At 40.5% G+C, this 144,179-nt stretch overlaps 3 protein-coding genes, 2 long non-coding RNA genes and 1 other non-coding gene across 10 annotated transcripts; 2 read left to right on the top strand and 4 right to left on the bottom strand.

Annotated features, from left to right (window-relative positions):
• Nucleotides 1–34,308: 34,308 nt before the first annotated feature.
• Nucleotides 34,309–39,769, bottom strand: LOC108262483 (uncharacterized). The gene is made up of 13 exons (XR_006982280.2): nt 39,583–39,769; nt 39,412–39,469; nt 38,928–39,274; nt 38,728–38,848; nt 38,494–38,590; nt 38,298–38,400; nt 38,058–38,204; nt 37,742–37,970; nt 37,367–37,461; nt 37,106–37,150; nt 35,634–35,810; nt 35,438–35,550; nt 34,309–35,214 (listed from the first exon to the last, which is right to left on the bottom strand). It is a non-coding gene; the product is annotated as an uncharacterized LOC108262483 (transcript).
• Nucleotides 35,894–36,693, bottom strand: LOC128633285 (serine/threonine-protein kinase pim-3-like). Its single transcript, XM_053681963.1, has 2 exons — nt 36,488–36,693; nt 35,894–35,982 (listed from the first exon to the last, which is right to left on the bottom strand). The coding sequence occupies exons 1-2, from the start codon at nt 36,580–36,582 to the stop codon at nt 35,895–35,897; spliced, it is 183 nt and encodes a 60-aa protein (XP_053537938.1). The 5' UTR covers nt 36,583–36,693; the 3' UTR covers nt 35,894.
• Nucleotides 39,770–43,338: 3,569 nt separating the features above from the next.
• On the bottom strand, nt 43,339–50,948 carry LOC108259849 (uncharacterized). Of its 3 annotated transcripts, XR_008396399.1 has the most exons (6): nt 49,938–50,600; nt 48,009–48,375; nt 47,101–47,560; nt 46,909–46,965; nt 46,341–46,737; nt 43,339–46,145 (listed from the first exon to the last, which is right to left on the bottom strand). It is a non-coding gene; the product is annotated as an uncharacterized LOC108259849 (long non-coding RNA). The 3 variants fall into 3 exon arrangements; XR_006982278.2 differs by having other exon boundaries at nt 46,341–46,740; nt 47,101–48,375; nt 49,938–50,948; XR_001811022.3 differs by having other exon boundaries at nt 47,101–48,375; nt 49,938–50,947.
• Nucleotides 50,949–52,454: 1,506 nt separating this feature from the next.
• Nucleotides 52,455–57,253, top strand: si:ch211-79k12.2 (C2H2-type zinc finger protein). The gene is made up of 3 exons (XM_017477256.3): nt 52,455–52,615; nt 53,741–54,011; nt 54,271–57,253. Exons 1-3 carry the CDS (start codon nt 52,577–52,579, stop codon nt 55,602–55,604), a joined length of 1,644 nt encoding a protein of 547 aa, XP_017332745.1. The 5' UTR covers nt 52,455–52,576; the 3' UTR covers nt 55,605–57,253.
• A 22,901-nt stretch (nt 57,254–80,154) lies between these two features.
• Nucleotides 80,155–135,261, bottom strand: bcam (basal cell adhesion molecule (Lutheran blood group)). 3 transcript variants are annotated; one of them, XM_053680052.1, is made up of 17 exons: nt 135,064–135,261; nt 96,532–96,653; nt 95,245–95,458; nt 92,970–93,046; nt 92,751–92,847; nt 91,980–92,162; nt 91,761–91,882; nt 91,529–91,670; nt 90,220–90,335; nt 89,964–90,105; nt 86,992–87,116; nt 86,159–86,300; nt 86,034–86,066; nt 85,486–85,506; nt 84,835–84,976; nt 82,940–83,012; nt 80,155–82,807 (listed from the first exon to the last, which is right to left on the bottom strand). In XM_053680052.1, the coding sequence occupies exons 1-17, from the start codon at nt 135,125–135,127 to the stop codon at nt 82,805–82,807; spliced, it is 1,818 nt and encodes a 605-aa protein (XP_053536027.1). In that variant the 5' UTR covers nt 135,128–135,261; the 3' UTR covers nt 80,155–82,804. The 3 variants fall into 3 exon arrangements, with proteins under 3 accessions (XP_053536027.1, XP_017325154.1, XP_017325164.1); XM_017469665.3 differs by lacking the exon at nt 85,486–85,506 and having other exon boundaries at nt 135,064–135,260; XM_017469675.3 differs by lacking the exon at nt 85,486–85,506 and having other exon boundaries at nt 84,835–84,973; nt 135,064–135,260.
• Nucleotides 133,454–136,162, top strand: LOC128632828 (uncharacterized). The gene is made up of 2 exons (XR_008396386.1): nt 133,454–134,303; nt 135,820–136,162. It is a non-coding gene; the product is annotated as an uncharacterized LOC128632828 (long non-coding RNA).
• The last annotated feature ends 8,017 nt before the right edge of the window (nt 136,163–144,179 follow it).

Here is a 144,179-nt window from a genome sequence, read left to right as displayed (position 1 = left end):
CTGCCCATGATCTTAGCCAGTGTGCGAGGGGGAAGGTAGAGGAATGATCTCTGTACTTGCAGGCAACGGTGGAGGATCACCTGAAGTGTGCTCAAAATTATTTATTTTTTCCTTGACCAGGGATAGGTCTGGCATACCCTGATTTGTGTTTGAGGTAATTTGTGCTGATACTAAACGTATTTCGGTAGATGCTCTACCTCTTGCACTAATGACCTATCACATGCAGACTAACAGCAATATGTATCTAACACCGCATGAAATGCTTACGGGTCGACCCATGTCTGTGTCTGTTCCTTATGATGGACTGCCGCTGGAGTAATTGCAGATGAATGAAGAACATATATAAGACCACTAACTATTATGTATGGAGCTATATATTCACAGGAACACAGCTGAGTGCAGTGTTATGTGTGAGGCGTCACCGCCTCAACGGGGGGAGGTGTTCAGAGGTGTTCAGAGGTGTTCACCCGGAGGTGGGAGACCCGGAGCCGCGAGAGAATGCTGACTATGAGAATGCTGACTACAGGGCAGCAGCGGACTAGAACATGCAACCCCTGGAGGATGCTCAATCCTCCAATGACGAGATGGTGGGGAACACGTGAAGGTCCGGTACGAAGCGTCAACGGGGGGTCTGCTCAGTCAGTGGCAGACAGGATGAGAAGATGTGAAGATCCATACGCTGGGTGTACGTGCTAGCCTAACCTCTCCCCAAAGGGTGGCTCTCTACAGTATGTAAGGTGCTTGAGCTGAAGACAACCAGCATACAGAGAGATACTGCATACAACAGACTGTCAAGTATTGTTATAAAATGTTATAAAATGTTTGTGATATGACGCACTCAGGCATGAGAAAAGTATAATGGTGCTGCCGAGCACATAGTGCTGGCAGGGTGGGAATTTTTCCTCGTAGGAGGTTTTTTCGCCCACCCCTGACAGCGAAAGACTGGGGTTTGGTTTTTGAGGGGAAGCAAGAATCTGCAGGTCCCGACAAATACAAAACTGTGGGCTGACAGGCCTAGTTGAGAAAGATAGGGACATGTAGATCAAGTAGTTAGTTACTGTAGTGGCCACTCATACGTACGGCAGTAGTAGTAGTAATAAATGATTAGGGGAACTCAGTTAATCACACTTATAATCGATGTAGGCAAACAAAGTATAATCAATTTAGTTAGATTCAAAATGAGATATATATATACATAGTTAAAAGGAGAAGTAAGTTAAGGGTTAAGAGTTATGGCTAGGTACATCTACACATGTCTCCCACCAGGTCTAAAAAACCTCCTCAGCTCTATGCGGATCGGTGTTGCGTAGAAGTGGTTAATGTAGGGGACCCATTGGATTACGGGGACGATGGGCGGGATTATGGCTTCGTTAGAGTAATCCTCCGACAGCTAGCGGGGGACGGCCATGGGGTGCGGCAGAATCAGTTCCTCCACGCTTAATTAAGGTATTGTATGAGGCTTCATAGCCTCAGAGGGGGAAATGTTGTGGATAAAGAATGTCATAAAATAAACATAAGGGAGGTCCAGATCCAGATCCAGGTCCAGTAACGGAGAGAGAAGGGACTGACGACGGGCACCGGCACCTAGACATACAGAAGCGGTTTTAGTCAGAGGTGGATAAATTGGTAAAACACTTTAAAGATCTTTATGGGTTATTAGTCGAAATAGTCGAAAGAAGTGTACGAGCTGAGGAGTGCTAAAACACACACACACACACACACACACGCTCGTACAGTCAAGGGCGGGCAAGTAGACACAACATATACACACACACACTCTCTTTCTCATACACACACATGAATAACTTTAATAATATCTTATAGTAATAGAGAAACTCTATAAAAAACAGAATGGTAGGATATGCAGGACAGTAGAACTGTAATGATATTAAGAAGTTGGAAGTACAGTAAACCGCTTTTCAAGTAGTATAAATATATATAAAATAAGAAATATAGTGCAAATATGAAAATAAATTATAAACGAGAAATACAGGAAAAATATAACTTACTCATGATTCAGATGGTGAGGATTCTCGTCTCGCAAGGAAAGCCTTAATTTTTAGAGAACCATGAAGAGAGCCAGTTATAAGGGTGGGTCAAACTGCCCCCCCCTCGAGATAACGATAAGACCAAGGTCCCTCCCGGTTGTTTAGTCGTCTTGTCTACGTCATTTTTTTTACCTAGGGAATTGAGAATCCTGGTTTCTGACTACCTAGGTAAATGAGAGTCCTGGTTTTTGACACCCTAGGTAAATGAGAATCCTGGTTTTTGACAACCTAGGTAACTAGAAACTCTGGGTTTTTGTTTCCTGGGTTGTTGGAAATGCCTGGGTTCTGATTTTATGTGTAAATTAAAACCCCTGGTTTCAATTCTATGGGTAAGTGAAAAAGGCCTTTTCTGGAAACCTATGGGTTATCTAGTGTGTAAATACAGTATAAATACTGGAGCTTAAGCTCAGGGTATTGGGATCACTTTTGAGAATTCTCATTGGTGTGGATCTCGTGTGGAGGAATGGAACAATAAAGCTGGACCCTTGCTCCTTCTCACTCACGGCTGGTGTATTTCTTCTATCTCCAACTGGTCTCAGAGGTAGATGTGAGTATTGGCTTCTAAGTTGAATTTTAAATGTTTTTGGGTAATAGGCTAAATTCGAGCCAACATAACCCTAGCCAAACCTTAACACTTGGATTATAGTAACCCTAGCCAAACACTAACACTAGCATAATAGTAAACCTAGCCAAATCCTTACACTTACATTATAGTAACCCTAGCCAAACCCTAACACTCGCATTATAGTAACCCTTGCCAAACCCTAACACTAGCACTACACTAAGCCTAGCCCAACCTAACACTAGCATAATAGTAACTCTAGCCCAACCCTAAGTCTAGCATAATAGTAACCCGAGCCAAACCCTAACACTAGCATAATGGTAACCCTAGCCCAACCTTAAGTCCAGCATAATAGTAACCCTAGCCCAACCCTAATACTAACATTATAGTAACCCTAGCCAAACCCTAACATTTGCATTATAGTAGCCCTAGTCAAACCCTAACACTAGCATAATAGTAACTCTAGCCCAACCCTAAGTCTAGCATAATAGCAACCCTAGCCCAACCCTAACACTGGCATAATAGTAAACCTAGCCCAACCTTAAGTCTAGCATAATAGTTACCCTAGCCCAACCCTAACACTCGCATAATAGCAATCCTAGCCAAACCCTAACACTCGCATTATAGTAAACCTAGACCAAGCCTAACACTAGCATAATAGTAACCCTAGCCCAACCTTAAGTCTAGCATAATAGTCACCCTAGCCCAACCCTAACACTCGCATAATAGCAATCCTAGCCAAACCCTAACACTCGCATTATAGTAACCCTAGCCAAACCTTAACACTCGCATTATAGTAACCCTAGCCAAACCTTAACACTCGCAGTATAGTAACCCTAGCCAAACCCTAACACTAGCATTACACGAAGCCTAGCCCAACCTAACATTAGCATAATAGTAACTCTAGCCCAACCCTAAGTCTAGCATAATAGTAACCCGAGCCCATTCCTAACACTAGCATAATGGTAACCCTAGCATAATAGTAACCCGAGCCCAACCCTAACGCTCGCATTATAGTAACCCTAGCCAAACCCTAACATTTGCATTATAGTAGCCCTAGTCAAACCCTAACATTAGCATAATAGTAACTCTAGCCCAACCATAAGTCTAGCATAATAGCAACCCTAGCCCAACCCTAACACTGATATAATAGTAACCCTAGCCCATCCTTAAGTCTAGCACAATAGTAACCCTAGCCCAACCCTAACACTAACATAATAGCAACCCTAGCGAAACCCTAACAGTCACATTATAGTAGACCTAGCCAAACACTAACACTCGCATTATAGTAACCCTAGCCCAACCCTAACACTAGCATAATAGTAACCCTAGCCAAACCCTAACACTCGCATTATAGTAACCCTAGCTAAACCTTAACACTTGCATTATAGTAACCCTAGCCAAACCTTAACACTCGCATTATAGTAACCCTAGCCAAACCCTAACACTCGCATTATAGTAACCCTAGCCAAACCCTAACACTCGCATTATAGTAACCCTTGCCAAACCCTAACACTAGCATTACACTAAGCCTAGCCCAACCTAACACTAGCATAATAGTAACCCGAGCCCAACCCTAACACTAAAAATGGTAACCCTATCCCAACTTTAAGTCTAGCATAATAGTAACCCTAGCCCAACCCTAACACTCGCATTATATTAACCCTAGCCAAACCCTAACACTAGCATAATAGTAACTCTAGCCCAACCCTAAGTCTAGCATAATAGCGACCATAGCCCAACCCTAACACTGGTATAATAGTAACCCTAACCCAACCTTAAGTCTAGCATAATAGCAATCCTAGCCAAACCCTAACAGTCACATTATAGTAGCCCTAGCCAAACACTAACACTCACATTATAGTAACCCTAACCAAACCCTAACACTCGCATTATAGTAACCCTAGCCCAACCCTAACACTAGCATAATAGTAACCCAAGCCAAACCCTAACACTCACATTATAGGAACCCTAGCTAAACCTTAACACTTGCATTATAGTAACCCTAGCCAAACCTTAACACTCGCATTATAGTAACCCTAACCAAACCCTAACACTCGCATTATAGTAACCCTAGCCAAACCCTAACACTCACATTATAGTAACCCTAGCCAAACCCTAACACTCGCGTTATAGTAACCCTTGCCAGACCCTAACATTAGCACTACACTAAGCCTAGCCCAACCTAACACTAGCATAATAGTAACTCTAGCCCAACCCTAAGTCTAGCATAATAGTAACCCGAGCCCAACCCTAACACTAGCATAATGGTAACCCTAGCCCAACCTTAAATCTAGCATAATAGTAACCCTAGCCCAACCCTGATACTAACATTATAGTAACCCTAGCCAAACCCTAACATTTGCATTATAGTAGCCCTAGTCAAACCTTAACACTAGCATAATAGTAACTCTAGCCCAACCCTAAGTCTAGCATAATAGCAACCCTAGCCCAACACTAACACTGGCATAATCCTAAACCTAGCCCAACCTTAAGTCTAGCATAATAGTTACCCTAGCCCAACCCTAACACTCGCATAATAGCAATCCTAGCCAAACCCGAACACTCGCATTATAGTAACCCTAGCCCAACCCTAACACTCGCATAATAGCAATCCAAGCCAAACCCTAACAGTCACATTATAGTAGCCCTAGCCAAACACTAAAACTCACATTATAGTAACCCGAGCCAAACCCTAACACTCGCATTATAGTAACCCTAGCCAATCCTTAACACTCACATTATAGTAACCCTAGCCAAACCTTAACACTCGCATTATAGTAACCCTAGCCAAACCCTAACACTAGCATTACACTAAGCCTAGCCCAACCTAACATTAGCATAATAGTAACTCTAGCCCAACCCTAAGTCTAGCATAATAGTAACCCGAGCCCAACCCTAACACTAGCATAATGGTAACCCTAGCCCAACCTTAAGTCTAGCATAATAGTAACCCGAGCCCAACCCTAACACTCGCAATATAGTAACCCTAGCCAAACCCTAACATTTGCATTATAGTAGCCCTAGTCAAACCCTAACACTAGCATAATAGTAACTCTAGCCCAACCCTAAGTCTAGCATAATAGCAACCCTAGCCCAACCCTAACACTGGTATAATAGTAACCCTAGCCCAACCTTAAGTCTAACATAATAGTAACCCTAGACCAACCCTAACACTAGCATAATCGTAACCCTAGCCAAACCCTAACCATCAGATTATAGTAACCCTAGACAAACCCTAACACTCACATTATAGTAAACCTAGCCAAACCCTAACACTCGCGTTATAGTAACCCTTGCCAGACCCTAACATTAGCACTACACTAAGCCTAGCCCAACCTAACACTAGCATAATAGTAACTCTAGCCCAAACCTAAGTCTAGCATAATAGTAACCCGAGCCCAACCCTAACACTAGCATAATGGTAACCCAAGCCCAACCTTAAGTCTAGCATAATAGTAACCCTAGCCCAACCCTAATACTAACATTATAGTAACCCTAGCCAAACCCTAACATTTGCATTATAGTAGCCCTAGTCAAACCCTAACACTAGCATAATAGTAACTCTAGCCCAACCCTAAGTCTAGCATAATAGCAACCCTAGCCAAACCCTAACACTGGCATAATCCTAAACCTAGCCCAACCTTAAGTCTAGCATAATAGTTACCCTAGCCCAACCCTAACACTCGCATAATAGCAATCCTAGCCAAACCCGAACACTCGCATTATAGTAACCCTAGCCCAACCCTAACACTCGCATAATAGCAATCCAAGCCAAACCCTAACAGTCACATTATAGTAGCCCTAGCCAAACACTAACACTCACATTATAGTAACCCGAGCCAAACCCTAACACTCGCATTATAGTAACCCTAGCCAAACCTTAACACTCGCATTATAGTAACCCTAGCCAAACCCTAACACTAGCATTACACTAAGCCTAGCCCAACCTAACATTAGCATAATAGTAACTCTAGCCCAACCCTAAGTCTAGCATAATAGTAACCCGAGCCCAACCTAACACTAGCATAATGGTAACCCTAGCCCAACCTTAAGTCTAGCATAATAGTAACCCGAGCCCAACCCTAACACTCGCATTATAGTAACCCTAGCCAAACCCTAACATTTGCATTATAGTAGCCCTAGTCAAACCCTAACACTAGCATAATAGTAACTCTAGCCCAACCCTAAGTCTAGCATAATAGCAACCATAGCCCAACCCTAACACTGGTATAATAGTAACCCTAGCCCAACCTTAAGTCTAACATAATAGTAACCCTAGCCCAACCCTAACACTCGCATAATAGCAACCCTAGCGAAACCCTAACAGTCACATTATAGTAGCCTTAGCCAAACACTAACACTCGCATTATAGTAACCCTAGCCGAACCCTAACACTAGCATAATAGGAACCCAAGCCAAACCCTAACACTCGCATTATAGGAACCCTAGCTAAACCTTAACACTTGCATTATAGTAACCCTAGCCAAACCTTAACACTCGCATTATAGTAACCCTAGCCAAACCCTAACACTTGCATTATAGTAACCCTAGCCAAACCCTAACACTCGCATTATAGTAACCCTTGCCAAACCCTAACACTAGCATTACACTAAGCCTAGCCCAACCTAACACTAGCATAATAGTAAATCTAGCCCAACCCTAAGTCTAGCAAAATAGTAACCCGAGCCCAACCCTAAAACTAAAAATGGTAACCCTAGCCCAACCTTAAGTTTAGCATAATAGTAACCCTAGCCAAACCCTAACATGTGCATTATAGTAGCCCTAGTCAAACCCTAACACTAGCATAATAGTAACTCTAGCCCAACCCTAAGTCTAGCATAATAGCAACCATAGCCCAACCCTAACACTGGTATAATAGTAACCCTAGCCCAACCTTAAGTCTAGCATAATAGCAATCCTAGCAAAACGCTAACAGTCACATTATAGTAGCCCTAGCCAAACACTAACACTCACATTATAGTAACCCTAACCAAACCCTAACACTTGCATTATAGTAACCCTAGCCCAACCCTAACACTAGCATAATAGTAACCCAAGCCAAACCCTAACACTCGCATTATAGGAACCCTAGCTAAACCTTAACACTTGAATTATAGTAACCCTAGCCAAACCTTAACACTCGCATTATAGTAACCCTAGCCAAACCCTAACACTCGCATTATAGTAACCCTAGCCAAACCCTAACACTTGCATTATAGTAACCCTTGCCAAACCCTAACACTAGCACTACACTAAGCCTAGCCCAACCTAACACTAGCATAATAGTAACTCTAGCCCAACCCTAACACTAGCATAATGGAAACCCTAGCCCAACCTTAAGTCTAGCATAATAGTAACCCTAGCCCACCCCAATACTAACATTATATTAACCCTAGCCAAACCCTAACATTTGCATTATAGTAGCCCTAGTCAAACCCTAACACTAGCATAATAGTAACTCTAGCCCAACCCTAAGTCTAGCATAATAGCAACCCTAGCCCAACCCTAACACTGGCATAATAGTAAACCTAGCCCAACCTTAAGTCTAGCATAATAGTTACCCTAGCCCAACCCTAACACTCGCATAATAGCAATCCTAGCCAAACCCTAACACTCGCATTATAATAAACCTAGACCAACCGTAACACTAGCATAATAGTAACCCTAGCCCAACCTTAAGTCTAGCATAATAGTAACCCTAGCCCAACCCTAACACTCGCATAATAGGAATCCTAGCCAAACCCTAACAGTCACATTATAGTAGCCCTAGCCAAACACTAACACTCACATTATAGTAACCCTAGCCAAACACAAACACTCGCATTATAGTATCCCTAGCCAAACCTTAACACTCGCATTATAGTAACCCTAGCCAAACCCTAACATGTGCATTATAGTAGCCCTAGTCAAACCCTAACACTAGCATAATAGTAACTCTAGCCCAACCCTAAGTCTAGCATAATAGCAACCATAGCCCAACCCTAACACTGGTATAATAGTAACCCTAGCCCAACCTTAAGTCTAGCATAATAGTAACCCTAGCCCTACCCTAACACTCGCATAATAGCAATCCTAGCCAAATCCTAACAGTCACATTATAGTAGCCCTAGCCAAACACTAACACTCACATTATAGTAACCCTAGCCAAACCCTAACACTCGCATTATAGTAACCCTAGCCAAACCCTAACACTCGCATTATAGTAACCCTTGCCAAACCCTAACACTAGCACTACACTAAGCCTAGTCAAACCCTAACACTAGCATAATAGTAACTCTAGCCCAACCCTAAGTCTAGCATAATAGCAACCCTAGCCCAACCCTAACACTGGCATAATAATAAACCTAGCCCAACCTTAAGTCTAGCATAATAGTTACCCTAGCCCAACCCTAACACTCGCATAATAGCAATCCTAGCCAAACCCTAACACTCGCATTATAGTAAACCTAGACCAACCTTAACACTAGCATAATAGTAACCCTAGCCCAACCTTAAGTGTAGCATAATAGTAACCCTAGCCCAACCCTAACACTCGCATTATAGTAACCCAAGCCAAACCCTAACACTCGCATTATAGGAACCCTAGCTAAACCTTAACACTTGCATTATAGTAACCCTAGCCAAACCTTAACACTCGCATTATAGTAACCCTAGCCAAACCCTAACACTCGCATTATAGTAACCCTAGCCAAACCCTAACACTCGCATTATAGTAACCCTAGCCCAACCCTAACACTCGCATTATAGTAACCCTTGCCAAACCCTAACACTAGCACTACACTAAGCCTAGCCCAACCTAACACTAGCATAATAGTAACTCTAGCCCAACCCTAAGTCTAGCATAATAGTAACCCGAGCCCAACCCTAACACTAGCATAATGGTAACCCTAGCCCAATCTTAAGTCTAGCATAATAGTAACCCTAGCCCAACCCTAATACTAACATTATAGTAACCCTAGCCCAACCCTAATACTAACATTATAGTAACCCTAGCCAAACCCTAACATTTGCATTATAGTAGCCCTAGTCAAACCCTAACACTAGCATAATAGTAACTCTAGCCCAACCCTAACTCTAGCATAATAGCAACCCTAGCCCAACCCTAACACTGGCATAATAATAAACCTAGCCCAACCTTAAGTCTAGCATAATAGTTACCCTAGCCCAACCCTAACACTCGCATAATAGCAATCCTAGCCAAACCCTAACACTCGCATTATAGTAAACCTAGACCAACCCTAACACTAGCATAATAGTAACCCTAGCCCAACCTTAAGTGTAGCATAATAGTAACCCTAGCCCAACCCTAACACTCGCATTATAGTAACCCAAGCCAAACCCTAACACTCGCATTATAGGAACCCTAGCTAAAACTTAACACTTGCATTATAGTAACCCTAGCCAAACCTTAACACTCGCATTATAGTAACCCTAGCCAAACCCTAACACTCGCATTATAGTAACCCTAGCCAAACCCTAACACTCGCATTATAGTAACCCTAGCCCAACCCTAACACTCGCATTATAGTAACCCTTGCCAAACCCTAACACTAGCACTACACTAAGCCTAGCCCAACCTAACACTAGCATAATAGTAACTCTAGCCCAACCCTAAGTCTAGCATAATAGTAACCCGAGCCCAACCCTAACACTAGCATAATGGTAACCCTAGCCCAATCTTAAGTCTAGCATAATAGTAACCCTAGCCCAACCCTAATACTAACATTATAGTAACCCTAGCCAAACCCTAACATTTGCATTATAGTAGCCCTAGTCAAACCCTAACACTAGCATAATAGTAACTCTAGCCCAACGCTAAGTCTAGCATAATAGCAACCATAGCCCAACCCTAACACTGGTATAATAGTAACCCTAGCCCAACCTTAAGTCTAGCATAATAGTAACCCTAGCCCTACCCTAACACTCGCATAATAGCAATCCTAGCCAAATCCTAACAGTCACATTATAGTAGCCCTAGCCAAACACTAACACTCACATTATAGTAACCCTAGCCAAACCCTAACACTCGCATTATAGTAAACCTAACCAAACCCTAACACTCGCATTATAGTAACCCTTGCCAAACCCTAACACTAGCACTACACGAAGCCTAGCCCAACCTAACACTAGCATAATAGTAACTCTAGCCCAACCCTAAGTCTAGCATAATAGTAACCCTAGCCCAACCTTAAGTCTAGCATAATAGTAACCCAAGCCCAACCCTAATACTAACATTATAGTAACCCTAGCCCAACCCTAATACTAACATTATAGTAACCCTAGCCAAACCCTAACATTTGCATTATAGTAGCCCTAGTCAAACCCTAACACTAGCATAATAGTAACTCTAGCCCAACCCTAAGTCTAGCATAATAGCAACCCTAGCCCAACCCTAACACTGGCATAATAATAAACCTAGCCCAACCTTAAGTCTAGCATAATAGTTACCCTAGCCCAACCCTAACACTCGCATAATAGCAATCCTAGCCAAACCCTAACACTCGCATTATAGTAAACCTAGACCAACCCTAACACTAGCATAATAGTAACCCTAGCCCAACCTTAAGTCTAGCATAATAGTAACCCTAGCCCAACCCTAACACTCGCATTATAGTAACCCAAGCCAAACCCTAACACTCGCATTATAGGAACCCTAGCTAAACCTTAACACTCGCATTATAGTAACCCTAGCCAAACCCTAACACTCGCATTATAGTAACCCTAGCCAAACCCTAACACTCGCATTATAGTAACCCTAGCCCAACCCTAACACTCGCATTATAGTAACCCTTGCCAAACCCTAACACTAGCACTACACTAAGCCTAGCCCAACCTAACACTAGCATAATAGTAACTCTAGCCCAACCCTAAGTCTAGCATAATAGTAACCCGAGCCCAACCCTAACACTAGCATAATGGTAACCCTAGCCCAATCTTAAGTCTAGCATAATAGTAACCCTAGCCCAACCCTAATACTAACATTATAGTAACCCTAGCCAAACCCTAACATTTGCATTATAGTAGCCCTAGTCAAACCCTAACACTAGCATAATAGTAACTCTAGCCCAACCCTAAGTCTAGCATAATAGCAACCCTAGCCCAACCCTAACACTGGCATAATAGTAAACCTAGCCCAACCTTAAGTCTAGCATAATAGTTACCCTAGCCCAACCCTAACACTCGCATAATAGCAATCCTAGCCAAACCCTAACACTCGCATTATAGTAAACCTAGACCAACCCTAACACTAGCATAATAGTAACCATAGCCCAACCTTAAGTCTAGCATAATAGTAACCCTAGCCCAACCCTAACACTCGCATAATAGCAATCCTAGCCAAACCCTAACAGTCACATTATAGTCGCACTAGCCAAACACTAACACTCACATTATAGTAACCCTAGCCAAACCTTAACACTCGCATTATAGTAACCCTAGCCAAACCTTAACACTCGCATTATAGTAACCCTAGCCAAACCCTAACACTAGCATTACACTAAGCCTAGCCCAACCTAACATTAGCATAATAGTAACTCTAGCCCAACCCTAAGTCTAGCATAATAGTAACCCGAGCCCAACCCTAACACTTGCATAATGGTAACCCTAGCACAACCTTAAGTCTAGCATAATAGTAACCCTAGCCCAGCCCTAACACTCGCATTATAGTAACCCTAGCCAAACCCTAACATGTGCATTATAGTAGCCCTAGTCAAACCCTAACACTAGCATAATAGTAACTCTAGCCCAACCCTAAGTCTAGCATAGTAGCACCAATAGCCCAACCCTAACACTGGTATAATAGTAACCCTAGCCCAACCTTAAGTCTAGCATAATAGTAACCCTAGCCCAACCCTAACACTCGCATAATAGCAATCCTAGCCAAACCCTTACAGTCACATTATAGTAGCCCTAGCCAAACACTAACACTCACATTATAGTAACCCTAACCAAACCCTAACACTCTCATTATAGTAACCCTAGCCCAACCCTAACACTCGCATAATAGTAACCCAAGCCAAACCCTAACACTCGCATTATAGGAACCCTAGCTAAACCTTAACACTTGCATTATAGTAACCCTAGCCAAACCTTAACACTCGCATTATAGTAACCCTAGCCAAACCCTAACACTCGCATTATAGTAACCCTAGCCAAACCCTAACACTCGCATTATAGTAACCCTAGCCCAACCCTAACACTCGCATTATAGTAACCCTTGCCAAACCCTAACACTAGCACTACACTAAGCCTAGCCCAACCTAACACTAGCATAATAGTAACTCTAGCCCAACCCTAAGTCTAGCATAATAGTAACCCGAGCCCAACCCTAACACTAGCATAATGGTAACCCTAGCCCAATCTTAAGTCTAGCATAATAGTAACCCTAGCCCAACCCTAATACTAACATTATAGTAACCCTAGCCAAACCCTAACATTTGCATTATAGTAGCCTTAGTCAAACCCTAACACTAGCATAATAGTAACTCTAGCCCAGCCCTAAGTCTAGCATAATAGCAACCCTAACACTGGCATAATAGTAAACCTAGCCCAACCTTAAGTCTAGCATAATAGTTACCCTAGCCCAACCCTAACACTCGCATAATAGCAATCCTAGCCAAACCCTAACACTCGCATTATAGTAAACCTAGACCAACCCTAACACTAGCATAATAGTAACCATAGCCCAACCTTAAGTCTAGCATAATAGTAACCCTAGCCCAACCCTAACACTCGCATAATAGCAATCCTAGCCAAACCCTAACAGTCACATTATAGTAGCACTAGCCAAACACTAACACTCGCATTATAGTAACCCTAGCCAAACCTTAACACTCGCATTATAGAAACCCTAGCCAAACCTTAACACTCGCATTATAGTAACCCTAGCCCAACCTAACATTAGCATAATAGTAACTCTAGCCCAACCTTAAGTCTAGCATAATAGTAACCCTAGCCCAACCCTAATACTAACATTATAGTAACCCTAGCCCAACCCTAATACTAACATTATAGTAACCCTAGCCAAACCCTAACATTTGCATTATAGTAGCCCTAGTCAAACCCTAACACTAGCATAATAGTAACTCTAGCCCAACCCTAAGTCTAGCATAATAGCAACCCTAGCCCAACCCTAACACTGGCATAATAATAAACCTAGCCCAACCTTAAGTCTAGCATAATAGTTACCCTAGCCCAACCCTAACACTCGCATAATAGCAATCCTAGCCAAACCCTAACACTCGCATTATAGTAAACCTAGACCAACCCTAACACTAGCATAATAGTAACCCTAGCCCAACCTTAAGTCTAGCATAATAGTAACCGTAGCCCAACCCTAACACTCGCATTATAGTAACCCAAGCCAAACCCTAACACTCGCATTATAGGAACCCTAGCTAAACCTTAACACTTGCATTATAGTAACACTAGCCAAACCTTAACACTCGCATTATAGTAACCCTAGCCAAACCCTAACACTCGCATTATAGTAACCCTAGCCAAACCCTAACACTCGCATTATAGTAACCCTAGCCCAACCCTAACACTCGCATTATAGTAACCCTTGCCAAACCCTAACACTAGCACTACACTAAGCCTAGCCCAACCTAACACTAGCATAATAGTAACTCTAGCCCAACCCTAAGTCTAGCATAATAGTAACCCGAGCCCAACCCTAACACTAGCATAATGGTAACCCTAGCCCAATCTTAAGTCTAGCATAATAGTAACCCTAGCCCAACCCTAATACTAACATTATAGTAACCCTAGCCAAACCCTAACATTTGCATTATAGTAGCCCTAGTCAAACCATAACACTAGCATAATAGTAACTCTAGCCCAACCCTAAGTCTAGCATAATAGCAACCCTAGCCCAACCCTAACACTGGCATAATAGTAAACCTAGCCCAACCTTAAGTCTAGCATAATAGTTACCCTAGCCCAACCCTAACACTCGCATAATAGCAATCCTAGCCAAACGCTAACACTCGCATTATAGTAAACCTAGACCAACCCTAACACTAGCATAATAGTAACCATAGCCCAACCTTAAGTCTAGCATAATAGTAACCCTAGCCCAACCCTAACACTCACATAATAGCAATCCTAGCCAAACCCTAACAGTCACATTATAGTCGCACTAGCCAAACACTAACACTCGCATTATAGTAACCCTAGCCAAACCTTAACACTCGCATTATAGTAACCCTAGCCAAACCTTAACACTCGCATTATAGTAACCCTAGCCAAACCCTAACACTAGCATTACACTAAGCCTAGCCCAACCTAACATTAGCATAATAGTAACTCTAGCCCAACCCTAAGTCTAGCATAATAGTAACCCGAGCCCAACCCTAACACTTGCATAATGGTAACCCTAGCCCAACCTTAAGTCTAGCATAATAGTAACCCTAGCCCAGCCCTAACACTCGCATTATAGTAACCCTAGCCAAACCCTAACATGTGCATTATAGTAGCCCTAGTCAAACCCTAACACTAGCATAATAGTAACTCTAGCCCAACCCTAAGTCTAGCATAGTAGCACCAATAGCCCAACCCTAACACTGGTATAATAGTAACCCTAGCCCAACCTTAAGTCTAGCATAATAGTAACCCTAGCCCAACCCTAACACTCGCATAATAGCAATCCTAGCCAAACCCTTACAGTCACATTATAGTAGCCCTAGCCAAACACTAACACTTACATTAAAGTAACCCTATCAAAACCATAGCACTCGCATTACAGTAACCCTAGACCAACCCTAACACTCGCATAATAGTAACCCAAGCCAAACCCTAACACTCGCATTATAGGAACCCTAGCTAAACCTTAACACTTGCATTATAGTAACCCTAGCCAAACCTTAACACTCGCATTATAGTAACCCTAGCCAAACCCTAACACTAGCATTATAGTAACCCTAGCCAAACCCTAACACTCGTATTATAGTAACCCTAGCCCAACCCTAACACTCGCATTATAGTAACCCTTGCCAAACCCTAACACTAGCACTACACTAAGCCTAGCCCAACCTAACACTAGCATAATAGTAACTCTAGCCCAATCCTAAGTCTAGCATAATAGTAACCCGAGCCCAACACTAACACTAGCATAATGGTAACCCTAGCCCAATCTTAAGTCTAGCATAATAGTAACCCTAGCCCAACCCTAATACTAACATTATAGTAACCCTAGCCAAACCCTAACATTTGCATTATAGTAGCCCTAGTCAAACCCTAACAGTCACATTATAGTAGCCCTAGCCAAACACTAACACTCACATTATAGTAACCCTAACTAAACCCTAACACTCGCATTATAGTAACCCTAGCCAAACCCTAACACTAGCATTACACTAAGCCTAGCCAAACCTAACATTAGCATAATAGTAACTCTAGCCCAACCCTAAGTCTAGCATAATAGTAACCCAAGCCCAACCCTAACATGTGCATTATAGTAGCCCTAGCCAAACACTAACACTCACATTATAGTAACCCTAAACAAACCCTAACACTCGCATTATAGTAACCCTATCCAAACCCTAACACTAGCATAATAGTAACCCAAGCCAAACCCTAACACTCGCATTATAGGAACCCTAGATAAACCTTAACACTTGCATTATAGTAACCCTAGCCAATCCTTAACACTCGTATTATAGTAACCCTAGCCAAACCCTAACATTCGCATTATAGTAACCCTAGCCAAACCCTAACACTCGCATTATAGTAACCCTAGCCAAACCCTAACACTCGCATTATAGTAACCCTAGCCAAACCCTAACACTCGCATTATAGTAACCCTAGCCAAACCCTAACACTCGCATTATAGTAACCCTTGCCAAACCCTAACACTAGCACTACACGAAGCCTAGCCCAACCTAACACTAGCATAATAGTAACTCTAGCCCAACCCTAAGTCTAGCATAATAGTAACCCGAGCCCAACCCTAACACTCGCATTATAGTAACCCTAGCCAAACCCTAACATTTGCATTATAGTAGCCCTAGTCAAACCCTAACACTAGCATAATAGTAACTCTAGCCCAACCATAAGTCTAGCATAATAGCAACCCTAGCCCAACCCTAACACTGGTATAATAGTAACCCTAGCCCAACCTTAAGTCTAGCATAATAGTAACCCTAGCCCAACCCTAATACTAACATTATAGGAACCCTAGCTAAACCTTAACACTTGCATTATAGTAACCCTAGCCAAACCTTAACACTCGCATTATAGTAACCCTAGCAAACCCTAACACTCGCATTATAGTAACCCTAGCCAAACCCTAACACTCGCATTATAGTAACCCTTGCCAAACCCTAACACTAGCATTACACTAAGCCTAGCCCAACCTAACACTAGCATAATAGTAAATCTAGCCCAACCCTAAGTCTAGCAAAATAGTAACCCGAGCCCAACCCTAAGACTATAAATGGTAACCCTAGCCCAACCTTAAGTCTAGCATAATAGTAACCCTAGCCAAACCCTAACATGTGCATTATAGTAGCCCTAGTCAAACCCTAACACTAGCATAATAGTAACTCTAGCCCAACCCTAAGTCTAGCATAATAGCAACCATAGCCCAACCCTAACACTGGTATAATAGTAACCCTAGCCCAACCTTAAGTCTAGCATAATAGCAATCCTAGCCAAACCCTAACAGTCACATTATAGTAGCCCTAGCCAAACACTAACACTCACATTATAGTAACCCTAACCAAACCCTAACACTCGCATTATAGTAACCCTAGCCCAACCCTAACACTAGCATAATAGTAACCCAAGCCAAACCCTAACACTCGCATTATAGGAACCCTAGCTAAACCTTAACACTTGCATTATAGTAACCCTAGCCAAACCCTAACACTCGCATTATAGTAACCCTAGCCAAACCCTAACACTCGCATTATAGTAACCCTTGCCAAACCCTAACACTAGCACTACACTAAGCCTAGCCCAACCTAACACTACCATAATAGTAACTCTAGCCCAACCCTAAGTATAGCATAATAGTAACCCTAGCCCAACCCTAACACTAGCATGATGGAAACCCTAGCCCAACCGTAAGTCTAGCATAATAGTATCCCTAGCCCACCCCAATACTAACATTATAGTAACCCTAGCCAAACCCTAACATTTGCATTATAGTAGCCCTAGTCAAACCCTAACACTAGCATAATAGTAACTCTAGCCCAACCCTAAGTCTAGCATAATAGCAACCCTAGCCCAACCCTAACACTGGCATAATACTAAACCTAGCCCAACCTTAAGTCTAGCATAATAGTTACCCTAGCCCAACCCTAACACTCGCATAATAGCAATCCTAGACAAACCCTAACACTCGCATTATAGTAACCCTAGACCAACCCTAACACTAGCACAACAGTAACCCTAGGCCAACCTTAAATCTAGCATAATAGTAACCCTAGCCCAACCATAACACTCGCATTATAGTAACCCTAGCCAAACCCTAACACTCGCATTATAGTAACCCTAGCCAAACCCTAACACTAGCATTACACTAAGCTTAGCCCAACCCTAACACTGGCATAATAGCAACCCTAGCCAAACCCTAACACTCACATTATAGTAACCCTAACCAAACCCTAACACTCACATTATAGTAACCCTAGCCAAACCCTAACACTCGCATTATAGTAACCCTAGCCAAACCTTAACACTCGCATTATAGTAACCCTAGCCAAACCTTAACACTCGCATTATAGTAATCCTAGCCAAACCCTAAGTCTAGCATAATAGTAACCCGAGCCCAACCCTAACACTAGCATAATAGTAACCCTAGCTAAACCCTAACATTTGCATTATAGTAACCCTAACCAAACCCTAACACTCGCATTATAGTAACCCTAGCACAACCCAAACACTAGCATAATAGGAACCCAAGCCAAACCCTAACACTCGCATTATAGGAACCCTAGCTAAACCTTAACATTTGCATTATAGTAACCTTAGCCAAACCTTAACACTCGCATTATAGTAACCCTAGCCAAACCCTAACACTCGCATTATAGTAACCCTTGCCAAACCCTAACACTAGCATTACACTAAGCCTAGCCCAACCAAACACTAGCATAATAGTTAATCTAGCCCAACCCTAAGTCTAGCATAATAGTAACCCAAGCCCAACCCTAACACTAAAAATGGTAACCCTAGCCCAACCTTAAGTCTAGCATAATAGTAACCCTAGCCCAACCCTAACACTCGCATTATAGTAACCCTAGCCAAACCCTAACATGTGCATTATAGTAGCCCTAGTCAAACCCTAACACTAGCATAATAGTAACTCTAGCCCAACCCTAAGTCTAGCATAATAGCAACCATAGCCCAACCCTAACACTGGTATAATAGTAACCCTAGCCCAACCTTAAGTCTAGCATAATAGTAACCCTAGCCCAACCCTAACACTCGCATAATAGCAATCCTAGCCAAACCCTAACAGTCACATTATAGTAGCCCTAGCCAAACACTAACACTCACATTATAGTAACCCTAACTAAACCCTAACACTCGCATTATAGTAACCCTAGCCCAACCCGAACACTAGCATAATAGTAACCCAAGCCAAACCCTAACACTCGCATTATAGGAACCCTAGCTAAACCCTAACACTTGCATTATAGTAACCCTAGCCAAACCTTAACACTCGCATTATAGTAACCCTAGCCAAACCTTAACACTCGCATTATAGTAACCCTAGCCAAACCCTAACACTAGCATTACACTAAGCCTAGCCAAACCTAACATTAGCATAATAGTAACTCTAGCCCAACCCTAAGTCTAGCATAATAGTAACCCGAGCCCAACCCTAACATGTGCATTATAGTAGCCCTAGCCAAACACTAACACTCACATTATAGTAACCCTAAACAAACCCTAACACTCGCATTATAGTAACCCTATCCCAACCCTAACACTAGCATAATAGTAACCCAAGCCAAACCCTAACACTCGCATTATAGGAACCCTAGATAAACCTTAACACTTGCATTATAGTAACCCTAGCCAATCCTTAACACTCGTATTATAGTAACCCTAGCCAAACCCTAACACTCGCATTATAGTAACCCTAGCCAAACCCTAACACTCGCATTATAGTAACCCTAGCCAAACCCTAACACTCGCATTATAGTAACCCTTGCCAAACCCTAACACTAGCACTACACGAAGCCTAGCCCAACCTAACACTAGCATAATAGTAACTCTAGCCCAACCCTAAGTCTAGCATAATAGTAACCCGAGCCCAACCTTAACACTCGCATTATAGTAACCCTAGCCAAACCCTAACATTTGCATTATAGTAGCCCTAGTCAAACCCTAACACTAGCATAATAGTAACTCTAGCCCAACCCTAAGTCTAGCATAATAGCAACCCTAGCCCAACCCTAACACTGGTATAATAGTAACCCTAGCCCAACCTTAAGTCTAGCATAATAGTAACCCTAGCCCAACCCTAATACTAACATTATAGTATCCCTAGCCCAACCCTAATACTAACATTATAGGAACCCTAGCTAAACCTTAACACTTGCATTATAGTAACCCTAGCCAAACCTTAACACTCGCATTATAGTAACCCTAGCAAACCCTAACACTCGCATTATAGTAACCTTAGCCAAACCCTAACACTCGCATTATAGTAACCCTTGCCAAACCCTAACACTAGCATTACACTAAGCCTAGCCCAACCTAACACTAGCATAATAGTAAATCTAGCCCAACCCTAAGTCTAGCAAAATAGTAACCCGAGCCCAACCCTAAGACTAAAAATGGTAACCCTAGCCCAACCTTAAGTCTAGCATAATAGTAACCCTAGCCAAACCCTAACATGTGCATTATAGTAGCCCTAGTCAAACCCTAACACTAGCATAATAGTAACTCTAGCCCAACCCTAAGTCTAGCATAATAGCAACCATAGCCCAACCCTAACACTGGTATAATAGTAACCCTAGCCCAACCTTAAGTCTAGCATAATAGCAATCCTAGCCAAACCCTAACAGTCACATTATAGTAGCCCTAGCCAAACACTAACACTCACATTATAGTAACCCTAACCAAACCCTAACACTCGCATTATAGTAACCCTAGCCCAACCCTAACACTAGCATAATAGTAACCCAAGCCAAACCCTAACACTCGCATTATAGGAACCCTAGCTAAACCTTAACACTTGCATTATAGTAACCCTAGCCAAACCTTAACACTCGCATTATAGTAACCCTAGCCAAACCCTAACACTCGCATTATAGTAACCCTAGCCAAACCCTAACACTCGCATTATAGTAACCCTTGCCAAACCCTAACACTAGCACTACACTAAGCCTAGCCCAACCTAACACTACCATAATAGTAACTCTAGCACAACCCTAAGTATAGCATAATAGTAACCCGAGCCCAACCCTAACACTAGCATAATAGTATCCCTAGCCCACCCCAATACTAACATTATAGTAACCCTAGCCAAACCCTAACATTTGCATTATAGTAGCCCTAGTCAAACCCTAACACTAGCATAATAGTAACTCTAGCCCAACCCTAAGTCTAGCATAATAGCAACCCTAGCCCAACCCTAACACTGGCATAATACTAAACCTAGCCCAACCTTAAGTCTAGCATAATAGTTACCCTAGCCCAACCCTAACACTCGCATAATAGCAATCCTAGACAAACCCTAACACTCGCATTATAGTAACCCTAGACCAACCCTAACACTAGCACAACAGTAACCCTAGGCCAACCTTAAATCTAGCATAATAGTAACCCTAGCCCAACCATAACACTCGCATTATAGTAACCCTAGCCAAACCCTAACACTCGCATTATAGTAACCCTAGCCAAACCCTAACACTAGCATTACACTAAGCTTAGCCCAACCCTAACACTGGCATAATAGCAACCCTAGCCAAACCCTAACACTCACATTATAGTAACCCTAACCAAACCCTAACACTCACATTATAGTAACCCTAGCCAAACCCTAACACTCGCATTATAGTAACCCTAGCCAAACCTTAACACTCGCATTATAGTAACCCTAGCCAAACCTTAACACTCGCATTATAGTAATCCTAGCCAAACCCTAAGTCTAGCATAATAGTAACCCGAGCCCAACCCTAACACTAGCATAATAGTAACCCTAGCTAAACCCTAACATTTGCATTATAGTAACCCTAACCAAACCCTAACACTCGCATTATAGTAACCCTAGCACAACCCAAACACTAGCATAATAGGAACCCAAGCCAAACCCTAACACTCGCATTATAGGAACCCTAGCTAAACCTTAACATTTGCATTATAGTAACCTTAGCCAAACCTTAACACTCGCATTATAGTAACCCTAGCCAAACCCTAACACTCGCATTATAGTAACCCTTGCCAAACCCTAACACTAGCATTACACTAAGCCTAGCCCAACCAAACACTAGCATAATAGTTAATCTAGCCCAACCCTAAGTCTAGCATAATAGTAACCCAAGCCCAACCCTAACACTAAAAATGGTAACCCTAGCCCAACCTTAAGTCTAGCATAATAGTAACCCTAGCCCAACCCTAACACTCGCATTATAGTAACCCTAGCCAAACCCTAACATGTGCATTATAGTAGCCCTAGTCAAACCCTAACACTAGCATAATAGTAACTCTAGCCCAACCCTAAGTCTAGCATAATAGCAACCATAGCCCAACCCTAACACTGGTATAATAGTAACCCTAGCCCAACCTTAAGTCTAGCATAATAGTAACCCTAGCCCAACCCTAACACTCGCATAATAGCAATCCTAGCCAAACCCTAACAGTCACATTATAGTAGCCCTAGCCAAACACTAACACTCACATTATAGTAACCCTAACTAAACCCTAACACTCGCATTATAGTAACCCTAGCCCAACCCGAACACTAGCATAATAGTAACCCAAGCCAAACCCTAACACTCGCATTATAGGAACCCTAGCTAAACCCTAACACTTGCATTATAGTAACCCTAGCCAAACCTTAACACTCGCATTATAGTAACCCTAGCCAAACCTTAACACTCGCATTATAGTAACCCTAGCCAAACCCTAACACTAGCATTACACTAAGCCTAGCCAAACCTAACATTAGCATAATAGTAACTCTAGCCCAACCCTAAGTCTAGCATAATAGTAACCCGAGCCCAACCCTAACATGTGCATTATAGTAGCCCTAGCCAAACACTAACACTCACATTATAGTAACCCTAAACAAACCCTAACACTCGCATTATAGTAACCCTATCCCAACCCTAACACTAGCATAATAGTAACCCAAGCCAAACCCTAACACTCGCATTATAGGAACCCTAGATAAACCTTAACACTTGCATTATAGTAACCCTAGCCAATCCTTAACACTCGTATTATAGTAACCCTAGCCAAACCCTAACACTCGCATTATAGTAACCCTAGCCAAACCCTAACACTCGCATTATAGTAACCCTAGCCAAACCCTAACACTCGCATTATAGTAACCCTTGCCAAACCCTAACACTAGCACTACACGAAGCCTAGCCCAACCTAACACTAGCATAATAGTAACTCTAGCCCAACCCTAAGTCTAGCATAATAGTAACCCGAGCCCAACCTTAACACTCGCATTATAGTAACCCTAGCCAAACCCTAACATTTGCATTATAGTAGCCCTAGTCAAACCCTAACACTAGCATAATAGTAACTCTAGCCCAACCCTAAGTCTAGCATAATAGCAACCCTAGCCCAACCCTAACACTGGTATAATAGTAACCCTAGCCCAACCTTAAGTCTAGCATAATAGTAACCCTAGCCCAACCCTAATACTAACATTATAGTATCCCTAGCCCAACCCTAATACTAACATTATAGGAACCCTAGCTAAACCTTAACACTTGCATTATAGTAACCCTAGCCAAACCTTAACACTCGCATTATAGTAACCCTAGCAAACCCTAACACTCGCATTATAGTAACCTTAGCCAAACCCTAACACTCGCATTATAGTAACCCTTGCCAAACCCTAACACTAGCATTACACTAAGCCTAGCCCAACCTAACACTAGCATAATAGTAAATCTAGCCCAACCCTAAGTCTAGCAAAATAGTAACCCGAGCCCAACCCTAAGACTAAAAATGGTAACCCTAGCCCAACCTTAAGTCTAGCATAATAGTAACCCTAGCCAAACCCTAACATGTGCATTATAGTAGCCCTAGTCAAACCCTAACACTAGCATAATAGTAACTCTAGCCCAACCCTAAGTCTAGCATAATAGCAACCATAGCCCAACCCTAACACTGGTATAATAGTAACCCTAGCCCAACCTTAAGTCTAGCATAATAGCAATCCTAGCCAAACCCTAACAGTCACATTATAGTAGCCCTAGCCAAACACTAACACTCACATTATAGTAACCCTAACCAAACCCTAACACTCGCATTATAGTAACCCTAGCCCAACCCTAACACTAGCATAATAGTAACCCAAGCCAAACCCTAACACTCGCATTATAGGAACCCTAGCTAAACCTTAACACTTGCATTATAGTAACCCTAGCCAAACCTTAACACTCGCATTATAGTAACCCTAGCCAAACCCTAACACTCGCATTATAGTAACCCTAGCCAAACCCTAACACTCGCATTATAGTAACCCTTGCCAAACCCTAACACTAGCACTACACTAAGCCTAGCCCAACCTAACACTACCATAATAGTAACTCTAGCACAACCCTAAGTATAGCATAATAGTAACCCGAGCCCAACCCTAACACTAGCATAATAGTATCCCTAGCCCACCCCAATACTAACATTATAGTAACCCTAGCCAAACCCTAACATTTGCATTATAGTAGCCCTAGTCAAACCCTAACACTAGCATAATAGTAACTCTAGCCCAACCCTAAGTCTAGCATAATAGCAACCCTAGCCCAACCCTAACACTGGCATAATAGTAAACCTAGCCCAACCTTAAGTCTAGCATAATAGTTACCCTAGCCCAACCCTAACAGTCACATTATAGTAGCCCTAGCCAAACACTAACACTCACATTATAGTAACCCTAGCCAAACCCTAACACTCGCATTATAGTAACCCTAGCCAAACCTTAACACTCGCATTATAGTAACCCTAGCCAAACCCTAACATGTGCATTATAGTAGCCCTAGTCAACCCTAACACTAGCATAATAGTAACTCTAGCCCAACCCTAAGTCTAGCATAATAGCAACCATAGCCCAACCCTAACACTGGTATAATAGTAACCCTAGCCCAACCTTAAATCTAGCATAATAGTAACCCTAGCCCTACCCTAACACTCGCATAATAGCAATCCTAGCCAAATCCTAACAGTCACATTATAGTAGCCCTAGCCAAACACTAACACTCACATTATAGTAACCCTAGCCAAACCCTAACACTCGCATTATAGTAACCCTAGCCAAACCTTAACACTCGCATTATAGTAACCCTAGCCAAACCCTAACACTCGCATTATAGTAACCCTTGCCAAACCCTAACACTAGCACTACACTAAGCCTAGCCCAACCTAACACTACCATAATAGTAACTCTAGCCCAACCCTAAGTATAGCATAATAGTAACCCGAGCCCAACCCTAACACTAGCATAATGGAAACCCTAGCCCAACCGTAAGTCTAGCATAATAGTAACCCTAGCCCAACCCTAACACTCGCATTATAGTAACCCTAGCCAAACCCTAACATGTGCATTATAGTAGCCCTAGTCAAACCCTAAGACTAGCATAATAGTAACTCTAGCCCAACCCTAAGTCTAGCATAATAGCAACCATAGCCCAACCCTAACACTAGTATAATAGTAACCCTAGCCCAACCTTAAGTCTAGCATAATAGTAACCCTAGCCCAACCCTAACACTCGCATAATAGCAATCCTAGCCAAACCCTAACAGTCACATTATAGTAGCCCTAGCCAAACACTAACACTCACATTATAGTAACCCTAGCCAAACCCTAACACTCGCATTATAGTAACCCTAGCCAAACCTTAACACTCGCATTATAGTAACCCTAGCCAAATCTTAACACTCGCATTATAGTAACCCTAGCCAAACCCTAACACTAGCATTACACTAAGCCTAGCCCAACCTAACATTAGCATAATAGTAACTCTAGCCCAACCCTAAGTCTAGCATAATAGTAACCCGAGCCCAACCCTAACACTAGCATAATGGTAACCCTAGCCCAACCTTAAGTCTAGCATAATAGTAACCCTAGCCCAACCCTAACACTCGCATTATAGTAACCCTAGCCAAACCCTAACATGTGCATTATAGTAGCCCTAGTCAAACCCTAACACTAGCATAATAGTAACTCTAGCCCAACCCTAAGTCTAGCATAATAGCAACCATAGCCCAACCCTAACACTGGTATAATAGTAACCCTAGCCCAACCTTAAGTCTAGCATAATAGTAACCCTAGACCAACCCTAACACTCGCATAATAGCAATCCTAGCCAAACCCTAACAGTCACATTATAGTAGCCTTAGCCAAACACTAACACTCACATTATAGTAACCCTAACCAAACCCTAACACTCGCATTATAGTAACCCTATCCCAACCCTAACACTAGCATAATAGTAACCCTAGCCCAACCCTAACACTAGCACAATAGTAACCCGAGGCCAACCTTAAGTCTAGCATAATAGTAACCCTAGCCCAACCCTAACACTCGCATTATAGTAACCCTAGCCAAACCCTAACACTCGCATTATAGTAACCCTAGCCAAACCCTAACACTAGCATTACACTAAGCCTAGCCCAACCGTAACTCAGGCATAATAGCAACCCTAGCCAAACCCTAACACTCACATTATAGTAACCCTAACCAAACCCTAATACTCGCATTATAGTAACCCTAGCCAAACCCTAACACTCGCATTATAGTAACCCTAGCCCAACCCTAACAGTCGCATAATAGCAATCCTAGCCAAACCCTAACAGTCACATTATAGTAGCCCTAGCCAAACACTAACACTCACATTATAGTAACCCTAACCAAACCCTAACACTCGCATTATAGTAACCCTAGCCCAACCCTAACACTAGCATAATAGTAACCCAAGCCAAACCCTAACACTCGCATTATAGGAACCCTAGCCAAACCCTAACACTCGCATTATAGTAACCCTAGCCAAACCCTAACACTCGCATTATAGTAACCCTTGCCAAACCCTAACACTAGCACTACACTAAGCCTAGCCCAACCTAACACTAGCATAATAGTAACTCTAGCCCAACCCTAAGTCTAGCATAATAGTAACCCGAGCCCAACCCTAACACTAGCATAATGGTAACCCTAGCCCAACCTTAAGTCTAGCACAATAGTAACCCTAGCCCAACCCTAATACTAACATTATAGTAACCCTAGCCAAACCCTAACATTTGCATTATAGTAGCCCTAGTCAACCCATAACACTAGCATAATAGTAACTCTAGCCCACCCCTAAGTCTAGCATAATAGCAACCATAGCCCAACCCTAACACTGGCATAATAGTAAACCTAGCCCAACCTTAAGTCTAGCATAATAGTAACCCTAGCCCAACCCTAACACTCGCATAATAGCAATCCTAGCCAAACCCTAAAACTCGCATTATAGTAACCCTAGCCCAACCCTAACACTAGCACAATAGTAACCCTAGGCCAACCTTAAGTCTAGCATAATAGTAACCCTAGCCCAACCCTAACACTCGCATTATAGTAACCCTAGCCAAACCCTAACACTCGCATTATAGTAACCCTAGCCAAACCATAACACTAGCATTACACTAAGCCTAGCCCAACCCTAACACTGGCATAATAGCAACCCTAGCCAAACCCTAACACTCACATTATAGTAACCCTAACCAAACCCTAACACTCGCATTATAGTAACCCTAGCCAAACCCTAACACTCGCATTATAGTAACCCTAGCCAAACCTTAACACTCGCATTATAGTAACCCTAGCCAAACCCTAACACTCGCATTATAGTAACCCTAGCCAAACCTTAACACTCGCATTATAGTAACCCTAGCCAAACCTTAACACTCACATTATAGTAACCCTAGCCAAACCCTAGCACTAGCATTACACTAAGCCTAGCCCAAACTAACATTAGCATAATAGTAACTCTAGCCCAACCCTAAGTCTAGCATAATAGTAACCCGAGCCCAACCCTAACACTAGCATAATGGTAACCCTAGCCCAACATTAAGTCTAGCATAATAGTAACCCTAGCCAAACCCTAACATTTGCATTATAGTAGCCCTAGTCAATCTCTAACACTAGCATAATAGTAACCCTAGCCAAACACTAACACTCACATTATAGTAACCCTAACCAAACCCTAACACTCGCATTATAGTAACCCTAGCCCAACCCTAACACTAGCATAATAGTAACCCAAGCCAAACCCTAACACTCGCATTATAGGAAGCCTAGCTAAACCTTAACATTTGCATTATAGTAACCCTAGCCAAACCTTAACACTCGCATTATAGTAACCCTAGCCAAACCCTAACACTCGCATTATAGTAACCCTAGCCAAACCCTAACACTCGCATTATAGTAACCCTTGCCAAACCATAACACTAGCATTACACTAAGCCTAGCCCAACCTAACACTAGCATAAAAGTAAATCTAGCCCAACCCTAAGTCTAGCATAATAGTAACCCAAGCCCAACCCTAACACTAAAAATGGTAACCCTAGCCCAACCTTAAGTCTAGCATAATAGTAACCCTAGCCCAACCCTAACACTCGCATTATAGTAACCCTAGCCCAACCCTAACACTCGCATTATAGTAGCCCTAGTCAAACCCTAACACTAGCATAATAGTAACTCTAGCCCAACCCTAAGTCTAGCATAATAGCAACCATAGCCCAACCCTAACACTGGTATAATAGTAACCCTAGCCCAACCTTAAGTCTAGCATAATAGTAACCCTAGCCCAACCCTAACACTCGCATAATAGCAATCCTAGCCAAACCTTAACAGTCACATTATAGTAGCCCTAGCCAAACACTAACACTCACATTATAGTAACCCTAGCCAAACCCTAACACTCGCATTATAGTAACCCTAGCCCAACCCTAACACTCGCATAATAGCAATCCTAGCCAAACCCTAACACTCGCATTATAGGAACCCTAGCTAAACCTTAACACTCGCATTATAGTAACCCTAGCCAAACCCTAACACTCGCATTATAGTAACCCTAGCCAAACCCTAACAATCGCATTATAGTAACCCTAGCCAAACCCTAACACTCGCATTATAGTAACCCTTGCCAAACCCTAACACTAGGACTACACTAAGCCTAGCCCAACCTAACACTAGCATAATAGTAACTCTAGCCCAACCCTAAGTCTAGCATAATAGTAACCCGAGCCCAACCCTAACACTAGCATAATGGTAACCCTAGCCCAACCTTAAGTCTAGCATAATAGTAACCCTAGCCCAACCCAAATACTAACATTATAGTAACCCTAGCCAAACCCTAACATTTGCATTATAGTAGCCCTAGTCAAACCCTAAGACTAGCATAATAGTAACTCTAGCCCAACCCTAAGTCTAGCATAATAGCAACCATAGCCCAACCCTAACACTAGCATAATAGTAACCCTAGCCCAACCTTAAGTCTAGCATAATAGTAACCCTAGCCCAACCCTAACACTCGCATAATAGCAATCCTAGCCAAACCCTAACACTCGCACTATAGTAACCCTAGACCAACCCTAACACTAGCATAATAGTAACCCTAGCCCAACCTTAAGTCTCGCATAATAGTAACCCTACCCCAACCTTAACACTCGCATAATAGCAATCCTAGCCAAACCCTAACAGTCACATTATAGTAGCCCTAGCCAAACACTAACACTCACATTATAGTAACCCTAACCAAACCCTAACACTCGCATTATAGTAACCCTAGCCCAACCCTAACACTAGCATAATAGTAACCCAAGCCAAACCCTAACACTCGCATTATAGTAATCCTAGCCAAACCCTAACATGTGCATTATAGTAGCCCTAGTCAAACCCTAACACTAGCATAATAGTAACTCTAGCCCAACCCTAAGTCTAGCATAATAGCAACCATAGCCCAACCCTAACACTGGTATAATAGTAACCCTAGCCCAACCTTAAGTCTAGCATAATAGTAACCCTAGCCCAACCCTAACACTCGCATAATAGCAATCCTAGCCAAACCCTAACAGTCACATTATAGTAGCCCTAGCCAAACACTAACACTCACAATGTAGTAACCCTAACCAAACCCTAACACTCGCATTATAGTAACCCTAGCCCAACCCTAACACTAGCATAATAGTAACCCGAGCCAAACCCTCACACTCGCATTATAGGAACCCTAGCTAAACCTTAACACTTGCATTATAGTAACCCTAGCCAAACCTTAACACTCGCATTATAGTAACCCTAGCCAAACCCTAACACTCGCATTATAGTAACCCTAGCCAAACCCTAACACTCGCATTATAGTAACCCTAGCCAAACCCTAACACTCGCATTATAGTAACCCTTGCCAAAAACTAACACTAGCACTACACTAAGCCTAGCCCAACCTAACACTAGCATAATATTAACTCTAGCCCAACCCTAAGTCTAGCATAATAGTAACCCGAGCCCAACCCTAACACTAGCATAATGGTAACCCTAGCCCAACCTTAAGTCTAGCACAATAGTAACCCTAGCCCAACCCTAATACTAACATTATAGTAACCCTAGCCAAACCCTAACATTTGAATTATAGTAACCCTAGACCAACCCTAACACTAGCATAATAGTAACCCTAGCCCAACCTTAAGTCTAGCATAATAGTAACCCTAGCCCAACCCTAACACTAGCATAATGGTAACCCTAGCCCAACCTTAAATCTAGCACAATAGTAACCCTAGCCCAACCCTAATACTAACATTATAGTAACCCTAGCCAAACCCTAACATTTGCATTATAGTAGCCCTAGTCAAACCCTAACACTAGCATAATAGTAACTCTAGCCCAACCCTAAGTCTAGCATAATAGCAACCATAGCCCAACCCTGACACTGGCATAATAGTAAACCTAGCCCAACCTTGAGTCTAGCATAATAGTAACCCTAGCCCAACCCTAACACTCACATAATAGCAATCCTAGCCAAACCCTAACACTAGCATAATAGTAACCCTAGCCCAACCTTAAGTCTAGCATAATAGTAACCCTAGCCCAACCCTAACACTCGCATAATAGCAATCCTAGCCAAATCCTAACAGTCACATTATAGTAGCCCTAGCCAAACACTAACACTCACATTATAGTAACCCTAACCAAACCCTAACACTCGCATTATAGTAACCCTATCCCAACCCTAACACTAGCATAATAGTAACCCAAGCCAAACCCTAACACTCGCATTATAGGAACCCTAGCTAAACCTTAACATTTGCATTATAGTAACCCTAGCCAAACCTTAACACTCGCATTATAGTAACCCTAGCCCAACCCTAACACTCGCATTATAGTAACCCTAGCCAAACCCTAACACTCGCATTATAGTAACCCTTGCCAAACCCTAACACTAGCATTACACTAAGCCTAGCCCAACCTAACACTAGCATAATAGTAAATCTAGCCCAACCCTAAGTCTAGCATAATAGTAACCCAAGCCCAACCCTAACACTAAAAATGGTAACCCTAGCCCAACCTTAAGTCTAGCATAATAGTAACCCTAGCCCAACCCTAACACTCGCATTATAGTAACCCTAGCCAAACCCTAACATGTGCATTATAGTAGCCCTAGTCAAACCCTAACACTAGCATAATAGTAACTCTAGCCCAACCCTAAGTCTAGCATAATAGCAACCATAGCCCAACCCTAACACTGGTATAATAGTAACCCTAGCCCAACCTTAAGTCTAGCATAATAGTAACCCTAGCCCAACCCTAACACTCGCATAATAGCAATCCTAGCCAAACCCTAACAGTCACATTATAGTAACCCTAGCCAATCACTAACACTCACATTATAGTAACCCTAACTAAACCCTAACACTCGCATTATAGTAACCCTAGCCCAACCCTAACACTAGCATAATAGTAACCCAAGCCAAACCCTAACACTCGCATTATAGGAACCCAAGCTAAACCTTAACACTTGCATTATAGTAACCCTAGCCAAACCTTAACACTCGTATTATAGTAACCCTAGCCAAACCCTAACACTCGCATTATAGTAACCTTAGCCAAACCTTAACACTCGCATTATAGTAACCCTAGCCAAACCCTAACACTCGCATTATAGTAACCCTTGCCAAACCCTAACACTAGCATTACACTAAGCCTAGCCCAACCTAACACTAGCATAATAGTAACTATAGCCCAACCCTAAGTCTAGCATAATAGTAACCCGAGCCCAACCCTAACACTAGCATAATAGTAACTCTAGCCCAACCCTAAGTCTAGCATAATAGCAACCCTAGCCCAACCCTAACACTGGCATAATAGTAACCCTAGCCCAACCTTAAGTCTAGCATAATAGTAACCCTAGCCCAACCCTAACACTCGCATTATAGTAACCCTAGCCAAACCCTAACATTTGCATTATAGTAGCCCTAGTCAAACCCTAACACTAGCATAATAGTAACTCTAGCCCAACCCTAAGTCTAGCATAATAGCAACCATAGCCCAACCCTGACACTGGCATAATAGTAAACCTAGCCCAACCTTGAGTCTAGCATAATAGTAACCCTAGCCCAACCCTAACACTCACATAATAGCAATCCTAGCCAAACCCTAACACTAGCATAATAGTAACCCTAGCCCAACCTTAAGTCTAGCATAATAGTAACCCTAGCCCAACCCTAACACTCGCATAATAGCAATCCTAGCCAAATCCTAACAGTCACATTATAGTAGCCCTAGCCAAACACTAACACTCACATTATAGTAACCCTAACCAAACCCTAACACTCGCATTATAGTAACCCTATCCCAACCCTAACACTAGCATAATAGTAACCCAAGCCAAACCCTAACACTCGCATTATAGGAACCCTAGCTAAACCTTAACATTTGCATTATAGTAACCCTAGCCAAACCTTAACACTCGCATTATAGTAACCCTAGCCCAACCCTAACACTCGCATTATAGTAACCCTAGCCAAACCCTAACACTCGCATTATAGTAACCCTTGCCAAACCCTAACACTAGCATTACACTAAGCCTAGCCCAACCTAACACTAGCATAATAGTAAATCTAGCCCAACCCTAAGTCTAGCATAATAGTAACCCAAGCCCAACCCTAACACTAAAAATGGTAACCCTAGCCCAACCTTAAGTCTAGCATAATAGTAACCCTAGCCCAACCCTAACACTCGCATTATAGTAACCCTAGCCAAACCCTAACATGTGCATTATAGTAGCCCTAGTCAAACCCTAACACTAGCATAATAGTAACTCTAGCCCAACCCTAAGTCTAGCATAATAGCAACCATAGCCCAACCCTAACACTGGTATAATAGTAACCCTAGCCCAACCTTAAGTCTAGCATAATAGTAACCCTAGCCCAACCCTAACACTCGCATAATAGCAATCCTAGCCAAACCCTAACAGTCACATTATAGTAACCCTAGCCAATCACTAACACTCACATTATAGTAACCCTAACTAAACCCTAACACTCGCATTATAGTAACCCTAGCCCAACCCTAACACTAGCATAATAGTAACCCAAGCCAAACCCTAACACTCGCATTATAGGAACCCAAGCTAAACCTTAACACTTGCATTATAGTAACCCTAGCCAAACCTTAACACTCGTATTATAGTAACCCTAGCCAAACCCTAACACTCGCATTATAGTAACCTTAGCCAAACCTTAACACTCGCATTATAGTAACCCTAGCCAAACCCTAACACTCGCATTATAGTAACCCTTGCCAAACCCTAACACTAGCATTACACTAAGCCTAGCCCAACCTAACACTAGCATAATAGTAACTATAGCCCAACCCTAAGTCTAGCATAATAGTAACCCGAGCCCAACCCTAACACTAGCATAATAGTAACTCTAGCCCAACCCTAAGTCTAGCATAATAGCAACCCTAGCCCAACCCTAACACTGGCATAATAGTAACCCTAGCCCAACCTTAAGTCTAGCATAATAGTAACCCTAGCCCAACCCTAACACTCACATTATAGCAACAATAGCCAAACCTTAACACTCGCATTATAGTAAACCAAGCCAAACCGTAACCATCGAGTTTATTCAAAATGGTAGCTTATAAATATAAACTTGGTCTGGTTTAATATTTACACTGCTTCATTCATTCATACATTCATTCATCCTGATTCTTCTTCGTTGTCATTGTTTACATTAGAAGACCTGCTTTACTGCTCTGTACTGACTCTTGTAAGCCAGGCGGCGTAGTACAAATTGTTGTAATGTGCAAGTACACAGGCGACCGCCTGTGTACTTATAGATGTCAAAAGGAATATGCTTTGAAAGGCTATGCATACAAAGTATACCAGAGGATTTATTCAACTAAATAAAGTCGTCCATGGAATTGCCTGATTTAAAATGAGGATATAGTGTCACACCAGACAACATAGTTTTCAGTCACAAAATGCATCAATTTCTTACACTTTCAGAAATATATGGATGAAAAAACTAATTGCCATTTGCTAAAATAGATACTTGTAAAAATTATGCCAGTGGTATTTATCAACATTTTTATGCTTTTCTTTTTAATTTATTGAACCTTGATCGAGACAGTCATACCACAGGACAATTTTGAGATTTGGCAAAAAAAATCTAATGATGCAGCTTGTATAATAACAAGTCGATGTAAATCAAAGAAATGTTTAATAATTGAATGCGTTTCTAAATTATGACAATACTTATTTATTTAATACCCACTCAATACTTCATTCATTTTTATCTTGTGTGACAGTGAAAATGCCATGTCATGACAACAACCCATCTACAGATGAATATAAATAAACTGATTCCCTGTAAAGTCCTGTAAACATTTTTTATTTTATTTTATTGGACAGGCTGTGTTTTGGACCTCAGGACATTTAAAAACATTGTTAACACCATCATGGTCCAAGCTCTCAGTATGATGTATAATATGTATGCACACATGTTGTATTGTTGTTTTCACATAAATTACTGTGAAGTACCTTTATGTCTTATGTGTTTATTAAACTCTTAAGGAAGCAACTCTGCCAAGATTACTTTGGGTCAAATTCAAACTTATTTATCAGGTTATTATTTTTCTGATTATTCAGGCTTTCCAGGACAAAAGACTCCATATTTGCTCTCATTATGAGAATCAAACGGTGGCGTTATCATTAATGATGAGAGGAAGGTGATTTGAGCCGTTTGAATGCGAATGTTGGTGTAAAACGCAGCACTGATTAAATATATTGAATGTTTTTAGCATTCTTGTTATATTATTTTTCTATTTTATTATAATAAAAATAAATAATGAATAACAATTTCTAACATATATAAGTGTGTGTGTGTTAGTTATCAACGAGTAGTTACAAGATCTTTGGTTTCAGGAGGAATCTGCAAAACAAAACAAAACAGATATTAAAATTGAAAATAGAAGCATATTCTTATTTTACACTTTTTTCTTTCATGTAATTACCTGTTCTCAATAGAAATTACATAAGCACATCAATTTCTGTTACAGAACTCAATACCGATCCAGTACAATTCACACAATCTAGACTTTCATAGCATGCCTTAGCTCATATTCATTAGGTCTACTGCATCCTTGCTGTCTAACCTGAACTTTCTCCAGAACTGCCTCCGTAAACCACTCGTGCCTGACCAAGTCAGCGAAAGTTGGCCGCGTTTCAGGGTCGATCTCCAGGCACCACATTATCAGCTCAAAGCACTCTGTTGAAAAAAGAATCAAGAGTGCGTTTTAAAGTTATTCTGCTACGTCAGTTTTACAGCGTGATGTTTCTGCATTGACTCACCTCGAGACATGTCAGAACATAATTCCAGGTGTGCACACTGAAAGTCGCCACCTGATTCAAAGGGGTTGCATCCACAGATCATGCAGAACAGGAGTATGCCCAGACCCCAGATGGTAGCAGGAATGCCCATGTACTTTAAATTCATCAGGCACTCAGGAGGTTTAAATGCATCAGTGCCTGAGTGCAAAAGAGAGAAAGAGCACCCTCAGCAAGGCCACAAAAACATTTAAAAACCTATTCTCCACTGCTTTCTCTTTGATTCTATCGCATAAAATTACCTGTAAATGAGGAGTAGGGGCTGTCCTTCAGCAGTCTCCCACAGCCAAAATCGATCAGTTTGATATCCATGTTTAAGTCTAAGCTTAAAACGTATTTGTTTACTCAAGCCTACCCTGACTAGATTCTGTTCTACTACTTCACAGTCATAATTATTTTTTTTCTCCCTCTCTCCTTTCGCCGAGCCCCACACGAATTTATGGAGATACTAGAGATCCAGATCCTTTCTGCCTCTGGATGGAGCTCAAATCTTCTCTAATTCCAGACTAGTGGGACTACGGCTGCTCCTAACGCCATACAGACTTCATATAAATCTATAATGAACTTTTTCACACTAACTGTTGTTACCCAGATGAGGATGGGTTCCCTTCTGAGTCGGGTTCCTCTCAAGGTTTCTTCTTAAAACATCTTAGGGAGTTTTTCCTTGCCACCGTCGCCGCTCAGTTGGGATAAATTCGCACCTTTAATATCTGTATACCGTGTTGATATTTCTGTAAAGCTGCTTTGAGACAATGTCTATTGTAAAAAGCGCTATACAAATAAAATTGAATTGAATTGAATTGAATTGAATATCCAAGGTCCTGGTGTTGATGAGGAGATTCTCTAAATTGATGTCACTGTGTAACACTCCACGGGCACAGCAGTGACGAGCCGCCCAAATCACCTGCAGCATGACGTCTCAAGCCTGTGCTTTAGACAGGTGGCCGCCCTGAAGCATAGTGAAAGCAAAGAGGTCCATACAGGGCCTGGGCCATTCCAGGACCAGGGCATACTGATTGTCCATTTCAAACTACTCCAGCAGCTCCAGCACATTGCTACAGCGAGGTGGCTTGGATACCATCTTCATTACTCATTACTTCACTCTACAGGCAGCTTCTGCATCTCTCCAGGCTAAAATAAGAACAGACCTGGGTTTGGTGTGAACACACCAATCTAAACGACTCTAAGCGGAAATGTTACAATGGAAAAGGTTTGGATTGGTTCTGATGCTAGATCAGTAGCCTTCTGTTATTCCTTATTGTCTGTGGTCTAAATAAAAATGTCGATTACATACTAGATTTAATCAACCTCTGGTCAAATGTCTCATAATCTTATAGTAAAACATGTATTCAGCTGATGCAACACACCACTGGTCTAGAAAGTGCATGTTATTTGGATTTTACTGATTCTCTAAGAAGTGAAATAAGTTTACTTACAATTGTTATGATGTCACCGGCCTTGTCAACAAATTTAACGGCAACCTGTTCACACATACAAAACAGAATTAGTCCCTCGTGACTCAGGGTTAGGTTTAGACGTGGATCTATTGGCCTTTAGATGCTTAAAGATCCTCCTTTCCTAAATATTTCTGTCTTGGTTTTGTTCAGTTAACTAATTAGTTGTTTGAGCCGACATCTTGGAGAGGAAAGGAGCATAGACACATACAGTTTGTTTATGGGGTGGGGGAGAACATTTACCTCTTTCCCATCTTCAATCCGGTGTCCTTCGAAGACAGATCCATAGTCTCACTTCCCCAGCAGTTTTCCCAAAGTGTACCGTGAATAAAGCCCAGCTGTTGAACAGACAATAATTTAGTTTATTTCAGTTGAATAAGGAATGAAAGAGCATCACACTCAATGTCCTCTCTTGCAGTAAAGAATGAGGCTTGCGTTGTCAATAGCTGTTATATTACAGCATCATTATTATGGTATCATTTCTTTGAGTATGGTAAAGTCCTTGAATATGAGTACCTAGTAAACAGAGTACAGTCTTCCCCTTAAGAGTATTTACAGCTTACACATTACAGTAAATGTTCAGGTTAGTTTTTGTCCACATGGTGGATTCTAACATACCCCGTGGGGCAGCATGCTGCTCCAGATCAGTAGACTGGAGAGCGAGGATCTCGTCTGTCCTCAGGGAAAATTGTGAGTCCTGAATCTCAGAATACACCTCATGGATGGTAGATGCCATGTACTGCTCTGGGTCACCATTAGCATTTGCTAATTTAGTTCTGTGCAGCTGCCGGAGCTCTAGCAGCCACTCAGGTTCTTCTGCCTGGTCTTTTAGGAGATTGCAAGACAGCTACAGCTACAAGTCAGACAAGGAAAGTAAATTGATGATGAAGATGATACTTTGCGTTTGAAACCTAGAATTAATTATCGTATTTACCAAAATAAGCCGTTCAATGAAGTTACTTTTGATTCTGTCGGGGAAAGTGAAGGCTGCCCTAGCGAGGGTCTCACAGTATTTAGGGGCAGCACTTATGAGAGTCAGCTTAAAATAGACCATCCTGCTGACATGGCACAACTTGAAGATCTAAGAGAGATAAGAGAGTCTTTCATTCTCAGTACATTGGTTAAATTTGGCTGATCAGTGCCTGTGAAAAAAGAAAAAAAGATGAGTTCCAACCTGGAAGCTTGGCTGGGCCAGCCCTGTGGTCAGCGACAGCAAGTATTCGTATGTCTCAGTTGTCACAAAGGTTTCAGGTAGGACTGACATCTCAAAAGGCACTCTGGTGCAAATAGAATAACGTGTCAATAGAACGTCTGGAAAATCATCATCACACACACACACACACACACACACACACACACACACACAATACCTGTCACATCCAATCAGTTCAAACTGACTACGTGATCCCAGCTCCACTTTTGCTACAACGTAGCAGATATGTGCTGCATAGGTCCAAGTTCTGGAGGCTGCAGATGAAAGACCAAACATGCATGTGAAGATCAGGAATCATGACACAGTGCAGAGTTGCATGCATGACACATGATATGATTACAACATGCTAATTCTAGAAAATATATACTGTTACTGTGGAGCGTATCCATACCAAGATCATCTCCCATCTTTATTACAGCCTCTCTGATCTCGTCATCTGGTGCAGAGGAGCACAAAAGGTCTGCCAGAGGAAGACACCATTCCTTCCATCTGTCACCATCTGGGCACCGAAACTGTCAGGTTAATTAGCATGGTGTTGCCAAAAACAATCATATACAGACAGATGCTGATACTGATATGTGATATACTTACTGTTGGAAACTTATTCCTGAGCCTGCTGTAGCCCTTGAAGATGACTGCGGCGACTTCACACATCACCTCTTTCTGTAAAAGAAATATCATTCAGTAACGTTAGTATTGGAGATGTAACCGAATACGAGTAGATTATTCAGAACAATCAGAGAATGTGTTCTTAAATGTCTTTATATATTATAACTTTGCTTAAACAATCAATTAACACTCCGTTTTCACGGCAGACCAATTCCATTATCTTCCATAAGAAATAGGCCTCCACGTGGTCACGTTTATAAAGCTCTGTATAACACTCCTTTGCTTTCCACCGGATAAACAAAATCAGGTCCTCCTTCTGCATGTCATTGCTGCAACAAATGATGGAACAGCTGCTTTATGTGGATTACTGTGCACACGTATTATTAAACTCCTAACAATATGGTTTACAGCTTAAAATTAATGTTTAACTTCTGTGTAATTTATGGGAGGAGAAAACGGGTCTCACCTCATAAGAGGGCCAGGAAACTTAAGGTCCTCTTCAAAATCATCTTCACTGTCCATACCTGGAGTCAAAACATCAGTTAGGGCTACAGAGTAACTCCTTCTACTACTTCTAAAATGCACTGTGTGTGCGCATGTGTGTGTGTGTGTGTGTGTGTGTGTGTGTGTGTCTTACTTGGTGTACATTGTTCGCTGGTAGGCTTTACAGTCATTTTCAATCACGTTCTGAAAATCTGTGGAACATTAGCAAGTTAAATAATGTTTATTGTTTGTTTATAGCATTTATATACACTACCAGTCAAAAGTTAAGACACACACACATTCTTTATTTATTATTTTCCACATTTTAGAACAATAAAAAAGTCATCAAAAATCTGGACTAACACAAATCTAACTTTGGGAATTATGTTACTGTTAAAAATCCAAAATAAATCAAAATAATTTTATATTTTAGCATCTTCAAAGTAGATGCCCTTTTTGCCTAGAATTTCCAGAAATGTATTCTTGGCATTTTCTCAAATGATTTCTTGAGGAATTTCATTGAGATGCTTTTTAAACAGTATTAAAGGAGTTCCCACCTATGCCTAACACTTATCGACTGCTTTTCTAATGAAAGAAATGAATCTGTCGCCACAATTATATTTTGGTCTACAAGATTTAAAACATTTACTCATACACCTTCAGATCAAAAGGTTTTTAAGATCATGCAAAATAAATAAATAAATAAATAAATAAATTCAGTTTTATTTGTATGGACATAGTCAGGAAGCAGCTTTACAGAAATATATAAATTTCACGTTTGTCCCTAATGAGCGAGCCAGAGGTGAAGGTGGCATTGGCGTATGTCATTTTCTAAAATGATAAAGTTTCTCTAAAACAGAAACATAAGGGATGAACAGGAGAGATAAAGCCATGTCAGCCATGTCACTTTCACCAGAATGTAAATAAGTTTGTTTAAAAAAATATCTTGTGGTGAATATTATTGTGTATGGTGGTCTAATCTTCCTCCACTTTGCTGCATTTTACAAACCGTGTATGAATTATATCAAAATGTCACAAAATGGCAGCGGAGGAATCAAAATGGCGGTAGGATCGGATTATCACAGTCATACTTTAAACACCTCCTGATCTCTCCTGATTGTGCTACTTAACCAGTGTTTATATGTTCTTTTAAAACATTTCCCTTCTTCTTTTCCTTCTTTATAACGTTTGCCTGTTCCTCGTTTAAATGATAGAGTTATTTAGCCTAGACGCTGTAAAATCCCATCCTAATTATCAGCAGCTCACTGGATAAACAGAGAGCGCTCGACACTGACACCCAGCGGAGGCTCCGTGAAACGTCAACTGAACGTTTAATATTTAAAAAAATATATTTCACGACATTTTGTGTGTATTCAATTATAAACGCAGTCTTATACTAAACTTATATATCGTTTATAATCAATCACTCTGCTCAGTACAAGGAGAGTCAACTTACCTCAAGTATGCAATATGAGTAAATGAGGTGAATTTCTAGAATAGAATAGAACAGTGGTTTTCAAAGGTACACTATTGTAAATCCACGTGGTATAATGTAAATCCACTTACACAACTAAATGTATTTTGACCTGTCTTTGGTTTTGTTGTTCAAGTACGATCTGGAATTTATTTATTTTAAATATTAGTGCTATTATACACACCTACCTATTTCCCCCTATATCCATTAAACCTAAATTAAAATATATTCAGTTGGCCTACTTAAACAAATATTGAAAACAACCACTAAATGCATATCAAATTATTTATTTTAATTTATTAAATGTATGGATGTATGGATATTTTTCTTGCAATAAATAAATGACAGTAAGAACATTTTATTTCCCCCAATAAATAAACTATATATTATAAGTGTATAAATATAGAAATCAGGCACCATTAAAGTTTCTATAAAAACCAGTACAAATTCCCATTATAACCATTTTAAACCATTACACATATAGTGAGGATTTCTATTGGGGGTTTTTGTGCACAGCAGAAGATCTTTGAAACTACACCTGTCCATTTCTGTAATATGATGGTTTATATTTCTCTTTGTATTTCTAGCAAGACATTTAAAATCTCATCATCAAATATGAGACAAGGCAGGTTAGTTTAGTGGGCGTGACTGAATGTAAATCAGCGGTGCCTTGCATAATTTACAGCTGTTTTATAACCATAAGCAAGTACAAAGGAAATCAGCGTTACGAAAAGTATTTTTTTTTTTATTTATCTGGTGGGAATATTTAGCTTGCTTTGGCTGCAAACGTCATCCAACTTTACTAAAAGTCTGATAAATAAGGGCCATTGTGTGTAATGTTTATTTTATATATTCATTTTCAGGAATAATTCTGGAGTTGATTGTAAACACACATTTACTCACAAGCCAAAATCACAGGAAAAAAACTGAGACAATTCTCATAGTAGCTTTTGACTGACAATATTCAACAACTCACCTTCACAGAAGATTTATACTGGTACCATACTTGGTGTTGCAGCTGATACAGTCTCGGCTCCAGCTTTGCTACAGACACTTCAGGTGTGTACGACTCTCACGTGTGTTTCACAGGTAGATGCACAGCAGGTGTTCACCGCTCTGATCTTCTCCTCATTGCAAATATCACTGGTCACTTCTCCAGGTAAAGCAACGCTTTGAGCAGGAAGAACAGGACTGAAAAGGTCCTGCTTCGGCATCTCCACCACGTTTGGTTACAATGCAGGATGAGTTTTAAATATCTTCCTACACTGCGGGAAGGAGTAGCTTCCTTCATGGGATGGTTTGGTCCAGTAGGACACGATGCAGGTTTTGCAGAAACCTGTCCACAAGGGATGAACACGGGCTCCTTTAGCATATCTTTACACTCTCCACACCTCATGTGATCCATCATCAGTAGACTGGTCTATGACTCTGTGTTTAATACTCTATGAATACAACTGTCGGCATAAGTAAATAAATAACGCCACTAAAGTAAATAACGCCACTCTGAAGATTTAAATCTTGTAATAAAAGTGCTGCTCCTGAATGCACCACTCTGGTGTTAGAATGGAGATTTTGGGTACAACCCAGGTGGATGCTTTGTATTCAAATGGAACAGTATTAAGCAGAAGGTCCACGTGTCTGAATCCTTTACAAACACCAGTTTTTGAAAAAGATGTGTATGAATGAGGACAGGGCCGTAGAACGTACCCTTTTCAGTCTCTCTGCTGAAGGTACCTGGCTGATACGCTGTGTGGTCACTATCCACCGAGTTACACGATACAGCTGGTGAACAACGTCTGTCCTGGTATGAACTAAATATCAAAGAAAACAGAATTAATTCTAGAAACAAATCACTATTATTCCATTTCCATATACAGCATGTATTTAAAGCTGCATTAATCTTCACCTCAGGTTATTTGAAATGTTTGGAAGTTATGAGGTGGATCCATTGACTGGTCAGATTTTACAGATGGAGCTGGAAATGCTGTTTTTGGCTGTTCTGTGAGTGAAAGCAAACTGTTTACACCCCTCACACAAAGCAACACATAATAAAATGTTAGATATTATGTGAAACGTCCTACAATTCTACTTTCAGAGCCGGCTATTAGCTGTTAATTGATAGAAATAAAGTTTCCAAATGATGCTTTTACCATAGTGTCTTGCTTAGGTATTCACTCTGCTTGAACAAATTTTATAGTGGAACTGGAATGGACTAACTTTAATTTGTCAGATTTTTTTTTTTAGCATGCTAATGAAAGAATTCGATCACAAGCACATCTTGTCAGAAGCTGATTTTATGGCCCTGAGTTTATTGCTCTATTTTGCCCCCTAGTGGAATAACAGAAATGACACTTTAATTTTATTTTCAATTATATTAAACATTCAGAGATTATATTTAAAACAGTTTAGAATAAAGTAAACAGCGCGTCCGTGTGGTTGTATAAGTCAACTGCATTTGCTTTTGATAAGGAAAAGAACCACAAATATTATATATTATAGCCAAGAACAAAATTAGCTAAATAAAAGTAATATATATTGTAATATTATATCATAACACAATAGCTGCTTTATTAATTAAAACTGAAGCAAAAATAATCTTTCTGCTTTTCTTTTTTTTGATCCTAGCTGCTAAATCAGATTATTGTTTTAAACAAAAGGAGTACAACCACAATGACATCCACAAAACAAATTAGTTCCTGTTCGAACTTACATTGTAGCAGCTGTAAACAGTCATTCCCTCTCTCTCTTTTTCTCTCTCTTGAATCTTCAAAAAGCACTTTATCCTGCTCAGAGTGGTGGTGGATCAAGAGTCTATCTCAGGAACACTGAGCGTGAGGCAGGAATACACCCTGGATGGACCACCAACACATCACAGGGTAGCACACACACACACAGAGGAGTTCGTCCGTCGATTTTGACAAAGACTGAAGTTTCCATTTCTGCCTCCATTATGGAGAACACAAACTGGAACTCGACTTGGGCGTGAATTGGATTATAGTGAGGAAGACTTGCACAGCGTCAGCCAAAGTCTCACTTCCCGGTGACCACCATGATCCAGTGGCAAGACCGAGTCAAGACAACCGAAGATGGCCCCCGGGCACAATGATTCATACACCCATTCATACATCCATTCATACACTACAGACACTTTGGAAATACCAATACCGCCTACCATGCATGTCTTTGGACTGGGGGAGGAAACCGGAGTACCCAGAGGAAACCCCCGCAGCATGGGGAGAACATGCAAACTCCGCACACACAGGGCCACGGTGGGAATCGAACCCCCGACCCTGGAGGTGTGAGGCTAACATGCTAACTACTAACCGAAACTGGAGAGTTGAAGATTAGGGGGAAAAAAATCACTTGTTTTTTTTCCAGTCTTCAGCTGTCCAGTGTGGGTGAGTCTGTGCCCATGATAGCCTCAGAGTCTTGTTCTTGGAACCTGATATGGTCTTCTGTTGTGTTAACCCATCCACCTCAAGGTCTGATCTGTTGTCATTCTTTTTTGCTCATCATGATTGTAAATAGTGATTATTTGAGTTATTATAGATTTCCTGTCAGCTCAAACCAGTCAGATGTTTTGCATTGCGCTGCTGTCACATGATTGGCTGATAAGATACCTGCATGAATGCATTGTATAGGTGTTCCTATTAAAGTGGACAGTGTGTGTATGTTTTCAGACAAAATTAAATTCAAAGGTGGATGTTCCCTTCAGCCGTGGGGCAGTTTGGAAATGGACAATGGAAGTTGGAGGTTGTTGGGGAAACTCCTGAGTAGCCGTGGAGGGGGTGTGTGTTGGTTTGGGGGGGTTACTAGGGTACTGTTCTCGGATTCACTGTTGTTATATTCTTGCATTTCTAAAACAAACAAATGAAATGTTACTATAGCACTATTACAGCAAACTCACTTATCCCTCGATGAACACTTACAACCTAAAAGAGACTGAAACTGTTGATCAAATCTATTCCTCCTCATACAGTTCAAATAGGATAGGCACCACTATACTAATACACAAAAATATCCCACTTGTTCTGGAATACCAGGAACAGGACCCTGAAGGTAGATACATTCTGGTCACTGGTACAATATTTGAACAACATACTACAATTTTAAACATATACACACCAAATGGTACAACATTCAAGAGAGCTAAGATTGTCAATGTTTATTGAACAGAAAACTCCTTGCTAATACTAATATGGCTAATTGAGCTATGAAATGCTAATTACAGCTGTACATGGTACCCTTATTAGTTTTTTTGAATAGGTTATGCATCTAGGGGTCAACATTACCATATTGGTCCTAATATAAGATATAATAACCTAATATATTAATACTATATTACATTTTCCTTGTATTCAGGCAAATACAGTAATACATGATTAATATACATACATAATGTACATGATTAAAATACATTATTTCAGTGGGTAGATGCCCAAGAAACCAGCATTCATCAGGGAGTCCATTTTCACAGTCCTCTGTTCATCAAAAGAGGCCATAGTCCAAAATGACAACATAGCTACTCCTAATCAGAGCATCTGGACAGAGCTTAGTGAGCAGCAAAAAAAACAAGCTCACTGCAAAGGCTCTATATACGTTTGTTAAATTGAACAGACACAACATCTGGACTGCTTTAGGGTTTATTTATGAAAGTGATCATGAAACAAGTGGCAGTAATGATGACACTGATTTTGAGCCAGGGTCCCTTTTCCCCCAGACCAAAAGACTGCTGGACTTTTTGATGTTGAAGTTCCATTTCAAAAATGGATTGAATTTAGGCCTGAAACAGTTCAATACAAAAACAAGTTCTCTAAAACACAAAAAAGGGAATACACAACTTTGAAGCCTGGCATCTGGACACATGTGATAAATAATCACATTTGGCAAGAAGTGAAAAGCCCCTGCACATTAGCCTTTAAAAGAGCCAAGGTCTATCAATCAGCCACAGAGAAATTCATAGAAATCAGAGGCAACTGTAAGGAATGCCTTGGCCACATTCACATAAAATTTGACAGTGTGAAATGAACAGCCCAATGGTGCTCAAGTGTTTAATTAAAAACACTAATGACTCCCTGCACACTGGCTGTTCCAAGCATGCGATGTCTGGTAACTTGCATGTGCAGACAGCCAAAGAACTGTGTGAGAGCAGAATGCAACTCCATGTATGGAGGGCATCAGAGGCAACAAAGCTGATGGATTTTGGAGATCCTGAGCCAATCCATCTGCCTAATTTGGCCACCCTGTGAAAGCAAAGCAAGAGAGAAATGACTTATAATTAGGCGACAAGGATCCTTTTTTGTCACTGCAGATGTTAAGATATAGTGCATCTCACAGTGGCAGCATTAAAGACATTGGAGTGGACGAGTTTTTTCTGTCACGACTGGAGTCAAACACAAATGTTTATGTACAAGTTATTATCAAAGAAGTCTACTAACCCCACTGTGAGTTTTGATGCAACTGACTCAGTAGTGAGGAAACTACTGAGACCAAATGGCATGTCTGGCCATATCTTATATCAGAGTGTTCTGGCAGGGATGTGAGTTCAAGTGTCCCAGTGGTGCAAATGCAGTCAGAGAGACACGATGTTAATGCAATAACACATTGGCTGACAGAATGGATACGTGCAGGTGTACCAATTCCAAAAGAGGTTGTGTGTGACTTTTCTCTGGCTTTGCTGGGAGCTATGGTCAAGGCTTTTACTCCTCGTCCTGATCTGAAGACCTACATCAATGAGTGTTGTGGTGTCTCACTCAGTAAAGAGTCAGCAAAAGTGCCACCTTGTTTTGTTCGGGTTGATGTTGCACAGTGCATCAAGATGATCTGCCAGTGGGACTGCTTGAAGAAAAACAAACAAAAAACAAAACAAAAACAAAAACAAAAAAACAAACATGGCATTAAAGATTTCTTTGCGAGGTCAACGGCACACCTTCTCAAGTAACAATCCAAAGCAGAGGCAATGACCGCTGTGGAGCCCCCTTTATATCAGAAAGGTGCAAGAAATACCTGAAAGCCCGAATTGCAGAAGAGTGTGTAATCATTCCAGATGTCGAGGGTGGGGACCTAGAAGAAGTGGATCCATGTGACAAAACACATGTGAGGAGAGCAGGTCACTTGCCGTGGCTAACGGTGATCATGATAATATGCATTTCCTTGCTGAGATTATTCCCAACATAATCTGGCTTGAAAGTTACTTACCACTCTGGACAGGGGTAATGATCCCTCCCTCGCAAGTTCAGCCAATGTTGAAGCAGAGTTCAAAAACATCAACCACAGGCTTTTCAAGCATGAAAACTTGCCTATTCGGGTGGATCGATTCATTGTGTGACATGTGTCCTTAATTGAGGGTTAATATGTGAATTTGTTATGCAAAACAAAAAAGTGAAGAAGGTGAAGAAGATGCAGCTGTCACAACAGTGATAATCACAGGAGCCAATCCACTACCCACCACAACTTGCAGTGTAGACAGAAAACAAGAAATGGATGCTTCCTGTTCTGGGAAGTCTGACAAGGTCACAAACATCCATCCGCTGTAGAAAACTGGAGAGGCTTAGCAGTTCCACCCAAAAAAAAGAGGGAAATGAAGTCATACCCCTCTCCTTGTCCTGAATGGCTCCATGCAGATCCATCCATGAGGGGGAAAAGACTGAAAGCAGAACTGTTGAAAAATGGAAATAACATCCTGTTAAACTCAGGAAATCAATAATCTCTGTGATGAACACGTGCATTTGATGCTTTTTTGTCAATGCTCATGTTGTGCTTTATGCAAAAGTGTCACTTTTGGAAATATTGTTTGAGGACCCCAACAACCTCCTCCAGCTAGTGAAAACAATCACCACAAAGGGTCTGAATGCACAGGTCTACATACAGAGGGCAGAGCTGCTGAGTGGAATATTCAAAGCTGTCCAATTGAAATCTGGTGCTCTCCAAATCGATGCCAGTGCCACATCTCCATGATCATTGAAAAGTCAATGACACAACGTGCATGTGTTTCCTTCACACAACAGTGCTCCTCACAGTATTGCAGGGTCAGCACAGATGTCACAAGGGAAATTCCATTTGTTTGTACTTCTGTTGCTGTACTGCAGGCTTCTAGCATGGCTCACCTTCAGACGGCAGTGGAAGAAGGCCTTAACTTTCCGGAGTCCCCCTGCCTGAGGCCAATCCAAAGTCCGTCACACTGTCCCTCTGAATTCAAGACAGACTCTACCTCAGGAAAAGTGCTCTGTGCAAGGAATGTTTCTCACAGTTACAGTCTGGTAGAACTTCTGTTTATGGACACTGACCTGGGAAGCACCTGTGAAATTCCCTCCAATCTGATGCTCCAAGGAGAGAGATTTACTCTAAGGGCAGTCATTGCTTTCAGAGGAGGCTTTACCCAGGATGCTCTTGGGCATTATGTGGCCTACTGCAGGAGGTCTCCATGTGTCTGGGAGATGTATGAAGACCTGAGAAGTGGAGTGACTGGAATGTCTGGGGAAAAAAAAAAAAAAATTATATATATATATATATATATATATATATATATATATATATATGTGTGTGTGTGTGTGTGTGTGTGTGTGTGTGTGTGTGTGTGTCCACATGCTGTGTTATTCACAAAAGACTGATTGCATTGTTTAAATTTACTTTCACAAATTCAAGTATTTTTGTTGTAAGCCACACACCCTCATTTTCCTACTACTGCTTGGAGAAGTCGTCTCTGCAATACTGGAAGTCGGGCTTGATGGTCTTTACACTCAAGTCTTGGTTTGAAGACAAATAGTGGCTTGTCAGTATTAAGTGTTTTTAAGTTTTTAAAAAGGTCCATTACGTGGGATGAAGAATATTTGATAGTACACAGTTATTGAATTTCACAAGTAAAAGCATTTTGGCTTAGTTTTTAATTCATTGAGTCATAAGTTTCCACACACACACACACACACACATACATACATACATACATACATACATATATATATAAATAAATGTATACATACATACATATATAGGTGTGTGTGTGTGTGTGTGTGTGCCAGTTCTGAGTGGAACCTGTCCTGTTAAACCGCTGTATGGTCTTGGCCACCGTGCTGCAGCTCAGTGACAGGGTCTTGGCAATCTTCTTATAGCCTAGGCCATCATTATGTAGAGCAACAATTCTTTTTTTTTTCAGATTCTCAGAGAGTTCATTGCCATGAGATGCCATGTTGAACTTCCAGTGACCAGTATAAGGGAGGGTGAGAGCGATAACACCAAATTTAACACACCTGCTCCCCATTCACACCTGAGACCTTGTAACACTAACAAGTCACATGACACCAGGGAGGGAAAATGGCTAATTGGGCCCAATTTTTCTTAGGGGTGTACTTACTTTTGTTGGCAGCGGTTTAGACATTAATGGCTGTGTGTTATTTTGAAGGGACAACAAATTTACACTGTTATACAACCTGCACACTCACTACTTTACATTGTAGCAAAGTGTCATTTCTTCAGTGTTGTCCCATTAAAAGATATAATAAATATTTACAAAAATGTGAGGGGTGTACTCACTTTTGTGAGATACTGTGTGTGTGTGTGTGTGTGTGTGTGTACATATATATATATATATATATATATATATATATATATATATATACATATATATATATATGTATATATATATATATGTATATACATATACATATACATACATACATACATACATATATATATATATATATATATATATATGTATATACATATACATATACATACATACATACATACATACATATATATATATATATATATATATATATATATATATATGTATATATATATATGTATATACATATACATATACATACATACATACATACATACATACATATATATATATATATATATATATATATATATATATATATATATATATATATATATATATAATGTGTGTGTGTGTGTGTATAGACACACACACATGGCTTATGTATGTATAAACACATATTTATGACAATGTTAATATTGCTGCTGTTATTCTCATAACAACATATACAGTAGCAGCTAAAAACACTTACCTTGGAGTTCGTGTTACATTTCACACATCCTGTGCTCCGCTGTGTCCCTTAAAAGTTGAAAACGCACAGTAGATAGTTAACAATTAAGTGAATACGACTATTTAATGTGATTTGTTTTGCCATTTGGATGTTACTTTGTTTCTTCAACTGTATTGTTAAAAAAAAGAAAGACAGTCGCAAAAATGAAGCTCTTATTAGCACAAACGATTGAGACTATTTGGGGGTGAATTTGGAGCGTGTGGGGGTTGGTGACGTCATCGCCTATAATTTAATATCTAATATTTAAAAAACTGAAGCAGCTCAAACGGAACTTTCATCGGCACAAACGGAGCACAAATGATTCAGACTATTTTGCCGACGTTTTGCGTTGGGTCGGGGTCAACTTCACGCAGGTCATCAGTTGCATACTACAAAATCTAGCCGGAAGCAGTACACCATCCGGGTATTTCTCGCCTACTGAGAATTCGGACATACTACCCCTCTGGTGTACTGCTTTTCGCCTACTGTGCAGTAGGTAAGTGTGCGGTTCCGGACGCAGCCCGTGTCTCGGTTCGGCTGTTTGATCTCTAGACTCATTTTACATTAGTGTGTAATTCCCTGCAACATCCACATGGGATCCATTCCCAAAGGAATTTCCTGATCGTCTGGACTAAGCCAAACATTCATTCATGTCTGTGTCACTGATGCTGTGGGAGTTAGGCGAGCTCCAAAATTTCCCTTTATTTTCGATGGTCCCGGAATAACAGCATGTTCCGAACATTTCCGGCACACATTCAGAAACGCAGTGTGTATATGCCAGGTTTGCTCCCTAACACTTACAAAAGGATATGTGATACGAGCATGTCAGCGTGACACCTTGAGTTTTATTCCCCATTCATTCTCTAGGGGGCGAAATCGTGCGTTTTTGGTTACATGCGCGAGAAGTGAAAAGTAGTAACACACCTCTCCCAGTGTTTAGTGACGGTGACGCAAACCGTGTGGGACTAGCCGCTGAAAAGTGTCCGGAAGTAGAAAAATAAGTATGGGCAATTATAATAGTGATGCTTTGCATAGCAAGCATGGCCTTATTTGTTGAAGTTCATGTGCATTAAAGAGTCTAACAATAAATCTTGCACCTTTTATATGTAATCTTTTGGAGACCATGAGTGTGATTGTCATATTAAATTCATAAGCAGCCTAATGTGCACATTTAAAATAAGTGGGCTATATTTCTGTATTTAATTACAGTGTATATAATTCTATTATATACATTAAATAATTTGTTATAATAATTATTATTAGTAGTAGTATTAATATACAGATTTAGTATTAATCTTTGGATGGTCTACAAATAAAACAAGATTCTATGCATTCTACTCTATCGTTTCTTTATGCACAATCATACAGAGTTATTCATAAGATGATTCATAATCATGACATACTAAAAATGTTGCCCATTTAAGTTAGCTACTTTTTCTTAACACCTTTTAGTGTAGTTAACTATGTTTTTTTTTTTAGTTTTTTTTTATTTTAAACTACTTTCATGGGTAATATGAGTAGCTTAGCTTGAAAAGCTACAGTTTCAAAGTTGCTTCCCCATCACTAGACAGGTGATGATGTTATGAATATTTATAATGGTGTTACAGGCTGTACCAATCATTTAATGAAAGCAAAAAAGAATGACAACAGATCAGACCTTGAGGTGGATGGGTTAAAACAACAGAAGACCATATCAGGTTCCAAGAACCAGACTCTGAGGCTATCATGGGCACAGATTCACCCACACTGGACAGCTGAAGACTGGGGAAAAAAACAAGTGATTTTTTTCCCCTTAATCTTCAACTCTCCAGTTTCGGTTAGTGGTTAGCACATTCGCCTCACACCTCCAGGATCGGGGGTTCGATTCCCACCGTGGCCCTGTGTGTGCGGAGTTTGCATGTTCTCCCCGTGCTTCTGGGGTTTCCTCCGGGTACTCTGGTTTCCTCCCCCAGTCCAAAGACATGCATGGTAGGCTGATTGGCATATCCAAAGTGTCCGTAGTGTATGAATGGGTGTGTGAGTGTGTATGTGATTGTGCCCTGTAACCCGCCTCATGTTTCCTGGGATAGGCTCCAGGTTTCCCCATGACTCTGAAAAGGATAAGTGGTAGAAGATGGATGGATGTATATCTTAGCCAGTGATTTCCTTCTGTTTAGTCCTATAACATGTAATCATAAAGGAGCTTCTGCGCTGCTCTCTCCTGTCTTCTTCAGAGTCAAGTCTCTAATATTGCTGCGGACTTATCTTCTGTCTTGTCTCACCTCTGCTCGAGTTTCCAGAAGCTAGCATATAATTGTGAATGCGCTAGCTTGTTAGACAGGGAGTCAGTTATAAACTTCATGACTCGTACGAATAGTTCATTATAATAACGAACTTTTGGTGGCTTAATACCAGATAGCATTCTACATCGGGTGTGAAAGCTATTTTTCCGTGGCGATAGGGAGGGGAGTTATTTATGGAGCGGGGTGTGGTCTGGTTGGAAGAAGCGGAACGTGTCAGTCACGTGACCTAGAGCAGCATCCGGAAGTGGTCCACCGCTGGTGAAGGAACATGGCGGTGTATCAACAGCTGCACGACCGCTACAAATTCTTAAACATGACATTGAGGTCGATTTCTCTGTAATGCAGCAGTTCAGGGTAATGGACAAGGATAGATTCGCTGTGAGTATGCGCACAAATACACAGTCCGTGTTAAATAAGTATGTTAAATAGCATTGAGTAAAAATAACAAACAAACGCAACTGTTCAGGCTCGTAACTAAATGGTTTCCGCCTCTCTGTAAGCATGTAAGTGTAATGCTTAGGAATATGAAAGAATACATTTTACATCGAACTGGATTTTATTTTTATTCTGCACTGAATTAGCTTATAGCAAGACGTAGTGTTTTCGGCTAAAATACGAAAGAGATGTACCTATAAACGTCTCTGTCCTGTCGTTTCCTCTCCCCTGCTTCTTATTATGTTTTGACTTATTAGTAAATTTAGTGTGTAAACACAGCATATCAGGTTCACACTGTGGTGCGGAAGTACAAAAAACACGTTAACAAAACAAAAACACAAGAAAAGCAAAATCAGAAACACGGCAGGAAAAAAACAAAAAAACAGAACAATCAGAAAATACAACAAAAAAGCACAACAAATAATCAGAAAACACAACAGCAGAAAAGGCAAAAAAACAAAAAAAAGACCAAATAATCAGAAAATGCAACAGCAGAACACCTCCCAAAACACAACAAATAATCAGAAAACACAACAGCACAACATAAAAACACAAGAACAGAAAAAACCCAATAACGCAGCATCAACAACAACCAGCAACAAAAAGAACGACAACAAAATGCAGCAAAATCCAGAACATCTGAACATGACCTAAAAAGAGTAAGATGTAATATAAGCCTAAATAAATTAACTCCTATTTTAAATTATACTTTAAAAAAAAATAATTATCAAGAGCAGTCATGTAATCTTATTTTTTAGATACGCTGTCAACTTTGGATGACATTTATGAGTATGCGAATACTATAAACCTGCCTAAAGGAAGCTGGGTTATTCAGAATTAATCCTCAAGAATAACTATTAAATAATTTTTGCTAGACTAACTTGAAAAAGTGTGATCCCCTCCTTGTGATAATCACATGCCATGTCCAATCAGCCACCAGCATGCTTTGAGCATGTTTTGAGTTAATGATATTATGTTCCTGAATTTGCTGTTGTGCTTTTGGTTTTGTTAATGTGTTTTGCACTCAGGCACCACTGTGCATTCACCCTTGTGCTTTTCTTCACACAGTCCGCTTCCAGCTCTTGGCTGGAGATGAATAACTTCATTGGTGACCTTATGGCTTTTAGTGCGTCTGGCTCTGGTCAGCTACTGAAATGCACTAACAATCAACCGCTCCGTACTGCCTGGGAAAGCGTGGGACCTGAAACACCAGCACCCAAATCTTGTTATCCTACTCCGAGCGACCTGCACAATCAGAGCCAGAGGAAAAACATGACAGGAAACAGTTCACACGCTGGACAGAGGATTGAGGAGTCCTCAAATTCTGATGAGCTACATGGTGAGTGTATAGCTACAGATTGAAGTAATAGATTTGGTCATGTGTGTATGACAGCGTTTTACTTACTGGTGTGATGATGTAATGATAAGCAAATTGCACGGATACAGCAACATTATATGTAAATGGTTAATTTAATGTTATCATTATTGAAAATGCATTGAAGTGGTCAGCAGATACTGCGATAAATGAAAAATCCCGATGTCATTATAGAATAAGGGTTTGTGGTGGTTTCTCACCTGTATTTACTTCTTTACTGCAGTACGGCCATATGCCTGCAGATGCCCAGGCTGTCCTCTGTCCTCAGCTTCTACCACTCCGTCCACTATGCATCCACTCTGCCTGAAGGCCAGAGACAGTTCTTCCTCTCAGGCTCAAACATCAAGAGAGTCCACATCACAGTCCAAAGAGCCAAGCACAGTCTCGCTTGGCCTGGGCTCCTGTCTCAGCCTGGCTTTTTCTCTGGAAGAAAGAAACAGCGAGTCGACCAGCTTGTCCAACCTCGAACACCAGGACAAAGGCACAAACACACACAATCCGACCCCTGCTTCAAACGCCAACCCCCAGATCTGCCCACCAGCCCTCCAGGCCTTCCCCTGCTTCTGCTGCCATCCATGCCCTCATCTCCTGCATCCCCAGCAGGCATCCGAGAGCCGCTTTGCCCACACTCACTCTCATCACCATTACCACCACCACCATCACCACTGCCCGCTCACCGCTTGCCTGTTGTGCCAGCGTTCCTTTAATTGTGCACAGCAGGACGGCCACACCCAGCGCCAGCACCCGTGCATGCACTGCTCTGCATTGTTCATGCGGCCCTCGCAGCTGCTTCAGCACCAGCGTACCCAACACTCGTCCAAAGCTGGCGGCTTCCTGTGCCCAGAGTGCGGCCGTGTCTTCAACTCGCACAGTAACCTCCGTGTACACCTTAACGTGCATACAGGAGCACGACCCTACATTTGCGCTGACTGTGGCAAGAGCTTCAGCCAATCAGGTGCACTCAAGATCCATCGGCGTGTCCACACAGGCGAGCGGCCATACACGTGCACCTACTGTGGCCGGGGCTTCCCCCACCTGGCTGGTGTCAGGGCGCATCAGCGCATACACACCGGTGAGAAGCCGTACCAGTGTGCGCAGTGCGGCAAGGGCTTTACACAGTCAGGTGCCCTCAAGGTCCACATGCGTGTCCACACAGGCGAGAGGCCCTTTATTTGTAGCCTGTGCGGCAAGGGCTTCTCAAACCGCTCTGGTGTCCGCTTTCATCAACGTACTGCGCATGGAATTATCACTGAGCCCAATTCTGTAGGACGGCCAAGTCTGGCCAGCGGTAGCTCAGATGTCCAGCAGAAGCAGGCTGATCAGGCATCATCTGCCCAGCCCATGGAACACGGGCCTCTTCCGAGCAGAAAAAACTCTGCGCGAGACCAAGAGGAAGTGAGAAGATCCCTTCCTTACGGCTGTGAGGACTGTGGTATGCGTTTTCAGGATGCTCTCTCCAGAAACAGGCATCAGGCACTAGAGCACTATTCCACCGAGGATGAAGATCAGAGTGAGAGACCGGAAACAGCACAAGGAGAAAAAAAGACATTGGTCTAATAACATACAGTATTTGAATACCATACTGTAAAATAAGTTGGAAAAACAGATTAGTGTCTAGGTCAAGAAAACCAGACTAGGTCAATGTTAAAGCCCTTTGTCTAATCATTGGAGAGAAAAGAAAAAAAAACACTTTTGTGTGCTTCTGTATGTGGCCTTAAATAAATAAAACTGGTTTTAGCACTTTCAACTAAAATTTATGACAAATATCATACTGTTTTGGGTACAGTTTGTGATGAGTTCAGAATGTTCTCCAATGTGTCCATGTTTCCAGTCTCCAAAACTAATCACAGTGTTCACTGGTCATGTGCAGAATGGCTTTATTTGCCATTACAGTGTTATTTTTTATAGTAGATCCCAGAGCACAGGGTAGCAGGAATAGTGCTAGAACGCTGGGTATTGTGAAAGGTCAAATGGATGCGATACATGGAGGTGGGAAGAGACCACCGAAGAATGAAGTATATGTCCGGGAAAAAGAGACTGGCATGGGAAAAATGTTCCCCAAGAATGTTAACATGGACTAGAGGCAGAGAAGGAAATGTAGCTGGGACATAAGGAATGAGCGTGAGAATTGGCCACCTAATCTTTATTGGCCAGTCTGCTATGACTGGGACCGCATGAGCAGGAACTGAATCCATGGCAGGACCTGGGAGAATAGGGTAGAGGAGATGGAACAAATAAAAGCCAGTTACAGTGCCAGATCTTTATCCAGTGTTGGCTGTCACTCTGGATGGATTCAGGATTCAGGACTGATTATTGAAGCGGTGATGGCCCACCACACGGAGGTAGAGGAGGTTAAACAAGTACGGCAGGGCTGATGGGAGATGTGGTTGGGTCTGGGGATGAATACAAAACAGTAATTCAAACTAATCATGTGACTGGGGAACACTGGTAACACAGAATCAGCTAGCACTGCGGCAGTGACCAGCCATACTGGGGACTAAGACTGCATCCGAGGCTGGACATGCTGGGACAGCATGGCCACAGTGTGCAGAGGAATACATCAGGAATACAATCTAGAAAAACAGCAATTTTTAACTGTATTGTATTGTACATTTTAAGTACATTTTTAAGATCGAACTATTTTGTGTAGTTTACTGCTTTAACGTGGAGCACTTAAGATATTAAGACTTTACATGTGACTATGCATGTGCGTACCTTTTGTACATTAAAAACCAACATCCACTGAATGACATGACAGCAGTTTCATACTATTATGGGACACACGTTTGTCTCTGAAGCAGAGTGAGACACAAGGACAAGCTAACTGTTGTGATTGGTGTCATGAGCTATGTCTCAAATTCAAACCATGACCATATGTTTAAAAGTTTTGTACAAAATTTTGAATACCCAGTAGATTGGTATGCAAAACAGGCTATTTCAGTAGGTTTTTAAGCTATGAGTATTTTTTTTAAATCCAAATTCTAACTGTAATAAAGAAGTCAATGTTAAAACTGAAAAACGTACTGTCTAGAGTAGTACATACGGTAATTACTTGAGACACAGCTCTAGTCTGTTCAGTCCACTGCGAATATCACAGAATATCTCACAATACTGCCTATGCTATTGTTATGTGTGGTATACATTAGTATGTGTTCATTTTTTTCTTCTTTTTGGTTGTGTACAATTAAAGCACGAAATGAATTCAGGATATGTGTTGCAGTCATTTTACATACATACATACATGTACTTATAAGCCAGTATAAACCCAGCCTGAGGGAGAGGGTGCAAAGACTACAAAAGTAGAAATCCACAGAACATCTCGGATATTCATAGAGTTTCAAAATATGAGTAGAATATTATGCCGTTTTAATTTCACCCCTCCTTTAGTCTAGGTTTAGGATTACTGCATGGTTGGGAAATCTACACTCGCATATTTGAGGATACAATACCTTTAAGGATGGGATTCATGTCAACTGTCTAGGTTTAATTCATTTAAAACAGTATTTTCTTTCTTTTAATATGATCTTTCAAAATCCACACAGTGGCATGACTTTAGCTGTTGAGTTTATAACTGCTGTTATACATACAAACAGTACAAATTTTTAGCCTATGACAGGGTTGTGTATAAATGTTACCTTACACATAATAACTATTAACTACAACCATAAACAGAGCATGGTCTGCTTGCCTAGCCCAGATGAGTTTACCACCTCTCATACAGCGTTTCATAATTATTTGGAATAACAGGTGAAGCACAATACGTGCATGTGTAATTTCTTTCCTGAGAGATTATGCCCCACTTCATGTTAATTACAGCTCCAATCCTAATAAGGATGCCTGTCACTGTTAGCCCACGCTTCCACTGACCCCCTCACACATGGACAGCAGAGAATGTCCATGAGCAAATAAAATCATAGCTAAAATTCTAAAGCATCTAATTAAATTAATCAAATTCAGAGTAGTTGAAAAGAAGCCCCGAGTAAGTATCATGCATAAATGAACGTACTTTTCAGAAGGTCGACATTTCTGTATCATAAATTCTTTATTCTAATATTTTGAGATACTGGATTTTTGATTTCCATGAGCTATAAGCCACAATGCAGTTTTATTTGTAAATTGTAGCAAGAGCAGCTTTCCAGGAATCCAGATGTACATTAATATCCCTAATAAAGGAAGCCAGAGGCACCAGTGACAGCAAAAAAAAATTATATAAAAACCTTGAGAGGAACCAGATGCAAAGTTTGAGACTGTCGGAAATAGAGCCAATGTAGTGTGGATAAGATGGTGGTGATATCTTTCTGGTTCTAGTAACATCTCTGCCTGGTGCATTCTGGATAAACTGGAGCTTGTAAGTTGAAGTTGAACTGAAAGTGGACCTTTCAAAAGTTTAATGATCCTGTGGCACACTACTGTGGCACACTAGCAAATCCACCAATGAATAGTTGAAAAAGAAGAAATGGAGGGTTATGGAATGGCCTAGTCAAAGCCCGGATTTGAATCCCATTGAAATCTTGCGGGGGAATTTAAAATGGGCAGTACATGCAAGAAAACCCTCAAACATCTTGCAACTGAAAAATATTGCATGGAAGAGTGGTCAAAAATTCTAGCAAGCCTGGTGGATAATTACGCAAAATGCCTACAAGAAGTTATTTCTGCTAAAGGGTACAATACTAGCTTCTGTGGCCAAGGGTGTACTTACTTTTTCCACAGAAGAATATCACATCTGTTGAAGTTTCTGTTGAATAAATGATTGAAAAACTAATTTTCATTGTGGTTTTGTTAAAATTTATCAACTACATTAATAGGCACTGTTTAAAAAATGATCAAAAGTTTTTTGTTAATTTAAATTGTGAAAATTACTACAAAATTGCTATTTAATTTCATTTGATAGAATGTATTTTTTTAACACTTTTTTAGAGTGTTTTTTTTTTTTAACACAAATTTATTAATAGGCACTGTTTCAAAGAGGATAAAATGTTTGCTTGTCCATATATGTCAAAAAAGCCAACAATTTCTATGGGATGTTTTTTTTTTTTTTTTTTTTCATTTAACTGTATGTAGCCTGGGCACATGGCAGTTTAGTGGTTAGCACGTTTGCCGCACACCGCCAGGGTTGGGGGTTCGATGTTCTCCCCGTGCTGTGGCAGTTTCCTCCAGGTACTCCGGTTTCCTCCCCCAGTCCAAAGACATGCATGAATGGGTGTGTATGTCTTTGTGTATGTGATTGTGCCCTGTGATGGATTGGCACCCTGTGTACACCACCTTATGCCCCATGCCTCCTGGGAAGGATAAGCGATATAGAAAATGGATGGACCTAGAACCCACAATAATATAAGAATGCCCTGCTGTCATTTAGAATTTAGATGTTTCTGACCACTAGAGGGCAACAAAACCACACTAGTTTAGGACTGAGTAACAGCTCATTGAACAGAAGGAGGGGATAAAGAGCACAGATGAGAGAATAATTGCGGGAAAAAATAGTGAAATAATGACTGATAAACACCAATATCCCTGGCTTGGAAATGCCACAGTAATACATTTGCTTAATAGTGATTTTCTCAGCTCTCTGTACACCATCTTGTACCTGCTTTTGCACTACATATATCTACAAAGATACAAGAGCACACAAGGAATGACAGCTGTGACTATTAACACCCAGTATCAGAGACATTTCACCATCTGTCTCATTTTCACTATTCTTTGTCACTTTATTCATCCTGCTTTTGTCTTTTCATATTCTGGCACTCTCCTTCTTCTCTCCCCCCAGAGCCCCTTCTCCTCCAGCTCTCCAGACCCCATAATCCCCACCCCATTTTTCATCAATCTCTATTATTGACCATATCAATTTCAAAAGCTGTGAGTCCTAGCCATCTCTCATTAACCTATCTTATATTTCCTATTCTCACAACCTTGTCTTTTACTTCTTCTTTAAAATGCCAATTCCTTATTTATTTTGAACTGAAGTTAAATGCAGTTCATCTCTTATACATACACCAGTAATGTGGTTCACAAATATGCTTATACTGAACATCCTTTCAACGCACTTAGTTCTTTTCTACCACTTGTAAACTCAGTATTATAAGGTTATATCAGGCATAGCAGCTCACAATTGTATAGAGTATAATTGTATTTGTATGCTGTAGCATTAGGAGTCCACTTCACTGGAATTAAGGAGTCTAGCTCAAACTCCAGTATAACAATGCCCCTATGCACAAAGTAAGGTCAGTAAAGACTTTGGAACACTCACTGTGCACCAGGCCTTCTTGCCAAACATCAGTGCCTGACCTCACTAATGCTCTTGTGACCTCACTAATGCTCTTGTAACTATAACAGAAAAGGAGGACTAAATCTGAGATGTTAAACAAGCACATATGGGTGTGATGGTCAGGGGTCAACAAACTTTTGGCCATATACTGTAGTATACAGTTGCGGTCAGAAGTTTACATACACTCCTCATGAACATGAATGTCATGGCAATATTGGGCTTTCAATACTTTCTTTGAACTGTTCTTTTTCTGGGGCAGAATGATTGTACAACATACATCTTTAACAAAAAAACAAAAACAAGAATTTGGTTCACAAGTTCCCCAAGTTTATTTGGGGTTTTCTGTAGTCAACACAAGGTCAAAATTATACATACAGGGTCAAATATATACATACAACACAATTAATATTTAGTTGAATGTCCCTTAGCAAGTTTCACCCTGTGCAGACGCTTTTGGTAGCCATCTACCAGCTTCTGGCAGAATTCTGGTTGGATATGTGACGACTCTTCTTGGCAGAATTGGTAAAGTTCAATGACATTTGTTGTTTTCCTGGCCCTGACACGACTTTTAATCACAGTCTGCCAATTTTTTATAGGGTTGAGATGAGGACTTTGGGAAGACCATCCCAAAAGCTTAATATTAGCCTGCTTTATCCATTCCACAACCAGCTTTGATGTGTGTTTGGGGTCATTGGTCTGTTGGAACACCTAATTGTGTCCGAGTTTCAACCATCTGGCTGATGGTTTGAGATTATGCTGAATAATTCTAAGGTAGTCCTTCTTCTTCATTATTTCATCCACTTTGTGCAATGCACCAGTTCCACTGGCAGCAAAATGCTACCACCACCATGCTTAACAGCTGGTATAGTGTTCTTTACTCCTCCAAACATATCTCTGATCATTGTGGCTAAACAACTCAATCTTTGTCTCATCTGACCATAAAACGTTCCTCCAGAAGGCTTTTTCATTGTTCATATGGTCAGTCGCAAACTTTACACGGGCTTGAAGGTGTCAATTTTGGAGCAGGGGCTTCTTTCTTGGACAGCAGCATTTTAATCCAGGGCGATATAAAACTCGCTGGACTGTAGACTGACATTGATGTTGCAGCAGCTTCTAGCTCATGGCAGGCCTGTGCCTTGGTGGTTGCTCGGTTTTATCTGAAGATCCGAACTAATTTCCTTTCAGCTGAGGGTGACAGTTTGGGTCTTCTTCCAGATATTGGCAAAATGGCTACACTTCCCAATAACTTGTACAATTGTTTGAACTGGTGATCTTGGAATCTGCAATTGTTTTAAAATAGCTCCAAGAGACATTCCTGACAGCACTGTGCTCCTTGAACTTTCCCATAGTACTGTGTGTTGGTCAATCCAATGTCAAACAAAGCCTTTTTATGTTGGCACAGAGAATCTGCCAGCTGTAGTCAATTATGATCACTAACAGGAAATTAAGAGGCCTTGGTCAGCACCACTGAATTAATAATCTAAGTGTTTATATGTATATTTTGACCCTGTATGTATAATTTTGGTCCTGTGTTGATAACAGAAAACCCCAAATTAATTAAAACTTGTGAACCAAATTCTTGTTTTTAAATTTTTTTATTAAAGATGTATGTTGTACAATCATTCTGCCCCAGAAAAAGAAGAGTATAAGGAAATTATTGAAAGCCGATATTGCCATGACATTCATGTCCATTCATGAGTGTATGTAAACTTCCAACCGCAACTGTATATACTCCAGCAAAAAGTTAATATTGTGGCTAACATACAATAACTTTAGCATTAAGTACTACCGATATTAGCTAGCTACATGCAATGTCCTTAATAAACTAAAATGTCCAGTATAACTGGGGACTGAACTCACTGCTTTCAGGACTCCCATCCAGCTCCATCAAACACCTTGAGATGATTCAGAATGCTGCAGCATGCCTTGTCTTCAACCAGCCCAAGAGAACCCATGTCACACCCCTCTTCATCTCCCTCCACTGGCTTCCTGTTGCTGCCTGCATCAAGTTCAAGGCCTTGATGCTCACCTACAAGACCTTGTCAGGAACAGCACCCTCCTACCTCAACTCTCTCCTGAAGGCCTACGTTCCCTCTGGCAATCGATTAGTGACCGACGTTTAGCTGTTCCATCTCAGTGTGGCACAAGGTCCCTTTCCAGAACCTTCACGCTAACTGTTCCTCAGTGGTGGAATGCACTTCCAATCTCAATCCGGACCACAGAATCTCTCACCATCTTCAAAAAACAGCTAAAGACCCACCTCTTCCATGAACACCTAACCAACTCATAATAATAATAAAAAAAATTGCACTTACACATCTACTCTGCACTTTGCTTCTTCTGGAATTCAATTAATGGATCTTGTATGGTAGCACTACTTGTATTGTTCTCTGCTTGATATATCGCTTTGCTTGTATTTTTCTCATTTGTAAGTCACTTTGGATAAAAGTGTCTGCTAAGTGAATAAATGTAAATGTAAATGTAAATGACTAAAGGTCACCTAGCATACACGAAAGATATCTTTGTGTGCTTTCACAGAAACTTGTTTTGTATGTTCTAATGTATTTTAATATTAGTAAATGTTTTGCAATTAAAGTTCTAGGTAAAATATCTTGTTTAAGAACAACATCCGTTTTTTATAAAGTTAAATATTTGTTATTTTAGATCTTAAAACCTATTAAAAGCATTTAGGATCAATCATAATGTGGTCTTGAGAGTCTCAAAATGTCTGACTCAGTCAGCCGGAACATTATAAAACCAAACAGTGTTGAAATTAAAGAATAATAAGGTTCTAGCTGCATTTGGCTACTGTTCAAAAATTCACTTTCAAAATGTCTAAGAATTTCCATATTATAAATTTTAAGTAACCTTATAGTGTAAACTTTGCTGAACTGAAATTAAAATCTTAGAAATATAGGATCCATATTGGAATGTCAAATCATTGATGTCCCATAATTCAAAAGGGTTTCACCCAGTTAGAACCTTATAATACCAAGCTCATGACCTGTATACTGTATTGATTTATAATCCTACTATCCTATTTCACCCTGAAGAGTATGGGATCCCTTTTGAGTCTGGTTCCTCTCAAGGTTTCTTCCTCATGTTGTTTCAGGGAGTTTTCCTTGACATTATCACCTCTGGCTGCTTTGATAAAATCAATTGTTAAAAGTGCCACATACTTAAATAACAGTGAATTTGATTTAATTGGTTCTGCCATATGGATGGGGTGAAATTTCACTCTGAATCCATGCTGCCTATCTTTATGTCTCTTACACCACAGACAAGGTGAGAGAGAAAAAAATGCCAATAGTTTCACCTTTGTCTGTCTCACTGCTACCTCAATCATGACTGTCAATAATGAAAACTTACATTTATAGCACACTCCATCTCTCTCTTACTACATCTCTTTATCGATTTTTACCAGTCCCCTTTTCTTTTTCTCTGCTACTGGTAACCACTAGCATAAATGCTATAACACTATTCATGATTTTACTCTTCTGAAGAATAATAGAAGTAGCCAATAAAGTGAGTGTGTGAGCTGTCCTTCATGCAACATTCATACAGTAGTTCTCACATGTCTGCTGTCAAATAGAAAGACACTAGCTCAATCCTTGTTCTACTCTGAGTGTCATAAATATTACAACAGAACATTGTTCCAAAATCTCATTGCAGGATGAATTTCTCCTGGTGTAACACACACTCAATTCAACTCATATGGCAGTGACCCAGAAGTTAAGCTAAGTAAATGTACACTCACCTTTCACTTCACTAACAACTGTAAACCTGAACATTAATCCAACAATAACCTAAACATTAAGCCAATGTGACAGCAGCACAATGCATTAAAATCTTGCAGGTACAAATCAAGAGGTTTAGTTAATGCTCACAGCAAACATCAGAATGAGGAAAAATCTGATCTCAGTGATTTATGGTATGGTTGTTGGTGACAGCTGGGCTGGTTTGGGATTTTCACACACAGCTCTAGAGTGTACACAGAATTGTGCGAAAAGTAAAACAAAAAAACTTCAAGTGAGTAGCAGTTCTGCAGGTGGAAACAGCTTGTTGTTGAGCCAGGTCAGAGGAGATTGGCCAGACTGGTTCATGCTGAGAGCAAGGCACTCAAATAAACACTCTTTTACCTCCGTGATAAGCAAACCAGAAAACCGTGGTAAGCAGAATGCGTTGAACCTTGAAGTGGATGTGCTATATAAGCAAAAGACCAAATTGGGTTCCACTCCTTTCAAGCAAGAACAGGAATCTGAGGCTATAGTGAGCACAGGTTCAATAACCTTGACAGGTGAAGACTGGAAAAAAAAAAAAATCACCTGGTCTTTTCCCAGACTGTTGTGTTGCTTGAAAAACGTTTCTGAAATACGCAAACCAGCACCAACGAATACACTATGTTACAATCAAAGATCACATTTTTTCCCCATTCTGATGTGTGATGTGAACATTAACTTAAGTCCTTGACCTGTATCTGCATGATGCATTGCGCTGCTTTTACGTGATTGGCTGATTGGACGGCAAGTGGACGATAAAACTAATCTCTCAGTCTTATTGTATTTTCTATTGTGTTTCTCCATCCCTCTCCCTGCTCTCTGTCCCTCTTGGCAGTGCTAGGTAAGTGCTTGTGTTCATAACAGCCTTTTAATCGAGGATGCAATGTCCACCCATCCATCCATCCATTTTCTGTACAACTTATCCTATACAGGGTCACGGTGGAGCCTGGAGCCTATCCCAGGGAGCTCAAGAAACAAGGTGGGAGACACCCTGGATGGGGTGCTAACCCATCGCAGGACACAATGGCACACACATTCACACACTACGGACAATTTGGAAATGCCAATCAGCCTACAATGCATGTCTGTGTACTGAGGGAAGAAACCAGTGTGGAACCCAGTGGAAACCCCCAAAGCACAGGGAGAACATGAAAACTCCACACATACAGGGAGGAGGTGGGATTTGAACCCCCAACCCCGGAGGTGCGAGGCAAATGTGCTAACCACTTAGCCACCGTGCACCCTGAGTTTGTAATTTATTTAAACATTGCACATCACTTCCAAAGTAGCAATATTGTATCGGGAACACAAACCACAAGCAAAATAATACATGTGCAGTTGGTATGCACTGTTTGTTTTGGAAAAGCTTCTTAAAGCAAGGTAAATGAAAATATTGTAAAAGGTCAAATGAGACAGCAGAGTGCATTTATACACATTTGTCAGTTTCATAGTATGCTAACTATTCCAGTATATTTATGGATCAAAACAAATGCAAATAATATTATTAGGTGGATAGCAGATTCAGTTGCCCTATCACTGTAATCATCTCCACATGCTCTCTTCGACGTTGCCAAGGTAACCCATCTATTGTACACCCCATCCACCCTCCTTTCAGCCAAAATAAACAAATAAATAAATAAACAAACAAATAAATAAATAAATAAACTGCCTTTCAGCAGATGTGCAGTTGAAAAAAGCTGACCTCTCTCCATTTTAAATCATGCAGTATGGGCTCTGGCAGTAAACATGAGGAGAGGTATTGATGGATTTATTTCTGTCCTTCCATTTAGAGATTGCATTATATGATGCACATCAATAAGAACCCACACTCCCAAACCATACCTGAAACGAAACGTATAATTAAATAAAACCAACTAAAGCTTGTTTGTCTACATTATATACTGTACGTACATGTATTTAAGTTCTGGATAATGCTGCACAAAGCAAGCAGTGTTCTACATAAACATATGCAGTGTGTGTCCAGGTATTTGTTATGCACTGAAAAAGAAAAGAAAAAAAACAACAACTAGAATTCTATGGAACCTGAGACACCTGTCAAGTGTTTGGCAAAGAGAATAAGGAATGCATGGATATGCGCTGCAGGGCAAGCATGCACATGCGCGCACACACACACACACACACACACACACACACACACACACACACACACACACACACACACACACACACACACACACACACACACACACACACACACACACTGGAGTTAGTGGCTGGACCTCTCTGTGACTCAAGTATTGATTCAAAGCTTGAGAGAGGATGACTTAAACCTGAGCAACACTCATAGCAAACAAACTGGGAAACAAGGCTGCACACTCAGAAAGGATGTTTTAATATCCTACACACTTTTTGTGTAATTACTATTTCAACACATGTTGTGTTAAACTATCCAATAAATGTGTTAAACAGAGAAAAAAAAAATGTTCACACGAGTGACCAACACAATATATTTTAAATTATTGTCCAATCACGTTGCGGACTGCACTGCCGACATCATCATCCAACTATAAACTCACCCCAAAGTGAATGGTCGCTTTTTTGACCTTTTGATTGTGACAGCGGAGTCAGAGTGTTGAGGCGAGGAAACAAAATCACCATCGGTAAGTTAGCGTTCGTCATTATTTAGCGTTAATGCTGCTGAAAATGCCTGGCCAAGTTTGTGATATTTAGGCATGGAGTTCTCAAAAATGTATTTATTGCAAAACAGTAACTCAGCAAGTGATCATTAACTTTACCTATCATGACGGCTTCAAAAGTGATGCTACTAGCGTTGCGCTACTAGTGTCATGTGTTTATGTTGGCTGTGAAATATGGACTGAGGATATTATATAATTCTCTGGGTCTGCATCTTATCTATGGCTCTGAGTTAGTGTTAGCTAGCTGGATGCTGTCACCAATCACAGTAGGAATGAGTGATGCTAACCTAAAGGCTCACGTGAGTTGATAACATTACTTTAGCATATAGCTCGCGGTAATGTTAGATAATTCCATTACCTTTTTGATAATTAACGATAACATAGCATAACAGCTGTCCACCATGATGTAATACAAAGAGTGGGTTAACGTTAAATACATTTAGCAAGTGTTTTGGATAAGGCAAGCTGTAGTATTTAGCATTAGGAGGATGGGTTAGAACCATGTTTCTTCGTGTATTCAGTGAATGTTAATGCTGGTTAACAGGTGCAGACAGTCAGTGGCTAACTGAACTTAGCTAGCTCAGTAATGTCGATGCCAAAAGTTCTTCACAAGGGTAATATGACATAAAGAGAGGATGGGGGTTACAGTAGGTTGTAATGCTTTCCACTATCTCTATAATGTTGGTTGATTTAATTAGGTTGTGAAAAAATGGTGCTAAGCTAATGGTGCTGGATTTTCCAGGAGAGTCTCAGCGTCATTTTGTTGTGGAGGTCACATTTTCAAAATTACACAATTTGTGATTCTGTAACACAATTTCTCAGTTGAAGCCCAAACGCATTTGTCCATATTTTGTACGTAACAACTAACCAACACTCTTTTTGCTCTTTTACAACTTTTCAAGTGGAAGGGAGTGGGACTCTTGTCTTCCCATATGGCAGGGAGATTTGTAAGAAGATGCATCAACTCCAATTCTTACATCTGACAATGTTTTAATGATCTTAATAAATGCCACCTCAATTTCATGCAACTGTTTGTTTATTTTGTGAGCATTTTAGTAGAATTTTAGCATAAAAACAAATTGTATTTTAGGGTAATTGTAGGGGGAAACGTATAAACAACACATCTCTGTGTTACTTTTGTGGGGGTTTTTTTAAACACATCTTTGTGTGGAAATGTACTTACATGGCATATGTTAAATGATTGTGTTAAAAGCAACACAAAATGTGTTGTCCTTAACTAGATATGCAGATGTGTTTTACACACATTTGTTTTAAGAGTGTGGTTTGTCCTTACTTATGACATTAATTATTTGTTATAAGCATTCCATTAATAGCATTAGCATTAATTATGTTATTAGCATTCCACTCATGCAGCATATTTGCACTATGTGCACGTGTGTGAGTGTTGGTTAGGGCTGTAAGACATTACTATCAACTGTATATGTATGTGTATTTAGCGTTATATTTAGTGTTCTAAACTTGAAAAAACATAGAACATAACAGAAAAATAATTGTTTAAGCACTAGCACAAGAGTATCATGTGGCTGGGAAAACCTTTTTAAAAAGCTGCTTTATAGTTCAGAGTGCTTGTTTATGTTTGTATGGGCCTCTTGTCAGTCATGTTATATAGACACTCAAAAATGCCCCTTCTTTCTGCCCCATCTCAGTCTGTTCACAAAAAAATAAATAATAATAATAAAATAATAATAACAACAACAACAATAATAATAATAATAATAATAATAATAATAATAATAATAATAATAATAATAAAAGCCAGATAATTTTCCTCTGAGCAGAAAAGAAAGAAAGAAAGAAAAAGCCAGATAATTTTCCTCTGAGCAAAACCATAATAAACATTGGCTGCTCTTTAACATAGATGGAGTAATTTATTACTGTTGAAGGGGATGATGGTATAATAATGCATACAGTTCAACAAACGATCTATTAGCCATAGGTTGTGATTTAAGAGCTTAGTTTACTGAGGTGATCTGTAGAATAATACGTTCAAGGCAAAAAAAAATTTGTTTCACACACTGGTCTAGTATTTTACATGATGTTATAGAAACTGTTGCTTAAGCTCAACTCACATGTGACTAACCACTTCTGATCTCTTAGTGGCATTCACCTATAAATCTATTTATTTCAGTGGCTGAATGCAACCAAGAGATCAAATGAGCATTGATGCTCATTAAATCTCTCTATAAAACATGTATTTAGTGTATGTTACTGTCATAAGTCTTTAGCCCAGAATGTTTGGCAAAATTCACAATCACACAATCGTTGGGAATTAAAGCATTAAGGGATTTAGTGGAGCTTAAGTAGGAACTACTGTGTATAACTAGGATTCAGAGATTTGGCAGAATATGGTTGGGAAACAGCAACTGTAGTCTTTCAAAATGTACATTTACCTTCAAAATGAAACAAACTTGTCCTGTGTACTGCATACCTCTGTAGGATGGAAAAGCTAGCAGGTGAACTGTCACTGTTGGGGAAATCTGGCCCAGGGTCTGGACTGAGCCAGGTGCTGCCAGCATCTGCAGTGTATTACACACAAACAGTAATATACAGTATACACACAATACACACTCACCGATACTGTTACACCCATTCTGTATATCTAGTTTAAAGAGAGCACCTTTAACTTGTCGATGATGAACATATGTGTACACACACAAGTAATAAATACGATTTATGATGTGTGCAGACACAGACACACACATGCAGGTTTGTTATAGGAGAACTGCTATAAGACCTAACAGGGCAATGTTTTTATTGGCAGGAGATATATATGTTTTCTCTCACTTCATGGTTACACATAAACTAAAACATAAGGCATAAAATTGATTATGTTTGAAGCTGTGCAGTATGGGCCATGTGAAACATTTGGGACACACTGCAATAGGGATGATTCATACATTTAAATGACAACTACAGTATTTCAAATAATTATACTTAATTTACCCCAAAAATAAAAATCAGGGGTCAGGTCTGAGACAATGGATACAGTTGTCCTTTCTAATGGGCAGTGCTATTATCCAGTGCTGTTAAACACCGGGGAGGAAAAGAACAACAATGATGAGGTGGAGGAAGTTATGTGAGTTATGTCAAGGTTGTAAAACTATTCTTCCTTGTACCACTAAACTGGAGGAATATTTTACTGAGACTGTATAACTACAGGGCAAAAGTTTGTTATTGTGAAGTCGTCATTTGATTAAAAATTTGGGAAGATATATTAAATGCTTTATGGGTGAATGGGTGTGAAATGTGAAATAATTGCCTATTTTGAGGTTATTGGCTATTAATTCTTCTAAAACTGCCTATTTTTGACCACCTTAGCATTGTGAGCCATTAAATATTGTTGCCATCCCAAATGTCACCCCAACTCTGTCTCAATGGCCACTCCAGTACTTTCATTTTGTTGCATTTTGCCATGGATATGCCAGAATGAACTTGGGACTACGATTCCCAGCAGCCACTGCTACGTCACATGACTGGTTTCACCCGATTCACATTTTGGGTAATTAACAGAGGTATTTAAGTCAAGGTTTGTACAGCACTCATAGTCTTGCTTTGTTTGTCTTTCTGTCATGTTATGCTTTCTTATCTTTTGTTGTCTTATGGTGAAGTTCCTTAATCCTGGTGTCTCTGCCTCATGTTCGTAGTTCTTGTTTTATGTTTGTTTGTTCATTAAACCTTTAATCTGCCCTTGCACCTGCCTCGCCCACTCACTCATTATGTGACAGAAAGCAAGACTGTCAAAATGGATGCAGCAGATCTTGGAGTCCCTGAGGTTGAAACCAGAGGAGAGGCAGTCTTGGAATAGGGCCACAGAAGCATGGCTTAAGCCATGCATCAGATCTTTCCCGCCCTCCCTCCCTTACTGCGGATCTCGCTCAGCCTGCCGAGACAACGGAGAATGTCGCTCAGCATCCCTGTTCAGCTGAGGATGCCACTCGGTCTCCATGTTCAGCCTCGGATGTTGCTCCATCTCCTGTTTCAGCCAAGAGCTCCGCTTTGCCTGCCTGATCCACCTCGGACATCACTGTGCTAGGCTTCTCTTCGGACGTCGTCCTGCTCAGCTGAGGAAGTCGCTCCGCCTTCCTGCTCTGCTGAGGACGTCGCTCCGCCTTCCTGCTCTGCTGAAGACGTCGCTCCGCCTTCCTGCTCGGCTGAGGACGTCGCTCCGCCTTCCTGCTCGGCTGAGGACGTCGCTCCACCTTCCTGCTCGGCTGAGGACGTTGCTCCGCCTTCCTGCTCAGCTGAGGACGTTGTTCTGCCTCCATGTTCCTCTAAAGACTCTGTTTCTCTGCTTTGCACTGCATGCCACTCCTCCTTTTTGCTCCATGGAGGACATCACTCCCCCTTCATGCTTTGTGGCGAGCATCGCTCCCCCCTCTGGCCTTGCAGAGAACTTTGTGGTCCCTTGACCTCACAGAGAACGTTGCTACCCCTTCCGGCTCCGCCTTGAGCTTTGTTCCTCCCTCTGGTTGTGCGATGGCCATCGCTCAACGTCCATGCCAGGTCGGCGATATCTCATCATTTCTCTGTGTTACAGAAGAGACCGCCCTGCATCTGTACCCCAGAGAACACATCAAGCATCCTCTTTTTGGCCCTGCGAGAGATGACACTCAAGTGAACTTTGAAATGCTTAAGGACCTCTGGTCTGGGTATCCAGGACCCCTGGTCTGGGTATCCAGGACCCCTGGTCTGGGTATCCAGGACCCTCTCCCAAACTTATTACATGCTTTGTGAGCCACGTGTTAAGAGGGGCTTCTGTCACGGATATGCCGGGACTATGATTCCCAGCAGCTACTGCTACGTCATATGACTGGTTTCACCTGATTCAGGTTTTTGGCAGTTAACACGGTTATTTAAGTCACAGTTTGTACAGCACTCTGACAAACTCTTGCTTTGTTTGTCTTTCTGTGTCGCGTTATGCTTTCTTATCTTTTGCTATTGTCATATGTTTAAGTTTCTTGGTCCTTGTATCACTGCCTCATGTACATAGTTCTTGTTTTATGTTTGTTCATTAAACCTTTAAATCTAAAGACTCGCCTGCTTGCCCGTTACATGACACATTTAAGCCATTTTGTTACAGCTTAGGTCGCTAGGTAGACTTAGGATCATTGTCCTGCTGAAAGACATGGCTGTGGTGGAGTTTTAATATTTCTGGCTGACGTCTTGAGGTGTTGCCCCAGTATGTCTAGACAAATCCTGATAATGCCATCTAGTTTCTGAAGTGCACAAGTCCCTTTTCCAGCAAAACATCCCCACAGCATGATGCTCCCATCCCCATGCTTCACAGTCAAGATGGTGTTCTTCAGCATAAAAGCCCCACCATTTTTCCTGAATACATGGTGCATACATTTGTTTCAACTGACCAGAGAACATTCCTCCAAAAGGCTGCACCTGCAAACTTCAGTCTGTATGTCAATCATAGAGTAGCAGCTTCTTCCTTGCATGACAGCCTTTCAGGCCAAGGCCATGTAGGACTCTCCTTATGTACTTAATGTATGTTATAATGTACTTTGGTCCTTGATGGCTCCTACTCCTTCAGCAGTTCCTTTGTTGTTGTCTTGCGGTTCAGTTGAACCTTTTGGACCAGAGTTCATTAATCCCTGGGAGTTAATTTGTGCCTCTTTCCTGACTAACTACCATGGATTGGGAGGTGAATGCAAGTGCAGGTATTTATTAAGGAAAATACAAACAAAAGAAATTAATGGAAGCACAGATAATTATCAAACAAAAATAATAGCAAGAGCAAGGACATCACAGTATAATACATTAGACTAAGCATAACCAAAGTGAAACACAACAAAGGATTGACAATGAGACAAAAGGAAACCAGAATTTAAATAGGGTTAATACAGTAATTAGTGCAACAAGAAACTGGTACCAATGATCAGTGAGAATTGTGAATTGGTCATGTGATGTGCCAGGGATGATGGGTAATGTAGTTTTTGTTGGCCATTTTGTGGCTGAAACTTGCAATGATGTGACAGAACCCCCTCTGACTTGATCTTGGCCAGAGAGACCACCCCATCTGCCTCTGGCTTGAGCTTGGTTAGAGAGGCTGTCCTGTAAGTCTCTGGCTTTTGCTTGTTTGGAGAATCCACCCTGTTGGCCTCTAGCTAAAGCTCTGCCATGCAGCAGCCCATGTTCAGCCAACTGGGTTTGGCTGACACAGAGTTTATAACCCCCCATAAAAATTTTAGGAGAGACCTGACAAGACCTAGTTGCTTCAGTATGGCATCAAGTCTGTCAGGGGGCCACTGTTGTTCCATGATCAAATGGTTTTGTGCAGTTTGTTCCTGATAAAAGTTTAGAGAACATGCTGCATACATGTTTAGGTCGAGCTTTCTGTCAGGAATTGGGAGGCGGATGCAAGTGCAGGTATTTATTAAGGAAAACACAAACAAAAGAGACCAAGTGGAAGCACAGATAATTAACAAACACAAACCAAGAGCAAGAACATTACAGTATAATACATACAGGAGACCAAGCATAACTGAGGTGAAACACAACAAAAGCTTGGCGATGGCATTTACATGCACATCAATATTCCGTTATTAATTGGAATTTGGGAACATTCTATTTGGTGATGAGTCATGTAAACCCCGCAATCCGACTGCCCGCTTCAGATTAAGACAATATTCTGATTCCCCAAATTTTGATTCCCACCCCTGGTATATGCCTATTTTAATTGGAAACATGTAAACACTTTATTCAGAAAATCCACTGAAAGGAGATATATGCGCGTGTTCAGTTTGCAAGGAGTTGTGGGTGCTAACAGATGCTTAGATGCAGGCTAGGTATTTAGGAATGGCAACTTAGGCATACTTACAGTAACCATGTATACAGGAATATTATTAGGGTTAGTAATTAGTGCAACAAGAAACAGGTGTGAGTGATCAGTGAAGATTGTGACTAGGTCATGTGATGTGCTAGGGCTGATGGGTAATGTAGTTCTCGGCCATTTTGTGGCCGTAACTAGCAGCGACATGACAACAATACATTGTTTGTGTTGTCTCCAGTTTTTTACATTTGCATGCAATTGTTCATACATATGCTTGTGATACCTCAGTTGTTACAAGTATATGTATAAGAAATTGCTCCTACGGAGAAAACAGACTGGTCCACAATATTTTTTATGAAGTTTTGGCTAAGTTGCTTGGATTTTCACATGGTATCTAGGGAAAAAAGGCACTGGGTCTAAAGGTATGCCCTTTTCCAGCGACAGCTGCATTCCCAATCTTCTCCTAATTATGACAATCATGTATCAGAAGCTTTGAAAAGTCATTACATCAATTTCTGGAATTTTCCAGAGTATTTAAACAGACATACAACTTGGCGTATGTAAACTTTTGATCCACTGAAATTCTGATATAGTGAATGAAAGCTGAAATAAATCTGTCTCTAATCAATTGTTGTAAAGTTACTTCTGATATGAACAAAGTAGATGCCTTAATTACTTGCCAAAAGAAATGTATGGTAACATGAAAAATGTAGACTGAGACTGAATATTTTTAGCCTTGGTGTATGTAAACTTCTGGCCTCAAATGTAAATGATAACACAAACTAACTTGTCTCATGGACATTCCACAACATTAAGACTAACAATACATAGTTAAAAAGCCTTAATCATCATTCATTTAATAGTTAAAATGCATGACATCATTCATTAACACAAAAAATGTAATCATTGGCAAATAAAACACTTTGTAATGTGCTGTTATAGGAAAATAATCCTCTTCACATCTGGCCACATTACATCACCCCATTGTTGGTTATTTTATTGTATTGTCAACATGCCCAATCACGTTTGTTCATTACGTATACCATTCCTTTGGTATATCTTTGGTATTTGAATGCCACCTATATAAGAATTTTATTTATATTTATTTTTTATTTGTTTAGATTTCACAGAAATGTAACAGTAAAAATCTAACCTGAGCAGCAGAATCAATATTCAGCATTCATATGCCCTGTGCCAATGGCACATCTAAATGTCTAGACTGCTCATCTTCAGACCTTTGGTTAGGGGTTAATTTTTAATAACTGGTTACATGTATTAAAAGAAATAAGACAATACTGTAAACTTATTGTAGATAAGGATGACCATATATGCTTTAATAATTTAGCCCGGATCTTTGTACTTGGATGAGTTCATTTGCATAATTGGCTGTGAAGCTGTGACAGCCTTATGCTCCAACCACATGCTCATTAGAGGGACATCATCACTGAAGAGCCAATTGAGTGTGCCACATAACACACTTTTCTCTCTCTCTCTCTCTCTCTCTCTCTCTCTCTCTCTCTCTCTCTCTCTCTCTCTCTCTCTCTCTCTCTCACACACACACACAATTCACAAGTGATTAAGTAGTAATTGTACTGAAAGCAATGTAAAGGAAAAGTGTGAATGTGTGGAAAGTGGTGCATGCACCAACTGAAGGAGATAGCGAGCAAAGGGGGTGTGTGCATTGTAAATGAATATTAATAAAAATGTAGTGTACTGTAATTGACAAGTGAACATAAGTAAATAAGCTCATTACTGGGGCTGTCTTTTTTTAATATTCCATGTCAGCTGACAAATCATTGTGCTTTTATGGAGATTTTGCTTCAGCGGTGGATGAACATGTTCCATCTTGATTGTAAATATCTGGGAAGTAAAAGCACAATGAGCGAATTTAGCCACAGTCCAGACACCCACTCTGATGTAACATCTCAGCACATCCTTTCTGACACATTATGGACTCACAGGTGCATAACACACACACACAGCTTTTAATAATTCGTTTCTCTTCCTCTGATCACTTGTTGCTTTGGCTTGCTCCTCCCACACATCTTGTTTTTCTCACCACAGAAAATAACTGAAAGAAATGTGCCTACCGTGACATTCCAGTTTCCCCTTAGCCCTAGGTGAAGACAGGACAATTTAACACCTTTTACAAGCCGTGTTATGACTCCTTCCTGAACACACACAAATCTTTCCTCTAACAGTTTCAACATACACATACACAGATGCAGGTTTCAGTCCATACAGGATTTTGCAGAGGGTTTTTTTTTGGTGTTATTTTGAAAAATTGCAAGCTCCCCCGAATATTGTGGAGTTTTCTTGATTTTGCGTTAATTTCTGCGATTGCAAAATCCCTAAATCCTGGAGGGATTGAGGATTTGCTGGCATAAAGAGTCAGAGCAAGGCAGCAATAAAACTAACAATCACTAACACTAATGAGAAGGCATCATGCTGAAATCAGCAAGCTGGTTTGACATCAGTATGCTCATTTATCTCTCCAAATCAATCAGGATCCATAGCAATTCTAAACAAAAGTCAAGCCAAATTCACTTTATCTCCAACAGTCCCTCTTTTTTTTTTAACTATTGAGTTATTTTATTAGAATTTAATTTATTACTTGTCTGTGGTAATTTATGACTGACTGATTAAGCAGTTAGCAAAGATAGTTTCCAATGATAATCAGTTTGCCCCGTCTGTCCCCAATGTTGTCTTTTCTCCTGTTGGCAGCCAAGGGAGACATGCTGTTGGCTAAATGAAAGGGCTGGCAGTTCACTGAGAATTATGGGAGTTTTAATTAGATTAAGGAAATGTTTTTATTACACCCATAAATAAATACTTAGGAGACATGAAGGTCAGGGATTTTCCGGACTCATTCAAGTGTTAGTCGACTAAAGAATATTTAATATCTCCTCCAAATACAGGGTGGGAGGGTTATTAAAAAATGTATTCCATTACCGTTACAAATTACTTTAGAAAAAATGTAATCAGTAATGTAATCCAAGTATCACAATATGAGAGTAATCTGATTATTTTTGGATTACTTCAACATCACATATGTAAATAAAGTCAAGAGAAAATCTAAAATATTTTATTTAGAGCTCATTTTAGAAGTTAAAACATGGTCAATATTTTGATTTGTAATAAGAAAATAAATAAATGAATGAATAAATAAAAGATCACTGTCCCTGATGCATGTAACATTATAGTTAAGGTGACCATTGTCACGATTCGAGGTTGAGCCAGAAGCAGGTGCAGATAGTGACATTTATTGAAGGAAACATACTAAGAAACAAATACACTATGACAACCGGGAAATACACTGTGGCAAGACACAAACATCAAGACATGAACAACAGGAGTCTAAGACAACGAAAGACAGTGAATCAGTGCAGACAATGGCTATATATACACGAGTGCTCATTAACCAAAACGTGAATCAGGTGCAGGTGGTCATGTGACATGTAGTGCAGTGCAGTGGCTGATGGGAAGTGGAGTCTAGAGTTTTCCGATACGTGACAACCATATTCAGGTTTTCCAAAATGAGGACACTTTTTCAGTGTTTTTTTTTTTCTAAATAGTATTCAAAACAGTGTTACTATGAATGCAGATTTTCTATACACTGAAAATGACACACTATTAGAATCAAATAAATATATATAAATTCCTACATTCTTCTGAATGTCCATCCATCTTCTATACCACTTATCCTCTTCAGCTTCAGGGTCATGGGGAAACCTGGAGCCTATCCCAGGGAGCATCAGGCACAAGGCAGGGTACACCCTGGACAGGGTGCCAATCCATCACAGGGCACAATCACACACACATTCACACCAGTCAACCTACCATGCTTGGGGGAGGAAACCGGAGTAACCGGAGAAAACCCCACAGCACAGGGAGAACATGCAAACCCTGCACGCACAGGGCAATAAAGGGCCACGATGGGAATCGAACCCCGACCCTGGAGGTGTGAGGCAAACATTGTCTCACTAAGCCACCGTGCACCCTCTTCTGAATGTCCATGGAATAAAATAAAATAGTAAATGCCACGAGTGTACCTTCTGCCCCTTCTACCATCATTTACACATTTGATGTAAAACGAAGCAACGTGATAACATGAAATAAAAAAATGACCTATTACTGCCATGGGCATTGTTTCGAATCAGGGCAGCTGTCATTTGCTGCTATTGTCAAGCAACTGTTTGACGCCGTACGCAACAGCGCTTCACCTTCGTGCGTTCGCTGAGAGTAGGCTAACAGTTGAGAGGCAGGAATTTGGCCAATAGTTGCTGCAAACCTTTTATAATCGACCAATTAGTGTGCAAGAAGGCAGGAATTACGGAGAGGGGTTAAAGCAATGATGCAGTATTAGACCACACTGTAAAACCAGATAAGTTCATTTAACTAATAAATTTGAAGAAACTAATTACCTCAAAATTTTTAAGTTGATGAATCAATTTCTTTAAGCCAAATACACTTAAATATAACAGAAATTTAACTCAAACTTGTTATATTTAAGTGTATTTGGCTTAAAGAAATTGATTTATCAACTTAAAATTTTTGATGTAATTAGTTTCCTTAAATTTTTTGACTTAAATGAACTTATTCAGATTTACAGTGCATAAGCACATCATAATGACACTAAAGCTCAATCCCGGACATTTTCTTAAATTTAGAAATCCCGGCCAGATGCCTTTTTAAGGTCTGAAAAAGAGGACACGTGATCACCCTAACAAAAGCATTTCAGAGAACACTTTGTGTTAATTTCTATCAAATTAACTTTGAGCAAAATGTATTTGCGCATGCATCAGGAGGTTGCTCACGTGAGCCATGACTGGCGAGAACCAGAACTATAATCAAGCAGCTGTTGATATTGTGTTCTGTCAAAAGATTAATTTCTTTGCTTTTAAATGTAAAAAAAAGTACTCTTGATAGTTCTCCCATTTTTTTACAAAATGTAACTGCAATCTGATAACTTTGTTTTTTGACCTGTTTTTTGTATCCTGATTACGTAACACCGTTGCATGTATTCCGTTACTCCCGAAGTCTGTCCAAATATCAAGACAATTCATTGAAAAAGCAAAATTTAAATAATCATAGCTGAAACCTCATCGATAACATTGCTTGTTCAGTGCAACAAATGTGTAAAAATGGATTATCGTGGACATTTATGGAAGTGATCGTAACAGAAAAATATGCAGAATGATATGAAGAAGAGAGGCTGGGGCTGTAGACTCATGCAGCCTATCAGCGACAGTCGTGCCAGATAATTACACAGAGTGACATGGCCCCTCAATTTGATCTACAAAAAACAAAAACAAAAGCAAAAAAAACCCTACGCTGGCACTTGCCTCTACTCTGCACACTTTGCTTTTCTAGAACTTAAAAGATCTTGTATGGTAGCGCTACTTGTATTGTTCTCCGCTTGATATATCGCTTTGCTTGTCTTTCCTCATTTGTAAGTTGCTTTGGATAAAAGTGTCTGCTAAATGAATAAATGTAAATGAATAAATGTACATTTGGGCTGATATTTTTCAACTCATGTTACTGACACATGCGGAATATGTCATCAGCAATGGTTGAGAAGGTGCATGAGAACTACAGTTGTTAGTTTAATGAACTCATTGATCATTTATTCCATAATCCTTTTTCCCCAAAATGCCCTTTGGAGGAAAAATTCAAAGTAGACATAGCATTTAATGTTAATTACACAAAAGAACAGTTTTTCATATTTTGGAGGAAATATGGCATGAAGCCAGTAGAGCATTACAGACTTAAACCACTTTAAAAAATGTTGAAAGCACAAAAATCTTTGTGTGCATGGGTTTATGTGTAATAATTTGCCCCACATCATTCCTATTATGCCACCAAGTGTATATGCATTATAACATATACTGTAAGTTGTGATATAACTATTAGGTAATAGCTTAATTGCTGACTTATTGATAGTTCTTATGTCTAATGAAGATTTCCATATAACCTATAATTCATCTTGCTTAAAAGAAACACATTAAAAAAAGATCATATCTTTTAAGAATTTCAGAAAATCTGACAAATTATGTTTTTTTTCTGCACTCAGTGATTTAAATGAATAGATGAATTGGATAATTCATTTGTTTTTATTTCAGGAGTACTTCTGCTGTCCTCCTACTTCTTATTTGTACTCCTCTTTTTACTGCTTCTCCCCTCTCTCCCTCCAGGCCACAAATCACCCTGTAGGTTCAGCAAGAGGTATTTCAATATCTTAATGGGCACTTGGCAGGCTGTGGCTTTAGCAGAGGAGCAGTGAAAATAATCGTTTGCTCACTGAAGGCCTCTGCAAAAGAATGTAAGAAATCTGCCTTTTGTATATTGGATAAGTAAAAACTGCTTAATCTCTGAGGTCCAGTGATACAGAGGCAGCAGAGTGTATTTTATATACGGTAAGTGTTTGATATAGAAGCAGTGCATTTAAAGTTCTTATAATAGTGAAAATCCAATATTCATGTATATTCATGAGTTTGCCTGCATTTCCAACACTTCTATTATCTCATTTGCATCATTACTGAACTCTAATATGAGGTGCTGGTCATCCAGAGTATATGATCGAATACAATACAGGACACAGGTCAAGTGTGGGGAATTTTTTTTTTTGTCAGTATAAATTCTACACAGCTCCACAAAAGGGGAAAACAGGCTACAAAGCTCACAACTAATACCACAAAATATACATAAGAAAAGAGAAAAGCCGTCACAATGCTTTATCATTCATGACAAGAAATCTAAACCTGACCTGCAAGACCAGTGAACATGACAGATATAAAATAGAAGCAATTCAGTAGTTTAAACACATGTCATGGTTTCTTTTTAAAAAAGAAGAAGAAAAAAGAACTTGCACAAATATGCTGTTTTCACTATATATATATATATATATATATATATATATATATATATATATATATATATATATATATATATATATATATAAAAATGGCTACAATGCACGACCACATCTCAGTGATAAATTGGCATGAAGTTCTAGCTGGGAAAAAAGACTAATTTAAATATAAAAAATAACATCAGCTTGTTGTATAGCAACATTTTTAAATGTAATTAACATGGGCACCAGTGTCTGGAAAAATCTTATAACCCCATATTCAGAAAAGCATTGAGTGTGTGTGTAGCTAGTGAAAGCACATACAATACATACAAACCACCGTAATATGTACATGCACAACTTAGTAGTTAGCTCTTATTCAAATCAAAGTCTCCACATAGTATAAACATAGTATAAACACACTTCCCTAACCAGCCTTATTCAATTACTGTTAACTCACATGTAATATCAGTTAGAGCATACATAATTACTTTAAAATGCTTTGCTAGAGCCTGTGGGAAAGAAGCACATAGTTTTTTTTGTTTGTTTGTTTTTTTTTTTTTTTTGTGTGTGTGTGTGTGTGTGTGTATGTGTGTGTGAGAGAGAGACATTTTCACATAATCACATTCAAAGAATATAGAACAGACGTAACAGCAGTGACACAGGTCGAGCTTTGGGGAATGAAGCCTCCTAATATGACAGAGAATTCAACACCTCTACAATCTTTTATATATTTTTTTGGTTTCAAAAAAGAAATAAAACTAAACCATGTGTGGCCATAATCCTAACATTTCCATATCTACTCTCATTGATGAGACTCTTTTCTACTTATTTTCACCTTACTTGTACAGGGCCATGAAACTAGAGCTAGGTGAGAGGCTGGAGACATTTAAATAGACACGGTCATCTAAACACAAATAAAGAAGGTCTGAGAAAAGGCACATGGAGTGATGAGAATCAGTAGACGTAAACGTGGTTTGGGACATGGTCTGTAGCAGCACTCGTGCTTTGTAACTTAATTTTAGGTCCATTTGCAGTTTTACATCTGGGGAAAATTCATGTTTTACTACTTATTTTTTTTTCAATTACAAATAATATGGCTAACACCCAACAGAAACAACAGGGTGTCTTAATCGTAATACTGTGCATGGGTGCAGCGTCTTGACAAGTTCCATGGACTAAAGTACATGTAACCCAGCTTTAAAGTCTAATTATGTGGTTAGAGAAGACTGCTATATTTCTCTCCACATCCTTTTAAATTACTCAAATGAACACAAAATTTGAATATGACCAGGTTGTACTGAGTCATCCAGATTCAGGAAGGAAGGAAGGAAGGAAGGAAGGAAGGAAGGAAAGAAAGAAAGAAAGAAAGAAAGAAAGAAAGAAAGAAAGAAAGAAAGAAAGAAAGAAAGAAAGAAAGAAAGAAAGGCATTTTGCAAGGACACCAGGTTTAAAAAACAAACAATATTTTTAACACTTATTGTTTTGACCTGTACATCTCAGAGCAATCAGTGGCATGAACTTGAATTTCTCGCTTTCTAATCTCTTGCCCCATGGCACCTCCAAGCATTTGGTTTGTTCAAACTTTACAAATAGATTGGTAGTGCTTTATAGGAAGCTACAATGTAATACAAATATATTATATATATATATATATATATATATATATATATATATATATATATATATATATATATATATATATATATATTAAAAAGCAAACATTTGGCTATGCATACAACGTAGGGAAAATGACAGGCTGTTTTCAGTAGCATGCAAGTCCATGGTCAGGCAATTTGTACAGGACAGAGTGTATGCTTATGAGCAGTGTTTTTAAAAGATGGTCAGCAGGTGTCAGTGCACTTATAGTGGGAAGAGTTGAGAAAGAACAGACAGTAAGTGCAGTGTCTAATGCAGACTAAGTTGAAAAGAGGGTAAAGATCAATCCAGTGGCACAGTGATTTAATTAAAAGATCTGGATTCTGGGATAGAAAAGAAATTTGGCAGCATGTCCGGTGCTGGATTGAGTCTGCGATGCTTTCTTTTCCACAGCTAGTTTGCAGAGTCATGATGAGTGGGCAATGATTTGCATGACTGGTTTCTCACTTTAGCAAAACAAAAACCCCAAAGTTTTAAATTTACCCCACCCGCATAAAAAATAAAAGAAGACCACTTTTACAAAAGTTGTTCAAACCCACTGTCCTTAACCCCAACCACTATGTCAAACCCAACCCACAGATTCTAACCCCATCTGCCTCCCCCAACCCGACCCTAAACAAAATTTACAGCTCAGATATATCTGCTCCTCTGCTTCAGGTTGGAGCCTCACTCAGGAAAAAAAAAAAACACAAGCACCCCTGCTTCAATTCCTCAGATGATTTGTCTTCCTCCATATTCTTCTCTCATATCACTAATGGAAGGGAAAGGATAGGAGAACACAATGGTTATTTCAGTTCCCATGGCACCATGCAATAACCCAGGACATGTACACAACTGGTTGTTTCTATCAGAAGGTTATGGACTTTGACCTCTGACCGCTTACCGGCTCTACAGGGGGTTTATTAAGCAGCCCTGACTCCTCATTCTTGCCGGATTTCATCTCCTCCCCGGGCGCACTGTGCATACACACCATGCAGAAAGTAGAGAGAAAATACACTGTAAATCTCATAAGGGGTGCTTCAAAAATAAACATACAAACATACAAGATTTTCAGTTTACAGGTTTTGTTGGGAAACTACTACAATACTCACTGTTATACTAAAATTATGCAGCTTTTTCTGATTTCATTACTTCTATTTGTTCTTTAGCCCTGATGTCTAGACTATCTAATATCAAAACATCATGATTGCCAGTGCCAGTCTTTTGAAAATGCATTCTTACGAGGTGCTACATCATAGCTACACAACCTACCAAAACAACCCCCCCCCCCCCCCCCCCCCCCCATTTTGGAAGCAGTATTTGAAAAAGTGCTATAAATAAATACAATGTTCAAATAGTATATTTCAAGTGAAATACCGAGAAAAATTATATATATATATATATATATATATATATATATATATATATATATATATATATATATATATATATATATTACTGTATGCGCAATCATTACCTATATTGGTATACCATGACTTTTGGAACAGTAACAACAACATTTAACGCACATCTCTACTTTCTACAGTCATGTGAACAAATAAAAATTAAATATTGCAAAAATGACTTCACTGGGTTTGTTTATATTACTTGGTTGTTGAACATCCCATTTGCCCCCCCCCCCCCCCCCCCTTCCTGTTATAATAACATCCAATGACCTCACTGGCTATGTTTATATTACTGGCTTGTGGAACATCCCATTAGTCCCCCCTCTGCTGTTATAATAACCTCCAATCTTCTAGGAAGGCTTTCTCCTAGATTTTTGGAGCGTGGCTGTGGGGATTTTGTCCATTCAGCCACAAGTGCATTACTGAGGCCAGGCCATGATGTCAGGCGAGGAGGCCTAGGGTGCAGTCAGTATTCCAGTTTATCTCAAAGTGTTCAGTGGGGTTGAGTTCAGGGCCCTGTGCAGACACTCAATGTCCTCCACACCAACATTGGCAAACCATGTCTTCCTGGACCTTACTTTGTGCATAGGGGCATGGTCATGCTGGAACAGGTTTGGGAAATTGTAATACTCAGTGAATCTCTCTACACTGCAGCCCTGTTTCTGTTTCCTCTCCCGTAGCCACATATTATTCAGCATACATAGAAGTTCCAGCAAAAGCTAGCTATCTGGCCTTTTATTGCCTTCTTGACCTGACCATTTACAGCACTGTTTGCCAACGTCCAGAACGTATTGCAACACCGGGTTGGGCTACTAGTGCATTCATTTGTTGCTTCTAGTATGACGTATCACCTCACAGCTAAAATGTTTTAGTTGTTCGTGACATATGTGAGTAATTTATATCATTGGATGCATGCAGGGATGCGTGAGAGGTGTTTCAACGAAGACAAGTGCTCTCATTAAAGACAGATAAGCGTGAATTGTCAAGATAGTCAGATATGATCTGAGGAAAAAAGAGAAATAATGGAACAACGCTTCACATTGAGTACTAATGAAAAACCTGGAATGTTCTATTTGGTTGGCAGAGAAAAGGGTAATTCAGATTTTGGCCTTCCTTCACTGTTGCTACTGCCGTGTCTTTTATTTACTGTTAACACTAGCATTATGTGGGAGGTGATGTCACACACTCCAGAGAGCTCCTAATCTCACAGGTGTGTTTTTTGTGATGGGAAACGTGACAGATACCCAATCAGGGTGGTGATGGTTCCGGATACAGATTAGTAGCTGCACCATATCATATCGCACCATCCAGTGATAAAGCAACATAATATCATAAAGGTCTATAACTGTTTAAGTAAAAGTTCCTCCTCACTCGGATCCCCTTGGCTACTTACACTTCCTTCACCTCCTTCTTGCGACAGGCCATCCTTCCCCTCTTACTGAGGAAATAAAGAGCAGCCACCAGCAGGAGCAGGAGCAGGACACACACCAACACAGCGGCCACCACTCCTTTAGAGCCACCCTGCTGAGTGTCTGCTAGAAGCACACACAGAGAATGAAAGAGAGAAAGAGAGAGAGGGGGAGGTATATGAAAGAAGAATGGTAGAAGAGAGAGTGGAATGGTGGAAATCAGAAGTTGGAGATTAGGGGTGGGAAATAGAGTAGGAGAAGAAGGAAGGAAAACATTGAGAGAGAATGACAGGAGAACCAGAAGGACAGAAGAGATGAGCGGAGAAGGAAAGTATTTGATACAGGTTGATAAGAAGAACAAGAAAGAGGTGGAGGTGGAGAAATGTGGGTGTAGCAGAAATGGTGGGAAGGAAGCAAGAAAGAACAATAAGGGATTGTTGCTTTACTATTAAGCACCACTGACATTGTGTCACATAAGAAATGAAAGAGGGAACCACCCTCAACTGAGCTAACACGCACACACGCAGCTTAGAATGATACACAAGCTTTCCCATTTGATATCTCTCTCAAATGCATGCACACACACACACACACACACACACACACACACACACACACACAGCAAGCATACAGACCTGTTGCAAACACTGGGCTTCCTTTGAGCAGCAGTGTAAGAAGAGAAAGATTTAAGTCCCATGGCAGAAAACATAAGCATAGACATAACCCCAGTAACATTGAAAAAGTACTCACATTTATGTGACAAGCCCACCACCATGATTAGACACACACTACAGTGACCACGCACACACACACACACACACACACACACACACACACACACACACACACGCACACACACACGCTAGCAGACGTGAGTAGGAAGAAAAGAGTAGGAAATGTAACACCTCAAGCAGAGACAAGAAGGATGGAGAAGGAGAGGAGAATAGAACCAAATTCTTTATTGTCCCCAAGGAGAAAAAAATTCGGAAGTGAATTTCACAAAAGTGAGGACGGACATCATACAAAGACGGAAGCATAATACAATATACAATATACACAGTGGTTCTGTTAGCAATACACAATATACAATGTACAGTGCTGGAAGAGCTAGGCTACAGAGTATGCAGAAGGCAAAGTCCAGAAAGGGAGTAGAAGAGGACAGAGAGCAGGGTCAAGTGTCTACCTTTTACACCGTTATCTTGTTCGACGGTGTTGTCTGTAGAAATAACAAGAAGATAACTTTAGATTTGTGTGTATTAGGTGTGTATGCCTGAAGTAAAAAAAACAAAAAAAAACAAAACAACCTACCTGACTGGATTTCGACCATGATCTTCTTGCTGTCTGCACCGTGCATATTGGTTACCTCACAAGTGACGCCATCTTTGATAACGGCAGCTGTGGCCTCCAGGGTGACTGTGCTGGTGAAAGTATTTCCATTTACATCTAATGACTATACACACACAAACAAAGGGAGAGAGTGAGCGACAGAAATTTAAAGATATATATTTTGTATATAAGATATATATTTTGTATTCATATGTAATGAATACAACACAACACTGCTTTTATAATATAACGATGCAGTTTTAAGAAAAATATATGATGGTGTGATGCTGCCAGAAACATAGAAATGTTACCATCCCAACGTTGATTATTTTCAAACAAATTTCCAACTATTACAATGTTTCATTTATTACTAAAGGAGTTATTATTAATAAAAACAAGTTCTTCTCAACATTTACTGTGGTGGAACGTCTGTGATATGTCCCTGTTAGCACTTATAACAGTCGTTTCCTCACCAGTCCCTATTTTTTTCCTCTAGAAGTTATTAAAATGAATTTGTCTTGTTACTGAAAAACCAGAAATCACAAACTCCTGTCCTGAAGACTTTCCCAAGGTGGAAAAGTTCATAACTGGTAAAGTGCTAAATAAACATTTGCAATTTGCCTTACAGCTGGCACTACTGTCAGAAATGCAGTTAAAGAAAACACCTTCTGACCATTCAGAGTCGAGTTTAAATTGTGCTGCGGTATAATATTTGCATAACTGCTCCGTAATTGAAATGATAAATATAGACAATGAATTGATATCATGGCCAATTGTGCAGATGTGCGCTCAAATAAGGAGACGTTCACACACACCACTTTGCCAGAGGGTTTCCAGACGAACTGGGGAGCAGGATAGCCTTGAGCAGAACACCTCAGAGTGACCATACTACCCTGCTTTTCAACCTTCCCTGGCATGGGCTCACCAATCTCAGGTGAACCTATCAGAGAGAGTGAGAGAGAGAGAGAGTGAGAGTGAGAGAGTGAGTGAGAGAGAGAGAGAGAGAGAGAGAGAGAGAGAGAGAGAGAGAGATATCTTACATTGGCATTCCACAAGGACAGACCACGCGTTCAAGGAAAGGTTGGGAATTAGTTGATGTTGAAAAAAGACAAACAAATCAGGAAAAACATTTCAACCTTCTTAAGAATTCTGGAGGAACATTTAATTGAATCTTGGAATGTATATCAGGTCAGCGATAAGAGTACTTAGAAGCAGTAATAAAATACAAAAAGGAGACAGGAAAGATTATGGTTCATAAGAGAGTGTGTTTATATTTTTTTTGGACAAATGTATGAATGAGTGAGATTCAGGCATGGTCTTTCTTCAAACCTTTAGTTATTGCATAATTTCAGACCAGCTAATGGAAGTTAATGGAAACATTAATAACTGATGACTCCACTCTGATCCTCCCAAAACTATACAGATCAAATGAGTGTTTCCCTTGTCCGCAGTGTCATCTCCCCTAACAAATATTTGTGTTCTCGGTGCTGTTATCAGATTTGGCGGAGGAAGGGGATGTGAAGATCAGGGCTAGCACAGACCCATCCCAACCATTGTCCTTACAGGCCACAGCCCTAATATACATGTGAACTGTGCATTGTAATATTTCAGTAGCATGGGAAAGGTAAGCACACCCTGCACCACAACTATGACCTGATCCTAATCCACAGTTTATAAAAGCTGCCCTGAGAGGATCTGCAACATAACAGACCTTGCTGGATTATTTAGATGTAATGAAGAACCCATGAAAGAGTGCACCTGGAACATATGCAAGAGCTATAATTACACAGGATCAGGAGGATTTATGGAACAAATAAAAATGATACTGCACCCAAAATAAAACACAAGCTTTAGTGGAACTACTAATAATAAGTTACAAGCCTCTGAAGTAGCAGTGAGGAATTCAGAAATAATTATTGGTTAGGGAATTGCAGAAATGGTGGCAAACATCGTTGTAGTGTTTGCTGACAAAAAAAAAGGAGATTACGCTGTCACATCCTGTGCCAAACAGAAACAAGAGATTATGAGAGGCGATTGAATGCAGCACAAGGCCCATCTCAGATTTAGTTAATAGCTATTTGGAACACACTTCTGTGTCATTTTTTTTCTCGAAAGCCCCGGCCACAGTGCTTTACACGCTCACAGATGCTAGCCTAAAGAAAACCAAATAAATGCTCCTATTCTGTTACCAGTTTCATTTACAAGTCTCACAAGTTCACAACAGTCTTATTGTGTAAAGTCGACTAATTTACAACAATGGCAAACTACTACACTTGCACTATCGAATTGAGATTCCTGAGCAATAAAAACATGTAACAGCTTAAACACCAGAGCATTCGCACAACTTTTTTGATGTTTTGTTGCTTTCTGTTACAAGCACCCATCAATTATCCCCTTCAATACTTATTATTTTACATTCATTCATTTTGCAGACGCCTTTATCCAAAGCGACTTACAAATGAGAAAATACAAGCAAAGCGATATCAAGTAGAGAACAATACAAGTAGAGCTACCATACAAGAACTTTTAATTGAGTTCTAGAGAAGCAAAGTGCGCAGAGTAGAGGTGTAAGAGCCAGAGTAAGTTTTTTATTATTTTTTTAAAATTAACGTGGGGTTGGCATTTTAGGGGTTAGTTAAGTGTTCACTGAAGAGGTGGGTCTTTAACTGTTTTTTTAAGATAGTGACAGACTCTGCAGTCTGGATTGAGGTTGGAAGTTCATTCCTCCACTGAGGGACGGTTAGTGTGAAGGTTCTGGAAAGGGACCTTGAGCCACGCTGAGTAGGCACTATTAAGCGACAGTCGTTAACCGATCGCAGATTGCATGAGGGAACGTAAGCCTTCAGGAGAGTGTTGAGGTAGGGCAGTGCTGTTCCAGACAAGGTCTTGTAGGTGAGCATGGTTTGCCAAAGGTTTCGGCTGGCCTGCACAGAGCCCTGACCTCAACCCCACTGAACACCTTTGGGATGAACTGGAACACCAATTTGTGGCTGAATGGACACAAATCTCCACAATCAAAAATCTAGTGGAAAGCTTTCTCCAAAGAGTGAATATTAGTGACTATGATTTTGGACTGGTATGTTTAATGGTCAGGGGACCACATACTTTTGGCCATATAGTGTATGTTATTTGTAAGTTTGTTGTGTGCAAAATCACAGCATGTGTTGCACGTGTTAGTAATATAATTCTCAAATATAGATTTCCAATCGGTTTTTACCCATTTCCCCAGTTCTCCAAGTTGTGTACCTAGTCCTAATTGCTAGTGTCTGCTCCTAATTCTTGTCAATATCTGTTTATTTGTTTTGTTTCACCCATTCCTATCAATGTTTGTTTAACCAACTTAACTATTTCAGCCCTGTCCACTGAGAAAAGTGAAGTATAGCAACTTTGAGGTTATGTCTCACCGTCACATGAGGCACTTAAAAAAAAATTCTTGGCTAGCACATACACAACCGTAAAACGGAGCTCATTTGTGTTAATGTGTACTGCATTACGTCTGGTTTAATTTTCTTTCCTTTTAATCTGTGATTAATTAAACGAATCTGTCTCAAAATTCAATCAGAGTAAGTGATCCAAAGCATGAATACATGTGAAAGAAGTTGGAGCTAATTCATTAGATGATTTAGTGGTTTGATAAATGATATATTAGAGCCCATAAAGGTAGTACTGCAGAAAGGCATGCATTGTGGTAGAGCTTGGATAAACTTATAAACAACGTTTATACATTAAATATATTTATACAGGGGGTATATGAAAGTTTTGATGTGTGTGTGTGTGTGTGTTGTACCTGAGACAATTACTGTGATATTAGCTTGCTTCCTCAGGCCCGGCACTGAGGGGACTAATGCAACACACACATACTCGCCAGCATCGCCCAGATTTGCGGACAGCAGAGTCAGGACACCTTTCTGAAGCAGCTGCTTACCATCCTGCATACACACATCATCATCATCATCATCACTGTGATCATAACAAAAAACGTAATGATTATCATCATGAAGATGGAAGATAAAGAAGAGAGGATTGAGGGATTAATGACTTGCCTTCATCCATGAAAGGGTGTACTCATCAGAAGACCTGGTCTTGCACTGAAGCTCAGCCTGATCACCTTTTTTAATCATCAAAGGGCTGGCTGGCACCACAGATACTGGGTCCAGATCTGAGAGAGCAATAGAGAGATGAGAATAAAACATTTGCTTTCATTAAGGTTCTGAACACAAGTACAGTGCTGGTGGAGTGTTGCTCGTGTTGTTGCTTATCCAGATCTCTATTCTAATACACTTTATGCAAAGGTGTGTTTCGATCCATGAATTTGATTGGTTGTGTTCCAAGAGTGCTTATATATGTATTTGTATTAATTCAGGGGTGGACACATTACCGGGGCAAGCAGATGTCCAAGTTATTAATTATTTAGTAGTTCACTAGTTCAATAAACCCTACTTCACATTTTCTTTTGGTGCAGCACACCTCAATGCACATATTTCCCAATCGCCACCAACTGCTGCACTATACTCATCAGCCCAGGCACAATCTGGTTGACTGTAAATGCTTTTAGGCGCATTAATTAATTTGCACAGATTGATGCATCTTTTCTGAATAAGGAGCATGCAGCTATGTGGAAACACTGACAAAACTGAGCAAAATAAAATGCAGCGCAAAGCTGTCATACAACTCTCCTATATGTGCTATACATCTTGCAGTCAGACAGAAATAATGTTTTTGTTTGTGATGCAAGAAGAGAATTCTGGTGAACGCACAAACACAGTGCAACAAACACTTAACAGGTTACACGGTTTTCAACTCTCCAGTAGTTCTTTGTATCCCTTAGTCTTTATTAATGCACTTAACTAGTTAACTAGCTCAGCATATGTTATTATATTACATTACCTACTAATAAGTTAGGTTTCTGGGCAACCAAAACCTGGGACTGGGAGCATTCTAGAGCTTCTGCTTGTGGGCTAGCTAATAATAACAATACACACATGTTCACACACTACGGACAATTTGGAGACACCAATCAGCGTATAATGTATGTTGTTGGGCTGGGGGAGAAAACCAGAGTACCTGGAGGAACCCTCTGAAGCAAAAAAAGAACATGCAAGCTCCACACACGCAGGGTGGAGGTGGGAATCAAACCCCCAACCATGAAGGTGCGTGGCAAACGTGCTAATATCTAAGCCACTGTGCCCTCATAATTAGACATTATAATAAATGTACATGTTATTGTCACTCATACTATTGCAGTTGATTGAGTAAATGAACTTTTGGCAATAACTGAACTCTTTATAGTAACTTAATATAAGTGTACCAGTAAAGTAAACTTCCATCAAATCTCAATTCGTAGTTACTCACGGTGCACAGTGATGGTGAGGGTCTTGGTCAGTTCAACGTTATCTGCATCAAAGTCCTGTGCTTCACACGTGTAGGTACCAGAGTCACTGCGAGTGACATTGCGCAGAATAAACAATCCCGTCCCACTTGCTAGTGTCCTTCCCTGCATGAAAAAGAGATAAAGAACGAGTGTCAAGGAAAGGACAGCCCATACGAAGTAACATTGGGCACTTGGTACTAAATCAGCCCTCACATCTTTGGTGAACTCGAACTGAGGCTGAGGGTTCCCATCCGTCTCACATTTCATCTGAACATCATCTCCCTCTTTGATCTGTGACGTGTTCAACAATTTGAAGAACACGTTCTCTGCTGGGTCTGGTGGGAGGAAAACAGAATGAAGTTGAAGAACGTGGTCATGGAGACCATCACAGAGACAAGAAATGTACTATACATGCACAAGCGTGTGACTCACAGAGCAGCGTGAGGTTGAACGGTTCCGAGTTCTCCTTTTTGATATCCCCGTTCGGCATGCTGTACTCCGCGGTGCAGTGGAACACTGACTTGGCATCGATCTTCTCGGGTTGGATGTACAGAGTGCTTGTGACCGTGAAGAGACCTGAGGACTCCTTCACCACACTCGGGACCATGTATATCTCTGAGAGAAAGAGAGAGATAAGATGAATTCAAATCATTTGTCACTTAGCATCTTTAGATATCTCGTTTGATTTGGCAAATTAGTGATGTAGACCGATGTTTTATGATATAGTACTCAATAAAATAGGATGAAAAGATTTAAGCTGAAAATAAAAACCAACAGTAAGTGATCAAATGTGGAGCAGTATAAAATTATTTTACATTTCATTTGTCGACTGTTTGAGAGGTTTAAACTTCACTCTTTAATAAATACATACAAAGATTTTGTTTTTTTTTTCAGTTATGTTTTGACTTTGATAATGGTGCTTTTTAACTATTGTCACAAAATGTTTAAAAATACCTCAACCATGGTACTGGACTGGTCCCTTTTACATGTTTGTTCATGATAATCATGGCGATGACGGAAAGAGAACAGCGTCGATAAAATCGCTACATTTTACAGCTCGGTGTGGAAATCTGTTGAGCAAGAAGGTTTGGGCTCTGGCCTGCCACCTAGTGGATGCCAGTTTTAATCCTCTAGATGTACAAACGGTACACAGGTGAGTATGTAAGCAATGCCGCTCATAGTGCGGAGAAGTTCATTACTCACTCTCTTTAGGATCGGTCACTTCTGGCAGAGGTTTGGAGTCTTTAAACCAGATGATCCGAGGCTCAGGGTGACCATTGTTGCTGGTGCATTTGCCCACCTGAACGATACACGTTATAGTGAAATATTATTGCTTTTTATCCATTTATTTTGCATACAACATGAATATAAAATGTGCTACCTGAATTCTAGAGACCTGCTCCAAACATGCAACAAACCTACCTTATGTGCAACTGGGTTATTTGGGGTTAAAGGAATGATTTGGGTATTTTCAGACACCACTGGCTTTTCCGGAGCAACTGAGAGAGAGAGAGAGAGAGAGAGAGAGAGAGAGAGAGAGAGAGATTTTATATGTTGTTATACCAGATTGGCTGATTTCACACACGATGCGGCTCGGGCCGATATGAAGGGCATGATAATGATATTTTATGCAAGGTTTAAAACACTTTGAGATGCATTATTTTAGGAAAACCACAGCAATGATGTGGTAGTGTGATAAGCACTTACAACCCTAAAGTTTTCCAATACCAGAATTTTATTCCTATTATACCACAGGAATGAACCAACAATTACAATTTTTAAAGTAGGAGCCACAGGTTACACATTTTATCCATTTATAGTTACATTTAATCTTGTGGAACATCCTGGAGACAAGTTAGTTATTGTTCTCATGTATTGTATATTAGAGAAGCTATTAATGATTTTTCCCTCACCAAGCTCTTTTCTCACTTTCTTGATGTTACTAAGACAAACAAAACTGCAATATGTCGTGTTACCAATTGACCAGAAAACGCAATTTCCTGTGCCAGAAAGACTGCGCCGACACTGGAGACTCCTTCTGAAAATACTAAGTAAACATCTCCTCACTTTTAAAAAAAATCCATTTATGTGGAGTTTCCACCATAAACGTATTTGTGTAATGTATTGTTTTAGAATAACAGCAAATAAACCAAAGCCATAAAATGACCCATGTCCACTGACCAAAAATGTGTTAAACAACCCATAAGTGTTTTATTCTTTAGTTTCTTTAAAGTAGTCTCGATGAAATCTATTCATATTCTTGAAAGCCGGCTTTTCTAGCCTTACAGTTACATAGCCTGAGCACTTCTTGGCTGAATTTTAATTTTAGAGTTTGGAATTAAAGTTCAGCACACAAACACTTGTCAGATAAAAAAAAAAGTCTGTGATCATCACATACAGTACATTCAGGATGCGTGTCCAAGCTAAGAGCTTACTTGCATTTTAATGGTTGAACCAAAACTTGTCCTGTTTACTAAATTGAAAAAGACTTTACAGATTTAATCACCACCCTTTGCAGGTGTGTTAGAAAATAGTCATTAAACTGGCCATAAAAAGGGCTGGAAAGTAGTTTACGATGAACGAAAGTGAAGTTAAATCAGAAAGATAGTAAGGGAGTAACAGAAAAGCATCTGTGTATGTAAGAGCTGCATTAGGAGCTGCAACAGTCTCCAGTATCTCCCCAAGCTTATTTCCCTGCACCATTAGCCATTAGCTCAGCTCCATGAGTCAGTGCTCTCTGGGGAGGAGAGTCATTCACAATCATTAAAGCAATTATAGCTCTCCCTGGTCCATCTGGACAGGAACAGCAATATATAGCTCATAGTCATAATGAATACGTGCATTTAGTGCGTATTCACATGTATGCACATGTTTTGTATACTGGAGAATGGTAAATATAAAACATACCTAGCACACATTATTTCCAACATGAATAATGTGATGTTTTATGTGATAATAATGTGATATGGACCATTTCCATTTAGGCCCGGTGTTCTATAATATTGTCTCTGGAGTAACTTCGGGTCAGTTGTTCTGCTTCAGGTTATTGATATTTGCCAAAGGGGGAAAAACATGTTAACCCTCCTAGTAAATGTCTTTAGTAGCCTGTCCCCGCTGGACATTCCTAAATAACCGTCTGACACATCAATATAGATCTGACTGAGGTTTGGTGTCTTGGAAATGTCAAGAAGTTGTTTTTCAAGATTAAGTCATTAACACCACCTCAAATCCCCGGGGCCCCCAACCCTGCTAACACACACACACACACACACACACACACACACACACACACACACTTCAGCTGCTGTCTTAAGGCCAGAGAAATGACATTCATCAAACTTGATTGGTGAAATAGCTATACTAATCAATGAAGTTAAAAACGCAATATTCACAGCTCTGACTGACTTCTGACCAGCTAATTAGGCTAATGAATAGAATTAAGGACAGTCCGTATGTGTCTTATAACATTTACTCCAGGCAAAAATTGAACAGGGACCATAAAATAGACACCAGGGACTACACTAGGATGAGACTCTGGGCCACTCATTGGGAGGTTGTGTCAGGTTCTCTCGTAATCTCAGCTGCTTGCATTGTATGCTCATGTGCAAATTTGCCAATCAGTGTAGCTCTAAATGTGACTCTGCTTCAGTATGTGTCTGTCTTATTAGTTTACACTGAACTAGAGAAACAGACTTACAGAACACCATGAGTTTGGTCTCAGCCTCTGAGGTACCCACAGGTCCTCCGTCCACCTGGCAGAAGAAGCTCCTCTCATCCATCACCTTTACTGGAGAGATGACTAGGGTCATGTCAGTTTCCATGGTGACACGGTCTGTTAACGGTGTATCTTTATCAAGGCCGACACCTGTGGATGACCTGAAAGCTACACGCTTCCGTGTGCCTGCAGACTCCTATGAGAGAGAAACAGACAGTAAGAGTTGGAGAGACACAAATTAGACCAGAACACAAATTAATGGTGGTCTGGGAAAGCCGATCATGAACCCCATCACTGCAGATGAATTGAAGCCCACAGCCAAAATATTTTTTGTGGGTTTTAACAAAAAATTTAGTTTTTCTGCCTATTTACAAAAAACAAATATTTCCTGAAAAATAATAGACCTTCTATACTTGCCTAGACTTTTCTATAAAGATGACATTACATAGATAGAAAACAAATGTTTTACAAATGAGGCTCCATAAATACAGGTTTAATAATGCTGTATAACTTGAATTGTGATTGAGATATGTGCGAAAGAGAGGCATATTTCAGCTGTCAGAATTTCACCATGCATAGAATCACTACACTAAAGCTAGCTGGTTTTGCCAGTTATCACTTTTATTTATCTTGCTTTCCCCAAAGCCATTGCTGTGGTCATCTGCAAAATTGACCTTATAGTCCGGACAGGATTTTGCAGAGTTTTTTTTTTTTTTGTGTGTGTGTGTGTGATTATTGCGGCCAAAAATGTTTGATTTTGTTGTCTTTTTTCTAAATTTGTGATGCAAATTTGTGAAGTTTTTTTTTTTTTTTGCTTGCTACTTAAATTGGCGAAATTACAGTTGTACAAAATTGTTTTGCACGCTCTTTCACAGTGATGTTTGTTGGTAAATGAGACCTTTTAGCTGTACTCATGTTCGACACACATGGATCGTAGAGGGCTTTGACTGAATGGATGTTGTGATGACGTCATATAATGCGTCTTGGCCCAAATTTCGGAAAATCTGCTGCAATTTTGAAAAATTGCAAGCTCCTCCAAATATTGTGGAGTTCGCTTGATTCATTTCATTTCTGTGATTGCAAAATCTCAAAATCCTGGAGACTGACTATATGGATTTGCACACACGCACACGTGCACAGGATGATCCAATGTACTAAACGATATTTCGCCTAGTGGCTAAGACACAGATGATGCAATATATTGAGTTTGAAAGGCAGAGTAGATTAAAAAAAGTGCTGGAGAACTCGGACTTGACTGAATGTACTTACAATGAACCACTGGACCACGGCCATGGCCCCAGTGGTGGAGTAGGAGCAGGGCAGCCGGGCAGTTTCTCCTATAATCACATCCACTGTAGGAGTCACCTTCACTGACACTGAAGCCAGACACACTACAGAGAGAGACAGAGAGAGACATGGATTTCCTATTAAAAGTGCCTATCAATATTGTTTTACAGCTCCAACTTATAATTTAAATGGCCGCGCCATTATTATTGAACAGTGCAACTCAGCGTGTTTGACTTCATGAGTGGTTGAATATTTATCTGTCAATAAAAGTTGAATAAGATTGAGATTACCCTGTAATATTAACCACTTCGATTCAAATTTAACCTACAATTCAGCCTACAATTCTCCTTAAGCTCTGAACGTAAGCATTACATATAGCATTGACTAGGATGTTGGCTGTAGCTAGGTGATCTGACACACACTGTGTGCACTTTGTCATTGAGTACAAGCAGCCTTGGTGAGAGATGATATACACTTGCACACACTAACGCCATTGTGTGTTTGCTGATTATATGAGCAGCTGTTGCGAGTGAGGGAGAGCAAGCGGGACACACAACAATCCTCCTGTTCTTTTGATAATGAAATTGTGCTATGAAAGATTCAAGTAGGGAGGCAGGGAGGCTATCAATGCTGTTACACAGTGTTAACACAACAGTCAAAGAGGCATTGTTAGTTATACGTAGATAGATGACCAGCGCCTTCCTATGATCCCTGAGGACGTCCCTGTTCCTCACACAGTTTGTCTTCCAAATGTACACACAAATGCATGTTCTACTGTACAGCGACTGACTGACAAATTGAAGCCTTATATAAGGTTTGCGCAGTTCCTCAAGTCCACTGAGAGGCAGGTATGTGTTTGAAGGCTGGTGTAAAAGGTGCTAAAAGCACTGCAGGGCAGAACAGAGCTGTCTTTCAGGCTTCTGGGGTTATCACGCTTAACACACTGGTGAGGAAAAACTTCTGAAGTCTTCCTCTGAGAGCACTGCAGCAGAGAAAAAGTTTCACCCTTTCTTTAGTGGATAATCTTACCTGTATGCGGTAAATATGTAACTAAGATCTGCTGCTGTAAACATGGAGACTGTCCTGTGCTCATCCCATCACAATATGCTCATACTGAACTTCCTTTCACACACACACACACACACACACACACACACACACACATACACACACACACACCCAGTACTGTTTGTCTTTACTCTTCTAAAACTGTATATCTGTGTAATGATTTATAATATCAGTATACGGTGACTAGATCTAGAAGAGGATGGGTTCCCTTTTGCCTTCATATGTCGAGACTAAATAAAAAAAATGTTTTAAAAACTAAATGAAAACTAATTGAAAAATTGCAGCATTACATCACTTTATGAGATTAGCTGCAAGATGAGCTCTGAAAGCCTAAGGCTAATGTCTGTACCTCGGTGAACTCATGAAAGCTGTAATTTATATTTAACGGCATAAATCGACTGACTTTTTCATTTCCAAACATAGAAAGACATTTTCTAAAACAAAACTTACCATCCTTCACAACTGACACACACACAGCTTTGAATTAGACGCAGGGCTTTGAAATGACCTTTGCATGTCAGAGTAAAAGTGTGACATTTTACAGGGGTCACACAGTCAGACCTCGCCACATACGTGTCGAGAGATCAAACGAGTTTTCCCATCCTGAGAGGATCTCAGATTTCCTCAGCTAACCACACACACACACAGACATACAGCAAAGTTGGAAAACTGACTGCACAGTACAGTAAATACAACCTATATCATTTATTAGGTGTGCATTATTAAATGCACACTGGCACACTTTGTAGGTATACAAGATCCGCAACAGGACTACTGGGTGATGGATCGTTGTCAGCACGGTAGAGGAACTGAGAAGGTTTCTCCATAATGCCGTCTCGTGGAGATCTGGAGACAAGAACTTCACAGTAGATGAATTTTATCTGCAGAAGTTATTCACACGGAGAAATACAGGAGTGTAGTCGGAGTTCTGTTTTGGCCTCGTCTCCCTTCATGTGTGAAAGCCTACCCAATATATAACACACACACATGCGCGCACACACACACACACACACACACACACACACACACACACACACACACATACTGAACTGAACACAATCCCACTCCCATTTAAATTTTTGCACATTTCTGTACTGACTACCTGTACATTTACTGCTACTGTACTTACATATAAAAATATTACATTTAATTTCTTGTCACTATTATATACTTTACCTGGCTGCTATCGCAATAACTGCTATTTCCACATATGGTATAAGCTTATTTGCTGAATACTATGTCATTGTATGTTATGTTTATATTCGCAGCATTTTCTTTTTATTATATTGTTAGTGCACTAACGGTTATATCTGTCACTTACTGTGCCTATTGTCCTGTTTTAGTAGTATTGTACTGTCCTGTGTTGTTAACACATGTTTGAACGTGCACTTTATGTAGAATGTGTAGATCTTATTTAGTTCTGTGCCTCATGTGGTTAGTGTTGTGTTTTATGTAGCACCGTGGTCCTGGAGGAACGTTCTTTCGTTTCACTGTGAACTGTACCAGCGGTATATGGCTGAAATGACAATAAAACCACTTGACTTGACTTTAGGTCATTTATATGATAACATATTCAGAGAGGCTTAGCTCATTGTATGATAAAAGAGTCTTCACATAACAACATGCACCGCTTATCTATTTCCTTACAGACATTCTATCAACACTATCGGGTCAGAATACCCCACTACAGAGTACACTTATAAAATAATAAAAATCGGCATAAAGGGATTAAAACAGATTTTAATCATGAGAGAAGGTAAAGGAAAATCAAACAATTCCACAGGCATATAAATCTACATCTGGATTTCTGTAACGCTACAGTTACAGTATCTACTGTTAAATTCGCTATACAAATAAAACTCAACTGAACTGAGGTTTTGAATCCTTTCGTGTCAGTGTTCGGGTTGAAAACCATCCACTGAACAAAAATATCCAACCAACAGCAGGTCTGTGGTTAGACAATGACCAATGATTAAGTGCTAGAAGAGACGCTTTATACACTGCACACTCAATCCACCCACTTTTCTGTACCGCTTATCCTACACAGGGTTGTGGCACTCCTGGAGCGTATCCCAGGGAACTCGGGGCACAATGGGGTGCCAACCCATCGCTGGGCACAATCACACACACACACACACACTCACACAATTTGGAAATCCCAAATCAGCCTACAAAGCATGTCTTTTGACCAGTAGAGGAAAAAGGAGTTCTGGGAGGAAACTCAAATGCACAGGAAGAACATCTAAACTCCGCAAAAACAGGGAGGAGGTAGGAATCGAACCCCTAACCCTGGAGGTGCGAGGCAAACATGCTAACCACAAAGCCAATGAGTGTCACTAATCTGGCCATCAAATGGGGATTAAAAATTGGTTACCAAACATTCATCCGAATGAAATTTCAAAACATCATATAAATCATATCGTTATCTATAATACTTAAACATCACTTCTGAAATCTCTATATTTGCTGTCTTTTAAGGATGTAAAGATTATTTCGAATATTATTAATATATGACGTTCTTTTCCCCAGATATCCTTTTTTAAATTTGTTTATTTATTTTACATATATGAGGAGTATAGAAAGCGAGAGACAGCTTAGAGGCAGATGGAGAATAATGTGTGTTGCATTTGTGCACAATCATAAATCCTCCAGCTTTTTATGTGCCATACTGTTTGTGTCTCTCTTAGGACTGTCCTCTGTCCTTACGTGATGAGAGAGGCTCCTGCTGTCTATTTCTGCCCTGGGGAGCAGCTGGCCACAGCTACTGGGGCAATTAGCTGGTAATTAGTACCCTCCCCTCCATCCTGACCCCCAGTGGAGGCGAGGAGGTGTGTGTATGTGTGTGTGCAGGCTGGGGGGTCCATTCATCAAAAAAGGAGGATGGTAATCGGATTTGAAAAAGGACGGGGAGAGTGCAAGAGGAGAGGAGAGTGGGACAGATGGGTACGAGACGTTCCGACTGCGAGGGACAGAGACACCGACAGACACTCACACTGAGCGAGCATGGTGGACTGGAAGAGTACACACACACACACACACACACACACACACACACACACACACAATGTTCACGAGCAGTATAAGCCAAGCATGCTGTATTGTGATGCAGTATTGTTGCTGTATCACTGAATCTCAGACTAAGTACAGTACAGAGATTGTTAGCTTGAAGACAAAAGGTCCTACACAGACAGTGAAGTTCAGCCCCAGGTGCATGATGTAGTGTGTTTTCTTTATATCTCTGACACATGTACACACCACAGCAGGAGAGCAGAGCCTCATTATGAGAAGAAGCAGCTGCTTCTCCTTGTCGACTCTCAACGTCCTTTTATGATCTTTTTCTTCGCCATTGTTCACTATTCTTTTTTCCCCCCTACATACCCTGGCTTTAAAAAAAAAGAGCCACTATCAACACTCATGCCATCCTTTTTTTTCTTTCATCTTAATCATTAAAATCATTTTTCATGCCTACTATAGATAGTCTTTTATTCCTTTTGTCAATCGGTGTCATCACAAGAAAACACACACACTGTGAGAGGGTGACGGATTTGACTGATGATTTGACTAATGACGCTATGATTACTATTCCACTTTTCCACTCTGTGCGCACACACACACACACACACATATACAAACGTGAACCTATGGGGTTGATACAGTCCTCATTCTAAAACCTATGGATCAAATTCATGTTGCAATTGCATTTTACTACATTTTTACATATATTTGCTACATAGGACCATCAATGTATGTGTGTGTGTGTGTGTGTGTGTGTGTGTGTGTGTGTGTGTGTGTGTGTGTGTGTGTGTGTGTGTGTGTGTGTGTGTGTGTGTGTGTGTGTGTGTGTGTGTGTGTGCCGTTTGCTGAGAGATGAGAGGAAGGACAGAGACTCTAAACAGAATTAGCCTGCCACTGTGTGTGTGCTTTTGATGTTGGCAAAACAAACACAGCCTGTGTGAGAAAGCCATGCCAGAGATACTCAGTCACGAAACACATACACACACATACACACCCCGATGTCCAGCAGCACATCCCCTCGCTCACTCTTTTCAGAACGTATGATTCAGCGATATTACATCAGGCAGATATGTTTATCCAAAAGAAAGCATAACACAATCTAACCTGAGCAGGTAAGGGTTAAGGGATTTCCTCAAAAGGTCTAGAAGTGGCACCTGAGATTTGAACACATTATCTTCTATTCACTAGCACAGAACCTGGGCACCACAGCCTAGTCAATCAGGAATTATTATTAAAAATATTACTTAATATTAATGTTAATTCTGCACTAAGCATGAAATTGCATTAAACAATAATTACCTAATAAAGAATAATTACTCCAGACATCTCTCGCTGTACTTAGCATGAGGCAGATATGTACAGACATGATTAAAATGGATTGTTTATTTGTTTTTTTATTTGAATTATTCCTACAGTTAAAGTATAATAAATAATAAAGAATATAAGAAATTAATAATCAAATCTGGGTGGTGTGATGTGGCCCGATATGAAGCAGGGTTACTGTTACCTCCCTGAACTTGATTAGTTTCCAATAACAGCCTTAACTTGAGTGTGTTATTCCTATGACACCACAGCAATTCACCAAGGATTTCCAAAAATATATTTATTAATGAACATCATAATTTTCAACCAGATGCAGTATGTACTAAATGTATATTTAGTGTTGCATAGTATATTAGTTCCTGTTATTACATCTCTTAGTTTCATAAAGGAAAACGTGTAAAAATGGCCTTTCATTAGGTACACCTACTTTCTGAAAACATTCACTGGTATGCTTCAAAGGCAAATATGTAATCATTTACTGTAGCCCATTTGTCGCTGGGCTGTTTCTTAATCCTGTTTCTTGACACTACTATGTCAGTGCTAGTGCTACACTGACACCAGTTGTCCTGTGATAGTCCCTATCCAGTCATAAATGGAGTAAAGGGGAGCTGACAAACTGTGCAGAAGTGCTAGTCACTAACCCACTAACCTGTGTATAAGTGACCTAGTGGTTTAGAACTGAGCATATAGATATACTGTGTGTATTGTAAAAAAATGTACAAACATTTAACTTATTCACTGTTGGTGTGTGTGTGTGTGTGTGTGGGTGGGTTGGGGCAGGGGTGGAGCGGGTCAGGGTGGGTCCATGTAAGGCCTGCATCAGTCATCACCACCGTGATGAGACGGGAACAGGTGCCGGAGCATGAACAACAGCTGCAGCCTTTCACACACACACACACACACACACACACACACACACACACACACACACACACACACACACACACACACACACACACACACACACACACACAGTCACGAGGTAGGGAAGAAAGATGGGTGAGAGGTGAGGACAGAAACGAATAAAGCAGGAAGAGTGGGACACAGACAGGAAAGAGACAGGAGGAGAAGTATAGAATAAGAAGTGAAAGTACTGATATAACCACCCGTTGGAAATATGCTGACGAACTGAGAATTTTTTTAAAAAATGGAATAAAAAAAAAAAAAATTAGACATCTGACTCGTCTGAAAGTCGGCATGAGTCATGCAAAGACAGCTGCTTTAAGTCATCATTCTATTTATTCTTATAGCATAAACCCTTGTGATCATCTGACCGTGCTTCTAATGCTGGGCCAAAACCCAGTGCAGTCTGTCAGCTCTCTCTGGTATAATGGATACAGCCTTTAAACACACAACTTTTCACGCTGACCTAAATGACAAAAGAAGACTGATATGCGTCCTGTCAGTTTATACAAGTTCACATTACAGATAACATTTATACAGAGTTCAGAAGGACATCTTATGATCTGGCAGAAAATGCACTGATACTGTATGTGTTGCTGCTTTGCTGCACAGTAGGCATGTCTGTGTGCAGAGAACAATGCCCCCCCCCGACCATAACCAATTCACTCTAGCTGGCCGATGTATGGTTACAGCAGAGTGCATTCAATCGAAAGTTCAATGCTACATTCACATGACATTTTCGAATATAGGATATATAGAATATAGGAAATGCAGCTCTTGCCATTGAATTGAATAAGATCACTGTGTAAATAAATTCTACCAATCAGCCAATCACATTCATTTATTCATTTTTTTCTGCCATTTTCTCCCCAATTTGGTCACCTGCCCATTCCCACCCACAGCTGTCTCTCCCCAATCATACAACATCTATAAACAAGGTAGGGTGAAGGCTAACACACGCTTCCTCCATGACATGTGAATCCAGTCACATTTTCTCAAGTGTGCTCATGCACAGAAGCTGGAAAGCACAATCTGCCCTCTTCCACATACGATTGGCTACGGTCACTATGGTTGACAGGAGACAGAAAGGATGCCATCTCTCCCACCCAGACAGCACAGCCAGTTTTGCTCACTTGTCTGGCGTCATAGGGATTGAAACTCACAATCATCTGGTGATAGGGCAAACGCTTTTCTCTTGTGCCACTCAGAAACCTAAAGAGGGGTACATCCATGTGTGAAAGAATTTTTGTTCACAAGCTTTCTGCGCACCCATAAACACGGCTATAACAAGCCCTTAATGCTTGCCAAGTCATTTTCTGATAGATGCAGAAAGGTCCTTCTGAGAATTTTTTGTATGAAACATGAGTTTTTGACGATGCAAATGTAGCATAATACTCATAGTTAGAAGTTTAAAGCCATGCTGTCTATAAGACATCAGTATGGTGTGTACGACTAAAACATGCTGGACAGAACAGAACAGAGGAAGTTTGTCAGAGCTACACATTACCACACCACTATAGTGCAGTGCTGACCCACACCAACTCATGACAGGCTGGAAAATTACTATGAATGACAATAATAATTAAAGTGGTGCTGTGTGTATGAGCTGAACCAGGGTTCTCTTAAATCGTTCCTAAATATCATATATCATATTTTATATATTGCCATTCAGATCCTTTTAAGGCAGACATGAATATACATGGCGTGATCCCATCAATCAAGCTTATGGAGTAAATCTCATTCGTTATAATTACCATTAGCATTATGCTTACGTGAGGGATTCTTAACTGGCGCTCAAATGCTTTCGCAGATGGATTGATCATTAAGTCTAAGGCTGGGGAAATGAACACCGCTCTACTCAGTGCATTTCTCACTGTCATGGCATACTGCAGTGCTGCAGTGTTCTTGAAAACAACCCCCCCCCCCACACACACACACACACACACACTTTCTCCCTCTATCACGGTCTTTCCGGATAAACAGCGTTAAGGTGGGCTACAAGGTCAGTTTGCTCTCAGTCTTTTGTCCTACAGGTGTTTTGCTCTGTTACTGTTTGTCCTGATGATGGGATCATGGGTCAAACCTATTGAAACCAAAGACATTGCAACTAGCATCAAGCCATTAAACGAGCAAGAGAGAGAGTAAAAGGAAAGAAGAGGAATTTGATATTAAATAGAGTGCAACTCGACAGAACTGATCTTCAAATTACCTTGCAAATAAACAATAAATTTGGATAGTACAGACTTGTAATCATAAAAATGGTCAAATCTGGTCCGTATTTATGATGCCACCAGAAGAAGTTGGGTTTCCTCTTGAGATCTTCTCAAAGGTTTCTTCCTCCTGTCGTCTTGCGACAGTCACCTCTGGCTTGTTAACTACAGATGTAAATCTACATGTGGATTTCTGTAAATGAAATGGACATAAACATGTACTCTGTTCCAGTAAAGCAAGCATGTTGATTACACATGGTGAGATCAGTCTACCACTAACTCAATAACACCAGATACATTCCAAGTTTCATCCACTGTTCTGTATTTATAATTTATAGCCGAGTTAGTTAGCTGGACCATTTTGTCCACAAGGGTGCTGCGTCTAAACTTCAATGAATAATTCAGACATATTTTTCATTTGTAGCTGAAGCAGTTGATGTTTTATTCATTTTTTTCACTGCTGCAAAGTCAAAAAAAAAAAAAAACGACGCATTCAGCCCTACTAAGGCTGACACCAGTAACTGCTCATAGAATGAAACAGGAAAACATTCCTGCAAAGGTTCCTTGAGATCCATCAAAACATCTACTAGCTACAGTGCCCTGCACTAATATTGGCACCCTTGGTAAATAAGACTGTGAAAAATTGTCTTTATTGTTGAACCTTTTGATCCAAAAAATTCAACAAAATATTCTGCTCTCTCGGATAGCAAACAATTGCAAACAACACAGGTTTATATATATATATATATATATATATATATATATATATATATATATATATATATATATATATATACAGTGAGGGAAAAAAGTATTTGATCCCCTGCTGATTTTGTATGTTTGCCCACTGACAAAGAAATGATCAGTCTATAATTTTAATGGTAGGTTTATTTGAACAGTGAGAGACAGAATAACAACAAAAAAATCCAGAAAAACGCATGTCAAAAATTTTATAAATTAATTTGCATTTTAATGAGGGAAAAAAGTATTTGACCCCCTCTCAATCAGAAAGATTTCTGGCTCCCAGGTGTCTTTTATACAGGTAATGAGCTGAGATTAGGAGCACACTCTTAAAGGGAGTGCTCCTAATATCAGTTTGTTACCTGTATAAAAGACACCTGTCCACAGAAGCAATCAATCAATCAGATTCCAAACTCTCCACCATGGCCAAGACCAAAGAGCTCTCCAAGGATGTCAGGGACAAGATTGTAGACCTACACAAGTCTGGAATGGGCTACAAGACCATTGCCAAGCAGTTTGGTGAGAAGGGGACAACAGTTGGTGCGATTATTCGCAAATGGAAGAAGCACAAAAGAACTGTCGATCTCCCTCGGCCTGGGGCTCCATGCAAGATCTCACCTCGTGGAGTTGCATTGATCATGAGAACAGTGAGGAATCAGCCCAGAACTACACGGGAGGATCTTGTCAATGATCTCAAGGCAGCTGGGACCATAGTCACCAAGAAAACAATTGGTAACACACTACGCCGTGAAGGACTGAAATTCTGCAGCGCGCGCAAGGTCCGCTGCTCAAGAAAGCACATATACATGCCCGTCTGAAGTTTGCCAATGAACATCTGAATGATTCAGAGGACAACTGGGTGAAAGTGTTGAGGTCAGATGAGACCAAAATGGAGCTCTTTGGCGTCAACTCAACTCGCCGTGTTTGGAGGAGGAGGAATGCTGCCTATGACCCCAAGAACACCATCCTCACCGTCAAACATGGAGGTGGAAACATTATGCTTTGGGGGTTTTTTTCTGCTAAGGGGACAGGACAACTTCACCGCATCAAAGGGACGATGGACGGGGCCATGCACCGTCAAATCTTGGGTGAAAACCTCCTTCCCTCAGCCAGGGCATTGAAAATGGGTCGTGGATGGGTATTCCAGCATGACAATGACCCAAAACACACGGCCAAGGCAACAAAGGAGTGGCTCAAGAAGAAGCACATTAAGGTCCTGGAGTGACCTAGCCAGTCTCCAGACCTTAATCCCATAGAAAATCTGTGGAGAGAGCTGAAGGTTCGAGTTGCCAAACGTCAGCCTCGAAACCTTAATGACTTGGAGAAGATCTGCAAAGAGGAGTGGGACAAAATCCCTCCTGAGATGTGTGCAAACCTGGTGGCCAACTACAAGAAACGTCTGACCTCTGTGATTGCCAACAAGGGTTTTTAAGCCAAGTACTAAGTCATGTTTTGCAGAGGGGTCAAATACTTATTTCCCTCATTAAAATGCAAATTAATTTATAAAATTTTTGACATGCATTTTTCTGGATTTTTTTGTTGTTATTCTGTCTCTCACTGTTCAAATACAACTACCATTAAAATTATAGACTGATCATTTCTTTGTCAGTGGGCAAACGTACAAAATCAGCAGGGGATCAAATACTTTTTTCCCTCACTGTATATATATGTAAAAAGGTTAAATATAGGTGTGCAATATTTATTGGCACCCTTTTATTCAATATTTTGTGCTACCTCCCTTTGCCAAGATAACAGCTCTGAGTCTTCTCCTACAATGCTGATGAGGTTGGAGAATACATGGCAGGGGATCTGAGACCATTCCTCCATACAGAATCTCTCCAGATCCTTCAAATTTTGAGGTCCACGCTGGTGGACTCTCCTCTTCAGTTCACCCAACAGGTTTTCTATGCGTTTCAGGTCAGGGGACTGGGATGGTCATGGCAGGACCGTGATTTTGTGGTCAGTAAATCATTTTTGTGTTGATTTTGATGTATGTTTTGGATCATTGTCCTGCTGGAAGATCCAACCACGGCCCATTTTAAGAGTTCTGGCAGAGGCAGTCAGGTTTTCATTTAATATCTGTTGATATTTCATAGAGTTTATGATGCCATGTATCCCAACAAAATTTCCAGGTCCAATGACAGAAAAACAGCCCAAAAACATTAAAGATAACCATATCTAACTGTGGGCATGGGGTACTTTTGCATATAACTACCTCCCTGTGTGCGCCAAAACCACCTCTGATGTTTATTGCCAAAAAGTTTTATTTTGGTTTCATCTGACCATAGAACCTGATCCCATTTGAGGTTCCAGTAGTGTCTGGCAAACTGAAGACGCCTGAGTTTGTTTTTGGATGAGAGTAGAGGCTTTTTTCTTGAAATCCTTCCAAACAACTTGTGGTGATGTAGGTGACTTCAGATTGTAGTTTTGGAGACTTTCTGACCCCAAGACACAACTAACTTCTGCAATTCTCCAGCTGTGTTCCTTAGAGATTTTTTGGCCACTCGAACCATCCTCTTCACAGTGCGTTGAGACGATATACAGTGAGGGAAAAAAGTATTTGATCCCCTGCTGATTTTGTACGTTTGTCCACTGACAAAGAAATGATCAGCCTATAATTTTAATGGTAGATTTATTTGAACAGTGAGAGACAAAATAACAACAAAAGAAATCCAGAAAAACGCATGTCAAAAATGTTATAAATTGATTTGCATTTTAATGAGGGGAATATGTATTTGACCCCTCTGCAAAACATGACTTAGTACTTGGTGGCAAAACCCTTGTTGGCAATCACAGAGGTCAGACGTTTCTCGTAGTTGGCCACCAGGTTTGCACACATCTCAGGAGGGATTTTGTCCCACTCCTCTTTGCAGATCTTCTCCAAGTCATTAAGGTTTCGAGGCTGACATTTGGCAACTCGAACCTTCAGCTCTCTCCACAGATTTTCTATGGGATTAAGATCTGGAGAATGGCTAGGCCACTCCAGGACCTTAATGTGCTTCTTCTTGAGCCACTCCTTTGTTGCCTTGGCCGTGTGTTTTGGGTCATTGTCATGCTGGAATACCCATCCACGACCCATTTTCAATGCCCTGGCTGAGGGAAGGAGGTTCTCACCCATGATTTGACGGTACATGGCCCCTTCGATCGTCCCTTTGATGCAGTGAAGTTGTCCTGTCCCCTTAGCAGAAAAACACCCCCAAAGCATAATGTTTCCACCTCCATGTTTGACGGTGGGGATGGTGTTCTTGGGGTCATAGGCAGCATTCTTCCTCCTCCAAACATGGCCAGTTGAGTTGATTCCAAAGAGCTCCATTTTGGTCTCATCTGACCACAACACTTTCACCCAGTTGTCCTCTGAATCATTCAGATGTTCATTGGCAATCTTCAGACAGGCATGTATATGTGCTTTCTTGAGCAGGGGGACCTTGCGGGTGCTGCAGGATTTCAGTCCTTCACGGCGTGGTGTGTTACCAATTGTTTTCTTAGTGACTATGGTCCCAGCTGCCTTGAGATCATTGACAAGATCCTCCCGTGTAGTCCTGGGCTGATTCCTCACTGTTCTCATGATCATTGCAACTCCACGAGGTGAGACCTTGCATGGAGCCCCAGGACGAGGGAGATTGACAGTTCTTTTGTGTTTCTCCCATTTGCGAATAATCGCACCAACTGTTGTCACCTTCTCACCAAACTGCTTGGCAATGGTCTTGTAGCCCATTCCAGACTTGTGTAGGTCTACAATCTTGTCCCTGACATCCTTGGAGAGCTCTTTGGTCTTGGCCATGGTGGAGAGTTTGGAATCTGATTGATTGATTGCTTCTGTGGACAGGTGTCTTTTATACAGGTAACAAGCTGAGATTAGGAGCACTCCCTTTAAGAGTGTGCTCCTAATCTCAGCTCGTTACCTGTATAAAAGACAACTGGGAGCCAGAAATCTTTCTGATTGAGAGGGGGTCAAATACTTATTTCCCTCATTAAAATGCAAATCAATTTATAACATTTTTGACATGCGTTTTTCTGGATTTTCTTGTTGTTATTTTGTCTCTCACTGTTCAAATAAACCTACCATTAAAATTATAGACTGATCATTTCTTTGTCAGTGGGTAAACGTACAAAATCAGCAGGGGATCAAATACTTCTTTCCCTCACTGTAGACACACGTCCAATTCTAGGTTGATTCATAACATTTCCAGTTGACTGGAACTTCTTAATTAGTGGAAATGGGCATTTTCAATGCTTTTGCTATTTTCTTATAGTCAATTCCCATTTTGTAAAGCTCAACAACCTTTTGCCACACATCACAGCTATATTCCTTGGTCTTTGTAACCCATTGATATGAATGACTAAGGGAATTTGGCCTATATGTTACTTCACATTTATACCCCTGTGAAACAGGAAGTCATGGTTGAACAATGTCCTGTTCCTAGTCACCCAGGTGTACTAATGAAACGTTAAATATCAATGGGAACATACTTCAAATATATTTTTCTCTTATGAAATCATAGTGTGTCAATAATTGATACACACATATATTTAACAAAGATTTTTGTGTTTGGATAAACCCATGACGTGTTTGCAATTGTTTGATATCCATGAGAGCAGATTTTTTTTAACAAATGATCAAAAGGTTAAACAAAAAAGACAATTTTTCACAGCCTTCTTTCTCATATTTACCTCTGAAACCCCCGAAGCATGGGGAGAACATACAAACTCCACACACACAGGGCAGATGAAGGATTTGAACCACCAACCTCAAAGCTGCAAGGCAAATAGCTAAACACTAAGCCACCGTGCCCATTAAAATAATTATATTCCAAAAAAATATTTTAAAAACATTTTCAGTATAAAATCTAATGTAAATCCAAAAATAATCATAATTTTGAGAAATTCCTCGGTAATATCCTAGTGAATGAACATAAAATTTCTAAACAAAAATAAAATTTCATAAAATCTTTTAGTTCTGAAAGCTGATTTTGAGAAAAAACAGTTTTAAAAATACAAATCTTTAAAGTTGTTACATTTCAGAAAACGTGATGCATAAAACATCAACAAACATTTATTGTCATACATGTAATTTGTCCAAAAATCTGAAATCTGATTGAGGTGACTAAAATGATCTTTTTTCCACCTATAGTGTCTTGCCTTAAGATGAAGAACTGAATAATAATACAGGAGTTAAAATAAATGACTTGTCAAAAACAAGAAATTGTCAGATACAGTCTTTCGCCCTAATACGACATTACATTTGTCCATAATAGCAGCTAAGAGAACGATACAAATCTGCCAGTGTAAACAACAAATCATATTATGTGAGATTCAATATGCAGCAAAAAAAACAAAAAAACCCAGCACACCTGACAAGACACCTGAAAGCCAGGAATCTAATTAGGGAGCATCTGCAAAGAGGCTGAGATGAAAAAGCGAGTTAATATTTTATGTTTAGGGATGGCCTGTCCCTCCACACCAGTACCCATCTACCCTCAGGCACTCCAATTACTCCATGCACCTTTTCCCCCCCTCACTCCTTCTCCTATAGTCCCTTGCTCCCTAAGAAGAAGTGAACCTCTAAAAAATGGTGTTGGAGAGGCAGGTGAGGTTGGAAATTCATTCGGGGGGAAAAAATGGGAGCAGCAAGAGAGAGAAAAAGAGGAAGATGGAGACAAGTGTAGAGCAGAAAAGTGTGAGGAAGACACCTATTAGCAAGAGACAGAGTGCAGTGTGTGCAAAAGTGTCACAGGTAGAAATATGTTAAAGGATGAAGATATGCCGAACCCCTGGTGATATTCCACACTGTTTTTCTTCCATTTATTCTAACAATTTATATCATTATCTATAATAGGCATTTGTTTAGTGAAGCAATCATCTGGTGTAGGGTGCAGATGATGGTGCTGCAGTCTATAATGAGACGAAAAATGGGACTGAATTAAATATGAGAGAGAGAGAGAGAAAGATGATGCGGGAACGGTGGATAAGTATAGCTGGAGAAACTCCGAAGCAGTGACAGTCGCTACACTTTTGGAGAAGGTGATGCTGTCAGAAGAACAGTGATGCTCCCTGCGCACGTTCAACCCAGTGCCATACTGTTACAGAATGCAGGAGAGGGTCTGATGACACACAGGGGAATGAGTGAAACTCATTTCTGTGAGCGGGCACTGATACAGAGAAAGAGAGCTGAGTCAGAAGATGAATAACAGGACCGCGTGAGACATTATGCTGCAAACTAATCTCACTAAAAGGGTTAGGACATTGAGTGCTCTCCTCTCTCTCTCCCTCTCCCTCTATCTCTCTCTGTCTTCCCTCCCTTCCCCTATCTCCACATCCACATCATCCCATCTAAATTCATATCACTGTCTACTTGTCGTCCTATACCTCCTGTGGTTTTGATCATTGTTAGTTCATGGTTGATCATTTCTAAACATTTCAAAATATTTGGACGGATAGCATTAGTGCTTTGTGTTTGCGTTGCAGATAAGCAGAAGCAAGCAAACCGGAGGCTGAAATGGGAAAACATCAACAGTGCTGTAGTCGACATGGACAGGAAAACGTGCTTGTGATGAAAGAAAACAACATTAACAGGACTATAAGCGCGGCAGTTCTTTATCCATTTTCTCCTTTACACTCTATCGCAATAATCCAGATAACCCTTTTAACGCGGTTTGAATTTACACATGCACATGCATCTCCACAGAGTGCATTGATTCTTTTGATACTGTTTGCTTTTTACTCATTTTCCTGTCTTCTCTACTCCACGTTAACCACATATTCTCATACACGATGGCTTTGGAGGCTGAACAAGACTGGTGTCGAAGCGGACGCACATGCAGTAGAGAAAGCAGGTGGACACTTTTAACATCAAGTACCCTCGAACTGAAGTACCAAAGTTCAGTGACACATCTGTAGACCACAGATACAAGTGAGCCTGAATGGTGTCATTGTTTCAAAACAAACAAAAAATTATATCCTTTTAGAGCTTTTGAACAACTTTCTAAAGATATCCAGGTATTCTTCAAGATCAGATATTAGATATTATGGTTTAGTCGTATGCTCAATAATTTCATCAGAACCTCAACTGAAGACTATAGACAGTAAATGACACCTCTGTAAAGACAGGAAATGGCAACCTCGCACCTTGCGATGCCACCACGAACATTAAAGCACTTCTGCGCATTATAACAGTACATAGAGATTGATATGAATTCAGAGAGAAAAAAAAAGAATAAAGATCGCAAATGACAGACAATGGCAGGACATCTTTTTGTGCACAAAAGCTGTTCCTTTTTTCAGGAAATTATGAGTTAGCATCCCGACTCCATTGCACTCTGACTTCCCTGTTGTCTCATGAAGGTATGTAAAAGAACAAAAAACACATTAAAGGAGAAATCAAATTTGAGAATTTGTGTAAATTGTGTTTCAGAATCACTGGCATTAGCGGCACGTTACAATAATTTTGTTCTTTTACAAGTAGAAGTAAAGTCTATGGCATATTTTAAAGGCATTACTTTTTTTTGCTGATTTGAATTTTTCAGGAAATGCATTCTACACTGAAACTAGGTCTGTTCACTTCAGAATGTTTCTTTTCTCATTTCCCAACTCTCTCTCTCTCTCTCTCTCTCTCTCTCTCTCTCTCTCTCTCTCTCTCTCTCTCTCTCTCTCGCCTCTGGCTGGCAGAGGTCCAGGTCCATTTAGGTAGGAATCCCTTTTGCACTAATGAGGCTGGAGCTTGGCAGGGTAGACAGAGATGGCGAATGAGAGAACGAGAGAGAGACAGAGAGAGAGAGAGAGAGAGAGAGAGAGAGTTAACCACGAATGTATTACAGTATAGCTGTATAGCTTAGGGTTTTTCCTTCCTGACAGCCAGCACCCAAGAGTCACTCATGTACATTGCAAGCTACTAAATCACCCACGCTGTTTATGTGAAGCTAATATGGTTTGATTTTAATTTTACTACGTTGCCAGCCGCTAATCTAATAACAGCGAGCTTCTTCACAGTGAAACTTAATAGTGGGAGCCAATTAAATGTTGCACAGGCCTCACGAGGGCAATGCGATCGCAGTGTGTGGGCGTGTTTGGGTGTGTAAAACAGAGATAAAGCGAGACGCAGTGGTGTGTGCAAATCTGGTTCAAATATCAAGTAAAGCTGAGTGCCAAGCAAAATGCAGACAGTAAGTAAGGGTTTGGGGAAAGGGGGCACAAAGGAGGGGTGATAAGGAGAGGGAGAGCAGGAGGTAGAAAGTGCACTGCTGCTAACACTTTCCACCATGCTGTCGTGCACCTGCTACCCCTCCACACCTCCCTCTCTCTTCCTCGCTTTTTACCCCCTTTTACTGATCTCTCTCGTTTATCCCCATTTCCCCTCCTTAAATTAGTGCATATTCATGCCTCTTCCTACGCTTCCCTCGCTCTCTTTTTTCAGGGAGCATTTCCAGCTTATCTTTTCAATTCTGCCAATTCTGATTATAATAAGTGACACATAAGGCGTTTTCATTTTCTTCCCGGCCTTCTCTTTATCCCCTCTCTCTCTCTCCGTCTCTCCCTATCATGACTGTATTTGAGGTTATGATGGATTCTGGCAGAAAGGATAGAACAAAGACATTACAACCAGCACCTAAATTGTCTGTACAGTTTGTCAGCGTAAATCAAGCCAAAACACAGCAGTGAGTCATGTATTTACAGCTAAACCGTCTCCTCTATAACCTGTCCATCATCATATGTTTTTCTCTCCCTCCTGTCTTCCCTTCCTCCCCCCATTCATTTTTCCCCTATTAGGGAGGATTAACTTCAAATGCTTGGATGAACTTTGGAAAATGGGCATTAAAAAAAGTCACACGCTGATACACACGTGCGCGCACGCACACACACACACACACACACACACACACACACACACACACACTGCAGACTGAAGGCAGACAAGGTCTAAACAAGTCTGAGTAGAGGGCGAAGATCGATATAGCCCGTGGAGAGATAATCCACAAATCCACATAAACCCTGCATGAACCAAGAACTTTCTCTTTAATGATTACACTCCTTTTCTCCATCCTTGACTTTTATACTCCCCAGGTAGTTATTTTATTATTTTCCTTCTATATTTCCTGTCCTTTTTCCCTTTTTTGTGTCTCACTTTGGGCTGTCTAAATCGAGTTTAGCATTTGCTCGATAGTCTGAGTTTTGCTAGCTACGCTGAGGTAGTTATGTTAACATTTGCTGTGTGGTCTGAGGTTATTTATGTTAGCTTTTGTTTTTCTACTCCGAGGTCCCTTCTGTTAGCATTTGCTAAGCTGTCTATGATATTTAAATTAGCATTTGCTTGTGTTTAGGTAATGTAATTTAAATTAGCATACACTAGCTAATCTTCTAGTTAACTAGCTAAGGTAGATGTGATTTCATTATACATTTGGGGGAAAAAGACATAAACCGGGACAAGTTTCTACGTGTCAAGTGTGTAACTTGACATGAACTCTAATGTGGAACAAATCTGCAAAAGAAAACCTACGTGAGCATTTTATGTTTGTCCGATTATAACATCCTTCTTAATGATTCGAAAAAAGCACATTAGTCATTACTATTAAATACACAGAGAATAAACTATTGTCTGTGTAGATTTTGTGCATGTTCTCGCCATGTCCATGTGGGTTTCCTCTGGGTCCTCAGATTTCGTCCTATTTTCCAAAAACATGATTGGTGTCTCTAAATTGCCCTATGTGTGAACAACTGTGTGAATGTGTGTGTTCCTGAGATAGACTCCGAATCCATCGTGAACTTGACCAGGATAAAGTGCTCACTGAAGATGAATGAAATATAAATGAATGAAATACTACAATAGAAGGTCACCCAGATTTGAGTGTAGAACATACCATTACTTTTCTACTGCTTCCAGTACTATATTATATATCAAGACATGAAATTCAAGCTAGGAAATCACTGATGTTTCACACCCCTGGGGTTAGGGGTTTGATTACCGCCTCTGCCCTGTGTGCGTGACATTTGCATGTTCTCCCCAGTTTCCTCCGGGTACTCCGGTTTCCTCCCCCAGTCCAAAGGCATGCATTGTAGCTCATTGGAATCTCTAAATTGTCCGTAGTGTGTGTGGGATTGTGCCCTGTGATGAGTTGGCACCTTGTCCAGGGTGTCCCCCACCTTGTACCCAGAGACCCTTGGGATAGGCTCTGGGCTCCCTGCAACACTGTGTAGAATAAGCGGTAAATAAAATGGATGGATTGATGGATGATCAATTGTTTGATGTGGTGATGTATTCGACAGAAATCAGCACAAAAACATGCCTACAATTTTAACCTCAGCCTCATACTGGAACATAATTGGCTCTTAGAAGTTCTAATGCAATAACACCTGCCTTTTATGTTTTCAACCCTAAACCAGACTTTCCTATAAGATCTGCAGTTCTTCCTTGTCTCTTTTGTTTTATAAAAGAGCATTTCACCAGCATGTGAGCTCCAATCAAATCCCCAGGAAAGATTTAATCATAATAAGAAAACCATGTTGATATGAAGTAACACAGAAAACACTGCATGTAGTAGACAAGCAGCTTGTGTGAAAACTTGACTTGGTTTATCCGAGCTCCAATCGCAGTGCGTTATATACTAAACAACATCACAGAGATAACATTACTGTGTAGAATTCCAACTTGTGATCACTTTTTTTTCCAGCCATACCAACCAAGTGTCCAGCCCGCCCTGACGCACGCATGAGTTCAGACAAACTGAATACCACAAAGACGCACAGACTTATACGTGCATGCCAGTGCGTTCCACACACATTAGTGCGGCACGTACTGACAGCTGAAGACAGACAGGATGATAATGCACAGATGCAGATCGACCAGAAGCCGGGGGGGGGGGGGGGGGGGGGGATTGGGGGGGGTGTTGCTTTAATTCTAAAGCAACATGCTGAAATATGCTAGAATATTCCCTTATTCCTTGCCTCAGTTCCTGAAGAACATGCTTAATTAGCTGTGATGAATTGGCTGTGTATAAGCAAAGAAAAACACAAAACTGGACTATACCCAGAGCTCCAGCTATATAACAAACAAACACAGATTCTACTGTGTATAAAACTTGCCTACATGCCTGATAGTTTCTTAGGAACTTGAAACCATATCCCAGGGACAGATATTGTAGACAATCTCTTAAAGTTAGAGAACTCTCTTTAGGAAGGAGAACTTTAAAGTTTGCAAGTCCACGACTGATACAATTCCAAATGGAAGGCTGTCGTGCTGTTTGCTAATGCTAACATGCAAGAACTTCACGCCCGTCCAAGGGTGGAACATTCCAATCTAGGTGCTTTTATTACAACCCACCTGCCATCTTTTGCTCTGTCAGCACACACACACATATACACACAGCTCCATTTCAGTAGGAAATGACTGTAAATTTAAAGCACAGAGGGTGCCAAAGTAGGATGTCAACGCTGACAGCCTGGGGGAAACTGTCACTGGATTGACAATAAGGAGCCTGGGATGATGGTTGGAGAGATAGAAGAGAGGAGGGTCAAAAGCAAAGAGGTAGCGAGGTCTCTGGTGGAGTCAGATCAGAGACAGGACTGATTTGATGTTTGGTTCTTGGGTCCTATTAGATTAACAGCCCGCGTCATTACGTCACCGCGACACGCCGTCCGACGTCCCTCCAGAATTTCACGTATCAACATACAGTTTGTCTTCGTTATGGTACCGTATACAGTTTTAGGTGTTTTTCTTAAATTTTTTTTACGAATGCTTTAAGTGCAATTAGTTATTTGTCATGCTATACGTGCTAATAGACAACTGCTTGAAGCCGTGGGCTGCGTCCCAAACCTCGTACTTACTGTCTATATAGTAGCCAAGATACATGTTATACACAAGATACATTTTTCCCCACTACAGGCCTATAGTAGGCAAGTATGCGGTTTGGGACGCAGCCGTACTCCCTTGTTCGCCATAAACGTAAAACTGCCGTGTGTGAACGTGTCCTGTCGCAAAATGCGGTGAAAACTCTCACACGACATTCATAATGTGATTAAGGTGATTACATGTCTGTAATACACGTCCATAATGCGACTAAAACAGGAGTACTCCACATGTCTTAATTCGATTATTGCTTACTTCGAGTATGACCTTAATTAAATTAAGGTAATTAAAAATTGCTGTTTACATGGTAGTTTCTTAATCAAAGTATGGTCTTAATCGGGTTAAGAGTGGATTATTGTTGTCCATGTAAACACACTGATTGATTGGTGCTGAGTTACAAAGAGCAAGAAAAACACTTATTCATGCAATACCACAAGCTAAAGTTCATCAGAATGAGCTTTAATAATACCAAATAAGGAAGATTCTCTAGATGACAGGAAGAGCAGTAGTTATTATGACTAGTAACTGTACTGAAATTGTAAATGATGCATTTAGGCATGCAGATAAGTGAAGAGGAGGTGGGCAGAAAGATGAGGTTGACTACAGTACACAAATCCCACACATGCTGAGCGCTTCCTCTGGAATGGTCATGCACGTCTCGACATGTATACAGACCATGGGGGTTTACGTGAAAGAGCTGAATGTCTTCAAAAACAGAGTACAGACTTATGACTACAGTTTGCACAATACTAACCTGGAGGCTATGAGCTTGTCTTACTGGTTCGCTACATTAAGCTTGCAGCTCCAGTTTTTCGCCATGAATTCGGTGCAAAATCAGTGCTTACTTCTGATATAATTTATTAATTAGCAGTAGATTTTATTTTTTTATTACATATTTTTTAATTTAGTCTGAGTCAGTCTGATTTCATTTTGATGGATTGTATTAGATATGACGAAAAAGTCTTACTGTTATTAGTGGAGCAATGTGAAATAAATAAAAATCTAAGACTTTTTACAAGTGATTAAAAAAAAGATTTTTGAAATCACTTGATTACATCTTTTTTGACATTTTGAATTTATATATATAAATATAGTGACAGATAAATGCTATGTGTGTATGTGTGTGTGTGTGTGTGTGTGTGCGTGTGTGCGTGTGTGCATGTGTGTATATATATATATATATATATATATATATATATATATATATATATACATACACACACACACGCACACACACACATACACACAGCATCTATCTGTCACTGAGTATCAGACATGGAGACACCAATCCTTAAGACTATATTTAAAATATGCAGATTAGATAAGTGTATTTCTTTCTGTCATGTCAAACATCCAACAATGTCAACATGTACCTGTTGTTGAAGGTTTCATATTTAATCATACATTCTTGGAACAAACTAACATTCTTAAACTCACACTTCCCCCCTACTGGTACGGCTATACGTCATGAGTGTGTGTGTATGTGTATGTATGTGTGTGTGTGTAGCCTGAGGGCATGCTTTTCAACTTTCAGAGGTTACCTCAAGCTTGATAGAATGTATGACTCCCACAACTCACATATAGACAGTTCAGCGTCTCTCTCTGTCTCTCTCTCTTTCTCGCTCTCTCTATCACACACACACACACACACACACACACACACAGTAGTAATTGAATAGGGCTATAAATCTTCTATTCCCAAGACGCCACTCTGCAGACAGAAAAAAAATAAGAGCAGGCTAACAAGCAGCAGCGTCCACCTTTAATACCACGTCAAGGTCAAGAGGATCCTACAACGTTTACAACTAGAAGCAATGAGTGACACACACACACGCACACACACACACAGACAGTAAGATATAAAGGCAATGACACACCTACACCTACCCCACACCTAGTCAGGAAATGCACTTGCTCTAGTTTTTCTTTCTCCATACTAGAGCAAGTATGAAAAAACACCTGATAAGAAAAATTATAAGAACACAAAGAGTAGCGCAAAGAACAAAGGAAACCACCAGCATAACGTGATCAAAGAGACGGAAGCAGACAGAAAGAGAGAATGTAAAAGATGGATGAGAAAGGAGTGACAAAGCAGCACGTATCACTGCAGCTGGCATTCTGACCAGAGAGAGAGAGAGCGAAAGAGTGTGAGACAGACAGACAGACAGATAGAGAGAGAGAGACAGAAAGACAGACAAATACAGGTATTAAGAGAGAGACAGACAGATAAAGATGTTGAGAGGGAGACAGACAGAAAGAGACAGAAAGACAGACCGATGTTAAAAGAGACAGACAGACACAGAGACAACCCAGAAAAACAGATATATACAGATATTGAGATAGAGAGAGAGAGACAGATAGCCAGACAGATAAAGATATTGAGAAAATGACAGAGACAGACAGACAGATATAGGTACAGATACAGATATTGAGAGAGAGAGAGAGAGAGAGAGAGAGACACAAACCCGGAAAAACAGATATATACAGATATTGAGAGAGAGCAAGAGAGAGAGAGAGAGAGAGAGAGAGAGAGACAGACAGACAGACAGACAGACAGGCAGGCAGACAAAGATACTGAGAGAGAGACAGACAGATAGACAGAGAGATAGATAAAGATGTTGAGAGGGAGGTAGACAGACAGAGAGACAGAAAGACAGACAGATACAGATAGCGACAGAAAGCTAGAGAGAGCGAGAGAGACAAGCAGCGAGAGAAAAAGAGAGAGAGCCTGATAGTGTTGTATTAAATGAAAGAACTAAGGCTACAAGGAAAGAGAAACAGAACAGTTGTTTGCAAACACTAAGAGAAAGAAAGTGAATAAGAAAAAAGTGAGAAGATGGGGTGTAATAATGAACAGAGAAAGATTGATATTGTTCACTTTAATCCCGAAATTTGGCAGCTGATGAATAAAAAATTAGTAAAGAGAGATGTAACAGTACTGCAGCTGTATCCAGGTAGCATGGACAGAAGCGTGAGTGATAAGAGCAGAGAGAGAGAAAGATGGAGTAAAGGGTCATGAGTCAGAACCGCAGAGGGTAAGCAAGTGAGAAAGCAAGAAGTGAAAGAAGCACCTCAAAGAGAGGAGAGCTACTGTTCATTCCCTGCAGAGATGGAGGACAAAAGAAACAGATGACGTGCTCCGAGAAAGACATGACTCAGCTGATACAGAACTTCAGAAAAATGAAAAGTATTTAACACAGAGATAAGAACTGTCACCAAACCAAGTGCGTACACACACACACACACACACACACACACACACAGATCCATAATTCATTACAGAGCTCAGACAGAATCTCACTCAAAAGGAAAGCAGCTCAGTTCTGCTCTCAGATCTGTGTGTGATTGAAAGAATAAATATGTCAGGTAGTGACTGGCACACACAGCGGCGTTCAGGACTTCACACTTCTTCCTCACTCTCATGCTAACGTGTGTCTGCACTTCTATCGCCGCACATTCAAAAACAAGAACCGGCTCAAACTAGAGACAACAATTCCCACGAATCTGAGAAATTAGTACTGTCAAATCCAGAGAAAAAAAAGTAGAGACTGCAGACACTGGACTCCAGGTCCCAGAATGCAATGCAGTTATATGATGCAGTTGCACCGAGTTATGGCACAGATTTGGCTTAGCGTTCTCAGACACAAACATGACAGCATTAATAACGGTATTAGCATGAAAGTTTCAGCTTTGGAACTGCTCGTGTTTGGGCAGCATGTACCGATAAGGAGGTGAGAGACCTGGACAGAATAAAAGGCTAAAGCCCTGCTGCATTAATGTCTTTAGGTAGAGATGAAGAAAGGGCTAAATCCCATTGTACGAACATCTGCAGGTAGTCGAAAGGCATTGTGAGTAATGCAGGAAACTAATCCAAATGAAAATTAAACAAAAAAAAGTGAACTCAGAAAAAAAAAGTTCAGGACTTCAGTACGTTGTACGGGACGAAGAAGTCATACAAGTGTTTTACAGGAGGAGCGTTTTATGGGATCAGAGGAAGTAAGGAGGGCGGCAGTCCATGTCCAAACAGGTTCGAGGGGAACGAGAGAAGTGGAGGAAGGAGTGCAGAGATACCATCTGTCAGTTTGGGGAGGGTTTTTTTTTTTTTTTTTTTTTTTGGGGGGGGGGGGGGGGGGGGGTGTACATGGCACTGCACTCATCTGCAGTCTGTAGGTTTTTCCATCAGAGAATAAACTCATTCTTCTCAAATGAGTGCCTCCCCAAGCAGACTAGAAGGCTCTCTTTTTTAAAAATATGTGTCTCCATCTAACACCGTGGTGGGTGGGTGTGTGTGTGTGTGTGTGTGTGTGTGTGTGTGTGTGTGTGTGTGTGTGTGTGTGTGTGTGTGTGTGTGTGTGCACGCACGCTGCCTAGGGCAGTTTTCACCTCCAGACTGCTGCAGCTATGGTTTCATTGTCTGGTGTGTGTGGTGTGGAGCTCTGGCTTCAGCACTACTCTCCTGAGTCAAATGACTGATAATCCAGCACTTTACACTGTGTGTGTGTGTATTTTCTTTTGTTTAATCTCTTTGAGGGGAATTCCTCAAAAGAATAGAAGAATGTCTCAATTCTAATGTAGCAGGGAACCATAAATATGAGAATACCAAACAGGTGATAGAATGAGAGAGAGAGTGAGAAAGAAACATCTTATAGTGTTTTTCAGCATATTAATGTGCACCTATTATGGTTTTTCAAACATTACCTTTCATGTAGTGTGTTATAGAGCTGTTTGTGAATATAAAAAGTCTGCAAAGTTTCAAAAATCTTAGCTCACGACAAACGGGGTTATTGACTCCCAGAAGAAGAAACTGATTCTGAACAGCTGAAACGAGTAGTTAGTGATTCCAGACGTACTTCCTGTACTAACCTACGTAGGTTTGTAACAAGAAACCCACCTTTGGTCTTCATCGACTGCTCGGTGACAGACGGTGCTGAAACTCGTTATGGTAGTGGACGTTTCCTTTTCGAAACACGCTTACGGCGGTAGACCAATCACAACAGAGTGGGACAAACTGACCAATCAGAGCAGAGTATGCTCTCTGAAAGGAAGAGTTTAGAATGAATCCTTTAGAACGGATCATTTAACGAGTCGTTTGTGACACTGGGGGAAAAAGGTAATGCTGCAGTTTAATTTATGAGTGCAGTAAGGCACAGTTTTTTGACTTTGGATGCACGTAAATTTATTGTATAAGACCTCTAAAACAAAATTAGGCACGTTTCAAAACCATAATCGGTGCGATTATTACAAACCTGCAATTATTTGACCAAGAAACGTTTCTGAAACGTCTGAGATGTTCGGCCAGCTCCCATAACACTATAAAATATTGTAATTTCTGATTATAATTTCTGAAGTGCACGTTTCTTCAATATAACTACCGCCAACATTGTGAGAAAGATTGACACGCAGTGTATAAAAAAAGGCATGGAAGTAGTAGAAAGAAGAGAGCAAGATATGAGCTATGGAGTGTGTGTAAGCTGATCCAGAGAACAGTGTGTCCAGCTGTCTCTCTTCTCCCCTCACACTCTGTACAGACCCCTAGCTCAAGTGTTCATCCCACCATTTCCAAAGAAAGAGAGAGAGAGAAAGAGATCAAGCAGAAGCAATAGAAAACAGAGCAAAACCAGAGCACAAAATTCTGAGGACAGCTTTGATGGCAGAACCGAAAAAGGCTCCACAGAAAAACACAGAGACATAAAGTACATCATGTCGCGGCAATGCCGCCATCTTGCCTAGTGACAACAGCTCTCTGTCTGCCAACTGTTTCCCAGCTGCTCCTCTCTGCTGTGATCTGCGAGTGTCCCGTGTGTGTACGCGCCGCCAGCTTTGCTTTGCTTTTCTTCTTATTAGAATGATAATCACTTCATAAATCACCTTTCATGAACGTTAACATCAAAACAGAATTCAACGAAGGGGCATATCAAAGTATCGAAGAACGACTTAAACTGGAAGGAAGGTATGTAAGCATTAAAAGAAATGATTCAAACATTAAAATTTGCAGTATGACTATATGATCAAGTAATTATGATGGCCTGATTTAAAAAAAAAAAATTATTAAGATACTTTTCTTTTGCTGAAGTCAGTGATCTATAAATGTCATCTGAATCAAATGCTTTCAGAAAGGCAACAAATTTAAGTGAAATATTCCTGAGTTAAGAAAGAATTGAATGCCTTAGAAGGAATCAGCTCAATTTCGGAAAGAAAAGATCTCAGACTGCTCATTTGTGGGATAACGTTCAAACCAGAGCCAGCCAACTGTTGGGCACGCAGGAAGCAGATGGGCAGAAGAGGAAGTGGTGTGAGGGGAAAATGAGGCCTAGTGATTGGCTACACCTGAGTAAAGGTTGTGCCAACAAGGCTTTAGGAGTAAGGGGGGTGACTTTGACAGGGATCATACCACCCGCTGGGGTGGGGGTGGGGGGGTTGGGTAGAGGCATACTGGCGCCAGGGCACATTGGTGCTTGATGCCACCTGGCATTTGAAAGAAGCAGAAAAGCTCATACTGGCAGGGATGTAGTACAGGACCACAAGTCATGGAGACACCATAAGGCAGCCCTCCTCCATTTCTGCCTTAAAATGGTTGGCTCACATGCTCTTCGTTTCTCTTGTTCTCGGTTTCTCTCACACTGATTCTCAGCGGGTCCCACCATCGACTGGTACACTTATAGTTACGTCAGCAACTCTTAGGCTTCCTATTTTTAACTGCAGTAGTTAAATACAAATTCCTAACTTTAGCTGCACCCTGGGTCACTTTCTCATGCTATCTTTTTGCATGCTTTATAGTGACAGTCTGCCACATCTACCAAACCCTCCAGGGTTTTGCGATAGCAGGAATGAACGCAAAATCAAGGAAACTCCGCAATATTTGTAGGAGCATGCGATTTTTCAAAATTACCACCGATTTTCAGCAGATTTAAATCGAGGCACATCATGTGACATCACAATGCGTCGTGTGACGCCATCACAAGGCACATTCAGCCAAAGCCCTATTCGATTCATGAACATGAGTACAGCTAAATGGCCTCATTTACCAACAAATATCACAGCAAAAAAACATGTAATTGCAATTTCGCCAATTCAAGTAGTTTTCCACAAAAAAAGCACAAAAAACTCTAGCAACAATCACAAAAAAGAAAACCCACTGCAAAATCGTGTACAGGACTGGTCTACACAAACAACAATGGCTGACTTGTTAATAAAAACTCATTTCCATCCCACACATCCCCTCTGATCTCTTCTATCCTGAATCCTAATCTATCTCTGCCACTCCCTTCTCTCTTCACCTCCTCTACCATTCCAAACTCCTCTCTCTGCCATTCCAATCTCCTCGCTCTGCTTCTCTGGCTCCCTTTTATTTTTTCCACGCTGCCTCACTCTGTGTCTAATCGCACTGCATTAATACCTGCATTCCAGTCTCCAGAGGAATTCCTTAACAATGTAGCCTTGTCATCTTACTGACGTACATGTACAAGTGCAGGACGGAGAGAAACAAAGAGAAACAGAGACATATACCAGCAACACTTCAGTGTAAAATTCTCTGCTTAATACAGCAGCCTCCCTTCACTATTTTGCTCATGAAACAGACACAATTACAGGTTGTCCTGGTGTCATGTGATTTCAGAGAGAATGTAATGGTACAAACTAGATAGCTACTTACTTTGTTCTTTTGCAAGCGTGAACAAGATGTGAGCATTACTTAATAATTAAGGTTTTTTTTTTATTATTTCCCAGAAAGAAGAGAACATAGCCTGTGCACTTATTTTGTACTGAGGGATCAGACTCTAGAAGCCCAGATTATTATTCTGCGATTCATCTTAAAGCATTATTCTGTACCTGCGATACATATTCCAATACCTTACAGTGAAACTGATAGGAAAGGTGTGTAGTTAAGGGTGTGTGTAGGTGAGCTTGGGCCCACCGAAGGGTCCTGGCAGATAATAATAAATGTGTTAGAGGTGTCAGCAATTTTTTAAGTAAAAACACTCAACTATTTCACTCCTGTGCATAGAGGAGAAAATCCAATCTCTGTCCCTTCTGTAAACAGGAGAAAACTTGAATGACATGGACCATTAGCATCCAACCAATCATGTCCAGGAGGCATTTTACTTTGTGAAATCGTGTTTCCTGTAAATTCAGCAAACATTAACATTAAGGAGGTTTTGTAGATATGGCTTTAAGCAAATAAAGTATTAGTTTGAATTTTCCATTTTAAAATAGCCATGCCAATACAGTTGAGGTCATAAGTTTACATATGCCTTGCAGAATCTGCAAAATGGTAATAAATAAAATAAATAAAAAATAAATAAGAGGGATCATGAGTCCCTTGTTTGTCCTAAGCAGTTAAACTGCACACTGTTCTTCAGAAAAATCCTCCAGGTCCTGCACACTCTTTGCTTTTCCAGCATCTTCAGCATATTTGACCCCTTTCCAACAGCGGCTATAAGATGTTGAAATCCATCTTTTCACACTGAGAACAACTGAGGGACTCGTACACAACTATTACAAAAGGTACAAATTATTTTATTATTTATAATTATTATTATTTTGTCTTCTGGGAAACATGGAAATATCTTCTGTAGCTTCTGAAGGTCAACACTAAATGAAAAAATAACCTTTTTAAAATAACAGTTTACATCAATCATTCTGTTCAATAGTTTACACCCCCTGGCTTTTAATTAAACTATCACAAAACATAAACACAGTCATTGATCATCCAGGTAACGACACACAGTATTAAGCATCAAGCGTATGTAAACTTTTGAACCAGTTCATTTGTGTAAATTCAGTTATTATTGAGTCTGGTGGATTATATGTAAACATCTGTTATGTGAAATAGCTTATACAGGGCAGGACTAAATAAGAAACTAAATACAGCTTTTAACATCCCTCTTTTTTATATAGTTACTAGAACAGTTAGCATTTACTGTGGGTCTCAGGCCATGTCGACAAAGAGGAAACTGAGGCAAGGAAGGTTTCGAGGAACAACAAAAAAAGAATGGTGGTGTGGTGGGAGTGTGTATGTATGTCCGTGTCCTCATCCAAAAAAAGGTATCGCACTCATACCCAAGTGAGCAAAGAGACGAGGAAGGAAGGGAATAGGAGAGGAAAAATGTGGTGCCAACAATGAATGCTTCCTTACTGCATTGTGAGCATCTGTTCTTACTGAACATGTGTCTCATGTCAAACCCTCCCTACTAAGGCACTTCTTTATGCACACACACACCCACACACAAAGGACACATGGCCACTCCAACTGCTGATTGAGGGGGTGTCCTATGGGCAAAGGGGGCACTGTCCACAACAGATAAGAGCAGATTTTCAACCAGTGGACCCTAGACAGAAATACCGTGCACAGCAGATTTAATCTTAATCCTCCCCTCATCAGCTTTCCAGTTAATTTTCTAATTAGCCATTCATTAAAACCCCACTTATTTTTGCATCGGCAAAATGCAGCATTTCCTGTTCATTTCATAGTACTTCTTGCATTTCACACAGAACGTCCTGTCTATTTACCATAAGTACAGTGCCGGTCTCTGGTTTGAATGAATGGAAAATTGAGACTGCTCAGAAAGGAAAGTCATGTAACTGCATAAAGGTCATTTCCACTGATAATGGACTAAATCTTCAGCTGGTCAGCGCAAAGTTTACTTCCCTGGCCACAAGCAAGTACATAAAGATTCATTCGATACTCTTCAGTAGCACTGCCACAGCACGACTGGGAAAATGCTACGATATGACTGACAAGATAATATGCACCTCATTTGCCATATAAAATTCATTGTGTGTCCCAGGATTCAGTTTCACCTGAGGTTATCCAACGAGATGGGCATGCACTGTAGGGCCTGGAGCCTGATACTGAATCAACACATCTGCAGAGAAAATTCAGCATTTTAGTTGCCCGTCATCCAAGGAGGGTCCGTAGAATAGAGGAAACCACCTACTGGCCTAGATTACGCTGGGAGTGAATGCGAGATCATCCGCCGCAGGCTTGAATATGATTATGTGATGAGGTGTCAATCAAACAGAGAATGAGAATTGGCGCTGGCACTCACCAGCGTCTACCTCTAGATTCTTTAGCCACCATTTACCTCCTTAGCTAGCAGCCTGGTATGGTGATTAGGAATACATGCTCAAACACACTGCACACTCTGAAATGTTAATCAGTCACTGAAAAGGCATGCATGGTGAGAGAGATAAAAGGATGGGTGAGAGACAGTTCATGGTTCACATAATATATATCTCCGGTAACTCAAGACTGCTAGTTCTGCCACTGTAAAGTCATGCTCACACAGGTTTTGTGGGGTCTAGGAGACAGGCGGTGTGAGGCTCCTAAGTCCCGGAGGGAATCACCTGAACATGCGGCTTCGGTAGGACATACAATCTGCTACCTGATCCGTTGCATCTAAAGCAGGGAAACCCCTTCTCTCATAGACGTCTTTATCTCGATTGCTGTGGAGCACAGCTTGTTTTGCAAAAAAAAAAGACTTCAAACATTTAAGGCCTGAGAACACATGTCAAAGATGACCATCCAAATGGAACTGGCCTCACACACTTCAGCCTTTTTCAGCTTTCTTCAGAAGATGTTTTACTGTTTCTCCTTTTAGCTCTTTTCTGGACTTGGGCATGATGTTTACATTCACTACAAAAATGCTTTACAGAGCTCCTAGTTCATGCACCATTAGAGCGATAAAAAAAAAAAAAAGAAAGAAAAAAAGAAATGTCACCATGCTCCATGGAGAAGTTCATGATAACCTGTTAATCATTAACTAGATTAAAAACCATGAAACATGTTGCAAGGAAGCAGGTCTGTTTTGTGCTATATGTAAACGCACTGAAAACCTAGAAACACAGATGAAGAAGGAGATTGCAAATAATGATCTAATCTTTACCAGCATGGCTGTGAGTGTACAGTAGTGCAGGCTGTAATTCAAGCCATAGGTTTATATTAAGCATTCGTCACAATATGTTATTTTTATACTAACACCTCTTTCACAGCGAATTCTACAGTGGACACTCCAGTTTTTTTGTCTTATTAACTTGAAGATAGTGAACAAGTTTATACAGTAGATGCTCCAACATAAGTGAACTAACTTGTTTTATGGACTTTCCATAAGATTATGAACAGATAGAAAGTGTGATGTGTCATTACAAATTCCCATTGCTGGCAACTCACTGTGGTATAAGAGAGAAAAATATATCCTTCCCCTGTCTGTTTTATTCTGTACTTAATGTCTTGCTTAACTTGGTGTGTTTTCTATAACACGTTATATCAAAGTAGATACTATACATGTAATGTACTGTATGTGTGTATGTGTATGTTGGTGGAAAAGGCTCCAGAAAGCTGTGTTTTGGTGGACTTTGGCATATATGGTGTCTGTTGAGCCAAAACAAATCCACAAACTGGCGAAGATTTGGCCAATCGCATATGTAGCTCTGTTGGCTGGGTGGTGGAAAATTTTTGCCGCATCAATTGGGCCCAAGCCCGAGTGCACAGATGGCGATGCTCTCATCGGGTGGGCAGGATAGCAGGGTTTCACTCTCCTCAATAGCCATCAGCTAAGGACTGTTAGCTCAGTATGTATGTATATATTAGAGATTTAGCTAGAGTCTAGATACATTGTAAGCACGCAGTAATGTTCTAGTCCAACTGGGGAGCATTTTAACCAAAAACGAATTTCTTGAGACATGTGGACTTTAGCAGCATTGTACGTCATTGCTCACAATTGCTAAGCATGCTAGCTACTCGTTTATAAATATAACTAGGCATTTTAAATAGGGTTAGTTCTTGTAGAAAAGACTGAGCTGTCTAATATAGCTAGGTAACTACTAATACTAGCTAACAAGGTGCATACACTACCTAGCTAAATTTAACGATTGGACCAATTTGTGACCTTTAAACACAAATGCAGCTACTGATAACAAGAGTTAAGAATTTGCAAGACTAAAGAATTGATCCGTTTATCACCATGTGACTCCAACGCAATTATCATAGCCGTATCTACAGCCGAGTGTCTACAATAACGATATGTTTAATATTGCAGTAGCTGAATCACATGCCTGATTATCAGAACCCATCTCCTAAAGTGATATCTAATACAGTCTGATTGCAATATTTTGGAATGAGAATTGCCTTGAACCACATCTAGTGTCTCAGGAAACCCCACCCGAGCGGCACTCTTGAGAGGGGGCAGTGGATACTTTGGCTCAAGGATGCATTCAACTAACCAAACAGCCATCAGCTCTAGGCTATAAAACCTTTTATTCCCCTTGCGCGAACATGCTGATCTCCAGGGAATGTTTGCCCGCTGAGAAGAACAGGACAATGGACACAGTCTAGTGGAGGAAGGGAATGTTTGAGGAGTCTTTACTCTAGGCCTGTTTGAACATACCGTGGCATTTTGACCTGTGTGTGTTAAAGTTACACTAGCTTAAGGTAGGTGTGGGAGGTACCCCAGAGAAGACAGATAGTCCAAAGTCACTAGTGTTTGACACAAACATATTTGTAATACTTGCCTGCAGGAACCGAAACTAGAAGAAGGAAATTGTAGAGTTATAAATAGAAAGGCAACAATTTGGTACCCATAGGTGATAGACATGAAAACAACAAGAAAACAGATCAATCAGGCACATCTAATGCTTAGTTCCTTATCGATCCACATCTAATGGAACAAGGGAAGAGGATATCTTTCACTAATGTACGATGGCTCCTATTCCTAAACAGGGCTACTTAGGAAAGAGCAATATTTTCCCCCAAAGGAAACCCCATGACCATCAGTACCTATCATGCAGTACTCTCCACTGCTAAATGGATCAGACGGGGCTTATCCATCTCCCCAAAGCGGTTCAAGACACAATTCTCATCATAATCACCCCACTTTCAAGGCCATCCTTTAGACTACCACCACCCTATATAGCACACAGATACTGATGCTCTCTCTTTTTTACCCCTCCTCTCTGCATTTCCTGTTTGGCCATAGTAAGAGGGCAACCTTTAAAAATAGAGCCTTGCATGAATCAAAGGCCAGAGTACTTCCTCTGTGCTTGTCTATACCCTGCTCCAAGCACTTTGTAGTGTGAGGAGAGTGTTTGAACGCTGGAGCTCTTGGGAGAGCCGGGACTCTTCACAACAAACTCGCAGGGGGATGATTGAAGGGAGGGAGACAGGCTTTTCGTTTTTGAAGTGAATACAGCGTCATCGGTAGAGGCTGGATGTTAGCAGTGATCTCCCTGGGTTTGTGTGAATGCTTTTTCTATTCTAGCCTCTGAGAACCACACACACACACACACACACACACACACACACACACACACACACACACACACACACACACACACACACACACACACACACACACACACCTCAGGACTTTTCCCCAAAAAGCACATAGTAGGATTATCATCAATGCCAGGTCACGAACAACAGAAGCAAACATAGTAAATCACCTCCAACATCAATGCACGCTCACGGATCCCAGTGGCACACCAAAATTACTGGACACCCATAGAGAGACAGACAAGTGGTAGAGAAGCCACGACAATGAATATACATAATGTTAGCCGAGTGTGTATTTAACTGTACTGTAGCAGACTTTAACGATATTAAAATTAGACCGGGGTGGATGAGATTTCTGTTCTCCTATCTCATATCTCACATAATTGTCTGAGATTTAGGGAAGTAGCTGTTTTAGGCCAAAATGCCCCTGACTGCCAGATGTATGATAACCAAGACTAGCATGTCTCAAAATCATGCTCTGCATATTTACTTTACAAGGATTCCAATTAAATTTCCAAATCCAGCCATAAAACTATATTGTTCTTTTACAGATTACACTGCAGTTTATGAGTAGACATAAAAAAAATGTTTATATATATATCCTACACAGGGTTGCTGGGAACCTGGAGCCTATCCCATGGAACTCAGGGAACAAGGGGGACACCCTGGATGGAATGCCAACCCCCTGCAGGGCACAATCTCACACACACACTATGGACAATTTAGAGATGCCAATCAGCCTACAGTGCATCTTTGGACTGGGGGAGGAAACCAGAGTACCTGGAGGAAACCCCCGAGGCACAGGGAGAGAATGTGAGCTCTGCACTAGCAGGGTGGAGACAGGATTCATACCACTGACCTTGGAGGTGTGAGGCAAATGTGCTAACCACTATGCCTATTTTAAATAAAGTAGCTTTTTTTTGGCAAATCAAAGTGCTTTTTAATATATGTTTAAGTACCTGTCACTTGTTCATTCGTTAATTTTTAGTAGCTACTTTATCCTGTTCAGGCTAACAGTGGATCCAGAATCTTTATTAAAGTCACTACTTGATATTAAAAGTAAATATGAATTGGAAATCGTTGTAGCATATTGTTGCTTGCGATATGCTTAGAAATGCCTATTTGGGACATAATACATCACATTAGCGCTATAGTATCATTGAATATGCCACGTGGACTTCATAGTCCTTCTTTATTCTTCTCAACAACTGTAAAGAAATAAACGAATTCATAAAACAGGGGGGGGAAGCCTCACAATGGTATTTATTATGCAAGAATGGAGGGCTTTTAAATCCCACAAAAAATGTGGTGTGCTCATGACGAATGGTACACAGCGTCACACCAAAGTGCCATATTGCTCTGTTGGATTAACACCAGTGCACCAGCAGATTGTAGTTCTGTGGCAAGCCACAGTTGGCCACCTGTGTGTGTGCGTGTTTGTGTGTGTCAGAGAGAGAGAGAGAGAGAGAGAGAGAGAGAGAGAGAGAGAGAGAGAGAGAGATAGTTGCATTGAGGGGGAAGTAGAGAATCAGGGGGCGAGACACAGCCTGTCCACAGTTGAATGCCTCTCATACCAGACTGATTCATCTCTTGAACCAAAGCTAATAAGAAAATCAGAGTTACATGCTAAATCACAGCCTACAACCCACCCACCCCCCCCCCCCCCCCCCCCCCCCCACACACACACACACACACACACACAGACGCACAGCTTCACCAAGCCCAGCAACTAGCCAATCTGACAGCATTACCATCCCAACTCATTGTTCATCATAAGGTGCGAATGCATGTTCAGTGTGTGCATGTGTGTTTGTGTGTGTGTGTGTGTGTGTGTGTGCATGTAGATGTGTGCCTCTGCCTGATCCGGTGGCCTCTGAGACTGGAAAGGTCCTTAAAATTGGGTTTGGCTTTTATCTTTTTTGCCCAGATGAAAGAGCAGGCTTTTCATTTGAAGGCTCCCTAATGCCATAATAATTACTGATGGCTGTGGGGGGTAGTTAGTGTGTGTGTGTGTGTGTGTGTGTGTGTGTGTGTGTCTGTGTGTGTGTGTGTGTGTGCGTGCTCGATGGAAAGGTGAAAAGGAGGAGGGGGTTTGGTCTTAAGGAAAATTAAAAGCAAGGAAACGAGTGTGAGGAAATAAGCCTGGAAAAGACAAAGACGGGAAGCACGGTGTTTTCCTACTTCCGACCTATGTCTGTGATCATGAATACACCTTGTATCACCAGCACTTCTGTGTATCAAGACAGCTTGAAACTGATCTGTACCACCTTTTGAACCACCAAACTTGACTTTGACACATCTGGCGGATGTGCGTGAAATTTTGTGAGAGGGTGACAGTTGTGCGTTGTGCTGACGCGTGAGAACTTAAAGACAGGAGTCGGCAGTTTTAACCCTAAACATTTGGTATTGTTAAAGTTGTCATGTTCTAGCAGCTGCTCAGAGGAAACTCTCTGGCCTTTTTGGCACCCCAAGCCCCATTCAAATGATGTGGACCACCAACATCCAAGCAATCAGGACGAGTCTATAGACATCTCTATTTGAAGATCATTTTAGAAAGCTACCCTATACTCAGATTTTTCTTTAATTATAGAGCAGTGGAGAGAATGTTTGAGAGACAGTGTAAAGGAGAAGAAGGTGGTGGTGGGGGGGGGTTCAAGAAACAGATGCAGAGAGTACTTAACCACCAGCACAGACAGGTGGGAAGAAGTGTATTAGGGGAGGATAAAGTCAAACAGCGGAAACGAAAACACAATGGTACAACAAAATGCATGAGATACGGAGCTGTAGGTGGAGGCAAACAGAAGGAGTGATGATAGAGTTAATGGGACAGATAGGTAATCTCAGAAAGCCAGCGGGAACTGAAACACGGAGGGGGGGACGAGGTAAAGATGACAGAAATTGAAACGGATACAAATAACACTGCTTAGTTTAAATCGTTACACTTTGCCATGCAACGATAGGACCAATGTGCTTTTCTAAATCTGTCAAGTCTAAATCTGGTACAAACCTGCACACAGTGCAACGTAGTAGTGTAAGAGATAATTCAGCTTCAGAGCATGCTGCTGGGTCTATTTTTGTACATCGATACTTCACTATCCTTACATAACAAACAGTGATCAAATGTTGGATGGAGCCATGAAAACAGCAGTCTACCTAATCCTAATGCATACCTAATGAGCACGACTTCATAAATCAACATTATTCATGCAGGTCAGTGGGCACCAACTGCTGGTCTGCTGGAGATCTGCTTCAAGCCTAACTCAACACACCTGCTCCAAAGAATCCGTGTGTGTCCAAAATGATGGAGTGTTCTGGGGGAGTTGAGAGCTGCAGTGTACATAGAGGCAGATTTGTATAACTGGACACAACTGCAGCACTAATTTAACAATGTGTGAGTACACTGTGCAGTCTAGGGGTTCATGTTTGTTTGTTTTTTCTTCTGTGGAACATGAACATGAGCTTCCTTTACTGAAAAGACTTGCACCGTTTTCGATCAAGCCTCCAACAAGGTGTCACCCACATACATATACACACACACGCGCGCGCGCACACACGCATACACGTTAAGTGCGCTTAATGCAACAGTTTCTCAAGCTACCAGATGTACAGCTTTTTATATTTTCTCTTGTTTGTTTGTTTTAATGTAAATTTGTCTTCCTGCGTCGTTTGAAGTCTTTTTTTTTTCTTGTTGTTGTTCCCTGCGCTTTAACTGCTGCAGGTGAATGAGCAGGTTGTTGCGCCGAAGCTTTCACGCAGAGTTGCCAGATTCCACTCACTGTTTTCCAGCCCTTAAGCATATTTAATTCTTCTCTAAATCAATACAACTATGCTTTAATCAAATTTAAACCTATAATTGTTTTTTTGTTGTTGTTGTTTGTTTGTTTGTTTTTTACACTAAGAAACCAGAAGTCAATTTTGGGAATACAAATAGTGCAACACAGTACAGGTAAGTCACGCAATCTGGCAACCGAGCCGGTCCGACATGAAATGCGCCTTAAAATCTTTTTTCTCATTCATTTATTTTAAGCTCACTAAAATAAAAATAAAAATGAAATAAAAGAAAAGATCAAATGGAGTTCAACAAACAGATTATTCACGAAGAAGAAGAAGGGGGGCAAATAATTAAGTTGTGGTCTAAACTCTCGGCTTACCTTGCAGTGTGAAGAAAAGAGAAACGCAAGCGAGCCACACGCGTCCTGATATCATCCTCTCCATGATCACTTCTCAACTACTTCGCTGCTTGCTTCTCTTGTATGTCAAGTCCGCTCGCTTGTCCGATCTTACTCTGCGTCTCTCTCACACACACTGGCTGGCTCGCGCGCGCGCGCGCACACACACACACACACACACTCACGCACCCGCTGCCTCTGAGCACAGAGAAACTTGAGATGCGGGCGGCGGGCGGTGCTTTTGGTTGATGTATTCGCACAAAAGGTGACCCTCCACCTCTTCCACCTCTTTCAGTGGGGCATGTTCTCAGCAGAAGACCATACAGACCTTCAATATTAAACTATGAAATATAAACATTACATATATCTTATACATAGCCCGTGTAAACACACCATAGAATGAAATGTAGCTATAACCTTTTATTTATTTATTTATTTATTTATTTATTTATTTATTTATTTATTTATTTATTAAACAATACACCTTCCATAAGAAAAACTCTATTGTGGCACCTACCAGAACTGCTATTCAATTATATGCCTTTATATGTAGACACACTTCACTACAATATCCAGCAATGGATGTTAAAATTATTTTATGTACAAAATTCTGTGATGCTATGATATCTTCTATCTTGTATTGAACGAGTATATATAAAGGTCCAGATACAGCAGTTCCTCACTTAGAAAAGTCCCATCCATCCATCCATGTTCTATACCGCTTTATCCTTTTTTCAGGTTCATGGGGGAAACCTGGAGCTTATGCCAGGGAGCATCGGGCACAAGGCGTGGTACACCCTGGACAGGGTGCCAATCCATCGCAGGGCACAATCACATACACATTCACACACTACGGACACTTTAGACACGCCAATCAGCCTACCGTGCATGTCTTTGGACTGTGGGAGGAAACCGGAGTACCCGGAGGAAACCACTGCAACAAGGGGAGAACATGCAAACTCCGCACACACAGGGCCACGGTGGGAATCGAACCCCCGACCCTGGAGGTGTGAGGCGAATGAGCTAGCTTAGAAAAGTCAACAAACAATAAATGAAGGGTGACCTTTAAAATGATTAGTGACCATTAACGATTAGTTTATGGCTATAAATATGACAAGTTGATTTTTTTTTTGTTTCGTAATGGTGTGTCATGTTAGAACTTTTGATTAGTACAGCAGAATTTGAGTGAAAATTAAATATTCAAACCTTTTCATTTATTCAATTTCAAATTCTGCAAAAATGATTACAAAAAAATTAAGCCATTTTCTCAGAACAAGTGTATATTGTAGCTGGGGGAAGAAAAGAAAAGAAAAAAAAACCCAACAAGTTTTGGAAACCTGACATCAGGTCCAGTATATTCGTTTGTGTTTGGATTGGCATCCTGTAGGTCATTTCACAGACATGCCCCCCAATCTTCCAGGTGTTTACTTTGCTGTTAATATTCAGGAATTACTAATAAACAAATAACATGTTAAAGTCACATTATATGGCCAAAAACACCCATGTGCTTTCCAAAGTTGGTCGCCCCTTTGCTGATATAACAGCCTCCACTAGGTTTTGGTGCATGGCTGTGAGGATTTGTGCTCATTCAGCTACAAAAGCATTATGCCCTGTTTACACTAGTGCGTTTTCAATTTAAAATGCATAACTTTTGCTGTGTAAACAGACCAAAACAAAGACTTTTGAAAACGAAGGTGTGGTTGCCCACATTCACTCCTTGATTGGGTCTTCTGGATCATTGCGACAAGCCCCTACCATATGACTATTACGCTACCTTGATCATATACATGGAGACTGAACCGCAAGCTTTGTTGGCTTTGTTATCATTCTTAGCAGCTATTGTGCAGTTAAATTCTGTATTTTATAATACTGCAGCTGCCTACATGCGCAAGAGGCAAGTTATGATGATCAACAATCATCAAAAAATCTAATTTCAAGTGGCGTAAACCTTACATGACCGGTTTGTTGTGCTTGCCGGTGACTAGCAACCAACTTCCTGTTTACACTTGTATGCGCATGCCCCGTGTGCATGAATAATCATGTGACCTGCGTATTCGGTCGTGTAGTGTGGACGAGGATCGTTTTCATTTTAAAACTCTGTTTTAAAACGAAAACACACTAGTGTAAATAGGGCCTTAGTGAGGTCAGGCACTGATGTTAGTTAAGGAGGCCTGGGGTGCAGTCAGCATTTCAGTTCATTCCAAAGGTGGTCAGTGGAGTTGAGGTCAGGGCTCTGTGCAGGCCACTTGAGTTCCTCCACTCCAACTTTGGCAAACCATGTCTTCATGGAGCTCACTTTGTGCACAGGGGCTTTGTCTTGCTGGAACAGGTTTGGGCCTCTTAGGTGCAGTGAAGGGAATTTGTAATGTTATAGAATATAGACATTCTAGTCAATTTTCAACAGTTTGGGGAAGAACCACGTGGGTGTGATGGTCAGGTGACCATACACTTTTGGCCATATAGTGTATATACTGTGCCTTTTGAAGTAATATAATAGAGTGCACATAAATTACTCAATCACTATTTGAATTGTGTCAAATTGTTACTAAGTGAAAGGTACTGTAATATGATATGCTACTTTCCATGACTTAAACAAAGACTCAATCCTTTCTGACAGGTGCCTTTCCTAACTAGAGTGTTTTGGTGATTCCACTGAAGAAAGGATACCTGCTGAGGAGTCTTTCAAACAGTCTTAATCTGCCAGACTAATATTGACACAGCATACCCCGCACAGATAACAATACTATCTCAGTGAGATCCAAATATGGAATTTCTGAGATAACTGTACAAAAACTGCTTTTCTACAATAAGAAGAACAAAAAGGGGACTAAAGACAGACTAAAGGGGTGGCGTGAGCTCCTGATCTTGTATTTCAAATTGTGGGTGGGGGGGAGGGGATCACATGTTGGCATACATTCTTATACATAGTGTAATGTTCAGCTGTGTAGTTACTTTAGTAATTGAAAGCTATTCCTGGGGCATGACAGCACAGCAAAAGTCACTGGGACTCTGCTACCACAACAGTGGCTTGCCTAAGTTTTCCCCCCACCTGAACTTTTCCACATTTTGTAATGTTACAATTTGGAAATGAAACAGAATTAATTGGGATTATATGCCATGAATCTACACAAAATAGCCAGTAATATTGAAGTGAGGAGAATCAATATAGTTAGTGAAATTATTTACAAATAAAAATATAAATGTTGCAACTGCATAAATCATACGTATTCACCTCCAGTCCTCTAAAACCTCTCAGTTAGTTCTGGTGAAACCAATTGCCATCACAAATCAAAAAATTAGTTGAATAGACTAGACCTGTGTGCAATTAAAATGTCACATGATCTCAATGCACCTGTTCCTGGAAGGCCCCAGAGTTTACTGACCTAAGGAAACATAATCATGAAGACTAAGGAGCGATCAAATTCAGTCTGCAAATGTACTGTATCAATCAGGGTTTTGGTTATGAAAAATACTAAATATTGAGCATCCCACAGAGCACCATTAAGTCTTTATTAACACATCTAAAAAATATCTACTCTACTTAAAATAGGGCCAGTAACCAGGTCAGTAACCAGATAAGGAGAGCATTTGTCGTAATGTAAGATGTAACCAGTGGCCAGTGGTAAATCTTAACATGATGCTACCATAAGCATGCTTCTCTGTGGGGATGGTGCACTCATGGTGATGAGCAGTGTTATTCAAAACTGTTTTCTTTCTACCACTTACCAGTTGGCAAAGATGGTCTACCAGCTTGACCAGATCAGCCTGTGTTTTGGCAGCTGGTAGCTGGTCAGCCCAAGCTGGACTTTTCAGTAGGGAATATGAAAGCAACCTTAGTTGCCACATATTGCTTCAAAATCTCACAAATCCTAGTGCTAAGTGTCAGACTGTTTGTTGTCAATCAACTTAATAATCGACCTAAAATAATAATCGGCCTAATTTACCTGTGCAGCTGGATTTGCAACTGGGATTCAGTCTTTTCAAAGTCAAGGCTATTTACCAAGTAGTGTGTCCATTTTTTTTGTTCACCCCCCTGTACACTATGACGGAGACCTGAAAACTGAGCTTTAGCTATTCAGGCCTATAGTGTTACCCTCAAACTTCTGTGTCTAATATTAAGTCTTGAATGTGCAAGGGGCTGCAGGGGCTGCAGATAAATCGGTGAATTACATGCAAAGGAAAGCTGTAGCTAGCTGTCTTGATGCATGCATTGCGGTTCGTTTTCTTGCTAGAGACAAAGTCTGAACTTGAGCCAGCATAACAATTGACTGCTAATACATGCAGCATAGAATTGCAGAGCATATTTTCCCTATCAGTCCTGGCCAAGCGAACGAGATCGCTCGGGTAATCTAAGCTGACTTACTGACCTTCTCACAGTCTGCACTTTGTGCTACCACAACAGCACCAGTAGCTCTATCCTGCAAGAAGCCTAAAATGGAAGTGTTTTGAAAGACTAAAAAAACAAATTTTTCCCCTTATAAACCTGCCGTAGTCTGGAGCGCAGTCAGAGGATAGCCTGATAAAGTCATGGAAAACTGAATGATGAAAAAAGGCATGTAAGTGGATGTACAAGCTTTGATTTCTGGGAGACAGCCTGGTTAACATGGAGCCTCAGGGGGGAAAACATGTATGGTGAGAGAGAAGAGAGAGACTCTGAATTACAAATTAGATGTTAAGAAAGAGAAAAATAGATGGACTGTCTGGGGGGGGGGGCTGGAAGAGCCTTGAATAATAAAACAAGCTTTATAATAGTATCTGAAGTTATATTTGTGTTTGTGACAGTGACAGATTTTTTTTTTAAAGACACAAACACACGCACCTTCATTTTGAATAATTCTACTTGCCTATGCACCTCCATTTTATCCCAAGTGGTACCCCTGCAATTATTTTCTCCTGGATAACAATGGCTTTACTGTAATGGGAAATCACTTAAGCACTATTTCAGGCAGAGGGGTAGAAATGATTCATTTCTATGTAATCTCTCACAAAGACACTTCCATCATTTCATATAATGGCTCGTTTTCCCTGCACTTTTCATAGACAAGTCTAGCCAAGTTAAGAAATAGGATGGGGGGATTTAAATGGCATAAATTGCACCCGGATGCAAAGATGTACATGATGGAGATGGTGGAAAGAGACATGTTAATACTGGCGAAAAGAAAAAAAAATTACAGGCTGGATTTTTCATGAGAATGTGCCCATATATGTCTAGACCTTTTAGTGGCTGTCAGTCATGAACAATAAACCATGGCATAGACATGACCACACAGTTTCATATTATAGATTTGCTCAGTGATACACACATAGACACACACACAGCAGCATCCAGCCACAGCAAACCTAATGTGTAGCATCTACGCTGTGGGATTCCGCAAGCCATTTACATGCTTGGGCCTGATTTTAGCAGCATGCCACATGGGCGAGGATAGTGACATTTTCCCACTCTTCTTCACCAGGCACAAACAATAGTCTCTGTCATCACTCTGCCCACTGCCTTTGTCCACTCCAGCCTCTAGACACACTCGCGACACACACTCTGCTGCTAGAACTGCGAGAGTTGATCTGAATTGGGAGGGCTGAGGTCAGGACAGCAAGCTGTGTCAGTTTTAAAGAGTTCTTTCAGTCAGACAAGTTTAGTTTCCACTCAGTGGATGTCGGAATCTTATGCAGCTTCACTGTGGAATCAGATGTCTTTTATGAGCTAGATTCCATGCCATCATTCCATTCAATGTGGAAACATCTTTCTGTTACTATTCTGTGCTTTGGTTATTACTTCATCGATCAAAACTTGGACCTGAGAATTAATTTATTGTAATATCCCAGCTAAATTATTATTATTATTATTATTATTATTATTATTATTATTATTATTATTATTATTATTTTAGGGGTCCAAGCACCGAAGGTTACATTTTCTTATACAGATTCGTCTTATACATAAGGTGAATCGGATAAACCAAACCGTAATTCATAGAGATATGAAACTTGATCAGAAGATATTACTTCATCCCACTACTCCAAGTTGGCATCACTAGGCAAGTTGGCCCAGCAGGTCCTACAGAGCAGGGCTTCACATTTTAGTCCATGTTCCATGAATTGTATGTCCCACAACCAACAAACAAAAAAAAAGCCTTAAGACCCATTTAGCATATACTCTTTAGCTAATTTGTGTGAAATGTGAAACTTATGTTTGTTATCTGTTCACAAGTAGTAGTAGTAGTAGTAGTAGTAGTAGTAGTAGTATTGCTGCTGTTGTTATTTTTCTTGTTGTTGTTGCACCACACATTACCAGAGCCCCCCAAATATTGGAATTTCCGTCTGTTTTGGGAGTGCCAGTGTTTAGCGTTCAATTTATTTGTCACTCTCCAAAGTACTGCTTAAAGGCTCATATGAAAGTATACACTCAGGGCTTAGTAGATTTTCTTAAGTATTTCTGTTTTTACATAGCCTACTAGGTTTAAGTGTTATTATATTATTGTGGCTGTTCTATACTGTGTTTACTATCAAAAAAAAGCTTTAGTTGTGCTGTCCATTTTATCTCTGTACCAGTGTTATTGTGGAAAGGTGTGAATTGTTTTCCCAGCATAGCGCTCACAACACTCCCATTTCCCATCGCCCTGCTCACCAGCAGCTAAACACAGAGTCACGATACTCTACACACAGATACCCAACAGTGTCCTGACTAATCTTATAATAGACAAGCGGTGATAAAGTGATTGTTGTTTATACTAATTGAAAATGTCAGATAAGTCGATTTCCATTCTGCCGGCAGAATGGAATGCCAGTGTACTGCCAGAAAGGGTTAATAACATGATTGCCCGATGTATGCTTTCATAACTGCCTCCAACCTCTTTCATAATCTAGACATTACAGTGTCCCATCTTCAGATCAGATCCCGAGACCGAGGGGGTCATAACTATTTTGCTGTTCATTTTGGATTGTTGAGTGGTTGTTGGATTCAATACATTTTATGATATATGATTAGCTTTTCAGAATTCGCTTAATTCTTGTTTTTTGATTATTTAAAAAACATGGAAGACACAATCGTTTGCCATCAGCTCCATGAATTTCTGTGAACCATGCAAGGCTTTGGCTGTCATCCAACAGTCTTGATATTTTAGAAATGTGTTCCACAGTTTTCCCCCGAAAGACCCATCCTGCAAAATTCAAAACAACATGCCTTGAAAACTGGAGTCTCAAGAGATGACTATTTTTAACCTCATAGTCTTGTCCTCTCTTTCTCACACACATGCACACATTTATATTGCCTAAAGTAGCTTTTTGAATTGAGTCCAATAGTGTGTGTGTTTTTCTGCCTTTCACCCTAAAGCTATCCATGTGAAAAATTTAAACACATGCACATAATCCGTTTTAAAGACAAACAACTTGAATATCAAATGGCTCTAATCCAATAACGACATGAAGACTCCATGATAAATCACTGAATAAAGAAACGGTACAAATATTAATTTATATGCAATAGTAATAAAAGTCAAGGAAAATAAAAGAGAATAAAGCAGATATTTTTACTGACTGGAAAATGTATGTGCATTTGTTTTATTCCGTATTATTCTTCTGTTTGTCCACCTGTGTGTGGTTTGATCTTTCTGTGTGTGTGTGTGTGGAGAGAGAGAGAGAGAGAGAGAGAGAGAGAGAGAGAGAGAGAGAGAGAGAGAGAGAGAGAGAGGCCTCTTCTGATGTGTCTACCCCCTCTGGTAAAAGAAATGACCTCCACGCTGCCCACACTAACACATATCTTATTGAACCTCCAACTATTAAACTAATCCGCAGCCAATCCCTCATGTCATTCTCTCCATACCCCCAACCTCTCCACCCCTTTCACCCCTCCATCATTACCTCCCTGCCACTCTACCATCTTTGTCCCCAACATGCTGCATTCGTTCCTGCTGTTCATTCCCCTCTACTGATTCTCTAAAAACTCCTTGAACTTTCCCTTCCCATGCCTCTCACTCCTCCCTTCCTCTCCCCACTTCCCTCCATCCTCCTGCACAACTTTGCTCCATCACTCTGTGCTTGTCCATCTTTCCTTCTCCTGCACTATTACTCATAATGGGAGTCATTATGGTATTAAGCCGCAATGACGGTGCATTCAGGGAAGGGTGACTCTGACACGTGCTTGTATATTGTGAGGGAGAGCGATTGGGCATCAATGCCAGTCTCTGTTGCTGTGAGTTGGCGGTATGTCAGTAATAAAATCCAGCACAAAAGCAGACCAGGCTGATGTGATTTACCATCAAGCTGTACACTGCCAAGTTCCCGGCTGATATCAAACCCATGCGTCAGGGCAGCAAGGAGGAGGAACACCACGGGGCATCTCTAATCAGCTCAGCAGTACAGCTCACAGCTCATATTAAAATAAGATAAACATTGTTTCTACCAATACTACTAATGATATATAACGAATAAATCAATGACTTTGGGATGTGGCATTATATGAAATGAAACAACAACAGGGTGGTTCGATGCACAATAATTTACCAACACCTACAAAGCAAGTTAGTTCCTGTTATCACTTACCTTATAGCAGCAATAAATAATCATTCCCTCACCAGAGGAACAAGATCCTTTGTTGTGTAGACTCCACCATGTTGGCATACTTACTAACCATTATAAAGTGCTGACACTGGAGATTCCTTGAATTGACTCCTTTTAGTCTTAGGTAATACTGTATAGAGCATCTACCATGTAAGTTACTGTAAACTGGGGATGTAACCGAAACAAGTACATTATTGATGGAACAGATCATTTGTCCTGAATGAAGAAGAATACAGATATGAACAACAAATGGAGTATTTGTTTTTTTTTTGTTTGTTTTTTTGTGGGGGGGGGTGCAGGATGCACAAAAAAAGTCACGCTCGAGGTTTTTACTTTTATGTGGCGCTTTAAGGACCTGTTTGTCAAAGTCTGTGGTCAAAGTTGCCAGGTTTCAGTAAAATTCCCACCCCAACTACATTGAAACAAGAAATGAAGTATGAAGGTCAGGTGTCAACATACTTGTGGCCATATAATGTGTCTACTATACGTGGACATTATATACGCTTACAAGCCTGTTCACAGAACTAAAGAAAAAAAGACCA

Source organism: Ictalurus punctatus, chromosome 1 (genome assembly GCF_001660625.3).
Source record: "Ictalurus punctatus breed USDA103 chromosome 1, Coco_2.0, whole genome shotgun sequence".
NCBI classification, from domain to species: domain Eukaryota; kingdom Metazoa; phylum Chordata; class Actinopteri; order Siluriformes; family Ictaluridae; genus Ictalurus; species Ictalurus punctatus.
This window is presented reverse-complemented; position numbering and strand designations above follow the sequence as displayed.

Bases quoted from the DNA above. Each gene is read 5' to 3' on its own strand.
- si:ch211-79k12.2 (XM_017477256.3), top strand. From the start codon at position 52,577: ATGCAGCAGTTCAGGGTAATGGACAAGGATAGATTCGCT. The intron at 52,616-53,740 runs GTGAGTATGCGC...TTCTTCACACAG, and splicing joins TGGACAAGGATAGATTCGCT to TCCGCTTCCAGCTCTTGGCT. The intron at 54,012-54,270 runs GTGAGTGTATAG...TCTTTACTGCAG, and splicing joins AAATTCTGATGAGCTACATG to TACGGCCATATGCCTGCAGA.
- LOC128633285 (XM_053681963.1), bottom strand. From the start codon at position 36,582: ATGCTGCAGGTGATTTGGGCGGCTCGTCACTGCTGTGCCCGTGGAGTG. The intron at 35,983-36,487 runs CTTGGATATTCA...CTTAGACTTAAA, and splicing joins CTCCTCATCAACACCAGGAC to CATGGATATCAAACTGATCG.
- bcam (XM_053680052.1), bottom strand. From the start codon at position 135,127: ATGGAGAGGATGATATCAGGACGCGTGTGGCTCGCTTGCGTTTCTCTT. The intron at 93,047-95,244 runs GTAAGTCTGTTT...TCTCTCTCTCAG, and splicing joins GACCAAACTCATGGTGTTCT to TTGCTCCGGAAAAGCCAGTG. The intron at 90,106-90,219 runs GCAAGTCATTAA...GTGTGTATGCAG, and splicing joins ACACCCTTTCATGGATGAAG to GATGGTAAGCAGCTGCTTCA.